The sequence below is a fragment of the Chrysochloris asiatica genome, unplaced genomic scaffold (genome assembly GCF_000296735.1).
Source record: "Chrysochloris asiatica unplaced genomic scaffold, ChrAsi1.0 scaffold00305, whole genome shotgun sequence".
Taxonomy (NCBI): domain Eukaryota; kingdom Metazoa; phylum Chordata; class Mammalia; order Afrosoricida; family Chrysochloridae; genus Chrysochloris; species Chrysochloris asiatica.
In genome coordinates, this window is record NW_006408823.1 from 1,574,484 (window position 1) to 1,710,222 (window position 135,739).

General features: G+C 50.3%; 6 protein-coding genes and 1 non-coding gene across 8 annotated transcripts in view; 2 read left to right on the top strand and 5 right to left on the bottom strand.

Annotated features, from left to right (window-relative positions):
- Positions 1-3,006, bottom strand: part of SEPT12 (septin 12) — a 21,231-nt gene extending 18,225 nt beyond the window's left edge. The window contains exons 1-3 of the mRNA XM_006874893.1: positions 2,841-3,006; positions 2,333-2,458; positions 2,174-2,255 (exon numbers count right to left, since the gene is read on the bottom strand). Of these exons, the coding sequence (XP_006874955.1) occupies positions 2,174-2,255; positions 2,333-2,458; positions 2,841-3,003 (371 nt within the window). The 5' untranslated portion in view covers positions 3,004-3,006. The remainder of the gene's footprint in view (positions 1-2,173; positions 2,256-2,332; positions 2,459-2,840) is intronic.
- Positions 3,007-7,867: 4,861 nt separating this feature from the next.
- On the top strand, positions 7,868-8,303 carry SMIM22 (small integral membrane protein 22). Its single transcript, XM_006874894.1, has 3 exons — positions 7,868-8,003; positions 8,085-8,170; positions 8,262-8,303. The coding sequence occupies exons 1-3, from the start codon at positions 7,868-7,870 to the stop codon at positions 8,301-8,303; spliced, it is 264 nt and encodes an 87-aa protein (XP_006874956.1).
- A 623-nt stretch (positions 8,304-8,926) lies between these two features.
- Positions 8,927-13,936, bottom strand: ROGDI (rogdi homolog (Drosophila)). Its single transcript, XM_006874895.1, has 11 exons — positions 13,878-13,936; positions 13,705-13,776; positions 12,651-12,727; positions 12,491-12,545; positions 11,907-11,987; positions 11,199-11,294; positions 10,066-10,164; positions 9,687-9,800; positions 9,319-9,368; positions 9,106-9,232; positions 8,927-8,978 (listed from the first exon to the last, which is right to left on the bottom strand). Exons 1-11 carry the CDS (start codon positions 13,920-13,922, stop codon positions 8,937-8,939), a joined length of 858 nt encoding a protein of 285 aa, XP_006874957.1. The 5' UTR covers positions 13,923-13,936; the 3' UTR covers positions 8,927-8,936.
- A 1,941-nt stretch (positions 13,937-15,877) lies between these two features.
- GLYR1 (glyoxylate reductase 1 homolog (Arabidopsis)) lies at positions 15,878-50,616 on the bottom strand. The gene is given in 16 exon segments (XM_006878322.1): positions 15,878-16,197; positions 19,142-19,266; positions 19,581-19,760; positions 19,973-20,135; positions 20,665-20,766; positions 21,408-21,518; positions 24,542-24,641; positions 26,739-26,812; positions 26,902-26,952; positions 27,921-27,977; positions 28,587-28,673; positions 34,056-34,298; positions 34,792-34,930; positions 48,625-48,704; positions 49,600-49,636; positions 50,513-50,616. Coding segments are annotated over 16 exon segments (1,728 nt in total). The 3' UTR covers positions 15,878-16,122.
- A 4,242-nt stretch (positions 50,617-54,858) lies between these two features.
- On the top strand, positions 54,859-82,667 carry UBN1 (ubinuclein 1). Of its 2 annotated transcripts, XM_006874896.1 has the most exons (17): positions 54,859-55,107; positions 59,087-59,173; positions 59,780-59,875; positions 60,150-60,284; positions 60,925-61,028; positions 61,682-62,120; positions 71,877-71,947; positions 74,238-74,367; positions 74,450-74,568; positions 74,661-74,789; positions 74,948-75,094; positions 76,397-76,447; positions 76,542-76,584; positions 77,660-78,898; positions 80,567-80,816; positions 81,045-81,134; positions 82,618-82,667. In XM_006874896.1, the coding sequence occupies exons 1-17, from the start codon at positions 54,859-54,861 to the stop codon at positions 82,665-82,667; spliced, it is 3,429 nt and encodes a 1,142-aa protein (XP_006874958.1). The 2 variants fall into 2 exon arrangements, with proteins under 2 accessions (XP_006874958.1, XP_006874959.1); XM_006874897.1 differs by lacking the exon at positions 81,045-81,134.
- A 2,898-nt stretch (positions 82,668-85,565) lies between these two features.
- On the bottom strand, positions 85,566-109,266 carry PPL (periplakin). The gene is made up of 22 exons (XM_006874911.1): positions 109,262-109,266; positions 109,021-109,120; positions 104,156-104,310; positions 102,727-102,847; positions 101,836-101,961; positions 101,712-101,750; positions 99,822-99,983; positions 99,619-99,726; positions 99,086-99,181; positions 98,063-98,185; positions 97,831-97,977; positions 97,158-97,309; positions 96,916-97,013; positions 96,631-96,788; positions 96,017-96,195; positions 95,797-95,935; positions 94,795-94,988; positions 92,961-93,111; positions 92,027-92,110; positions 91,063-91,179; positions 89,082-89,174; positions 85,566-88,238 (listed from the first exon to the last, which is right to left on the bottom strand). Exons 1-22 carry the CDS (start codon positions 109,264-109,266, stop codon positions 85,566-85,568), a joined length of 5,220 nt encoding a protein of 1,739 aa, XP_006874973.1.
- Positions 109,267-123,433: 14,167 nt separating this feature from the next.
- TRNAG-GCC lies at positions 123,434-123,504 on the bottom strand. The gene has a single exon. It is a non-coding gene; the product is annotated as a tRNA-Gly (tRNA).
- Between the last annotated feature and the right edge of the window lie 12,235 nt (positions 123,505-135,739).

The following is a 135,739-nucleotide window of genomic DNA, read 5'->3' on the forward strand; positions in this document are numbered from 1 at the left end:
GGTGGAGGGTCAGAGAAAAAGAGGAAGACCCCCAATGAGATGGATTTGCCACGTGGCAGCATCGATGGACTCAAGCGTGGCAACAGTAGTGAGGTTGGCCCAGGATCGGGCAGTGTTTCGTTCTGCTGTGCATAGGGTCGCTATGGGTTGGTACCGACTTGATGGCACCTAATACAACAACATCCACTGATCTTTCTTTTTTTGGTGGTGGTGGGGTGAACAAATACGTAGGTAACTCTACAATTGCTACATGGACAACGCAGCGACGCTGGTTGCATTTGTCAAGTTGTGTGAACGTCCTCACTATCTTTCGCTTTATTCCACCACCATGAACATAGACCCTCAGTGAGCTCTTTCTTGATCACCCTGCTGGTGGTACAGTGGTTAAGCGCTTGGTCACCAACCGAAATGTTGGCAGTTTGAACTTACCAGCAGTTGTGTGGGAGAAAGAGCTGACAGTTGGCTTCTGTAAAGATTTACATCTTTTTACAAAGATGGCGCCGAAAGCAAAGCAGGCAGCTCCTGCCCCTCCCAACACGGCAGCCACAGCAAAGGCATTGAAGGCCAAGGAGACAGTGCTGAAAGGGTCCGGAGCCACAAAAACAGATCCACATGTCACCCACCTTGTTAGCCTAACACACTGAGGCTCCGAAGGCAGACCAAATATCCTCAGAAGAGCGCCCCCAGGAGAAACAAGCTTGACCACTATGCCTTCATCAAATTCCCTCTTACTACAGATGAGGCTTTCTGCTCCCGTAAAGATTTACAGCCTCAGAAACTCTGTACAGGGTCGCTATGAGTCAGTTTCAACTCCATGGCACATAACCACCACCACCACCACTGAGTCAGCCAAGAGGCAGATTGAAGATAACACACATTTGTGTTCATTGTGGAGGTCGAGGCCAGCAAACACCAGATCAAACTGGCTGTGAAGAAGCTCTGTGACATTGATGTAGCCTTGACCAGGCTGATGGAGAAAAGAAGGCATTTATTCCACTGATTCCTGACTAGGATGCTTTGGATGTTTCCAATAAAATTAGGATCATTTAGACTGAATCCTGGTGTGGCGTTGCATGTTAACACACCGGACAACAAGGATGGTTTGAACCACAAGGTCGGCGGTTGGAAACTCTATACAAGGTTACTTTGAGTTGGAATCAACTCAATGGCACTTAACAACAATAACAAACAGTCCAGCTAGCTAACTCTAAATATAACTTTTTTTAATACAAAAAAAAAAAAAAAGATTTACAGCATTGGAAACTCTATGAGGCGATTCTACTCTGTCCTCTAGAGTAGCCGCTATAAGTCAGAATCATAGATTGCCAATGCTCCATTAACTCTCAAAAATGTCCTGTTTGGATGTCGGGTTCATGCTAGTGATGTTGGCCCAGGATCAGGCAGTGTTTCGTTCTGCTGTGCATAAGGTTGCTATGAGTTGGCACTGACTTGATGGCACCTAACAACAACTCTATATAGCTAGTATATTTTGTTGACCATGGAAATTCCACAGAGGCAAAGATGTTGATCTGTTGGTTGTCGATTGCTGTTTTGCCCGTGCCTGCATCACAGCCTGACACATAGTAGGTGCTCAGTAAAGCATTGTTCACTAGTACGGCTTCCTGGTTGTAAACTGTGTGGTCCATGGGCCCTCTGCCTAGAAGCTGAGCTGCTAGCATCTTAACTTGCTTAATTTGCTAACAAGGGAAGTCTTCATTTTCACTGTACTCGACCCCACAAACTCTTTAGCCAGCCCTGATGATGTGTGTTCCTAGGCACTGTTGGAAGCTCTCGACTTCCTAGAACAACTTTCTACTGTGGTGTTGTCATCCCCAAGTTACAACAAAGGAAACTGAGGCCTGTCCAAGCTTATGCAGCTAGACAGTGACCCCCCCGCCCAGGAGTCCTGGTTCTGGAATGTGGGATCTTAACTCTTTACTTGACTATGACTTTATTGAGCACTTACTGTGTGCCAGGTAGTAGGCTAAAATCTTAACATTCTTAACTTCCTTCAATCATTGAGGTAGAATTGAATGTACCCATTACACAGACAAGGAAACTGAGACTCAAAGATGTTACTGCTAGGTAACTTCAGAGCTGGGATGTTTCCCAGAGGCTGGCAGTGGGACAGGCAGAGGTAACAGGGGCTCAGCCCCCACCCCAAGGGACCCACCATTTGTCATTATTGATCTGGTCCCCGAAGCCAGGTGTGTCGGTCACAGTCAGTTTCAGCTTCACGCCCTTCTCCTCAATGACTGTGGAAGGAGAGCAGAGGAGGGAGATTGGACCCTGGAGGGGAGGCTTCTGGTGGGGTGAGGCGGGGCTTACTCACCGTGGGTCACCGACTGCAGCTGCAGTGTTTGGGGCGTGGGCCCTCCCAAGCCCGGTGGGGTGGACTTCCACACTTTGGACTTGAATAGCGTGTTCACCATGGTGGACTTGCCTAGCCCGCTCTGCCCTGTGAATCAACCATGATGAGAGGAAGAAAGGTGGACGTTGCAGGTGTTGTGTCTCCAACTCTTAAAAGTCTGGTTAAAGTGAATGGTCTGCAAGGCATACCCTAAGCACCCAAGAGCACACCCAATCCTAAGTGTCCAGTCCGGGTAAGCAGAAGTGTCTGCACGTCCCCCACCTGGTCTCCGCCACTCCTCATGGGCCTGACATCCACATCTAGGCGTTCTGCCTGCCTTTGACCTTAACTTCCTCAAAACCACACAGTACATGCTGTCGAGTGATTATGTCCTGTAACGTCTCTGTGGTGTTTCCGAGTCCCCTGTACCTGTGAGGTGCTATGAACACACCTACTGAATAGAGAGTCTCTGGGTCTGACCCTCACTCACCCACTACCATGATGTTGAACTCAAACCCCATCTTCATGGCTTTGATCCTCAGTTGATCCAGCACGGCCTCAATGCCCACGTAACCAAGCATCTCACAGGGCAGGGGTCTGGGACTGGGGGTCCGTGAGGAGCAGGGGGACAGGGGCTGTCTTGTGGGGTCCATGGGGCCAACAATGCCTGTCATCCAGGTGTGGTGGGGAGACCATTAGGGGAAAATTCTGAGTCTTCCTGCCTGTGAGTGGGCACCCATGTCCTCTGACCTGAGCCCCCACCCTGAGGTGCACCCACTCCAGAGACCCGGCCCCTTGTGCCTACCCCTGCTCTAGACAGGGCAAGGACTTCCAGATTAGGCTGACTCCCATTCCACCAATTCCCCCAGCACAGAGGTCAGGGGAAGACCAGGGGGTTTGGGAACAAGGGGATCTAGCTCATGGGTCTTGGGCCCCGGGACACATGACAGAGGTGGGGAGCCAGAGAGATCCCAGTAGATGTGGAGAGTGACGGGAACAGGTCTCAATAGCCAGAGGGTCTCCCAGGGAAGTGGGGCTGAGAAGCCAGAGACAGACAGACAAAGGGGTAGAAGCAGCAACCTCTGGGTGCACCTGGCAGTTCAGGTCCTTTGGGAGCTGCCCCTGTCCAGCAAGGCCCTGGTTTGTGTCCAGGGGGAAGGCAGAGGGTGACAGTTATAACCGAAGAATCTGAACTCCACCCCCTTCCTGTGGCCCCCACCTGGGGGTTCCCAGGCCCAGCAAGGGCAGGGAAAGGGTAAGATGACCCCCCAGGCCTCCTTGGGACATAGTCCCACTAACTGTCACAAGCACTACCCAAGTGATGTGAGGACCCTGTTTGCAAAGGACCCCGAGACTCCCTTGTCCAAGGTCTCCTGGCAGAGCTGGGCTGCTGAGGTCTAAGCTCACACCCCTTAGCCACTCTGCCAGAGGAGGCAAACTTGCCACTCACAGGCCAAAAGTAGAACATGGTGCATGTTCTTTGGCCAGCGTTGGTGTCAGAGTTAAAAAGGACGGCACTGATAAATTAGGGGATGGTTTGAACAAATGTTTACCCGGTGAGCACTCTGCCTTTAACATTATTTTGGAAACGAAAGGACATGAAGTCCTGTAAGTGCTGTGACCTCCGCACTTTACAGATTAAGTGGTTGGGGGAGTCACTCAATGTCACACAGCCAGGAAGTGGAGAGCTGGGATATAAACCTGGTCATTAGGAGTTCAAAGTCTCACCTTTTTACTGTCTTTTTTCTTGTTCATGTAAAAACCTAGATTTCCAAAGCATCTGCAAGTGTCATAAAGACTGGCAACTCTAGGTCCAGACCCCTGGCTAGCTTGTCCTGCCCCCTACTGATGGCTTCCCACCTTGTCACAGTCCTCACCTGACCCTATCATTTCCCTACCTTTAGTTGTCCTTAGGTGTCTCAAAACGAAAACACTGCCTGGTCTTGCCTCATCCTCAGTCGCTACAAATGTTGCAGCCACTGTGCCGGTCCATTTATTGAGGGTCTTCGTGTCTTCACTGACCCTCCACTTTACCAAGGATGATGTTCTTCCCCCAGGGACTGGTCCCTTCTGATCACATAGCCAAATCATTCTCGCTTCTAAGGAACGTTCTGGCTGTACTGCTTCCAAGACAGATGTCTGCTCTTCTGACTATTCATGGTCCATCCAAATATTTCTCACCAACCCCATCTTTCAACACTAAGACATTTCACATACCAAGTCAGGCTAACTTGCTTGTTTGCTATTCACCTATTTCCTGGTACCTGAATTTGCAAGTCGGTTTGAACCACAAGGTTGGCGGTTCAAGCTCACCAGCTGCTCCTCGGAAACTCTGTACAGGGTCGCTATAGGTCAGAACTGACGTGATGGCACTTAACAACCACCACAAAGTCTTCCTCTGCCCCAGGGGTCAGCAAGCATTATCTTACAGATGGCTTGTTAATAGCTACGTAGATTTGGCTCCAACTCGCAGAATGAAATACTGTCTGGTCCAGAACCATCTATTGAGTTCATTTTTGCAGCTATTGTGTGTCGTTCCTTCCAAGCCAAGGGGGCTCATCTTCTAGCAATCTGTCAGACAATGTTCTCCTGTGACCCATAAGGTTTTTTATTAGCTGATTCTCAGAAGCACATCACCAGGCATTCCTAGGCCACCATGCGTGGTTCTGCTGGTATATGAAGTACTAGTAACAGAGCCTCTGTTATCCCAGTAACATACAAGTCACCACAGCAAACAATCTGATAGACAGATGGTGGGTAGGGTTCTCACCAACAGCTGCACTGCCAGTGAGTCAGTTCCGATTCATAGTTACCCTATGTTGTTGTTATGTGCCCTCAAGTCGGTTTCAACCCATAGCGACTCTATACATAGGGTTTCCAAGGAGCAGCTGGTGAGCTTGATTGTAATGAGCAAATGACTATTGACCTGTCTGTTGTTTAGGTAACAGGTGGGTTCAGGTCCAGATTTGAAGGGTGTCAAAGGGCCACAGCCTCAAGTCTCCACCAGTCTCTCATCAGACCATGGATCCATTTTCAACAGTGAAATCTCACAAGCTACAACTCCACAGCCGAGCGACTGGACAAGTCATCAGTCAAGGGAAAGCAGATGATGGAACAGCTCTAGAGAGGCATGGGCTCGCCTTGAATCCAAGTACATCCCACTTCTGGGAGTATCCCCAAGAGGAAAAAAAGTTCTCTTTACAGAAAATCAGCTTTCTTTAGGAAAATCCTCCCAGGAGAGTGATCTAGAACTCTGAGAACTCGGGGGAGGCAGTTTCAGTGGCGGGGTGGACAGGACCCTGGTGGCACTGTGATTAAAGCACTTGGCTGTTAACAGGTCAGTCAGTGGTTCCAACCTAAGAGCCGTTCCTTGGCAGAAATGTGTCTGGCAGACTGCTTCTGTAAAGATTTACAGGTTGGAAACATTACGGGGTGGCTCTACTCTATCCCACAGACAGCATCAACAAGATGGCAATGGTTTCTTTGGTTTTTTTTTTTTGGGGGGGTGCATCCAAGTACAGGCTCAAAGGTGATTTTGAGACTCAGGTACGCAGGAAGCCCATGACAACTGGGAAAGGCGCTCTTGGTTGTGCTACTGGGAAACAGAAGGTAAGATGATCTGAGCTGGGTGACGAAGCAGGCCAGCCCAAACACATACAGAGAACAACAGACAGGAGGTAATTGTAGCCGCAAGCTGGATCATAGCAGTGCATGACCACTGATTTTGATCCGCTAAGCATTGCGGGAAGGAGGCTTTCAGGTGGATGATTTCATTGAATCTTCATGGCAACCCTATGAAGTGGGCACTTGTACAGATGAGGAAAGAGACTGGGATCAGGGACAATACCCAAGGTCACACACAGATGCGTGTTAAGGGCTGGACCCATGTGGTATCCACCCTAGCCACTCTCTCCTATTATTGCTTTGTTGGGGCTAAGAAGCGCACCAGGGGTTCTAGCAAGGAAATGGAATCGCTTCTTCTGTCTCCCTAAGGAACACAACCCTGCCCACCCGCTTTAGACTTCTGATCCTCAGAATCCACCTGCAACAGGATGTTCACAGCACCAACTGGATACTGACACAGGAGGGGATGGTGGTGAATGATTTGCATTTGTTGTTGAGAACTGCTCAGGGCCTCAGTTTTCACATCTGTCAAATGAGAACCGCAGCAATCCCCACAGTTGGAATTCTGGTAATGCACACGCAGTGATGGGCACAGAGCCCGAGATTAGCTGGTGTTTGTTTTTTATTTTCCTGCTAAACCATGTGGACCATGAGGGCACGGGAACTGTGTCCACTAAGTTCACAATCATACTTCAACTCCTGGTGGGCCTCACACAGGTGTGAACCCAGAAAGGCATCCTGGAAACTGTCTCCCCTGGGGAGGGCAGGAGCCCGGGTCTCCAAGTCCTGGGGAAAGAGCTCATATATATAGGCAACCACCACCCTTCAATCACGAGAATAAAAGTCCAGGAAAGATGCCCCCCCGCAGGATGCTGGCTCAAAGCCAGCAATGTCCAGCGGCCCAGGAACCTGAACCCAAACCCAAACCCAAACCTGATGCCGTCGCTCTTTGGGCAGAGCAGGCCCAGGCGGCTTTCCAAGTCTAATCTGTATAGAGGTTCACAGCCCCTGGATGTGCTTAACCACGGTACCACCAGGGCTCCTTTAAGGAATGGTTGTTGCTGTTAAGTGCTTTAAAGTCACTTTCGACTCATAGCGACCTTTACAGGGTGTCCAAGGAGCAGCTGGTCGGGTTTGTGCCACTGACCTTGTGGTTAGCAGTTCAGTGTTTATCCTACAGCACCACACCAGAACTCAAGGAACCGTAGTGTAGTGTAAACAACCTTTCTCTCTCCCTTCTTCCTCCCCTTCTCTGTCTGAAGTCCACAGCTGCCGAGTACTTTTGGAGTTCCTGGCTGTTTGAAGTATTGAACAAAGCTGAACCCGTGACCCTGAAATGTAGATGCTGACCGCCAGAGGCCCCGCAGCATGGCCTCCTGGGAGGCAGGTGCACACCTGTTGGGACTGGGGAGGGCAGCACTGGGCCCCTCCTCCACCTCGGGCAGTGCAGGTTGTCCCTAGAGAGGGGCGGGCCTGGTTGCCAAGGTCTCAGGTGGCTGAGGACCCGGAAGCAGGAAGTGGGTCTGTGATTTCAGGCGCTGCCAGGCTTCTAGCTTCAGTGGCAGGTAGGGGGGTCTGAGGTTGGGACTACAAGATCGGGGGCTGCGGAGGGGTTACCCAGACCCGGGTCAAGATAGGGACCAGGAGAGGAGGGGCTTAGGCCTGAACTGGGTACAGGAGTGAGACCACAGGTAAGTGTTGGGAGTGGGCTGCAAGGGGTTTGGACAGTATAGGTCAAGGGTAGAGGCAGGACACATGTCTGAAGTGGGGGTCCTGGGAGGAAAGTGAGGCTGGGGCTGGTGCCAGACAGCCGTGTGGCCAGCCCCTGGAAGAGTGCAGGGTTCTGAGGTGGTCCTGCTGGTGGGGGGGCTGGGACAGCAGCGCATCGCTGGGATGGCTCCATCAGCGGAGGATTTTGGGCGGGAGCTGGAGGCCACGGCCCAGGAAGTGCTGGGGAGATTGCAGAGCCGACAGCTGTTCCAGTCCCCGTGGGACACGGCTGCCTTCGTCGTCTTCTTCACCTTCGTGGGTGAGTATGGCCATCACCTCCTGCCCTGCCCAGCAGCCCAAGTCCCGGCCACAGAGCCATAGTCCCCCCCCCCGTCCCCAGGCACCGTGCTCGTCCTGCTGCTGCTGGTCATCGTCCGCTGTTGCTGCTGCTGTAACTCCCCCAGGTCCCAGGTGAGCCCCGTGAAGGTGAGCCCGCTGGGAGAATGAGGGTGGCAGCAGGCGGGTGCTGGCCCTCCTCTGGTGGGCGCACCACAAGGCCCCTGTATGTCTCCAGCAGAGGAGCCCCAAGGGGTTGGACAACTTGGCCCTGGAGCCCTAAGACGACAAGTCCCTGCCAGTCCTTCCTGTGTCCTGCCTGGTGCTGGTGGTGGCAACGGCAGTTAGAACACCTGGAGCCGAACCTTTGGAGCGGGAATGGCACCCCCGCCCCCCATGGTGACTGACCGGATCATAGGAACCTGGTGCTGAAGGACTTGAAGGGGCTGGGTGGACCCTCCTAGCTCCTGGGAGGGGAGGCTGGGAGTCAGGGAACCCTGTCAGTGTGAGTGTGGGGATCCTGGGCCTTCACAGAAGGACAGACTGAAGGGCTCCAGGTTAAGTCTAATACTCTTTATTTCTCAGAGACGAGGGGGCAAAATAAACCCAGTCAGCAGCAGCATCAACGCATGGCTGAACTACCACCCCCCCTCCCCACTTCCTTCACACCAACCAACCTGTGGTGGAAGGGAGGGGTTGTCCAATGGTCCAAAGTTCCCCTTGGAGGGCAGGGCTTGGAATGTGGGCTTCCTCGGCAGTCTGACCACCCCAGTGGCCGAGGCCCCAGGCAGGGAGGGTAATAAATAGTAGACAGTCCTCAGTCTCCTGGCTCCAGTGGCCCATGGGGGAGGGGAGGGCAGAACTGGATGCCCTGGGTCTTGGTCCCAGGGGTGGGAAGGGGCTTCAGATGCTCTGCTCAGAAGGCTCTGTAGCTCCAGTAACTGGAGAAGACGGAGATCTGGGGGTGCAGGATGTGGTTAGGGGGCAGTGTCTCCACACAGAGCCCAGCCCAGGGCAGTGTGGGTGTGTGGGGAGAGGGATACTGGAGGCTGCCGTAGGAGCCCTTGGATCTGCCCCCGACCCACCTTATCCTTGAGTTGCTGGCAGAGCTGCAGGGAGACCGTGAAGAAGACCAGGGCGTCGTTGAGCCAGGGGATCACACACTCCACTTTGTGCACGTGGCTCACCTCCAGACGCTGGGAGCCCCACTCACTGTCGGCGGCATGGGGTTCCTGAGGGTGGGTCTGGCTCACCCAGGCCACCTCCAGGGTGTTCCCCAACCAGGGCCACATACTCACAACATGGCTCCTGGACTGTGGAGTACAGCGCCTCCGGCAGGGCGGAAGTTCTAGGCAGAGGAGTGGGCAGCGCTGTCACGCCTGCCCAGCGTGAGGCCAGGTGTATGGGGTGGCTGAGTGTGTGTGTGTGTGTGTGTGTGTGTGTGTGTGGCCCTCACCTTGTTGGAGATGGGCTGCAGGGGATGGGGTGACTGTGTGCGTGTGTGCGTGTGCGTCAGGGGCCCTCACCTTGCTGGAGGTGGGCTGCAGGGGATGGGGTGACTGTGTGCGTGTGTGCGTGTGCGTCAGGGGCCCTCACCTTGCTGGAGTTGGGCTGCAGGGGATGGGGTGACTGTGTGCGTGTGTGCGTGTGCGTCAGGGGCCCTCACCTTGCTGGAGTTGGGCTGCACGGGGTGCAGCTGGTACATGGTGAGGCAGAGCTTGTTGAGGTTGATGTAGACGTTCACCAGCAGGTCCGAGGGCAGGGCGGGGGCGAACATGCGCTGTGGGAGGCACAGCGGCTAGTGGGTGCAGTGGACTGCCACAGCAGACCACCGTACCTCATCCAGCAGATGTTCCTGCCATGGGCTGGACAGAGCGAGGATGCTGTACCCCTGTGTCCCCCAGCACCCCCTGGAGTGGGCATCATTGAGTCAGGGTTGCAGGACGGAAGCCAAGGGCCCCATCCCACAAAATCAAGCACAACTACAATTCAGGGGTTCCAGGCCCTGTGTTCCTTGCAGGGTGGGGCTGGCTGGGGGCACTGACCGTGAGGCCACTGGCGGCGATCTCGGGTAGGGTGAGGGTGGCCGGGGTGGTGAGTCGGTTGCGGGCTCGGGTCAGCTGCAGCATCACAGCGTCCATTAGCTGGAGGAAGGGGGCGGGTCATGCTGTTGCATCTGCTCCCGTCCCCCCATATCTGAGACTGTACCCCAGAGACAAGGTCATGGTGATTTCTAGTTGCTGTCCTGGATGGCCCCAGTTCCCAGCCCCTGACCCCCTTTCAGGGGGCTCGTAAAAGATACAGACAGCTTTAAGAGGGACTCTGAATGCCATCCAATGGAAAGTTTTGTCCCAAGGGTGTCAGCGCTTAAGACGGGCCCCTATCCAGCTGGGTGCAAGTGGTCTGAGAGGGCTTCCCAGAGGAGAAGGCAGTTGAGTCCTAAGGTGACCGCACCTCTTACCTTTATAGATGAGAGCATGGAAGCTCAGCAGCCCCCGTGTCTAAGGCCACACAGCCAGTGAACAGGGTACCATTTGGAGCCCCTCCTCCTTCAGCCCTAGCTCACCTCAGAGCTAGGGGTTTGGCTACTATCTGACTGTTGTTGTAGGCACTGGAGTGATCTGACTCTAGGGAGACACCAGAAGAGCTGGGGGGTCAGGGAGGACCCAGGGCGGCACCTCCTACTCCTTAGGGTGTGTCACGGTTCTGGATGGAAACCTTAGTCTATCTGATCCCATTTTCTTAAAAATGAGGAATCAGAGACCCAGAGAAGGTCAGTGATCTACCTGAGGACACACAGCAAGTCAGGGTAGAAAGCAAGCCTGAGGACAGGTGTCTGACGCCAGCTTCCCCAGCACACGGAGCTGGTTCACGCTATTGTTACTGGAGAGCTGCTACCCTGATACTGACCATCGCTCTAGCCAGCTCTCCTTTTACAGGGGAGGAAGTGGTGCCCTACATGATTTGAGGCCACACGGCTCACAACTGACGCTTACTCCAGAACCTGGGCTGGGAACCACATCCATTCATACTTTGAGGGATGAAGAGTCCACGTTCAGCTGAGCCTGAGGATGTGGTTCCAGGCCCAGGAATCTAGGGCTCTCAGACAGTCCTGTGGGAGGAGTTCTCTGAAGGCCCATTCAGAGCGTCTGCTCTCTTGTTCCTGTCAGTAGCTTACCTTGAGGACTTCTGCTCCCGTCCTGAACTGGTAGCCTTCGTCCCGGTTGGTGAGAAGGTAAACGGCTTGGCTCACGTGGTTCCTGGCGTCCTGGATCTGAAAACAGTATCCCTTGCATGGTCACTTGGGCTGGGCCTTGGCTGGGAGAGATTGGGGTGCTGGGCCCTCGTGCCCACACAGCATGAACCCCATACACTGAGGGCCTGTCCTCCTGGGGAGATGCGATGTGTGCTGCCTGGCGGGACCAGTTTACCCAACCTCTCACTCTGAAGCTGTGAGCGCTGTGCCCTCCAAGGCCAGGCCCTGGTTGTGTGCTGAAGGTCTGTTTTCCTTAGAAATATGTTAAGTAACAAGTGTTGTAAGGTGGGAAAAACTGGGAAGGGGGAGCCTGTCTAGGTCAAGGGTCCCCAGTGGGGAGATGTGAGCTAAGATCATGTGATGAGAAAAGCTGGGGGACACTGGCTCCAGCAAAGGAGCTCCCACAGGCGAAGTCTCTGGTTTGGAGCCCAGGGCCAAAGAAATCAAGCTGGGAAGATGGGACCAGGGCCAGGGACCCTATGTGAAGGAGCTCTATGAGTGATCACCCCAGCTGGGTGGGCCCACAAGCAGGCAGCATCTTCCCAGGTTCCACGTGGCCACAGCCTCTCAGAGCCAGGGCCTGTCCTCAGAGGCCCCTGGCCCAAGACCCAGCCCAAGGGGCCTCCACACCTGCTGTAGCTTCCACTGTTTGTCCTCCCGGAAGGCAAAATGCAGCAGCTGGTTGTTCCGTGGTATCTTCAGGTTCACGTCCTACCAGATAGAACTGGGGATCAGTCAGGCGGAAAGCAGGACATTCTTCTGCCTTTGGTCACCCTGAGCCTTGGGGCTGGGCGCACAAACAGGAGTGTATGGTGGCTGACAGATAAAGGGTCGTGCAACGCCCTGGTCATATGGAGGATGAATGGGGAGGTCGGGGAAATGGGAACTCAGACCCAAGAGGTGCCTTGAAGATATGAAAGAGCAGTGAGAAAGGGGAACATGACCTTGGCTGGGGGGAAGTAGTAGGGAGCAGCTGTTAGCAGCCAAGAAGGTCAAGGAATGTGGTGCTGGGAACGTGCATCTGGTGCCAGATTGGGTGCAGAGCTGGCCCCATCCCGATGTCTAATATCAGTCTAGGCTGCTGTTTACAAATGAGGAAATGGAAGCCCAGAGAAGGCAAGCATTCTGCCCAGAGCCACAAAACAGAGTTGAAATAAGCACGAGACACTGTGCCCCTCCCTGGTGACAGATGAGCAAAGGGGGGTGGGACTCACCGCCTGGCTCAGGGCATCCCCTTGGAGAGTAAGCACACCTTTCACCTGGTCTGTTCTGTAACAGATGGGGGGTCACAGGATGAGGCATGGCCATGCCTCCTGCCCCCAGAGGGTCTTCCTAGAGTCCCCAGCCCGCGATTTCTGCCCAGCCTGGACTCACCCACAGCTGCCCAGGATGAAGTTCTCCTGCTTTGCTGGTCCCTCAGTGCCAGAGAGCGTGAAGCGTAGCGAGGCCTCCTGCAGGACAGAGGGGAGAAGAAGTAGGGAGAATTCACAAACAGAAGAAACTTTCCCTAGCCAGAGCTGTGAGTGTGTGTGTGTGTGTGTGTGTGTGTGTGTGTGTGGCTGGCTTTCAGGGAACCTTGGGGTGGCTCACAGTGTTAGGTCCCATGGTCCACCTGCTCATTTCACCTTTGCGGAGTGCCTACTGTGTGCCCAACACAGGGACCCAGGACCGGATGGGCTCAGCAGAGGTGCTGGGACAGAGAGGCAAAACCAAGAAATAACAATGGTAACTGTAAGCAACAAGTCAAGGCCTTGCCAAGCTCTGGGCTAGATGTTTTGGGCTGTGAGGAGCTCATTTATCTTCAAAACAGCCGTGGAGGCAGGCTCTAGTATCTCCTCTTTGCAAATGAGGAAACGGGAGGCCAAGACAGAGCTCTAACACATGAGAGGTCACACAACTCCAGAGAAAAAAAATGGAGTCCTTCACCTCTCAGATTAGATGTCAGCTCTTTAAGGAAACCTCGCCCAGAAGCTCAGGGCGACATCAATTTTCCTCCGCTGGGCTCAGCAACCCCTGCACACACTTACTGCTCATGCCCACAGGGTATTCTACGCTATAATTTGCACGGGAGCCACAATGTCAGGTTAACACCCACCAACTAGTTTCTCTGTGTTAGAAAGATGCGGCTGCCTCCTTCCTGCTGCCGAAAACATTTGCAGCCTTGGAAACCCTATGACGCAGTGCTCTGTCCTACAGGGTTGCTGTGAGTCAGAATCGACTCAATGACCGTGGGTCAATCTTTACGGCCACAGATCACCAGGACTTTCACTCGCGAGTCGCTGGGTGGGTTAGAACCTCCGCAGGCTAGTGCTTTTAATCACAGCTCTTGCGTGTGTCTCCACTGGTGAATGCGCATAGAAAGGGCCCTGTTTGACCGCCGAGAAGAGGAAGAGACAGGTGGTCCGGGTGGTTGGTCAGAAGGCATTACCTTGAGGATGTCCTGGAGCTGCCGGAGAACCGCGTGCACTTCATCGTGCAGCAACCAGCGGAACTCTTCCTCCTGGAGGGAGAGAACGCGATCAGCGGCCACCCAGACTGCCGGCCCGAACCCTTGTACCCCTGGCCCGATACTGGCCCCAGGTCAGGGCCCGGCCCTCGCACCAGCACCGCGCGCTCCGCTGCCGTAGCTGCCATCGCTGTCGCCATAGCTTCTGCTGCCGCGCGCCCTGTTTAGCCCACTGCCGGCAGGCCGGTCCCACCCCTACTGTGCTGCCGGTTGGCCAAACGGGCGCAACAGACGATTGGTCGGCGACCGCCCGACTCCTGACACCTCGGAATGAGACTGGCGACTGCGCAGCTCAGACTCTCGCAAAGCGGCTGCGCGACCCCGACTCGCGCAGGTTTGTTCGAGATGCTGCGGGCTCAGAATTTACTCCTGTTGTGGGCGGGAGCACAACGGCAGTCGGGCCCGCCCCTCTCCAGCTTTGATAGGGTGCCCCCCCACTCGTATCCCGTGATTGGCTAAGGAAGGTCTTGGTTTTGCTACGCCTGACGATTGGCCGCTAGGCGCCCTATTGGGCCCGAGCTCCGTCCCAGTCACGCGCGCCTCCGCCCCCACCGACCCGCACAGCTGTTACCAAGAAATGTTTTATTTTTCTTGCAGTAGCTTTGTTAATTGCACAAAATCATGTTTGTTTTTTTTTTCCATTTAAACATTATCACACAATCCTATTCTGAAAGACAAATGTTCATTAAAAACAAAGCAAAAATAAAAAATCACAACCTTAATTACCTAGATTTGTCGTTTAAAGGAAAAAGGTGGCAGGGAGGAAGGTAGAGGAGGGGCTTTTCTTACAAGCATTTTCACAAGTGTCACATTTTCTCCTGAAAAAGGAAGGGTTTCAAAATAAAGGTGAAATAGCTATAACAGAAATAAAAAGTCATAAAAAGGAACTTTACAGAATGTCACCAATATTAAGACAACATTGACTAACCAGTTTTATTACAGCATCTCCCCCTACCCCCTTTGCCTGTTTCCCACACGGGATGATGCAACAGGCTTTGTATTCAGACAGAAATGAGTTCAAACCCAGTGAAATTACAATGGTGCCAGAAACCCCATAGGCACCCACCCCCGATGCTCCCCTCTCCCCATGACCTCAGCTCACCATGGAACAAAGGACTCAGGTTGTGGGGGGCCCCACACCAGTGTGGCCACATGGTTTATATATATATAGAATTATGTATTTCCCTATAAATGCTGACCTTCTGCAAACTGTGACTTTGGAAAAGGCAGCCCAGGCTGAGGGAGAAGGCTGACATCTTAGGCGACTTCTCCTTGTTCTGCAACACTCCAGCCCCGCTCTAGTCCCCTATGCAAGAAAGGCTAGGGCCTCTGGGGATAACACCCCGCAGGTGGTGACACAGGCTGGAGGGAGACACTTTTTCCTGTGCCAAGAGAGGAGCCTAAGAAATGGTCACGCTGCGTCTGGGCTAAAGATGGGACAGACAGAAATACTGTCCCCGTGGGGGGGGGGAGAGGGGAGGGGCAGCATGCAGGGAGGGGCTGGGTCAGAGGGAAGAATCTTTGACATAACGGAAATGCCCCCTCACTTGTCACTCCTCACTGGTGGCCCTCAGGAGCCCTCTCCCAAGGGCTGGAATGCAAGTGCAAACACTCAGACTGCCCGGCGATGAGAACTCTGATCCCAGCCCAGGGCTCCGCAGGGCAGGAGGGGTGGACAGGGACCTTCCTGGAGAACCGCCTTGGCTCTGCTGGACACTGCCCTTCTCCTTTCAGCTCACAAAGGCATTCACACAGAGGTGGCTGCACGCTGGTGCCTGATCATGTGACTCCTCATTGGCGGTCTGCTGGGGTGGGCCATCCCACAGGACCCTCCCTCTAGAGTCTTGTGGGAGCATCTTGGCCCAGCACCTCTCTCTGCAGGGGCCTGGGGGTGGCAGGCAGGGGGACGTGGATGTGATTACTGCCTCCTCATTCTGGGGGAAGCTGTAGAGAGCCTTCTCACTCTCACTGATTCTAGTTCCTTGGCTCCAAAGCGTACGAGCTAAGAAGACAATCTTGAAGAAAACACAAAGCCAGGCAGCAGTTTCTGGGCAGTGTCTATCCTGGATGAGAGAGCCTGTGTGTGTGGGTGTGTACACAGCCACTCAGGCCGGGGGTCAGTGTCCAGTACCCAGTGCCAGAGCTTTCCCACAAGCCACTCCTGCCAGCAGCCCTCCCTCCCCGGGCCCTGTGTGCTGCACTGATGGCAAGTCTGAGAGTCTGTAGAAAAGGAAACGGAGATAGGTGGACTGGTCCAAAGCGAAGTCCCAGGATCCCGACCCCGTGTGAGGAATAGGGGTCAGAGGGAAGATTGGGGGGTGGGGTACGGGTGCTGACGGCTTAGTGTATATAGGCTCGGTAGACGGCAGACATATCATTGTCGGACTGGTCCAGTGCCTTGGCTCTTTTGTACACCTGGAAAACAGGAGACAGGGATCAGCCTCCAGGCTTAGAGCCCACTTTAAGACTCGGGCCTGACTCTGGAGGCCACTCCACATGTACACAAGTAGAGAGATTCTGGAGGTGAAACTGTTGAGGTGCAAAGCCTGGCTGCTCCACGTGTAGGCTTGACTTGGGGCAAAGCACCTGCTAAGCTTCTCTGGTTCCACCACCTCCCCACCTTCACTGGACAACGTGCAGGTGAAATGCAGCAAGAAGTGCAAGTGCTCAGTGTGCCGCCCCATTAGGGTGACGGCGACCCTCCAAGGTCCTCCCCTCTTCCTCTCTGGCCTTTATCCCTCCGCATGGCTGGCCCCTGTCCACCAGCTCGCAAGGAGTACAGCTGCATCCCAGTGGCTTCAATCTCCTGACTGAATTGATTTTTTAAAATCACATTTTTCCTCTCCCATTTAAGTGTCTGTGTGCTTGTTTGTGTCTCCACAAGAAGGGAAGGAGCCGCACAGGTAACAGTGGTCCAGCGACAAGAGTTGAGTGTGGAAAGAGTTACAGGGCCACTGCAGATGGGCAGTGACGGCCAGTTTCCTGCTGGTGTGTCTGGTTTCAACACAGCCCAGGTGGGGCCGCCACAACTCTGGCGTGAATGTTGGAAGTTATCTGCAATTCCTAAGTGGGCGAGGGGCAGGCTCAGAAGCTCCGGATCCCGCCCACCTGCCAGGTCAGTACCTCACGTACCAGAGAAAAGCCAAGAGGAGGTGTGCTCAACCTGGGCTCAGACCTCGTGGGGAGAAGTTGCACTAAAGACAACATCGGCTTTCAGGAAGCTCTGCCTAACCCCTCCTAGAGGCTGCCAACCAAGCCTCTTTTCGGATTTTTTTCTGTCAGAGAGGTACTGGCCTTGTGGGACTTCCTCCCAGCCTCGCCGTAGCAAAAAGGCTGGGAGAGTAGAGGCACTCAGAATGGTCAAGTAAGCTCCCTACAGACCAGCCCTCCTGCCAATCACAACTGAAAACTGGGCCAACCAGGCTCCCTGCAGGAACCGTAGGGGCTCTCAGGCGGAGAGGCTATAGGGATGAGTTTCCATTATGCTTGCTATTTTGTCTGAAGGTAGGTGAGGGCCTGCACAGGCATGCTGGCTAAGCCTGCTGCAGTCTATGGAACCTGAAGAATCAGAGGGTGGAGTCTGGGGCAGCCGTAGTCTCCGAAAATTGAGGGGGATGTCTTAGAAAGGGGAACATCAAAGAGGGGAACCCTAAAGATTTGCATGTAAACTCTACCCACATCTCTGGTTAACCCCGGAACCACTCATATACAAGCCTGGCCAGGTCAGAACTGACCAGAGGTCAGAGTAGCTGACGAAGAGTTTGATGAAGAGTGTGATGTCTGAAGCCAAGTAGGTTAACTGCTAGCTATTATCACATCAACAACAAAAATCAGTGCTCTTCATTGGAGTAAAATATAATCCAGAGTCTTCACGACATAATCTTCCCAAAGTCAGGACAGAATCCAAACTCACCTAATATATGAAGAAACATGAAAATGTGACCATATTTCATATGAAAAGACAAGCAAAAAAGATTGATCCTGAGGAGACCCATTTTTTAAAAGATTTGGAGACAAAGATTTAAAAGCAATTACTATACTCAGACTCAAGAACACATAGAAAACTATACTCAGAATGAAGGAAAAGACAGGAAATCTCAGCAGGGAAACAGAAACCATATTAAAAAATCACTGGAAGTTCTAAAACTGAAAACCACAATATCTGCAAAAAACTAATTATTCAGAAGAATGGAGATGACAAAGGAAAGTGACGGGATCATTTACACAAACCTTGTGTGAGGAAATGAGAAAGACGGGTTCAGATGTCTGAGGATTTCTCATCAGAAACAATGGCGCTCACATGACAATAGACCCGTATCTCTTAAGTGATGGAAGCAAAAACTGTCAACTCTGAATGAACACTGAAAAGCGACCTCTTCAGGTAAGAAAACCAAGAATTTGCCACAGAGTCCATTTCATGTCATAGTAACTAACCCTAGAGGACAGAGAACTGCTATTTAGGGTTTCTGACACTGGAGACTTTCTATAGGAATTTGTCACCAATAGACCTATATATCACAGGAAATGCCGAGGAAATTCTTCCAGCTGAAAGGAAACAAAACTAGATGGAAACTTGGTTCTGCACAAGGGGATAAAGAAGAGCACCAGGAATGGTTACTCTAGAGAAAGAGAAAATGACCTTTCACACCATCTGTAGCATATGGCTTATCAAGACAAACAAAAATCCCACTACTCTCTGACGTTTAAAGCACAGGACATATCTACCTTAAAGCAGCAGTTCTCAACTGGTGGTGATTTTAGCCTCAGAGGACATGTAGCAACAGCTAGAGACATTTCGGTTCTCACAATTGAGGAGGTGCTGATGCCATCTAGTAGGCAGAGTCCAGGGGTGCTACTAGACACCCCACAGCACACAGGACTGCCCCCGTCACAACCTGCATTCTTTGTGGGGGCCTGAGAGACCCTGCTGTGAAGGATGTGGGGAGGGGTAGGTGATAAGTAGGGATCTAAAAGTCAGTAAATAAAGTGAAATTAAAAAACATTCAAATAATACAAAAGGAGGCATAAAAGGAAGAAGAGGCCAACAAAAGACTGAGAAGGGCAATCAGAAATCAAAAGGATGAATGACAGCTCCCTGAGCAGCCACACCCACTTTCCACAAGGTCCTGAACTAGTGTTTCAGGCTCAGGACAGTGTAGAGCCTACATTCACTGTTCCAGTGCTCAGAAAACCCCATGCTCCCACTGAGAAATGAACCAAAACAGTGGTTTCCAATGCAGTGAATCCTAAAAAGAACTAAGACGGCCCCTCAGGGAAAAGCTGCCCCAAGCCAGCCACTCCTGGAGCCCGTCCCAAGTGACCGCAGTGGAAGGAGAGCAGACGGACAGAAGGCTGCTACCTCATTGGCTGCGGCGGCCATTGGAGTTGGGTGGTTGACTGCATCACCCAATGCGATGGCTAAGCGCAGATCCTTCTGGATGTATTTCAGGTAGAAATCAGGCTTAAAGTTCCCCTGCAGGATGTCTGAGAAAGAAAAACCACTCATCAGAAGAAATAAAGGGACCATAAATAGGATGATGTCTGCAGCAGTGTAGGGGCACAGCCACCTAGCCTTCCCAGCTAGTCTAACTTTCTTGGTCCTTCTGCACCCTCAGAACCCGAGCATGTGCCCCCAAGTCCCACCCAGTCTCTTTGGAGGTCCCACAACCAGGGGAAGATCCTTTTCTTGCTCCACTGTGACCCTGAAAAGGAAACGGTCCTTTGGCAGAAAGCCTGACCCAGGACCCCACTAAAATGGACTAGTCAAATGCATGCAGAGAGGTCAAAGGCAATGTTACTTTGGCACTTCTGGTCCAGGAAGATGCTGGCCAATTGTCCCTGATTGAGGATGTCCAGGAGCGTCTGCTGGGACTGGCCTGTCACTTGGGCCAGGGTCAGCCCCTCAGCAATGGTGGCCATGAAGCTCCCCTGGACCATGTTCACGATGAGCATCATCTTGGCTGCATTGCCAACCTCACCTGCAAAGAATTATGGTCACTTCCCACGAACCCTACGAACCCTGTAGGCAGGGGCTGTCTCACTCACCCTTATCCCTGTGTAAACTGCTCCACCCCCACCCTGTACCTGCCCCTGACAAGAAAGCATGGGTTCTTCCTCCTTCCAGGCACCGACCATGTGAGACAGAGGAAAGCTCCCTGGAGCCTAGGGCCGTGGCCCAAGCGGCTGTTACCTAGGAAGAAGGAGGTCTTTCCCATGGCCTGGAAGCAGCTGCTGCAGTCTTCATACAGGCCCCTGTCCCCGGCCGCTAAGATCACCAGCATCCCGTCGTTAGACAGCTGCTGGTTTCCCGAGACGGGGGCTTCCAGAAAGCGACCCCCCCTGGACACAATCACCTGGAAAGGAAAGTCACAACACCTGGAGCCCCTGCCAGCCTCTCGAAGGGTCCAGGTGGGGGGCCCATGGGCAGGGAACACAGGGCACTGTGGGGGAGGCCGGAGCATGTCTTCTCACCACACCCCAACAGAACTAAGGAATGGAAGGTCCCAGGGCTGTGGACGGGCTAAACAGACCGTCCTCCAATGGAGGCACCATCCACCCCACAATAAACAGAAGGAAGCTGGGGTCTCACTCACAGGCTCCCACAAACCCTGCAACTGCTTACAAAGATCAAAGATCACCTCCAACTACGACCATGCTTACGAGACTGTCCTTCATGATCTGGGCCACACCTGCAGAACCACCTGTCTCTCAGGTGAGCCTGGCCCTCAACTGCAGGAGTGTAAATCACAAGGGCCTCTAAGCCTAGCTCAGCAACCTCCCACCACAGCTGTTCTCAGAAGCTGCAACTTTGGCGGTAGAGCATGAAGACCCATGGGCGTGGGTACGTGGGGCCTTGGGTCCCCATGGAAAGGGGCCTGCTACCTGGGCCAGCTCGGTGACAGTGTCTGCATCCACTGTTGACATGTCCACGTAGCACTTCCCGGGCCGGATCCCCTGCAGCACACCACTGGGGCCCAGCACCAGCTGTGGGGACACAGGGAGAAGCAATAGCCCAGGCTGCCGGCCACATGCCCCGCTGGGCCCTCAGATCAGAATTGTGCTGCCTTTTGGGCACATTCCCCCAAGTAGGCAGTAACTGTTAAGACTGCAAAGGGAAAAGCAATGAAGAGAGCAAAAGGGAAAGAAAAATGTTTCGAGAATGTCCCCATGCATCTTTCTAAGACATCTCTGTGTGTGCCTGTGTGCTGCTTCTCATGAAAAACCTCCCAAGTGAAAAGGAAGCACAGTGTTTCTTTGGGAGGGCCTCTTTGGATTTACTTGGATTAAATGATATGTCCATTTCCATTCACGTTTGAACTTTTAAAACATACAAACACAGTGATGGCTAAACACAGAAACTTGGCGTGTAGACCAAAGACCCACTTGGCCCCAAAGCTTCCAGCTCAGTAAGAACACATGGGGCCTTTGGGACCCTGGTGGCATCCAGCCATTGTTTGCATGAAAGGAAGCCTGTATTCAGTTATGTGTGCACCCTTCACATAGGGAAACGGTCCCTGACGGGACGTTCAGACACTCACTCTGTGTGCAGGGGAGAAGGGGCAGGCTGGACAGCTTTCCCGGCTACAACCGGAGGCGTGGAGGGGAGGGAGGGAGGGGATCCTTACGTCCTTGGCAGCCTTCGGGTCCGACACACAGGCGAAAGTGATGTCACAGGTGGACACGACTTCAGCGGGGGTCCTTCCTAGGCGGGCCCCCTCCTGGATGAACAAATCACACTGCAAAAGTCACAGATGCCAATGTGAGCCACAGGCAGCGCACAACAAACATGCCAGCCAGAGGTTTGGTGACCAGCCCTCCCACCGCCTCCCAAGGCGGGGGGGTGGGGAGAAGCTGAGCCAGGAGCTAGTGGACCTTCCCAAGGGAAGGGAGGGGTCTCTTGAGGAGTGTTGTGTGTTTGCGTACCTGGTACCTAGACCGATGCTCTACTTCACAGTACGCACAAAACAAGTGCCTGCTGTTGGTTTCCTGTTTGAAGAACAGGACGGTGAACAGGACCTGTCCCAGCCCCTCTGAGGGGGTCTTGGGTGGGGCAGAACCCACTCCAGACCTGGAGCTACTGGCACTGTGCTGAAGTGGGTCTGGGTCTGGAGGCCTCCATCTTGGCCTTCTTTTTGGTTCACTGAGCTTTTCTTAGCTAAGTTGGTACTTCTGGGGGTCTGAACGTGCTAACTTTTTCCCTAATAACTAAAATCACCCAAATATCCCATGACAAAACACATGCTTAGTTTTTTGGCTGCTAACTGAAATGTCAGCATTAGAAAACACTAGTTGTTCCTCTGGAGAAAGATGAGACAGTTTGCGCCCAGAAAGCTGATATTGCACAGACTCGGAAACCCTCGGGAGTAATTCTACTCGGTCCTATGGGGTCACTACAAGTCGGAATCGACTTAACAGCAGTGGGTTTGCTTTAGTTTGGGTTGGTCTTGATGATTACTAGTTATAATGGAAGGCTGCTGCATACGCCATTGAGATCTATACACCTCAATTCATCTAATGGTTCCCCTCCAGTATGACAGCAGCCCTGAATTCAGTTTTTAATTAAGGATACCTACAAACACTTTTATGTACAAAACTCCCCTTGTCTGTTTCCAATGTAGGTCTTGATAAGTAGGAGGAAACAGGCTGGCCATCGCTCTAAACCTTGTAAGATACTAAGTCAGCTAGCTTTCTCGTGGAGCTGTGCCACTGTATAATGACCACCAGCAAGGTCTCCAACGGCCAGCACCAAGTACCTCATACAAAAACAATGAACAAGCATAAATGCAGCATTTTACACTTTGCCTACTTGATCAATTAGCCCATCAAAAACAAACAACAAAAACCTGGCAACTTATTAGATTCTGATTACTCCTGATTCTGGAACCCCTTTTTGTCCTTTTTTGTGAATTACATTTGTTTCAGAGTTATCAAGTGATGTGCTTAATACAATGTATCAAAGCCCATGATGACTGTGGTTGTGTGGGGTTTTGAGTGCTTCTGGGCATAAGAAGGTCTATGTTAATATTTTACTTTCTTGGAAAGCGGAATTCAGTAGCCTATTTTGAATATATTGAAGTAACAGGAAGCGAGGTGACCTTTTCCAAGGTCATTCTAACCAAGCATAATTTACTGACCAATCCTTCATTCTATTTCACTGACTAAGTCTTAGGTTATCTATTGGACTATGTCATTACCTCCAAGAGCACCAGGCAGGTTTCTAGAATGGCAGCTCTATGTTACATTATTATTTGGACTTGTAAAAATCACTTTTCTAAAAATTGAAAAAATGTTTTCTATTTATGATTCCAGGAGAACTAGAGAATAATTTTTATTAAGATTCTTTATATATACATATATACAAAATGACATGAGGATCGTCAGAGAATTAAAGTGCCTTTTGAAAGCCACCCTGCTTGTAATAATTTGCACAGGCACCCTTCCAATGCTTGGCTTCCGTGCCCCTAGGAGGTGCTTTCGTTAGAGCGGTGTCTTTGTGGACGTTTAAAGGCACCTTGACCAAGCTCGGCAGCACAGCTGTGACTAGAATTCAGGTTCTCTGCTCTCCCAGGCAGTGACAACAAGTGACAGTTTAGCTTTTCCGATGACTGAAGGCAGTTAGAAACAAGGGAAATGCACTCCTAACAACAAACCCTGGCTGCTTTTCACACTTGTGTCCACCTAGGTCCGGTCCCCTCAGCCTTTGGCATCGCCAGGTATTCCCACATCAGGACCTCTGAGACAGACCTCACTGGTAGCTCAGGCACCCAATGCCCCATTCCTTTGCTTGGCCATTAAAATGGTTTTCCCAGGTCCCCTTTCAACACTCCCATCACTCCTTTGTTACTTTGGAAAAGGACCTTCCCCAGTGAAGTGAGTTTCTTACTTCACCTAGAACGTACAGCTTAATGGGTGCCATCAGCTCTGAGATCTCTAGCCAGCATACCTCCCTCTAAGTGCTCCCCACTGCTGTGTGTTCTCAGCCTGCTGTGACACTGCCCTGGGCCCACACAAGGGTTAACCCACTCCAGAACCACCTTGGCTTATCTTCCTTTGTTCCCGGTGGAAGGAGCACTGCTGGATTTCCCTGGGAGCCAGTCTGTGACTCTTCACCTTTTCTTGGATGAAGCCATGGACGACCATTTCCGTGCTAAACCTGTGCTGTCCAATAGCTACAGCAGCCACATTTCAAGTGTCCGATAGTCACCTGTGATGAGTGGCTACTATACTGGGCAGTGCAGAGACAGAACATTTCCATTACCATGGAATGTTCCAGTGGACAGAGCTACTCAACACAAACCAAACAATAGAATACACTGCAGCCACTGAAAGGAACAAGGTTGAATGTACACATTCCAAGTCACAATAGCCGGCTAGAAACATACACAAATATGTAGAGGCTTCAAAAAGTTCATGGAAATATTCCATTATCTTTCAATTCCATTTTTCCCACAAACTTTCTGAAGTCCCCTCATATATGCAGGATTTATTCCAAACCAAATCATGTTCTGATATATCAGTGGATGGCTGCAAACAAATTCTCTCAATAATGCACTTATCTTAGTTTTACTCAAGTGCCTCCAAAAAATGTTGCTATCAAAAATCTGAAAGGTGGCATCCTCAAAAGACTTAAACTATGTCCTCTGAGCTTTAGGGACAAAAAGAAGTCTGAAGGGCAAGATCAGGGCTGCAGCCTGGATGGCTACAGTTTCCCAACGACCCTGGCCCACCCTACTTGTCTAGCACCAACATGGAGGCTCACCTTCTCTGCAGTCCGGTTCCAGACGGTCACTGTGTGACCCATTTTTAGCAAGTTGGAGACGATGCCACTTCCCATGAGACCAAGGCCCAAAAATCCTATCCTGAAACAGACAGAGACTGGTCAGTGCAGGATGGGGTGGGTGGGCAGGTCTGGACGCATAGGTGTCCCTACAGGGGCTCCAAGAAGACAGGTGAGGCCTCAGGTCACCAGAGGTGCTGCCCAGCAAGCCACTGCTGAGAAGTATCCTGTGTCCCAATGGGCCTGTGCTTTAGGCTCCCTTGATGCTCTCACTGAGGGTCTGAATCTGCAGCTCTGTTACAAAGAGCAGACTCCCAGCGCTCTTCAGCCCTGGGCAGCATCTCAAGGGCTGGGGTTTGGATTTGCCACAACAAACTGAAGCAAATTCCCCAACTGGGAATCTGGACCTGAGTTTCCCTCTCCCTGATTTTCCACTGCTCTTCACCCCCACACAGTCTTTCCATTCTCCCTGTCAGCAGCAGAAATGCGCCTTCTCCCTCTTTTCCAAAGTCGAGTCCTGTGCCTGAGCTTTGGAGCCAATCTTCCCCAGGTCATGGGCTCTTCTTCCATAGGACGGTGCCCCTCCCCCACAACCCACTCCACCCTGCTGACAGAGCGTTCAAAAGTTCTGCTCATCGTACTTCCTGTGGCCCCTACAACGTGTGGAGGTTGCTCTGATCCCTACTGCTTGCTGTTTCTCTAAGTTTATTTGAACAATTTTATCTGCCCAGATATCACTCCTAGGTTCCTTTAGCTCTTTCTCTCATTGCATGGGACATGGCTAGGCAGTGCCTCTTCCTTCACTTTTGTTTACATCATGCTTGTGCTCAACTCTGGCTTCCCTGTGCTCTAGGCAGTCAGTGCTGGCTCTCCCACTTTGACCCCATGCTGTCCTTGCGGAGTGTTTAATCTCCTGAATCACATCCAAAGCCATCTTTTCAAAGGGGCTCCTGCCCTGGGAAGTGACCCTAACCCTTACTGGAAAACTCACTTCCTACACTCACTGGGTCCCACCCTGTAGGCATCACTGGAATCAGAGTTTGAAAATGGAAGCTGTCTCTTATCCACTGCAGTTCTTAAAAGATAAGAACCAAGGACTGATCTTTTATCCTTCTTCAGCCTGTCCTCTGGAGATTGCCATTCCTTAAGGTGATTCTAAGTCTTGACAGCCTACCTCTCATTCCCTTTCCCTGCTTGATAAACCTATGTGACCTGGGTGTAGAGCAGCTTCCAGTATCCTGGAGATAGGATGCAGAAAGGTGGATTACTTATGTGGGCTTTGTGCTTGTGTTAAAAAGGGTTTTGGCAATGGGACTCAGTCCACTCTAGGCTGTTTTTAAAAAAACCAAAGCCAACACAAACAACAAAAAAAGACCAAACCTGTTGTCATTGAGCCTATTCAGTGGAACCTGTAAGACAGTGCAACTTCCCCAGAGGATTTCCAACACTGTATATATTTACAGAAACAAGCTTCTTCCCGCAGAGCGCCTGGTGGGTTTCAAGAGCCGAGTACTTAGCTACCATGCCATTGTGGCCCCTTCATAACCCTACTAAATTAATGGGGTCACTGATCATCCTCTTCCTGAGTACACACTATGCCTCAGCTCCTCTACTGTGGAGGGAATTCCACTACAAATAATGTGTGGAATAAATAATTTCAAGACTACTAGAAATTGTACCATAAAAGATACACATTTTGTCTGAGAGAGAACTGCATGGAGATGCAAACTGGAAATGCAGACTTGGGAAGGCAGGCCCTCAGATCACAGGCCTCAGCCAACACTAGTGGTCACAGTATGACACAAAGGAGCCCTGTACAAGCATAAGCTTCAGCTTGGCAGCCGTGGGCCCACAAAAAATAGTCAGCGACAGCGGCAGGTAGATGTGTGTGCACGCGCCTAGCAGAAGCTTTAACTTCAAATACTTTCACTCCCTTTCCCTCACCTGGCCTAGCACAGCCCATTTCAGGGCCGACTTCATGTCTCCACTACAGCAGGGTTCTCAAAGTCGGGCCCTCTGCCCAGCAGCCTCTGTACATCTGGGAACGTGCTACCTTGGAACCCCTACCTTAGAAGCCATTTGCCTAGCAGAATCACACAACAAGGTCTTTCTCCCCCAAGTCAGATGATACCCCCCTGGAACACCAGTCACCCGGCCCACGGGCATCAGCTGGGCGTACTTTTTGTCTGTGGGCGTGATGCTGCCGTTGACTGCTGTGCTGTCTGCGGCCTGGATGGAGGTAGAGCCGGTCTCCTAGGGGAGGAATCACAAATCAGGAAGCCGGCTGCCCAGGGGCCGGCCCCAGGTGAGACACACACACAGGAGGTGCGGGGCCCACCTACCTCTTCACATATTTTCAACTTCTTTGTGATGGCCTGGTAACACACAGCTGGCTGATAGAGAGGGAGGACAGAGACCACTTATTAAAGCCAACTCTTAATGGATCTTTAGGGTAATTCTTCTAAAAGTACCATCTTAAGGAAAAAGAGTACCTCCTGCCAAGGCTAGGTCTACAGTGTGCAGGCACCACTGGACCCTCACCTGGTGTCCAGTTTTATTCTACTCCCAAGGACACGAGAGAAACTGAACACCACTGCCCACACCCCTCTGTGGGGTCCTATTGTCAGCGGTGACACCAAGCATCAGAGACATGTAGTCACGTGCCCATGGTTACACAGCAAGAGTATCAACTGGGACCACCACTCAGGTCTGGGCAGCAAGGCTCCACCTCAGCCACAGCCCTGTTGACACCCCAAGGTCTAAATGTTGAGGCTGCCGGGGCGCCAGCCTCTGAATGCTGCCACCAAGCAGGGCTTGCTCTCTGCCTAAGAAGCTTAGAGGCAGCCACAGATTCTCAGCCACCTTCCACTGAGCTCTGAAAGCTTAAAAAATTTTTTTTGGTCTAAAGCACAATAAGGAAATTAAAGCAAATCAAAACTAGAAAAGGTTTTTTGGGGTTTATTTTTAAATTTCACACTCCCAATTCACTTGTGGGCCTCCTGACTTTGCAACTAGGTGCTCTGGACAGTATACAGAAAACAGGACAAATCCCCCCCCAGAAATCCCAAGCCCACTGACATCTGAGTCAATTCCAACTCATAGTGACCACCTAGGACAGAGAACTGCCTCACAGGGTTCCCGAGGCCATCAATCTTTATGGGAGCAGACTCCCTAGGAGTGGGTGGTGGGTTTGAACTGCCGACCCTTCAGTTAGCAGCCCAATGCTTAACCCACTCTGTCATAAGGGCTCCTGGGACAGTATACAGGCAGAGCCTAACTCCTGAGTCCCGATGGAAGGTTCTCAGGGAACAGGAGTCTCTCTCAGGCCAGCAATGCACTCCCTCTCCCAAGACCAGCTCACCTTTTCCGTCTGGCTGAGCAGGAAGTGATGGAAATGAGGATCGGCATCTTTAACAGGCTGAAACCAATGACATTCAATAAGTGAGTTTTCACAAAAGGCCGACGACCATAGAGCCTACTCTGGGACTGTGAATGTTTCCCACTGCCTCCCAGACATGACCTCCATGGGTATCAGGGAGTACAGATTCCTGCTAGAATGGCAAGTAAATGCTGCCAACTATGACTTGTGAGCAAAAGATTTAAAGGCACGCTGCCATTTTTTAGGTTTGAAGTAGCCTAAAATTAAGTGAGCCCAACTCTTGGGAGTTCTTCAATTGCAGGGTCTATGTTTGTCCGGTTCTAGACCTCCTGTGCATCAAAGTGCCCTGCCCATCAACAAGACAACTGCAGCCTCAGCAAGGACAAGGTAATTTGTACATGTGGACAGACAGAAGGGTCTTATCAAATAATTTTGCTGAATGATTGCACTTTCGTGAAAAATGACCCCATCCCCGGCAACAAAGCTACACGGACACATGATCAGATAACTGCAGATGAGGTGGACCAGAAGGTCTGTGTAGGTGAGGTCACACATGACCGTGATCACCCTGGAGGGCAGGGTGTTCATGTGTTCCCTCAGACACCTGAGAGGAGGAGGGGCTCCAGGGATGGCAGGTGGGCACATTACCTCACTGGCAGTTGGCTGCCATTTAAACGCTGCCATGGGTCCTGCCATCACCCCCTTCACGGTACTAGACTCGGGGACAGTGAGGTCCTGCAGATGGGAAAGTCAGAGCGTTAAGATGCTGTGACCGGCGCGTCCTCTCCCTCCTCCACCACTGGCGCCTCCTTCGTCTGCCTCTCCTGGTGCCGCCTGTGTGCTCGTTCGGTGCGGACCTGGTACCTCTTTTGTTAAGCGGCAGCTGAGGAGACTCCGGCGCTCGCCATGGCCAACAAGTAACCCAAGGAAGGAGTTAAGACTGACAACAAGGATCACACTAATTTCAAGATGGCGGGGCAGGATGGTTCTGTGGTGCAGTTTAACATTAAGATGCATACACCTCTTAGTTAACTAATGAAAGCTGATTGTGAATGACAGGGTTTGTCAATGAGGCAGATCAGATTACAATTTGACGGGCAGCCAATCACTGAAACAGCTACACCTGCACAGCTGGAAACGGAGGCTGAAGATACAATTGATGTGTTCCAGCAGCAGACAGGAGGTGTCTTCTAAAAAGGGAGCCTGCTACTTTACTCCAGAACTGTTCCTACCAACCAAGGATAAGTTCTCAGTTAGAAAACCACAATTTGGTTCCACCACATCCTGACTACTGTAGTTTACTCTAGCTTTCATTGCCCCGTTCCCATTCCTTTATTGTACATAAAGTAAAGGGTGCATGTGCACAAGCATACTGCACCTTTTGTTCTTTTTTTCATTTTTACTAAAATGGCCAATGGTATTATGTTTTGACCGACATCAAGTGGAGATGAGATGGGGGAAAATACTGGTTCTGTGAAAATCCCCCCTTTCTCCATTTGTGGCATGCTCATTCGCTCTTCTCTATATATTCCAGGAAGTTATTTTGCTCTCACTGTTTAACAAAAAACAACAACATAAAAACTTCTTGCATACCTTGTTCAGTTGGGAGAATTTTAATGTTTTTCATTTATCATTGTAAAACCAAGGACAATTTTATAACTTTTTTGCATGTAGCTGTTACATGTAAGGCTATCTGTCTTTTAAGTAGGGGTAAGTTACTCTAAAAGAAATAAATCCTAGATAGTTTTCCCTTAAAGTAAAGCATCTTGTTGTTTAAATAAACTTCTTGTTTAAAAAAAAAAAAAAAAAAAAAAAAAAAGAAAGGTGCTGTGACTGCCTTGGTAGCAGATGTCTCCCCACCCCGTCCCATGCCCCAAATCTGGGAACCTTCTCACTACTTCTCTTCAATTCAGTCACAAGCCACCAAGCATGAATCTAACGAGCACCCCAGTTAGGGGTCAGTTCAAGACAAAGTTCTTAGGCAGGTTCTGATGGTGGCCTGTTGGGAGGACAAGGTGGGAACTTTCCAAGGAGTGAAATCATGGACTGTGTTCTTCTGTCTACATTTCATAGAGACAGAGATCATCAGGGTCCCATCCCAAGATGGGGCTACCCATAGAGGGCAGAGAGAATAACCCGGGGCAGAAGACACACACGAAGAAAGAGTTCTGGCTCAAAACAAAAACCTAACAGACTCTCATGGTGTTGATGAAGGCACTGTCCCCAAATTTTAAAGGCACAAAGGGACAAGACCCAAATTAACACTAAGGACTTAGTGAGTCTGGAAGACCAGACAGACCCAAGGAGATGGATCTCTCTACCAGTACTTCCTGTGTGTTCCCTTTTGATCTGCACACCCTCTTGAGATATGACGATTCGCATATCCACTCTCCGAGGAAACAGAGGCACAAAGAGCCTAGGGAGTTTTGTCCGGGGTCACGGACGTCGATGAAATTGGAAACCCAGAGTATATGGCTCTCATGAGGAAGTTCTATGAAAGCAAAGGCTTTGCCAATTTTCTTCACTCTGGAGCCCAGTGGTGGAACACATGGCCAGCACACAGCAGGCATTCAATGTTTCCTTAGAAATGGACACGAGAGGCTCTGTCCATCTTTGATACCATTTTCTCTTAGACATCTGCTCTACGGTAGAAGTGCTCAATAAACATTTGTCAAACCCCAAATCATTGTGGTCCAGTCAAATACCGACTCAAAGGGACCCTAGACGACAGAGCAGAACTGTCCCATAGGGTTTCTGTAAATCTTTATGAAAGCAGACATTGGAGCAGCTGGTGAGTTTGAACTACTGACCTTGCAGTTTAACCACTACACCCCCAGGCCCCTTGCTAAGTAAAAAGATCTTGACCAGAAAAGCGGCTCGGCGTAGGGCTGTTCAGGAGGATTTTGCGCAGTGAGATGAGCATATCCCGTGATGTCCTATCTCTGCGATGTCCACAAATAGCCACTAGTCACATGTCACCAGGGAGCACCTGAAATGGGGCTCATGTGACCGAGGAGCTGCCTTTGTAACTTTATGTGTACCATTTGAATTCACTGTCATGTGTACAGCCATATGTGGTCAGGGGGAAGGCCACAGTGAAAGCCAAGGAAGGGGACAGGCACTAGGCCCAGCAGCGACATCAGTTGGTGTTCTTTGTCCCTACCTTGGACCCAGGAGTGTCTAAGGACTCTACTATGCTGGTTTGTGCCTGGAGCTTCGGCTCTCAGCTTAGGACTGAGAGGTAAGACCCAGCCATCTGTGATCAAGGTCAGCCTTTCTGTCCCCACTGCTTGTCGTCTGTGAGTGCTCTGGGCAAACAACAACACACTGCTGGATACCCCAGGACACATGAGGCTGTGAGAGGTATCCACAGCTCAAAGTCCGAGCAGACTCCCGACCTCTCCGGAGACCCGCCCATGTGAACGGCCACAGTGCCAGCCACACCCCTTGCCCTCTGCTGCCAGGCCCTGTCCTGCCAGGCCAGGTCACGAGTGCAGACTGTATGACAGGAGCCCACAGAGTTCTGGGTTGAGATCTGGCTCTGAGGTACAGAAGCAGACATGTTCCTGTCCCTCAGGGGAGCCATTTGGCTGGAAGCTTCTGAGGAATCCCAAGTAGTGCCTGGGAAACCACCACTGACAACAGCGGACAGATATCTCTGTGGGCTAAGGACTACCCACAGAGTACAACACTGGCCACACAGTCACGGCTCCCCACAATTTGATGGGGGCACCGAGGCCAATGTAGCTGCTCACAGTCACACAGTGGTAACAAAACATGGAGTTACAACTTCAACTGGTCCTAGTCCTAGCCTGTCCTCTCCTCTCCCTTTGACCAAGAAATAGTCACCCCTCTCCAGAGCAGTTGAGAGGATCAGCAGACCGTAGTAAGAACTGACAGCTCAGATTCTTCCGGGGAGCCCAGGACATAGACTCAGAGTTTCAGCACATCCTCTGTGGATCACGTCAGAGGAAGGTTCCAAAGCCACAGCTGCTGACTCAATGCCATCACTCACGACCCGGGGGACAAGTGCCTAGAGGGTTTCCGAGGTGAGGTACCTTTCTCCTGCACTGTGCACCCAGCAGGGCTCTGAGGAAAAGGCTTGCAGCACCTTGTCCACAGGACCAACTGGGGCTGTCACTCGGGCACCCACCTTCACTACAAGCAGGGCCTCCTCCCATCTGTGGGCCCCCTGGTGCTAGTCTGTGGCAGTACTTGGTCTACAGAGACCTTTTTTTTAAAATCTAAAGTGTTTTAAAATTCGAGTGAGCGTCTAACATTTAAAATTGGAACATTTCACATTCTCTGCATTTCTAGCTTCTCTGGAGAAAAATCAGACAATCTGTTAACAAGTTGGCTGGTACTCCACAGACAGAGCCCCTGTGGCCCCACTGCCCCCTAGCGCTTCAGCCACGGGGACACCCTGCTGGAGTTCTGCTGCTTCTCCCACCGTGCCTTGCACTCCCATTACCTGCCCGGCCTCGCTGGCTATCACCTGGGTCTGCGAGACCCCACCTGACACCTAGCATTTCATCTGCAGTCTTGTCACCAACCACTGCCAGCCACTTTGCTCCTCTCTCCCACTTCTCCTGCAGTGACCACCTTTCCCTGGACGCCTGACATCAGCCAGCTACCCCCTTTACGTCCACACATCCCACTGTCGTCTTCTAAGACTTCTGACCCACGGCAAGGTACGACGTTTCCACCTCATCTGACGGCCTGGCTCTTCTGCCTCCTTCCACTCTCTCCCCACAGGCTCCTCTCCCCTTCGCTCTTCTCTTCTCCCCCCGGCTCGTCCCCAAGATGACCTCGTGCAGATTCCTGGCTTCCATTCTGCTTTTTGCTCTCAGTGTTAATGTCATCCCCAGCCTCCTTGGCTATGTAGTTGTTGTTGTTATGTGCCATGGATTCAGTTCTGACTCACAGCGACCCTGTACAGGGTTTCCGAGGCTGTAAATCTTTCCGGGAGCAAAAAGCCTCATCTTTCTCTGACAGAACAGCTGGTAGTTTCGAACTGCCGACCCTGAGGTTAGCAGCCTGATTCGCAACCACTATGCTCCCAGAGCTCCTTCGAGACACCACCTCAAATTCCTTGTGTTCAAACAAGCTGGTTCTCTTCCCCTGGAATTGGAAGCTCTACCTCCAGTTCTTTAAGAAAGGCGCCACCATTGCCCAGGCCTGAAGCTTGACGTCATCCTCATCCATTGTCACCCATCCCTGATGTAAACCAAATCTCAGCAACTCTCCCTCCAAACATGTTCCCTTTCAGTATTTACCATCTCCTACCACTTCTGACTCCACGGTACTTAACAAGCATCACCACTTCTAAGGACAGCTCTTAGGGCCACTCAGCTGGGGCGAGTCTGCCTTCTCCCCACAGTGAGTCTAGGGAGAGCCCCACAGGCACCATCCTTACAACACCCACCCAGAAAACGGAGCTGCTGCCACCCCCCCTTCCTTTGGGGGAAGCAAAAACGGAAAAGCCAAATTTGACACACATTTGGCCTGGCTCACACTGCCACCTTGACACCCAGCTCAATACTGTCAAGGACCACCCGACCCCTGCCAACATCCACACTGCTGAGGGAGGTTTCCCAGGCCCACCACCTGCTGGCCTTGCCATAACCCAGTTACAGCAACTTGTGCCCCTGCATTTTCCTTATGATCCTTAAGATCACATGTTACTGTGTGCCGGCCAGTGGGTTCTGACTCACAGAGACTCTATAGGACAGAGTAGCACAGGCACACAGGGTCTTCAAGGCAGCCACCTTTACAAAAGGAGACCACTAGACCTTTGTCCTGTGGAGCTGCTGCAGGGGGTGAAGCGTATCCTTTTAGCGATCAGCAGAGTGCTTTATGACTGCACCACCAGGGTGCCTTCTGCGCCATACAGCTCTGACATACACCACTATTTCTGCCTTGTCCAGCACCTAATGCCTGCCTTTGCCCAGTGGCTCGGGCCGACCCCTCTCTGCCTCCACCCTCTGAACTGACCCCTGTGGCCTGACCCCTGGGGCTCTCCGCCCATTCAGTGAGCAGAGGTCCAGTGCGCACTCAGCCCTGTCTTCTACAAGGGAAGGCCCTGGAGGTCTGAGACACAGGGACTGACCCACTAACCTTCTCATCCTTTGGGGGCCGACCTCGCTTCCGGGGACTCTGCTCTTGGCCTCTTTTTAGAGGGGATTTGGAGCCTCTTTCTGAGGAGCCTGAAGACACCCTCTTCTTCCCATCTCCCGCATTCTTCTTCACCTTCCCTTCCGAGAGGCTGAGTTTGCGCTTCTCATCACCGGAGTTCGGTCTACTTCTCTCCTCACTGGAATTACGCCGATTCTTGTCATCTGCAGAGCTGTGGGATGACGTCTGAAAGCGCAGTGAGAACAATGATGCCCACCGCCGCCTCCCAGACTTGTGCACTGCAGGACATGGGCTGCTCTCACCCCACTCACTGTCAGGGAGCACACACAGAAAACTCAGGTTGCTAGCCCAATGTGCCAGGTAGTGGGGTGGAAACCTGCAGGTAGATCGTCCCAGAGGCCGGGCTCCTGACTGCTGTACTGGGAGAGCGAGGAGTGGCCCTGGGTGCTACATATTGTTGTTCACTAGGAATTCCTTAGCACTGAAGGAACTCGCTCCCCAGTGGTGTTTTACCAGAAACCAGTTTCAGGCTTGTTGTTGTTAAGTGCTGTCGAGTAGGTTCCAACCCATAGTGACCCTGTATAGTGTTTCCGAGGAGCAGCTGGTGAGCTGGAACTGCTGACCTTGCAGTCCAGCGCATTCACCCACAGCGCCATCCTAGCAGGCCTCCAGTGTCAGGCTAGGGTGGCCTTTAATCTGTCAGATCTACATCTCTCACCTGGTCTTTGCCTTTGGCTCTCCTTAGGAACTCCTCCACGGCATCCACAGCTTGCTGGAACCGTTTGCCCTTGTTAATCTTGATCATCTCCTCTTTGTGAGCATGGTAGGGCTTGAGCTGCTCCACTTTGATCCAGGCACTGGGAGGAAACAAGCACAGACAGGGTCTGAACCACTTTGCCGACACCAGACCTCACCTGGACAGAAGGCACCTAGCCACCTGGCTTTATTGAACTCACATTTCCAAAACATGCTACCAACCACCTTAAACTGGTGAGCCTGCAAATGCACACTCCGGAAACGGGGAAGCAGTACAAGGATGAAGAACACAGACCAGAGGCTCCCTGGATGTAGTCGTTCAGTTGGAGGCTCCTCAATCCTGCGTTCACGCACAGCCTTTGTGTGCGCCTGCCTTCAGAGCAGAGAAGTGGAGCCAGTGCTCGTGTGCACCCAGGGTGAATGGCTTCCCACGACCCCCGGGAAGCACTAAGGATCAAGACTAACAGGTGCTGCCTGCTGACATCAGAACCACTGTAAACCCAAGAGCCTCAACCAAGAAGCAGGGGTGTTACCATGCTTAAAGACACGCGACATCTTCTTAAACTTTTTGCTCTTGGAGAGATTTGTGGCCTTCGAACCTCTACTTAGTTCACAAATGATACTATCTGCAGCGACCATACAAAACCTGTGACGTGGTTTGTAGTGAGAGCAGCAGTCACAAAAGGGGCCCCTAAAAAAGTCTCTTGTTGAGACTGAAGTTGTGGCTTCCTAAAATGACGCCTAACTTGCAGGATCTGACAGAAAAGGAGCATCCTAGAGGTGTGACAAGGTCTCAGTTACCTGTGGTTCAAGTTCAGGATGAAAACTGGGCTATAATTTAGTGTTCTTTCCTTAAAAGCAAGTGAGAGAGTATTTACTAATAACAGTCAAGGGCTTGTCTCTGCACATGAGACCATGCTATCAACCCACGCTTCTGAGAGCTGTGTTTATAGGTCTGTGGGAACATGGCAGCCCAGGGCCATGAGCTTCAAGTGCACAATAACAAACCCAGACTAAGCATGCTATCTACAGCTAAACAAGACGTTGGGCTCATATCCCAGGGCTCCAAGCAAGTGAGCAAAGCAATTCCTTCCTAGGGACCAACTCAACACAAAGTTTGAAAGCTGACATGACAAGGAGTCATAGCCCAGTCATCTGGAGAGAAGGAAGGGAATTCCGTGTGACCCTGTCACTCTAGCCTTTGATGGCTGTTGCAGTGATGGTGCTTTTCAGGACACACAAGAGGCCAGCAGGTGGAGAGCCAGGAAAGCTGCTTGCTAATGGGAGGCATGGCTCAGATCAGCGAGGGTGTCAGGGCAAGCTGCTTCCCTGCAGAAGCCAAGGACTACACAAGTCCCTGTAAGACTGAGATGGGACAAAAGATTCCTGGAGTCATCCTGCCACCTGCTCTGTCTGTGTTCTGCTCCTGCCACCTCTGCCTCCCAATCAAAGGACTAACAAACCACGCACACCTTGGCTTCCACGACCCAGACACTGGTGCTAGATGGTGCCTGGCTACCACTGCTGACCTCCTTGAACTCACATTAACTTGTGAATCAGAATAAATGGAAAGGTGAGTATCTGGTGGAGGAGACACTAATGAATGTTTATGGTCCTGGTAGAAGTCCTGGTGTGGCGCTACAGGATAAGCACTGGATTGTTAAATGCACAGTTTGCAGTTCAAACCCACTAGTTGCTTCTTGGAAAGCCTAGACTCCTATATGGGTCACCAGGAGCTGGAATCCACTTGATGGCAGTGGGTTTGGTTTGGTGTTTAGATGGAACAGTATAATCAAAATCCCACTCATCTTAAATACTGAGATGTGAAATGTTAAAATGAAAATTTTCTCTATGCGATATATTCTATCTTTGAGGACTCCTGGTGTGGTGCTGGACCACAAACCACAACGTCTGTTGTTCAAACTCTCCAGCTGCTCCTGGGAGACCCTATATAGGTTTGCTATGAGTTGAAATCAACTCAATGGCACTTAATAATAGCAATACTATCTTTGAAGGAGCTCCGGCAGCAAGTGGGTTACTAGTTGAGCTGCTAACAAGGTCAGCAGTTCAAATCCACCAGCGGCTTTGCAGGAGAAAGATGAGGCTTCCTGCTCCAGTAAAGATTTACAGCCTTAGAGACCCTATATAGGGTCCCGGTGAGTTGGATCTGACTCCATGGCACATAACCATCACCAGTAGTATCCTCAAGAAATGGAAATGGTTTGTTACATAAACCAAAAGGGAGCCCTTGTGGTGGAGTGGGTTACATGTCAGGCTGCTCTGCAAGAGAAAGATGAGGTTTTCTGCTTCCATAAAGATTTAGCACCTCAGAAAGCTGAAACAGGGTCGCTATGAGTTGGAACTGACTCAATAGCACACAACCACCACCACCACACAGAACACCACTATGAATATGATTTCAAGGGGGACAATACAAGAATGCTTCAACTCCTTAACACTGGAAAAAGAGAAAGTAGAAACCACCACACTGGAAACAGTATGGTGTGTGTGTGTGTATATATATATATATATATATGAATAAAATAAGCTAGCATTTCAGAGTCTGTCCGCTTGAAAGTAAGCTGTTCTTCAGTCATTTTAGTAACAGGGAAAAAGTCTTCCTTTGGAAGGCTGTATGAATTGCAGAGTATCGGCCTCAAGAATGCACTGCTCTCCTTCAATGCACTGAGCACAGCAGCCCAGCCCGGCCGGAGACTGGTGCTCAGAAAGCAATCCCCAAGCTGAGGACCATAGTCTCAGGGGACCATCCAACTCAACTCACAGAACAGTCCACAGAGACAATGTTCAACATTTCATTTTGGTGAAGAATGGCTAGAGTCGTAAAAGCTCGCCAATGGCCAGCTAAGGTGCAACTATTACTGGTCTCTCCCCAACCAGAATAAAGAAGAGTGAAGAAAATCAAAGACGCAAGGCAATCATTAGTGCAAAGGACTATGGACCATGCAAACCTCTGGAAGAGCTAGACGGTGCCCAGCTAACACTACCCACTGCTCTGAAACGGATCACAATAGAGAGTCACGGACAGAGGGGGCGGGAATTGTGGAATAAAACTAAAAATTGTAAGACTAGGCTTACCGTGGTACACACAGGTGGGAACCCGTGAGACTATGGCCGTTATATGCCTTTCAGGCCTGGAACTGAACTCACCCCAAGGCTCAACAACAAAATAAATAAAAAAACAAAGTAAGCGCCGAGTGGAGGATGCCGTTGGCCCTGTCCAGGGGACTGGGGCTGCTTGCCTCTGGATTTGGTCCTTGACAAAACTGTTCTTTGTGAAGTTTTAAGGTTTCTGGTTGGTTGCTTTTTAAAGGACTGGTTCATATCTTCCCTGGACATAAGCAGCGATGTGTCTGGCCACACTGTGCACTACCTCTTTCCACTCAACCTGCCGTGCACGGGGAGTCAGTCTTGTTGAGTCTGTAGCGAGAAGCTTTGCTGCTATGTTCCAGGAAGTTAACCCCACACAGTCTGTGGTTAAAAATAGCCTGAGAACAAGCTGAGTGTCAATCAGGGAGGACGGAGCAAACCAGTGTGTTCCAGTGATGGAATTTCGTTCAGTTGTTACAAAGGAGGAAGCGGAAGGCCGCTGAGGATGTCTGGCTGACATTAAAAAAGCAAGATGCAGCCCAGTGTGTATACCATACTGTCACTTGCGTAGGGATGAGGAACAGAAACACACCTCATCTTGAGCAGGTACAGTCTCTGAGAGGACAAAGAACGGGCTAATTGGCTGCCCGGGACAAATGAACCTCTGTCTATTTATACCTGCTTTTTTCATTAAAACAAACAACAACCTATAAACAGTCACAAACATGTCAAGTCGACACTGACCCACTAGGACAGAGCAGAACTGCCCCAGAGGGTTTCCAAGGCTGTCATCTTCATAGAAGCAGGCTGCCCCATCTTTCTCCTACAGGACAACTGATGGGTTCGAACCACTGACCATTTAGTTAGTAGTGGAGAGCGTTAACCACAGTATCACCAAGGCTCATTCGTTGTTGTTAAGTACTACTGATTTGGTTCCTACTCATAATGACCTTTGTAAATGATTTCCAAAGGGCACTTGTGAGTCTGAACCGCTGACCAGTGCTTATCCTATATCACCACACCACAATTCATTCTAGAAACATGCATTCACACCTTTAAAATACCAATCAGTAACCAAGGTCTCCGCTGTAGCATGCAGGCTAGCCTGACCGCCCGAGGGCTTCCCCCGCAGGGTCTCCTGGTTTGCGCCAGGGAGGAAGCTATGGTCTGGACGCTGGTGGAACTGTCCCTGTCACACTGCCAACAGCTGCAAGCTCACCCCGGCATCCAGACCCACTGATTACAGAGCCTTCATTTATTAATACAGAACACTCAGGAAGCCACCCTCGCAAGGGTAACTCGTGCTGCTAAAAATGAATAAAAGTCCCACAATTCCAAATGTGTCTATATTTCAATGAAAATTATACCACACAGACACTGTATTGCAGAAGCCTCACTGAGGGGTCTCAGACATGGCACAGGAAGCAGGCAGTTTTCTCCTTGTGAAGAAATGCCACCCAAAAGTGAGACAGAGAAAGCACAAACACTCAAGCACGAAGTCCAAAAGTGAGCAGGTAAGATGGCGAGGTGCTGCGTCTCTGACTCTGTGTGGTGAGTGGCACTAGGTACATACTTTCTACGCCTGCCTTTTTAAATAAAAGGCTGAGCATGAGTGCCATACTCTAAGTCCAAGTCAATGCTATTCAGAATGAAAGGTACCAGAAATAGGGGGAAAAACCCAAAACAATAAAGACTCTTTCATTTAATTAATCTTTCAATTAATTTCATTTAATTTCCAGCAACTATAACTTCAGTTTTCACCAACCAATTGGCAGGTAAAGCAGAGTTGGAAGATTCATTTGCACAATTGGAATTCTTTTCAAGGATGTGCATTCCCTGATGAGGGCGGAGCCTCTTAGGGGCACTGCCTCTGCCACCATAGCAGGCAGCCTCTCAGTGTGTCAGCTTCTAGGATTCTGGGACAGGACACCTGTGACTGGTGCCTAACTGGACAGGTCTGCTGCTGGATGGAGGAGGGGAAACTCCCCGATTCTCTCTGGGACAGCTATTGTCCAGTCCTGGCACAGGGACACTGCTGTCCTCATCGGCCCTCACTCACTATCCACTGGGCACAACGATGTAATTGTTACATAGTGTGGGATGCCAGGAAAGGGAGTCAGTCAGGTAGCAGGCTTCAAGACAGGATATGGGCAGGAAATGCAGATGGACTTTCTGGACTTTCAGGGAGAAGAAAGGTGAAAAGGAGACTCCCAAGGTCCCAACCTGCTTTTTGGATTATTAGCCCCCATAGGCTTTATAGGAGAGCCACTTTTGGACCTCTTCAGACACGAAACCACTAGCCACAGCCAGCCCACTTTCTATCTGGAAGGTGGTTTGGTATAAAGACTACCCTGGGTCAGGACCCTGGATGACTTCCCACTTAACTCCTTAAATATCCTGCCTCTGTTCCTTGTCTGGAAAAAACTAAGAACCAGAAGAGCTACCCTATCCTTTTCCTGAAAGGACTGCTAGCAGGATCAGATGTTCAGATTGCTATGGAAACTCTCGGGTAGTCTGGACTTGTTTGTTTCTGGCAGCCACACATTCACTGAAGACTCCCTGCCATTCCAGCACTGATGAAACCTTTCAGCACTGAGCATGGTTCCTACTCTGATGACCAAGAACTGGAGGCCGTACCTGTCCAAGGTGGACCCCAGGCACCTGGTAAAGCTGGCAGCTATGCTGAAGTTATTTTTCTCTGAACACAAGGGTGAGCAATTTCTGTCTGGGCTGCCACGGTTCTGAGAGCCAGATTTGGCTGTTGATTACTAAGTTCCCTGACTCCCTTTCCAGGACGTCAACACCCTCACAATTTGTTAGATGGTTTGGTAGTTGTTGTTAAGTGTCACTGAGTCAGTTCCGACCTATAGTGACCCTGTATAGGATTTCTGAGGAGCAGCTAGCAGGTTTGAACCTCCGACCTCACAAATTCTGTAGCACCACACCAGGACTCCTACCTTGTTTTAGGACACACTTCTTTGACTCTTGAACAGTCACTCCTTCTGACCATATCTACCTAGTCCAGGGTCCAGTAACAGACCGAACCTCAACCCACAATGTGCCAGGAGTGTCATTAAACAGTAAAGGCGAGGTCGAGTTCAGCTGCTTCCATAGTCTCACAGAACGAGTTCTCATGCCTAACTGCACTTCCTGTGTCCACCACCTCTTAAACGGCTGCTTCATGTACTTGTCCTCAACATTCATGCACCGTTTTTTCACTTGCAGGGGACCTTGGTTGGAATGCGGGAGGATTTATGAGCAAATCAGCGTTGACCTCTTTCACATTACTCGTTATTTCCTAAATCCTGACTATGCTCTTGTTTCTGTTGTGGCTTGCTCACACCAGAGTCCCCCTCTTTGTCTTACTTGGTCCCCTTCTCTGTCCACACCAGAGTTCCCCCCCCACTTTGTCCCACTCGGTCCCCTTCTCTGTCCACACCAGAGTCCCCCTCTTTGTCCCACTCGGTCCCCTTTTCTGTCCACATCAGAGCCCCTCTCTTTGTCCCACTCGGTCCCCTTTTCTGTCCACATCAGAGCCCCTCTCTTTGTCACACTCGGTCCCCTTCTCTGTCCACACCACAGCCCCTCTCTTTGTCTTACTCGGTCCCCCTCTTTGTCACACTCAGTCCCCTTCTCTGTCCATACCAGAGTCCCCCTCTTTGTCCCACTCAGTCCTCTTCTCTGTCCATACCAGAGTCCCCCTCTATGTCCCACTCGGTCCCCTTCTCTGTCCACACCAGAGTTCCTCTCTTTGTCTTACTTGGTCCCCTTCTCTGTCCACACCAGAGCCCCTCTCTTTGTCTTACTTGGTCTCCTTCTCTGTCCACACCAGAGCCTCTCTCTTTGTCTTACTTGGTCCCCTTCTCTGTCCACACCAGAGCCCCTCTCTTTGTCTTACTTGGTCCCCTCTGTCCACACTCGGTCCCCTTCTCTAGAGTTTGACTCTACCAGATCCTACATGAAATGAATTCCAGGTGTCATTTCTGATGCGGCACATCATGGTTTTACGTAAAGGTGGATGAGCATTTTGTTTTGTGTTCAAAGTCTTTCTGGTCAAAAAAGAGCATCTGGCCCACAGCTCTGGGACTCCTCTCCTTAGTTAAGAGGTACCTGCTGGTGGTTCAATTTCACCCGATCCCTCTCGTATAATCGATCTGCACCCATGCCTCAGGTGAGCTGAGCAATTGCTAAGACACCAAACCACACTTGACAGGAGAGATCCTACCTGTCCTTCTTCAGTACAAGCAGTGGATATCTTCCCTGTATGTGGACAAGGATATGGAGGTTTGGAAAGGTTTGGATACAGCCCATACAAAATTACAGAGCAGGTAGAACAAAGCCGGAGGCTGAACAAATGATCAGACTGGTAACAAATCCAGAGCTCTTTCCCTAAAGTCACCCAATGCCACCTGCCAATGCAGATTCTATCTTCATATAATAAAAACAAGCTGATTAACCATGAGTATATATAGGTTTGACAGAGGATATTTTTATATACAAATTCATATGTGCTGTAAAAACATCCACGCGTATAGTAGAACATTCAGAGGCAAACTTATAAAAACTTCTTAGACATATCTTAAAGAACTGAGTCACTGGGCTTGAGGATTTAGGACCATAGCCTTGGGGGACACTATGGTCAACTGGCACAACATAGTCCACAAGGTCAATGTTATACAGCCTACTTTGTTGAGTACCAACTGCGGTCATAAAGCTTGTGAGTGGCCATCTAAAGTGCAACTATTGGTCTCACCCTGTTTGGAGCAAAGCAGAGTACACATCAAAGCCACAAGGGATCAGTTAGTCTATAGGATGCATGTATCATGTGAACACAAACCTTCAAGACCCAGAGACCAGAACTACAATGGTGCCCAGTTACTACAATGTTGTTAAGTCCCTTTGAATTGGTTCCATCTCACAAGATATCCTAAACAGAGGGGGAGGAAAATGTGGAACAAAACTCAAAACTCTTGAAAAGATCAAGCTGACTGATCTCTTAAGATTGGTGGCACATCATGTCTAAGGCATTAGATACTCTTCAGGCCTGGAAATGAACTCATCCCCATGGTTCAACTTTAGCCCAAACACCAGACAGGCCTATAAGATGAACCCCACGACTAGGAAGGTACATATTCCTTACAACAAGCAGCCATATGAGATGAAAGGGGCAGCTTTTGTAAAAGACAAGAAGAGATAAGAAAGAGGGATGAATGGAAACGGAAAATGGCAAACACACAGGGAGGAAGTGGGAAGAGCATTGCTACCTTGTGGGGATTACTATCAGCGCCCTGAAACAAAACTTGTGTGAACTGATGAATGGAAACAATCTGCTTTATAGGCTTTCACTCAAGTCACAATACAAAGTTTCAAAAAGAAGAGAAACTGATTTAACAATGACCTCCACACTGACTCCTTGCGAGGGAGGGAACCCTTACTTTCCACAGGCACACCTCACTTATGGTACCTCGGCGCACATTCAAGTTTAGGCTAAAGCATGACCTGGTACATACCCCACCTGAATGTAGAGATCATCTCAGGAATAGACTCGATGCATTAGACCCTAATGACTGAAGACCAGAAGAGTTGCGAAATAACATTAAGAAAGCAAAAGGTCAGTAAGGAAAGAAAGAAGGAAAAAATAAATAAATAAATAATGGATGTCAGAAGCAACTCTGAAACTTGTTCTCCAGCATAGAAGTGTTACAGCAAATGGTAGAAATGAGGAGGTAAACGAGCTGAACAGAAAATTTCAAAGGGCAGCTTGGGAAGACAAAGCCATATATTATAATGAAATGTGCAAAGACCTGTTATTAGAAAATCAAAAGGGAAGGACATGTGCAGCAATTCTCAAGCCGAAAGGACTGAAGAAAACATTCAAGCCTTGACTTGAAATACTGAAGGATTCAAAGGGCAAAATATTGAATGATGCAGAAAGCATCAAAAAAAGATGGAAGGACTAAACAGAGTCAATGTACCAAGAAGAATGCTCAATGTTCAACCATTTCAAGAGCCAATGGTACCAAAAGAAGAAGTCCAAGGCGCAATGAAGGCAACAACAAAGAACAAAATTCTAGGAACTGATGATCTACAAATTGAAATCTTTCAACAAACTGATGCAGCACTGGAGACATTCCCTCATTTATGCCAAGAAAATTGGAAGACAGCTTCCCGGCCATCTGATGATCCACCCAATGGAAAGCAGAAATTATTGGACAATACCATTAATATCACATGCAAGTAAAATTTTGCAAAAGATAATTAAAAAACGGCTGCAACAGTACACTGACAGGAAACTGCCAGAGGTTCAAGCCAGATTCAGATCAGCAAATGGAACAAGGGATGTCATTGCTGACATCAGATAGTTGTTGGCTGAAAGCAAAGAATATTAGAAAGATGTTTACCTGTACTTTATTGACCACGCAAAAGCTTTAGACTGTGTGGATTTTGGCTGAAAGCAGAGAATACCTGAAAGATGTTTACTTGTGTTTTATTGACTACACAAAAGCTTTCAACTGTGTGGATCTTGGCTGAAAGCAGAGAATACCAGAAAAATGTTTACCTGGGCTTCATTGACTACGCAAAAGCTTTTGTCTGTGTGCATCATGACAAGCTATGGACCACACTGTGGAGAATGAGTATTCCAGAACACTTAATTGTACTCATGAGGAACCTGTACAATGATCAAGAGGCAGTCATTTGAACAAACAAGGAGACACTGAATGGTTTAAAACCAGGAAAGGTGTGCACCAGGGTTGTATTCTTTCACCATTATTTATTCAATCTGAATGCTGAGCAAGTAATCTTAGAAACTGGGTTATATGAAGAACATGGCATCAGGATTGGAGGAAGACTCATTAACAACCTGCGATATGCAGATGATACAACCTTGCCTGCTCAAAGTGAAGAGGACTTACAATACTTACTGATGAAGATCAAAGACTACAGACAGCCTTTGGTATGGGTTGCACCTCAATTAAGAAATAAAAAATCCTCACAACTGGACCAATAAATGACATCATGATAAATAGAGAAGAGAAAAGACTGAAATTGTCAAAGACTGCACTTTGCTTGGATCTACCATCAACACTCACGGTAAAAGTGGACGGTCAGCATAAAAGACCCCCAACAAGAATGACTGGCACAGTGGCAGCAGCAATGGGAGCGAGTGTAACTACGGTTGAGGCTGCGGCAGGACTGGGCAGTGTTTTGTTCTGTTGTGCACAGGGTCAATGACATCTAATAACAACACGTTTCACACTTTCTCATCATGCTACTGCACATAATAGACTTCAGTCTAGTATCAACAGCGCTTTTATATGCAATGGAAACAAACAAAACAAATGTGTGTGATTCATTTTATTGAGGTATTCACTTTACTGCAGTGAACTGGAACAGAACTCACAATATCTCCAAGGTCTGCCTGTACTTCCTTTCTGAGTCAGCAGCCTACCCACAACAAGCTCAACCTTGGGTGACTTCATTTTAAAATCACTTTTTATGTGTAACTCTTTCAAAGGAGTTTAAAAAGCTTAAAGATACGCATCTAGACGATGCCCTGCATCCACTATGCTTACAGCCCCCCAAAGAGCTTGTCAGTTAGGAAGCTCGCATCGCACTGTCACTGCCAACACCATCAGAAGTTATCTTTGTATCTGGGGGTTAGCCCATCTTTTATCATTGGCGTTACTCTTTTTGCCTGGTTAAGTGCAGAAATTACACAACTCCACTTTTCTGTGTCCTTTTAGAGTCCTGGTATGGTGCTGTGGACTAATGCGTCAGACTGCAAAGTCGTTTGAACTGCAAGGGCAACGGTTCAAGCTCACCAGCTGCTCCTTGGAAACCCTACACAGGGTTGCTATGGGTCAGAATCGACTCGGCAGTACTTAACATTTGTGGGCTGCAGGATAAGCACTGGACTGTTAACCGAAAGGTCAATGCTACAAACCCACTAGGCACTCCTTGGAAACTCTATTCAGGGTCCCTGGCACTTAACAACAACAAAGTCACCTTATGTCAGTGAAGAAGAGGAAGACCCTCAGTGAGCTGGACTGACAGAGTGGCTGTGATAATTATGAGGCTGGGACAGGACTGAGCAGTGTTTCTGTCTGTTGCACATATGGTTGTTATGAGTTGAAACTGACTTGACTGCACCTAACAAAAACAACATCGTGTCAACTATTTCATACCCAGGGATCATAGTTTACTCCCTTGAGTTTTAGGTTTCCTTTAAAGAAAAAAAATTTTTTAATTATCTTAAGAAAACTGGTTTTTAGTCCTCTGTTATCTGATTCTGTTCCTCTTTCTGAGAGTTCCCATTTTTGTTTCAGACTGTGTTAATTCTTCTTTTAGCCCACCAAGTCTGGGCCTACCATCACACTGTCTGTTATTCCCCAGCAGAACTCCTTCACTTCAGGCAGGGCACCTTTCTCCCAAACAGCCCCTGGAATGCCCAGCTACTGCACAGAGTACTCCCACGGCTGGAACTCCCCTATTACTCCTGTCCACCCTTCTCCAGAACTTGATTCAAATCCGAGGGTTTCCATCCAGGTCTTTCTACTCTCCACTGATCACCCTCTCTTCTAGAATCCTCTAACAGTTACCTGCCTGAAGCAACAGAGGAAGGATTCAGTAAGAGGAGGAGGAAGTGGAATGTCAAACTAGTTGCCATCATGAACAACTGCCCCCTTGTCATGAGACAAGAACTGGATGGTGCTGGGCCATCATTACTGAACATTTGATCAAAGATTCTAGAGAAAACTGCTGATCAAAAGGGGAAAAATGCAAAACAGAAGTTAAAATTCTTAAGGGATCTAGATTTTCCAGAGCCAGGTAACCCCCCAAATTATTGTTCTGAGATAATTCTTAAATGTAAACTAAAAATATTCCTTGATGTCTTAAAACCAAACAGTAATTTATCTAAACTCGTAGAGAATGTGCGTTGTGTTCTAAGGCCTATATAGGATCAAATCGACAACTTACAAGTTTAAAATGGAAACTTAGGGGGCAGTGAGTTTATATTAATGGGGGAGAAATAATTCAGAAAAGGAGTGTGAAAATGGCTGCACAACCTGAAGAATGTACTTGTAGAAATTGTTGAATTGGTGTATATTCTTTTGTGTACATTCTTAATAACAACAGCAACAATAAAAATTATCTGCAGTACTGATTCTGCACAAACTTTTATCTGAAATATTCCATCTATCTTGTCTATCTAACTGAGCTCCTGAAAAATGGGGACTGAAACAGCTGCCTTCTTGGGCATTTCAGTGTGAAGCACTGCAGACCATGAGGAATAATCAATACTTGCTTTTATGCATTGGGACAATCTTTCTCATGGAATTCCTGTCACTCCAAAACAGTCTCTGCGCTGGAGTGCCTCCGGCTTTCACAGCTCTGGGCTGGTGAATCCCTTGAAATACTGTCAACATAAGTCTAAGCTGGTTTGCGAAACAGAATTGGGGGCTGGACATATCATTATGTCTATATGGTTAAGATGGACATGCTATGAAACCCATATCCCCCTGAATGAGCGAAGAATACCACTTAGGTGGAATTTTCGTAAATACCACCGAATACCACTTTCTAGGAGAGCATATTAACCACCTGTATTAGATTAAGAGGAGTCCTGCGGTATCTCTGTAAGATAAGCACAGGACTGCACGGTCATTTTGAACCACAAAGATTTGTTGGTTCAAACTCAACCAGTCACTCCTCAGAAACCCTATACAGGGTTGATATGAGTCAGAACCGACTCAGCAGCACTTAACATCAGATTAAGGAGCTCTGGCAATGGACTGACTTAGTTATCAGATGATAACTAAAAGGTTGGTGGTTCAAACCCATCAGTCGCTCTTCAGGAGAAAGGTGTGGCAGTCTGCTTCTGTAAAGGTTATTGTCTTGGAAACCCAATGGGGTTCTAGTTCTACGCTGTCCTACAGGATCACTATGAGTCAGAACTTACATGATGGTAATGGGCAGATTTATCAGAAGAGTCATAGACATTTTCCAAATGCAAAAAGACATGCCTTGTAAGAATCACACAGAAAATACACCTACTTAAAAGAGATCAACCCATCCAGCTAGACTCAGTTAATCGAATTTGATGTAAGGATGAAAACTCAAAGCAAATCACCAGAAACTGAAGATACACACACTCTTCCTCTCACTGTGACTTCTCACATACCCTGAAGAGCCAAGTCAAAGCATTTCAAATGAATGGTCCTCGCTTCCTTAGGACAGCTCTGGCTAAAAATCTTTACTGCTACGGCAAATAACCTAGTTTTTACAAGGTAAAATAGACTTAAACAAGCACTTGTATTCAGTTGAAATCAAACTTGAGTCTTCACTGTCCACCTCATGCACAAACCATAATTATAGATAGCCATCAAAAGAGAACTGAATATGCAACAGGAAGTGCCTACTGAAACTATCTGAAGGTAGTTAGCACATTTAGAAGGTAATAAGGCCTAGTACTGACCTCACTGAAATTGTCATTGGTCCCTGGACAGTTGCCCAGGGCAATTTCTGTAATGAGAACAGCATCCTTTATTTAGGGAAAAAACCAGCATGATATGTGTGCTATTCTTAAACAGGCTAAACTTGGATCCCAAGAATGTTGTAAAGCAGCTCAGACCCAAGGTATTCCAAACAAAGGGAAAGGGGGAGCCCTGGGGGAAGGAACACTCACTGATCTTCTGTTCCAAAAAACTTCACAAAGAAGCATTTCTTTCCACGAGGCTTCTTCAAGTCTTTGGGTGGATTAACAATCTAGGGGATAAGAGGTTTAATGATTAGCAATCCACTAACGAGCAACTGATCACAACTCTAAGTCGGTAAAAAAATTTGAAAATAAAACAAGAGAAATGTGTAATCTAGCACACACTGACGTGTGTGAAAATGTTCTAGAAGGCCCCTGTGTTAACACATGACCCAGTACTAGGTACAACAGCCCAGTTACTGCAATGGTCTTGTTTAAAAAGCAGCTTAAACCAGAACCAACGTTTCTCTCACAACCTGACCCTGTCTCACCCTCCATTTTTGACAACCTGTTGAACATACTCTTAGGCAGGAAGAGTTAGTGAGGTAGGTAACAGCAGAAAAGAAGGACAAGCAAGACACTGCAAATGCCATATTCCAAAGAGACTGTCTAAAAACATTTACTGGGCTCCAAGTAGAATATGAAAATGGAACATTTGGAAAGCTGTGATGGACTGCCTCATGCAGAATCAGGAATGCCAACTTTTGCAAAGATGCTCTGTGGAGAAGCACATATGGTAAAATGGGGAGAAGATTTAAACTTGGTTGGGACAAAAATACTCTGACTTTTTACTACATTTAGAATTCTCTCGTCCTGGATAATGATCTCTTTCCCCTCCCTTTTTAAATTTTAAGTTACAACTAAACATTTAGCTAAATTCAAGTTCAATTGATTTCCTAGGCTTAAGGGTAAAAAAAAAAAAACCCAACTTCACAAATCATTGCTGATTCAAGGAATAAGTAAGTGTGTGCTGCAGGTGAACGGATCTGGTTCACACTGTCTTTTATCAATGAGCTGGTACTGGAGGAACACAATGGAACAAGCATGACTTTACATGGGCCGTCATTCACTCCCCACGTCTCCAGACCCAGCTTCGGTTGTCTTTCTTTCTAGCAAGACACTCACCTTTCCTGGCCAAGGAGGATACCGGCCGAGTTTCCCCCTAGAGAAAACACAGAGTCAGCATCGGCCGCGGAAAGGCCCGTTCATCTCCAACCCACTCACCCTGCAATTTCCCTGCACCTCGAGCGCCCAACAAAACCCGGCCAGCCCGAGTTCTTCATCTGGATCCTAAGGCTGGACCCTGGAGAGTCCCCCAACCCTTCGGAAATGAACTGGAAAATCGTGTATGCACGTAGGGTGCTCCGGGTTTCGAGGGACACAAAACGACAAAACCATCAGGCCTCCGTAAACACAGGCGCACTTGGACAAACAAGTTCACAGAAGCCTTCTTCAGGGTCAAGAAACAAGCTACGTAGTCCGAGGGCGGCGGCGACGGCCGGCCCGAGTCTGGGACGCAGACGCCGACCATGAGGCACCCAGCGGGCACCAAGCCTTCATGGTACACACGAGGTCCCCCCGACCCTGAAGTTCTTCACGCGGCAGCGCCAGCAGTCTGCTTTCCAAAGCTCGGGTCGAACCGCCTGCACAGGTCGGTCCCATCCGGCCTGCCCCGGCGGCCGCCCCGTCTTTCAGGGCGCCCCAGCAAGAACCCGGGGACCTGGCGACCGCAGAAGTCGCTCGGCGCCAGAGGTTTGCACATCGCGGTGGCTGCCAGTGTCCGGACCGGAGAGCAACCTTCCTCTCGGTGGCCTCGGGGCTCAGAGTCGGCCCCCGCCGCGGCCACCTTCGGCCTCAGTCCCCCGGGGCCGGACTGCCCCTTCCGCCCGGTGTCGCTCCCAGCACCCGCACCTTGTCTTCCCGGCTCGCCGTGGCCTAGAGCTCACAGAAAGGCAGCTCTGGGACTGGTCGTAAACCCCGCGACCAGTGGGGCAGACCCCCGAAGCATTGCGCTGGTCCCCCAGGCGCCCGGACTCACCACACCAAGTCTCCGAGCCGCAGACTCACAGCCGCCATCTTACCACCCAACCACCGCCGACGCACTGACCGCCGGGAACATCAGGTCGCCTCGGCGCCGCCCATTGGAGTGGACCCGACCACGTGACAGGGGCCGGCTGTCATCGGCCACGCCGCTGTTTGGACGTCACCGCGCCCGCCGGGCCTCATTGGGCGGTCGAGCGACACGTGACTCAAGCGCCGCGGTCTCCGCGCGCCGGAGCCCCAAGACTCCCGGCTTCTTCCCCCCTCCCTTCGGCTCGCTCGTGACAACGAAGCTCCCGAGGTCTGAGGCGGCGGCGGCGGCGGCGGTGGCGACGTCGGTGCGGCTGGCCAAGCGCGTGAGGGAGCCGGCCTCGCGGCCCGCCCCGCCCCTGAGGACCTGACGGACTCCAGTTCCCTATCCCCCGCGGCGTTTCTGTGACGGCCGTTACCTCTGTGCGCGGGCCCCGGGGCCACCCTCGAGCCTCAGCCGCCCAGCCGCGGCTCCGGGCAACTCCCCTGACGGACGTCGGTGCGGCCTGGAAAGCAGTCGCCGCCCGAGCCCGGGAACCCGCGCGGAGCGGGTTGTGTTTGGCCGCAGCCGCGAGGCCCGGGTCCCTTGTCCCCGGCGCTCCCGGAGGTGCGGGACGCGGCCGAGGCTCCCCGGCGCTATGGAGCGGCCGCCCGCCGGGAGGCGCGCCTGGGGAGCCGGCCGCTAGCGGCGCCGCAGCCCGGGCCGACATGAGGACGGCGGCGGCTGCAGCCTGCTTCGGCGCTGGGGACAAAGGTGCGTGTCTGACGTTGGGAGAGAAGTTGCGATCGGGCCGCCGGCTGCCCCCCCCGGGCTAGCAGCGCCCAGCCTGGGTTCAGTCCGTTACGTCCAGCGGCCTCCCAGACGTGCACTTGGCAGGGAGGAGACGCAAGTTGTAGCAAAGCGGAGGCCGTCACCCGGCCGCAAGGAGTCGTTCCGACGGCGTTCGGGTTGGATTGCCGCGGCTGAAAGGCTGTGGTTGGAAGCGGGGGTTAAGGCGCCATCTGTCCGCGGCTCGGTGGGTCTTCGGAACCCGGGGTTTCTGGAGTGTACATTCGTCTTAGGAACCTGTCACTGAACTCTGATCATTCGACACTTAGCGAGTTTTTAAATCCTGCTTTGTTTCAGCAGTCAAATGTTACTTAGGAGCAGCTGGGTTAAAGGTTGTTACTACAGACGCTAGTGTATCGTTTCCCACTCACATCCCAGAGTAGAACGGCCCTGAAGGCTTCCTGGGCACTTCCACTGAAGAACTGCCGTGGGGATTCGAACTGACAGTCTGTCACTTAGTTAAACTGTCCCGCCTCCTCCAGGGCTCGTCGGTAAAGACTTGAGTCAGACTCATAGTTTCCCAGATTGTGGCAGTCTGTCCACAAGCAGACTTCCACTGTAGTCCTGGTAGATTTGGGACCACCTAAGGAGCTCTGGTAGCGTAGTGGTTATGAATCCGCCTGCGAACTGTAAGGTCAGCAGTTCGAAACTACCAGCTGTTCTGCGGGAGAAAGATGAGGCTTTCTGCTCCCGCAAAGATTTACAGCCTCGGAGACCCTCACTATGAGTCGGAAACGACTCCACAGCATATAACAACAACATCACCACCTTTCTGTTAGCAGCAGAGTGGCTAGCCATACAAATTTTAAATCAACATACTGGACCTGGAAGAGTCAGTGCAGCTGGTATAGAATATATTATCTTTGTATACACACACACACACACACACACACACACGGGGTTTTCGTGGAAATATGGTATAAGAATATAATGGAATTTTACCACCAATTTTCCGAAGCCCCTTCATGGAAATCCTGCACAAGAGTCCCAATGAGTCCGAAGCGACTCAAAGGCTCCTAACAACAACAGCTCTTATCCTGGAAGTTCTAGCCAAGGTAATAAGACATGAAACAAAAATACCTTTTTAGGGGAAGAGAAAGGCAAAGTGATCATTTTGATGGATGAATGGATGGCCAAGTTGAAAAGGGGTCCTGGTGTCGTGCTGTACTAACTGCACGATTAGTGGTTCAAACCTACCAGTTGCTCCGTGGAAACCCTATACAGGGTCGCTGTAAGTCAGAACCAACTTGACAGCACTTAATTTGGGGGTGGAAAGACAGGCAAAAACCTTTAAGAAGAGTTCTGTACTACAAAATCAACATATAAAATACAGTTAGTTTTTGTGTGTTTTATCACTAATGGGTTTTTAATACGATGGTGAAAAGGTCTGGTTCACAATGACCAAAACATAATATTCCTGGAAGTGATTTGAGATACAGGCTTGAGTAAGTGAGGATAGCATTTCTTGGATAACATCAGTTGAGGTTTGTTGAGAGGAATGCTTTTGTGTACTGTTCAAGTCATTAAAGTTGTGTGTTTAAAAACTTAGCGTTTAGTAAGCCTGTAACTTTTATTCACAAGTATTGTTTTATTTACAAATCTAAGGATATTCATATAGAAAAAATTACTCTTTGGCAAAGGTTCAAGATATCAGATTAACATACTAAATTCACCTAAACAATGACTGATTCTTTACAAATGACTAATTAAATTCCTGTAAACTATGTTTAAAATTGTACATGCTTGATTCTCTCAAATACTTGATCAGTGCCAGGTTGGTGCTAGGAAGATGCTATGTTGGAATTTCACCTCAAGCTTTATAGCATAATAAATTTCACTTGGGTTAAAGAGTTAAATGAGAAAAATTATCTGTAAAAGACCAAATAGGTAAATTCTCAAACACGATCTGCTTAGAGAACAACTTTCTAGACATAAAAGAAATGGGCCCAATTTTGATTCCATAAGAAGTTAAACTTCCTTTCATCCTAAATGTTGATAAGCAAAGTTAAACAGGAAGTCACAAATCAGCCAGGTTAGTGTCCTTATAAGAGATAGGACATGCAAAGGACTGTCAAGAACCTTAGACACCAACACAAGTTATTAACCTATGCCTTTATACTTTCAGGTTGCTTCCATTGTTTTCCCAGGACTTAGAACCCGTTCTTTGGGTTTGACCCCCACTGCTGAAAATTTCATTTCCCAGGTATACTGAATCAGAGTCTACATTTTTAACAAGATCCCCAGGTGCTCTTAAGTATACATAGGATCACCTGGGGATCCGTAAGAACACACACAAATGCTGTGAACCCTTGGGATTCTGGAATATAGGATCTATCTTGACCACTACCAAGCAACTTTGCTGAGACCCACCATTTGAGGGAAGGGAGGCAGGTGTTCTCTTAGGCTATAAGCATGGCCACACCCTCGCGGTAAGCAGTTACTTTTGGAAGGGGTTGAAAACGTTTTCATTATGAAAAATTAGTCCCAAAGGAAAATAAACTGTGCCAAGGATTAAATCCAAGTGGTCTTTAAAAAGTGGCTATTCTGTAATGAAAAAGAAAGTGTTGGTTAAATTCCTGGGAAACTTTTCTGCAGAGGCATTTATTTGCAGCTTTGAGGATTCTAAAGGATTTCTCTACTGTGAAGGCTCTGCTCTATACATGCACATACACACACACCTTGGTGGTGCAATGGGTTCAGCCTTGGGCTACTACTAACTGAAAGGTTACTGGTTTGAGCCCAACAACCACTCCATGGGAGAACAATGTGGCAGTCTGCTTCCATAAAGAGTTACAGTCTCAGAACATGGACTCTGCCCACAGGGTCACTGTGAGTCAGAACTGACTCAACTGCAGTGGGTTTTTGGGTTTGTAGATTATGCAGACATAGAAAAACGACTGGAAGGAAATGATGTTCAACAGTGATTCTCTGTGGATGACAGGGGCCAACTCACAGCCGCCCCACAGGACAGAGTAGAACTGCCTCAGAAGGTTTCCATGGCTGTAATAGCTTGGTGTGGTGCTGTAGGATCAGCACTGGACTGCGAACCACAAGGTTGGTAGATCAAACCCACCAGCTGCTCCTTGGGAACCCTGTACAGGATCACTGTGCGCGTTGGAACTGACTCGACGGCTCTTTACCACAACAATCTTTACAGAAGCAGATTGCCTCATCTTCCTCCCACAGAGCAGCCAGTGGGTTTAAGCTGCTGACCTTTCAGCTAGTAGCCAAGCGTTTAACTACTACTCCATCTTGTGAAAATATATTTCGAATGTGTACGTTACTTAAGCAGGGAAAAAAAAAAGACCAGTTAATGATAATTAAAATAAGTTCAACAGTGGTTTTTTTCTTGATAATGGAATTCTTTTCAACTCGTATCCGTTGAATGGCAAAACCATTCTTTTCTCATCTTGGTTTGACCAGGTCCTTCTCTTCCACGTTAACAGAAGCCATGCAGTGACCACCACTCAGTCTTGCTGGTAACCATGTCGGAGCCCCACAGGGTCCAGTTCACTTCTCTCCCAGGGCCTCTGAATCCTGCGTTTTTGAAGAAATCTCGAAAGGAGGAGGTTGGGGGCACAGAACAGCATCAGGATTCTGAGCCGGCGGCAGCAGCCGTCCGAATCACACTCACCCTCTTTGAGCCAGATCACAAGCACTGCCCAGAGTTCTTCTACCCAGAGCTGGTGAAGAATCTCCGCGGGAAAGTGAAAGGCCTTCCTCCTGGAGATAAGGTAGGCTCTGGTGTCAGAGTGTTTTGCTGGGCCTGCTGTGCTCCACTCAGAGGACAAGCTAGGTTGCATCCCACCTGTGTGGTGTTTTGGTCTCTGTGGCACTATAGGATAAGCACTGGACCACAAGGTCAACTTAAACCACAAGGGCAGTGGCTCAAACTTACCAGCTGCCCTTTGGAAACCCTACATAGGGTTGCTACGAATCAGAACTGATACCATGGCCCTTAACAACAATAATGTGGATTGTGGGAAAGTTGAGCCAAGGGTAGTACTGGGTTCCCAGGGTGCTAGAGGGTGGGACGAGGTCAGGAGAAGGACGCACCCTAAGCCGTGGTGTTCTCTTTGTTTGGGTGAGCATGTTTGTTTAGGAAGGACCGTCCACTTTCTCTGTCAGCTAAATATGGGTTTTCTTGGTTGGTATTGACCTGAACTACAAGGTCATTTTGAACATCAAGATCGGTGGTTCAAGCTCACCAGCCACTTGGAAACCTTGTTACATGGTCGCTGTGAGTCGGAACTGACTCAACGGCACTAAACAACAGGAATCGGCTTGGCTGCTTGGAAGTCAAGTGAGTCTGTGTCAGAGGCCAGCCTGTGCTCTGAGGACCAGTTGGCCAGGATGAAAAGAAATCATTCCCAATTCCTTTTCCAAACTGGAAATGTTTTTGTCTTCTTTGAGAAGAAAACAGAAATCTGTAGAGGTTGGTTGTGGTGTTTATGTATGGGCTCAAGCCAAATCCATAGTTCACCTGAATTTAGCTCTCCAGTGTTCTGATCTCTCCTGTATTAGGTTCCTAATGCTCTTCTCAAGGAGCTCTGGTAGTGTAGTGGTTACGAATCGGGCTGCGAACCACAAGGTCAGCAGTTTGAAACTACCAGCTGTTCCATGGGAGAAAGATGAGGCTTTCTGTTCCTGTAAAGATTTACAACCTCGGAAACTCTGGACAGGGTCGCTATGAGTCGGAACTGACTCCATGGCACATAACAACAACCAGTGCCCTTCTCCACTTCCGAAACTGTCATAGAGCATGCACAGCGAGCTTTGGGTCTGGTCTCAGCAGAGTCATCCCTGGATTCCAAAATCTGTGTGTGTCTATTGTGCAGCCAGAAGTATCATATAACCTGCCAGACTCAGTTACTGATTGGTTCAGTGTGGTTCTTACACTGGGAAGGCTTGGGTCTGTCCGAGGACTCCAGGAGGGCAAGGCTACGAGGTTCCAGTGTGTTCTTCTGTGGGTCTCTTCCAAAGAAAACATGTTTAGACCTGTCAGCAGACAAGTTCTCTCAGTAATAAATACACTTACCTTAATCTCATTAGGGGGCCTTAGAAAAAGGACTCATCAGAACACTGGTTTCCAAAGACATCTGCTGGACTAGTTACATTTAGGGTAGAGAGAGCAACTCAGAAGGTGATGGTGACTGGTCTTTGAAAGCTTTTTCTCAGAGGACATTGGATGATCACAAGGGTTTATTAGGAAGAAGTTTAAGGAAAGTTGGAAACTGAATTGGTGGGGAAAATGCCAGGAAAGTTGTGCCAAAGTATTTTTTGTTTGTTTGTTTTAACCATTGTGACAGTGCACACCTGTTCATCCTTGGAAGGTAGCAAAGACTGCCCTACGAGAATTTCCTTGGGAAAACTTACCCTATCACCCTTTTTATCCCTGATTTTGTCCCTTCAGACATTTTGTGCCCCAAACTCAAAAAATGTTGAAAAGGCACACACTTTTGAGTCCCTCGAGGATGCCCAAACTGCTGTTTTGATGTGGTATAAATTGAAGATCGTGGAATTTTTCAGGGAAGGTTGTTGGTGGTGGTGGTCATGTGCCGTGGATTCGGTTCCGACCCATAGCAACCCTGTACAGGTTTCCAAGGCTGTAAATCTTTATGGGAGCAGAAAGCCTCATCTTTCTCCCACAGAACAGCTGGTAGTTTCGAACTGCTGACCTTACGGTTCGCAGGCGGATTTGTAACCACTATGCTTCCAGATCCTCCTTCTAAGTCTGTGTACTTCTGACAGTGGTGTTTCCATACTTCTGACTGTGGTGTTTCCATCTCTCTAACCTTTCCCTGGGTTAGAGAGATGGAAACACCACAGTCAGAAATACTTAGACTTAGAAGGAGAGTATGTGGAGAAAAAATAGCTTCACATTGGATAATATATTTACCAAATGTTTCTTTGATTTTGTAGCAATACTTTTAATCTGATACATTTATTAAGTCCTGTTGTTTATGTTTCTTTCAGTGGGAAGCTACTGTTCCCACCTCAAGAGGACTTGCAATTTTGTAGCTGTTTCAGTAGAGTGATGACAACAAAGTAACAGAAGTTAAAGTGTGCTATTGTATAAGTTTGGTATAAATACAGGCCTTTGTACTATTGTATAAGTTTGGTATAAATACAGGCCTTTGAGGGCTTGGAGAAAGGAAGGATAATTTACATGCCAGTACTTGCTTGGACAGATATAGGAGTTCATATATCCAGGAGTGGTTCTTAGAAGACTGCTGTTTGCAAGGCATTGGAAGTCCATGTTGAATCCAACCAAGACTGCTCAAGATTGGTGGAATTTCTTAAAATTATATTAGTCACTTCAGTTATACGTGGTCATTGTAGAAAAGTTAAAAACATAGATAAGCACGTTTTAAAGACCACCTTGTATGGTACATACATTGTATGTGTGTTTTATAATATCCCATTGTACAAACGTAGCATAAATGATCTAACTGATCCTTTATGGGTGGGTGGAGACAAGAGAGTGAGAAAAAGTTTGGTTTTCAAACAGGCATCTAGTCTTTAGTGATTTTGGTCTGCTGTAAAACATACTTGGTAGAGGAGTCATTTATTAAAAGTAAGACTTTTTGCCCAAGAAGCTTAATGTACAACTCTGAAAAAATTATAAGTTTATGAGTAGAAATAAAGTTTGGAAGACCACAGAAATTATTTGGAATGAATATAGAGATTGGCATATGAAAGATGGACAAAACATAAAGAAGACCAAGAGAGATCTATGCCTTTGAATTATGGTGTTAGTGAAGCATGTTAAATACACTGTGGACAAATCTGTGTTGGAAGAAGTACAGCTAGAATGTTCCTTAGAAGTAAGGATGCTGAGTATTCATCTCACCTTCTTTGGACATGTCATCAGGAGGGATCCGTCCTTGGAGAAGGACAGGGTGTTTGTTAAAATAGAGGGTCAGGAAAAAAGAGGAAAATTCTCAATGGGATCGATTGACACATTGGCTGCAACAGTGGTTTCAAACAGCAGTGATGGTGAGGATGGTACAGCACTAGGCAGCACTTCCACTGACTGCACACAGGGTCGCTATGAGTTGGAACTAACTCTGTAGCACCTTACAACAGTAAAACGTTTATAATAGGAGGACAAGAGGAGATTGATGCCTGACCCTGAAAGATAGGCTTCCCAGGTCAGAGTGCACGAGCCTGGAATTGAGTCTCGGTAGCATCGAAAATGGAGAGCCTTGCTCCCAAACAGTACTCAACAGCTTGCACGACCTTCAAGGGTTCTGAACCTTGTTTGAGCCATTGGCCACTTTGGAAATCTGGGGAAGCTTTTATGGACTCTCTCCTAGAATGAATAATCTCTGAAATGTGTACGATAACTTTGAGGTTTACAAAGGACATTGTTGCTGTCGAGACCCAATTCTCTACAGGGTGAGCATCCTGGGCTGAAGGCCCTTGGCCATATTCAGAGCTCTGCAGCACCTACTGCCATGGGGGGTCAACTGTAGGCCTGCCTTCTGCTTTTGTTGAATTCCACAAATGGAAGCGGTACCTTCTTAAAGAAACAAACAACCAAGGCAGACACTTTGAAAATGGTCACACATTTGTGTGAAATGGCCTTTTCAGAAGGACAGTTACTGTTATTGTGCAGTGTGTAGCTGTGAAGTGGTCAGTAAAGCTTCTCCAAATAGGCTTGAGGAGCTTTGTAGAACTTACGTTTTTGTGGAAATGGTTTCCTTACAGAAAAAAGATCTCTTGGATCCCTTCAATGACGAGGAAAAGGAAAGGCATAAAGTGGAGACCCTCGCCCGGAAATTTGAAGAAAAATATGTAAGATTTCTCTCGTGGGGTGGGAGAGGTGACCAGGTATTTTCACTCCCTTTACTGAATTGCCTCTAAATCCACCCCCATCTGGATGCCAGCACACAGCGTGGATAGACAAGAGTACAATAATGACAGAAACACATGAGCAGACAGAAAATGCTCTGGCAGGGAATAATTAATTGCATGTTGTTAAGTGGACTCATTGTGTGGCGCTGTAGGATCAGCACTAGGTTGTGAACCTTACGATCAGCAGTTCAAACCTACCAACTACTTCTTGGAAACCCTACATTTGGGTTGCTAAGAGTCGACATCGACTCAATGGCACAAGCGGACAAATGAACAAGAGAGACTTACTCTCCCTTGGATTAAATGCTGGATATGAAGAGTAAGAAGCCATTTAGTTCATTCTTAGACCATTTTGTGCAGATAAAAGTCTGTTTCGTTTTGAAAAGGAAAGCTGGTTGTATGTAGGGTGGGGTGGGTGGAAGGGTGAGGAGTGACTGGTTCTTGTGCTTCATGACAGTTAGTCACTAGTAAGGTTAAGGCAGTGATGAATTCCATTTGAGTCTTTATCAAAAACCATGTGCTATGTCGTTTTGAAATTAATTTTAGGGTGGAAAGAAACGTAGAAAAGACAGAATCCAAGACCTGATTGACATGGGGTACGGTTATGATGAATCTGACTCCTTCATCGATAACTCTGAGGCCGTAAGTGTGTCATGAGGTGTCACATTGCAGCACCCATGCTCCCAGCCATAACGGCCAGGAAACGGGGGAGGATGAACCCGAGGGGTGTATAACCAGAGGGGTGGACAAGGGAAGCAACACTCTGTCCAGGCCTGTCTAGAAAGCCTGTTGGTCTGGCAGGCAGTGTTCACATGCCCTTCAACGTGTGACAGACGTGCCAACATCTGTGCTCTGGGGATTGACTTTGTGCCTTTGGCGTACCGTTGGAAGCTGACAGTTTGTCTTATCTCCTCAGTATGATGAGCTTGTTCCTGCATCTTTGACTACCAAGTATGGAGGATTTTATATTAACTCGGGGACCTTGCAGTTTCGACAGGCGTCAGAATCTGAGGATGACTTCATTAAAGAAAAGAAGAAAAAGTCCCCAAAGGTTAGAACGTTGCTTGCTCCTGGTTTTTCAAAATGCTCCTTTATGCAACTGTGAGATGCAGAAACGTGGTGGGGTAGCTGGGGAGATTGGGAAGGGGGTGGCGGTACACCTTCTGTCTAGTTGGGCAGCTGGCCCGCTCAAGGTGCTATGACCATAGAGGACTCGGCTTAGACCCTGGGCGCTACACAGTGGCATCTGCCCAGGAACTGCAGGGATTGCTTCCTCTAGGTGGTCTCAGGGTGGGGACGAGGTCAGGGAACGGACGTACACATCCAGACTGTGTCTGCTATGGATCGTAGAGCACTTCACTTTCCAGAGCTGTCAATCCCATGAGAACAAGCCCACAACGCGTCTGCCAGGACCCACCAACCCTTGTGGGGAGTTCATTTCTGTCTAGAAAGGTTTTCTCTCTGGCTGCAGGGTGGTCTACTGCTGCCTCCAGCCCCCAGCTCTCCAGGAGATGCCGGAAATTGGTATGTGGTGTCGTGGTTCTGGGTCCAGAGACCCACTGGAAAGTTCTTGTTCAAGGAGAAAGGAAGACCAGTGTGGGTTTGGATCCCTGGTGGGACAAGGCTAGTGCTGTGACTTGCTCCCTGAGCTAGAGAGGCCAGGGTAACTGTGTCTTGTCTTTACTTCTCAGAAGCGAAAGTTGAAGGAAGGTGGTGAGAAGATAAAGAAGAAGAAAAAAGATGACACTTATGACAAGGAGAAGAAATCGAAGAAGTCCAAGTTTTCTAAAGCTGGGTGAGAGAGCGGCATCAGATTCTTTGTGAGGGTAGAATTGGGGCTGCTGGGTCAGGACACTGGGGGCTGACCTGCCATCTCCCACAACTTCAGGAGAGGCAGAAGGACCTGGCCTCTGGGCAGTTAGTGGTCTCACACGTGTGTCAGATAGGTTTTCTCTGTACCTCTGTCAGTGTTGGCAGCTGTTTCTGTCATGTGTGATGCCGGTGTTCCGTGGCCTCCTGGGCACATCTCTTGGCTCCATTCTCGCCGTCTCCGCCTTCTCCTTTGTCTTCTGCGTTCTGGCTTCCCTTTCCTCACTCAGGCTCACCCCAGCTGCTCTGCATGTAGTGGCTCTTCTCTGCTGCTCCTGCTCTTTCCCCTTAAAGGTTTCTCCTGTGCGTTTTCTTTTTCTGGTGGGAGATGGGTGTTTTTCAGTCTTTTATATCAGCCTGGCAGTGATTGTTAAAAACCTGTCGGACACATAGCATTCTGTGACGTCATATCACTCCCTGTGTTAGATCTCAAACTTTGGTCTTAGCATGAGCACCACATGCCAGGAGGAGGGGAGTGGTGACGGGGTGGCCTGGTGATGGTGGCAGTCCTGCCCCAGTACTTTGGGCACAGGGGTGACCTCCTGCAGCCTTCATAACTGACTCCCCTCTTGCTTGCAGCTTTACAGCCCTCAATGCCAGTAAGGAGAAGAAGAAGAAGAAATACTCTGGGGCTCTGAGTGTTAAAGAGATGTTGAAGAAGTTCCAGAAGGAGAAAGAGTCTCAGAAGAAGAGGGACGAGGAGCACAAGGCCCCAGCAGTCTCATCCACCGCAGCCCCGAGCCTGAGGGAACTGGACGGTCCCCCCGACCCCTTGCTCTCACTCTTTGGCTCCACGTCTGACAACGAGCTGCTGCAGGCCGCCACAGCCATGGACGCTCTCACTGACTTGGACTTGGAGCAGCTGCTCACTGAGTCTCCAGAAGGAAGCCCCTTCCGAGAGACGGAGGACGAAAGCGATTCCCTCGGGGTGGGACTGGACCCGGAATTCAGGCAGCCCTCCTCCCTCCCCGAAGGCCTGCCTGTGCCCTTGGAGAAGCGCATTAAGGAGCTGGCTCAGGTATGGTGACAGTGTGTGCTGGGGCAGAGTGACGCTGGGGCTACACCACAGGAAGCTCTCTGCCCAGAGAGAAACCTTTCCTTAGTGAGCTGGCCATTAGCGCCCACCTCACTTCTGAGGGGCAGAGCTGGGTGCGCTTTGGCCCTCAGGCCTTCTCCTCTTCAGGCCTTTCTTGGTTCCGTCACTCCTGGAAAATTTGCTTTCTCCTAGGGAGGTTTTCTCACCGTCTGTTTTCTGCTTGTCACTTCCTGTCCCTAGGAGTATCTTCCCTTTGGTGCCCTGGACTGACGCTCATGTGGGCAGTGGGCATCTGTGGCCAAGACTCTCAACTCTTTAGCATTCTCTTGAAGGTTTTGGAAATTGACCAAGCTTTGCCCACCTCTAAAGTACATACAGTGTATGCGCTTCCTTACCATTAGCGTTCTCCATTGCTGCCTTCAAAGGCGTAGCTTCCCTGTTAGGGAGTGACAGCAGGGATGCCTAAGTTGTGACGTAAGAAAAGCAGCTTAACGTTAAATGCTATCCATACCCCATGAGAAACGCTAGCAGCAACTTGAAAACACAGCAGCCATCACTGCTGCTTCCCCAGAGATGGGGAAATGATCCCTGGCGAGCTCCGTAACACATCACAAACTAGAAACCAAACAGCAACTGTTAACTAGGATGACATTTACCTGTTAAAAGAAAAAAAAAAACCAAATCCTCCTACCTTAAGCATGCTGACGTGCACTGCATCTCCAGGGGCATTTCTGCTCGGTGGCACAAGCTTCAGGGTGAAATGCGAAGAACCACTGCTACACTTGCTTTGCTCATTTCCCCCAAACATCTGAACACAAGCTATGAAGTGAATAAAACTCGTACTCAGCTCTCTAGCTCGCCCTGGTTCCCCGTGTGCAGTGTCGTACGTTGTCTGTCTGACTGTAACAGTTTGAGTAAGTGTTGCCACAGCAGGTACTCCGAGCATAAAGACGGGAAGGAGGTAAATCTGAGCTTGGCATGCTTGAGCATACAAGCCTATGTTTGCTCTCAGAATTCATGTTTGTTTTTTCAAAAAGCATATTACTCCTTGTTCTTTTCAGTCCGGACGGCTTGCGAGTCAATGGTTTTGTAGCTTCTGACAGGCTTGTTAAATAAGTAAGGTCTGTGTGTGACAGTAGCCAGTCATTTCTTAGAGAATAGTCAAAATAGAATTCTTGGATGGTTTCCCCCGCTTCCCTTCACAGGTTAGGTTTGAGTTGGATTAACTTAGACTCATTATTGCACTGTTTCTGGGGGAAGATATGGACACATTTAGTGGCAACAAGTGGCGTAATACACAACAGCATGAGTTTGTGATGCAAGAAACCCTCATGTTCCAGAGTCTGCTTAACAGACAAACCGTTAGCAAGCTGTCCTCCCTCAGTTCTTGTTAAGTCCTGGTTATCTGCTTGGACGTGGGGGACATAGGCTTTGGAATCCCATAGCCAAGATAGGTGAGGTGGTGACCAGGAGAGATTGACTTCCTGCTTTGAAAATCTAATGTTCAAGTATGAAATGGGCACTTGAGTTGTTACCTGACCCTCTGCCTTCTACAGCATCGAGAAACATTGGAAAATGGGATGTAAAGTGTGTGGAAATGACCCGTCATCCCACTGATCTAAAAACACTTTTCAATTGACCTATTCCTTTTTAGCTTCTGTGTACGTATTTTCATGCAGTTGTAATTATAGTTGTGAATCATTGTTTCTTGCTCCTTTCAATAAATATGATTACAAAGCCCTCATCATTTTTAACGGTTGCTTTGAAAAGCAGGCTGACTGTAGAACGTTACTTAGTACCACACTAGTGAGTCTCCTTGGGCTCCTTTCCAGCCAGGGCGCTGCACTTGGGGGTTTGCAGACCCACATGCAGTGTTCTTCCCAGGGTGTTCTCGACCCAGACCCTTGTAAGAATCTGTTGGAAAATTCTTCCCAGGGAAGCAAAGGCAGATGGACACGAACATTACACATCGTTACAAGAGCCGTACACATGCGTGTCTTTCCGTAAGAAGGAGCCCCGTCCTAGGTCTTGAAATGGACGTTGTAGTTTTTCAAGTTTAAATTAAACTCAGTGTTGATAACTACAGTATTAGAGACATTACATGTTTCTCACTTTATTTTTCATTCTTTTCCTCAACTTTTTCTATTTTATAATAATGTTAGTTCGATTTTAAATCTTGGCCCTAGGTGACACACATATCATGTGCTGATACATTTTTATGGCTGTCTAGAAAACCACCCTAAAACTTGGCTTAAAACTGCAATTCACATTTTGAGATTGCGTAGACTTACCTGGGATTTCTCCTGTGGTGACATTCAGCTGGCACGTTGCTAGGTGCTGGGTGGCTGTGGTGGCAAAGGGGCCTCTCTCTCCTCTAGGCTTCCATTCAAGGCTTCTTCAGGGCACGGGGATCTCGGCAGCATTTTAAGAGGGTAAAGGCAGTAGCTGTGAGGCCCTGCTCTATTGGTCAAAGCCAGTGGGAAGAGCAGCCCAAACTCAAGGGTTCGGGCCCCTCCCTGCCGTGGAGTGCTTGCACCAGGTGGGAGGGGAGGAATTTGCAGTTGTGTTTTGTCCATGTGCTGACTTGATTCTGATCCGAGTCCATCCCTTCAAAAATACCCTTTCTTTGTAGAGATCAAAAATTTGCTTTCTCCTCTCACTAAATGAGACACTTAAAGCTTAAGAAAAAAACAAAACAAAACAAAAAACCACATTAAAAAACGGTATCATGCTCCGGAAACTCTCCAGCCTTGGTGGCTGCCTGTGGGCTGTTTCTCATCAACCTCTCATGTCAGCCCAGCTTTCATGCCTGCGACCCTTGTCCCATACATTTGTATGGGACCCAGGGACCCAGTGATAGGGCTTCATGGTCTGTTTGTGTCTCTTTGGTCTTGGTCCTTGGAAGGCACAGGTGCTGAGGGAGCTCAGAGGTCACCTGGATGTCGTTTGTCAGCTATTCATCTGATTCCACAGATGACCCAGGTCTGCTGTGGCTTGCTTTGGTCAAGCATAAATGGGAACAGCACGAAGGGCAGAAAAGCAGCAGAGAGCCCAGGTCCCCCACCCCTCTGCTCTATCCTTTCACCGTTTGCCCTTCTGTAGATTCAGGACCCCTATACCACAGAGACCTCAGGGAAAGGGGATAGAGCAGAAGGAAATAAGGTGGCCAGGGGTGGGCGGGGGAATAGAAGCCAACCTGTTTGCTATTTCTAAAAAAAAAAGCTTACCAGGTTTGATTTTGCTCAGGAAAAAACAGGTGCAATGCTTAAGGTTCTGTGCTCAGGACTGAGAAACTACGTGTGGCATTTCTCACAGTAAATAAAAGTGCTCCATAAAAGGCTGTTGGAACCACATTTTCCACATATAGTGTGCACACACATTGAACACGCCCAGGGAAATAACACACATGCATATAACGTGCATGCATAGAAAAACCGCATGTGAGGGGATTGTGTGGCTTGCAAAAAAACTACGTAGCATGTACGTTTTTTGCATAATATTGCAGTATTGCCAAGCAACATGATCAGGGTGTTTATTGTAGCTTCAATTCCCACTTAATTTAAGATTCATCTCTTGATACAATGCCTGGAACCAGGTGTCTCTTCCTAGGGTGGAGGGGCCTCACTGGCCTCTGGAAGACTGAGATACGCTGGAAGACCGTAGTTAGACTTTTTAAACTAATGATCGTCAATATCAAAACAGTTTACACTACTCAAAAGTAAGCTTTAGGGGGAAAACAATCATCTTTTACAGATCATCTAGGTGGGAAACTGCAGAAGTGTTGGAGAAATAGCTCCCACCTCAACATGAAATTTGACTCAGAACACACTGTGGATGTGGACACGTTCATGTGATTTGGTTGGATTCACAGGAAAGTGCTTCTGGGCCTGAGCCAAAGAACAAAAGAGTGACTTCGTTCTAGTTTTGTGCAAACTAAAGTCATAATTCCAGTACGTTAAAATTGCAAAGGCAACATCCTGGTACTTATGAAGGTATAAGAAATTAGCAGATGAATATGGGCTTTGAAAAAACCACATCTTTCCCTTTCCATTAAGGAACTCTGGTGGTGCTCTGGGTTAGGCATTATGCTGATAATCCCAACGTCAGCAGTTCAAACCCACCAGCTGCTCCCCAGGAAAAAGATGAGGCTGTCTGCTCCAGTAAAGGTTTACAGTCTCAGAAACCCCACAGAGGGTCACTCTGAGTCAGAAGCGACAGTGGGTTTGATGTGTCAGTTCCCCATCCGTCATCCCTTTTGTCTCCGGTTTCTGGGCCCTCCTCTAGCCAAGAGTTCCTCTGAAGCTTGACTTTTCTCCAAGTTGTTTCTGGTTGCCTCTGTATTTAGCTTTCCTTCCTCTGGTTTTCCTCCCATGGTATCTGTTTATTTGTGCGTTTACTCATTCATCTGCTCAGCCAACGCTAGGTATCTGTTAAGAAAGCAGGCAGTCTGTCAATGAACGACATTTGCTTCTTGTCCTCAATGAGCTACTGCTTATGTGAATGGATCAGTAAACAGCCAGACCACTGACTGAGGGCAGAGCAGAGTAGAAGGAACACTGTGATGGTGGGCAGGAGGTAAGAGAGTCATGGTGAGCAGGCACAGGTCAGTTGGCCTTATGATGTGCCAGGACACAGAACCGAGCAGAGACAGTCATTAAATGACAGGAGCCCTGGGGTGTCGGAGGACACTGGGTCCAGACCCCAGAGGACTTAAACTGCTATGTGAGGACACTGGAAAATCTCTGCTGGGCTCTGAAGAAGGTGTAAAAGGACATAGGAAGGATGGGAGAGCTCTCACCAGAACAGCAGGTGTAGTTCAGGCCAGGCCAGGCTTGCAGAGCAGAGGGTCATCTTTGACAGAAGACCATTGGGTGACTGAATTCTCACCTGGAGCATACACCTAGATGGGCCTGACAGGAAGGTAGCAAGAGAGCCCAGAGAATGTATGGAGAAGAGGATGGATTTGCAAGGTCTGCAGTCTCAAGGTTGGTTAGGACGGACCCTTTCGTTCTAGATGCCCCTCTATGGCTCTTGTTTGCCACCATTATTGCATATCAAGTGTGATTTCAGAAATTTGATTTTGCCTAAAGCATTCAGCGTAGTGGTTACGAATCGGGCTGTGAACCACAAGGTCAGCAGTTCAAAACTACCAGCTGTTCCACAGGAGAAAGATGAGGCTTTCTGCTCCTGTAAAGATTTACAGCCCCGGAAACCCTGTACAGGGTCGCTATGAGTCGGAACCGACTCCACGGCACATAACAACAACAACAAAAGCCTTCAGACCAGTGACTAGTTGTTCTCCACCCTCTCTGCAAATTAGAATCATCAGGGTCTCTTTAAAAAAGAAAAAAGTTCTTTTTAAACTGTTTATTGCAAGCTGGGTTAAGGTTTACAGAGCATAGTCAGTTTTCCATTCAACAATGCATACACGTGTTGTTTCATATCATTGATTGCCGTCCCCCAATGTAACAGGGCCCATCCCACTTCCTCCCTGTGTTTCCTGTTTGCATTCCTCCTCCTCTCCTACTCTTCCTGCCTTCTAAACTTGGTCCTTGGGCAGGTGCTGCCCTTTTGATTGCGAATGGTGGTTCCTTCTAAGAAGTGCGTCCCTCCGTTCCCCTTCTAGACCTGTCTGTTGTCTGGTGAATTCAGTTCCAGACACTAGGGTCACTTTTGAGGAATACTTACTGCTGGGCTTCATCCCCAGAGAGTGACGTCATTTTTCTGAGAGCCACTGGTTTAGGCTGCTACTGGGTCTGCTGTCCTGACGTCCTCCCTCAGAGAGATGCCTTTGATTTTGATGTGCTTGCTTCCAGCAGTGTCAGGTGGCCACTTCCTCCAGGGTGCTGACTGTGGTCTTGTGGGAAGCAGAAATGCCGCTACTGTAAGCAGTCCGGTGTGGGGGCCATTCGATGGCCCAAGTGAGAGAGAGTTTGCAATGTGTAGCATTAAGTAGATGATGATTTTTCCGAAGAATTATCTTACTGTTAGGTGCCATCGAGTCTGCACCGACTCATAACAACCCCTGTGCACAACACTGCCGGATCCTGGGCCAACCTCACAATCATTGCTACGTTTGAGCTCATTTGCTGCAGTCACTGTGCCAGTCCAGTTTGTTGTGGGCTCTTCCTCTTTTCCTCCTACCCTTCATGTTACCAAACTTGATATCCTCCTCCAGGGACTGGTTCCTCCTGATAATATGTCCAATGTATGAGAGAGGAAGTCTGGCCATCCTGGCTTCCAGGGAGCATTCTGGGTGTACTTCTTCCAAAACAGATTGGTTTGTTCTTTTGGCAGTCCATGATACTTTTAATGTTCTCCAGCACCATAGTTCAGACTCATCAATTCGTCTGTGGTTTTGCTTATCACTGTCCAACTTTTACATGCATGTGAGGTTGTTGAAAATACCATGGTTTGGATCAGGTACACCATAGTCCTCAAATTGACTGACGTCTTTGCTCTTGAGCACTTTAACAAAGTCTTGTGCAGCAGATTTGCCTAATGCAGTACATTGTCTGATTTCTTGACTGCTGTTTCCATGAGTGTTGATGGTTGATCTGAACAAAATGAAATCTTTGACAACTTCAATCTTTTCTCCATGAATATGAATGTTGTTTATTGGTCCAGTGATAAGGATTTTTGTTTTCTTTACATTGAGATGCAACCCATACTGAAGGCTGTAGTCTTTGATCTTCATCAGCAATCAAGGTTGTATCACTGCATATCGTAGATTGTTAATGTGTCTGCCTCCAATCCTGATACCACGTTTTTCTTCATATACTCCAACTTCTTGAATTATTTGCTCTGCATACAGATTGAATTGTTGCTGTTGTTATATACTGTGGAGTTGGTTCCGACTGTAAATCTTTACGGGAGCAGAAAGCCTCATCTTTCTCCTGTGGAACAGCTGGCAGTTTCGAACTGCTGACCGTGATATTAGCAGCTTGATTCGCAACCGCTGTACTACCAGAGCTCCTTACAGACTGAATAAGTATGGTGAAAGAATACAACCCTTGTGCACACCTTTCCTAATTTTAAACCATTCGGTGTTCCTTTGTTTTGTTCCAACAGCTCTATGTACAGGTTCCTCATTAGCACAATCAACTGTTCTGGAATATTCATTCTCAGCAATGTTGTCCATAGCTTGTCATGCTCTACACAATTGAAAGCCTTTGTGTAGTTAGTAAAGCACAGGTAAACATCTTTCTGGTATTCTATGCTTTCAGGCAAGATCTGTCTGACATCAGCAATGATATCCCTCATTCCACGTCCTCTTCTGAATGTGTCTTGAACCTCTCTGGATCTTCTCTGTCAGTGTAGTTGCGGTCGTGTTTGTATTATCTTTAGCATAATTTACTTGTTTGCAATATTAATGATATTGTCGATAATTTTCACATTCCGTTAGGTCAACTCTCTTTGAAATAAGGATCTCTTCCAGTCAGTTGGCCAAGTAGTTGTCTTCCAAATTTCTTGGCATAAACGAGTGCGTGACTCCAGTGCTGTATCAGTTTGTTGGAGGATTTCAGTTGTATTCCATCAATTTCTGGTACCTTCAGTGCACCTTGGACTTCTTCATTCAGTATCATTGGCTCTTGGTCATATGCTACCTCTTGAAATGGTTGAACATCGACCATTTCTTTCTGGTACAGTGAGTGTACATTCTTTCTATCTTCTTTTAATGCTTTCTGCATCATTCCGTATTTTGCCCATAGAATCCTTCAATATTCCAAGTAGAGGCTTGAATTTTTTCCTTCGGTTTCCTCAGCTTGATAAATATCAAGCATGTTCTTCCCTTTTGGTTTTCTAATTCCTGGTCTTTGCACATTTCATTGTAATACTTGACTTTGTCTTCTTGAGCTGCCCTTTGAAATTTTCTATTCAGTTCTTTTACCTCCTCATTTCTTCCATTTTGATCTTTTCCTTCTTTCTTGTCTTCTTAATGACTTTTTGCTTTCTTCATGTATGGTGTTCTTGATATCATCCCACAGCTCTTCTGGTCTTCGTTCTTTAGTGTCTAACGCATCAGATCTGCCCTTCAAATGACCTCTGAATTTGCATGGGATATGTTCAAGGTCATATTTTGGCTCTCGTGGACTTGTTTAAATTTTCTTCATCTTCAGCCTGAATTTGCATATAAGCAATTGATGCCCCTGGCATTGTTTTGGCTAATTTATATGGAGCTTTCCCACCATCTCTTTCAACAGATGTAGTCAGTTTGATTTCTGTGTAGTCCATCTGATGAGGTTCATGTGTGTAGTCCATCTGATGAGGTTCATGTATGTAGTCATCTTTTATGTTGCTTAAGAAGTATTTGCAATGAACAAGTCATTGCTCTTGCAAAATTCTATCATGCAATCTCCAGCATCATTTCTATCACCAAGGCCATAATTTTCAACTGCTGATCCTTCCTCTTTGTTTTCAACCTTTGGATTACACTTGCCAGTAATTATCAATACATGTTGATTGAATGTTTGATCAATTTCAGACTGAAGAAGTTGATAGAATTCTTCAATTGCATCCTCACTGACTTTAGTGATTAGTGTGTGAATCTGAATAATAGTGGTATTGAATGGACTTCCTGTAGGAGTATGGATATTATCACAGACAGCATTGTACTTCAAGACAGATCTTGCTTGATAAGTTCTTTCTGATGATGAACGTGATGCCATTCCTGTTCAATTAGTCATTCCCGACAAAGTAAAGTATATGATTGTCAGATTCAAAATGGCCAATACCAGTCCATTTCAACTCACTAATGCCTAGGATATCGATGTTTATGTGTTCCATTTCAATTTCGACAATTTTCATAGATTCACACTACATGCATTCCATGTTCTGATTATTAATTAATGGATGTTTACAGCTGTGTTTCTTCACTTTGAGTTGTGTCCCGTCAGCAAATGAAGGTCCTGGAAGTTTTATTCCATTCTTGTCATCACAGTCTACTTTACTTTGAGGAGGCAGCTCTTCTCCAGCCATATTTTGAGTGCCTTCCAACCTGAGGGGCTCGTCTTCCGGCATTATATCTAACAATACTCCGGTGCTCTTCATCATGTTTCAGTATTCAATATTCTGGTGCTGACAGTGTTCCACTGCTAGTCAGTCATAAGGTTTTCAGTGACTAAATATTCAGAAGTAGTTTGTCTCTCCTTCTTCCTAGTCTGTCTTAGTCTGGAAGCTCAGCTGAAATCTGTCCACTCTGGGTGACCCTACTGGTGTTTAAAATACCTGTGGCAAAGCTTCTAGAATCATAGCAGCATGCAAGCCACCACCGTCTGACTCACTGACAGATGAGTGGTGAACTGTATAACATCTTTAAATGCTTTGCATCATCTCTTCCCCGTGGAAAAAGGCTTTCAAATCATGGGTTTGTTGAAAGTCTTCATTGTTTCTGTGCTGTGGATTGAGGGATGTTCCTATTCGTAGTGTAGCCGATTGGCTGCTGTGAGAGTCAGCCTCAGTACCAGCTCGTCCATTTCCCACGGTCTGTGGCACTGATCTTGTTTCATTCTCGTTTAGTTGATGGTTGTTTGTAAGTCCTGGGAAGACCTAGTCGGTCCTTGGCTGGAGCTACCATTTCTGGAAAACAGTGGCCACGAGCAAACTTAACCTGGGATCGGGGCAGGGGAGGGGAGGCGGTGGCAGCGCAGGGTTTTCTGGTAGAGGTTCGGCTGGGACTGTGGGTGAGCAGGGAGCTGCTGTACGTGCACTAACAGATGTTCATGTCTGACGAACCAGGCTGCCAGAGCTGCTGAGGGGGAGAGCAGGCAGAAGTTCCTCACCCAGGGCATCAACGGCATCCTGTTAGAGTGAGTACCTCTTGTTTGTTTGCTCGCTCGCTTACCTGTTTGTGTCTGCTGCTATTACCGTGCCTGGGGAGAAGAGGAGTAAGGCTAGAGACCAGATGGAGAGTAAGAAGTTGAGTTACTTAAAGCTGAAGATAAAATCATTTTTACTGTTCTATTTGTCGGTGTTAAGTGCCGTCAAATTGGTCCAACTCATAGAGACCCTGTATTAGGGTTTCTAAGGAGCAGATGGAGGGTTTGAACTGCTGACCTTGTGGTTAGCTGGCCAATGCTTATCCTATTGTGCCACACCAGGACTCTATTACTCTATTATTCTAGTTTTTGGTGGTTTTTTTTTGTTTTTTTTAAAAGGAGCCCTGAAGGCTTGACTTTAACCACAGAGTTGGTGGTCGGAACCTACCAGCCTCTGAGAAAGGTGTGGAGTCTGCTTCTGGGAAGGTTTGCAGCCTTGGTGGTCCTGTGGAGCGGTGCTGCTCTGCCCTCTAGGTCGTAGCCCTGTGAGTCGGAGTCGACTCCGCAGCAATGGGTTTGACAGGTTCTATTTTTAAAGGGTGGTGGTGGTGGTGGTGTGGAGTCAGTTCTGACTCATAGTGACCCTGTATAGGGTTTCCGAGGCTGTAAAGCTTTACAGGAGTAGAAAGCCTCATCTTTCTCCCACAGAGCAGCTGGTAGTTTCGAACTAGCTGACATATGAGGAGGCTTCAGATCGTCTGTGGAAAAATTCTATCTTTTCATTACAGTTTTCCATGAATGTTTGGAAGCACCCATGTCTATTTGTCTCCAGGAAATGATAGGCCTTGTTAGTTGTAGGCAGCGGGTGTTGTTACAATACTGTGTGTATAAACGTCAGAGGCCTGTGGAGGGGTCTTCTTGGCAGGTAGGAGATTGAAGAGAGAATGCTGTGTTTGCTGCCTCTGAGAATCCAGAAAAAGAGGAGTCAGCTCCATCAGAAGCCCCTCAGGTCATTGTTCCACACTCCATGACCACGACTCCCACACACCTGTGCCTCTGAGCAACTACACTGTCTGAACTGGATTGTGCTTGGGTGCCATCGAGTCGCTTCTAGCTCATACCGACGTCATACACAACCGAATGAAACACTGCCCATTCCTGCACATCCTCACAACTGTTGCTGCTGAGCCCTTTGTTGCAGACCTTGTTGGGGGTCTTGCCCTTTTTCTCGGCCCCTCCACTTTACCAAGCATGATGTCCTAGTCCAGGGGCTAACGTGTCCATCGTGTATGAGACAAAGCCTGGCCATCCTGGCTTCTCAGGAGCATTGCTGATGAACTCTCAAGACAAACTCTTCATTCTCCTGGCATCCCTGGGATAGTCAGTGTTCTTCACCAACACCGTAAGGCAAAGGCATCTAGTCTTCATGATTCACTGTCCAGCTGTCCACATGCATATGAGGCGATTGAAGGAAGATACCATGACTTGCGTCAGACATTCCTTAGTCCTCAAAGTGGCCGCTTTGCTTTTTAACACTTTAAAGAGCTCTTTTGCAGCAGATTTTTTCCCAGTCAGTGTGTCATGTGGTTTCCTGACTGCTGCTTCCATGGGCATTGATCATGGGTCCAATCCTGGATGACTTCACTCTTCTTCTCTTTTTAATCATGATGTTGCTTTGTTATTAGGCCAGTTGTGAGGATATTTGCGTTCTTTATGAACCTGGTCTGAACTGGATCCGAAAGCCAGAACCCAATGTGTAAACTCCAAGCCCAGGTCCTTTGCTTGCTCTTCTCTGAGTTGCAGTGTGGGCTAGAGGAAGCTTGTTGCTCACCCACTCAAGATTTGGCCCATTTAAGGAGAGTTGTTGAGACTTGGGAATATTCTAGCTAATGACCGTGCCAGGTTAGGGTATGCACTAGTCACTGGATCACAAAGCGGAGGCTGTGGAGGGTAACCAGAGGGTTGGTCCAGGACAGGCCCTGAATGGCTGGGGAGAGTGGAAGGGTGGGGTTCCCCCTGAACCCATCACTGATGGAACTGGGAAACAGGGACTACTGCTGGAAAGTGTTTCCTGTCAACCCCCAGGAACCTATGACTCTCCCTTTGGAATGCTTTTGTGGGTTTTCCACATAAAACTGTGGTGTTTCAGCATGCGTTCTTCTGGCCTCTGTTCTACTCTGAGAAGGCCCTGAGACACTTTCCTGCTGAGGTCATGACTCAAGGTCAGGAGGTTGCAGAAGGTCAGTGGCACTGACCATGTGACTGACAAGAAAGATTTGGCCTGTCTCTCTCTGGTCCCTGTGGTGGGGTGACCTGGTGGTGACTCTGCTGTGTTCTCCAGCATAGAGGTGCAGACACGGGAGCTAAGCAGCCAGAGCCGCTCTGGGGTGTACGCCTATCTCGCCTCCGTGCTGGTCTGTAGCAAGGACACCCTGCTCAAACGGGCCCGGAAGCTTCATCTCTACGAGCAGGTAGGTGGCTGGGGAGTGGGGCCCCCTGGCAGGGGCTGGGGGAGGTGTGAACCTGACTGGTGGTGTGTGGCCTTCTCCCCAGGGCGGGCGTCTGAGGGAGCCTCTCCAGAAGCTGAAGGAAGCCATCTGTAGGGTGATGCCAGAGCAGGTGTCCAAGTACCAGAACGAGTGCCAGGCACACACACAAGCAAAGGTTGCCAAGTACGTGCCCCTCACTGCTCACCTGGGTCCTCCTGGGAAGGCCCCGTCAGGTGTTCCCCACAGGTTCCCACACGAGTCTCTCCACCCCGTAGGATGCTAGAGGAGGGGAAAGACAAGGAGCAGCGAGAACGGATTTGCTCCGATGAGGAAGAAGATGAAGAAAAGGGGGGCCGACGGTTAATGGGACCCCGGAAGAAATTCCAGTGGAGCGATGAAATCAGGTGTGCCTGAACTGGGACTTTGTCTCCTGGGAGGGTTTGTGGGCCCACTGTCGAGCATGTTGCTAATGGAAGTCAGCTGGGAGGGGAGCATTTGAAGGGAGTGGGAAGTTTCTGATGTGTCCCCTCACTCCTTACTCCCCCCTCCACCACCACCACAGGGAGCTGCTCTGCCAAGTGGTGAGGCTGAAGCTGGAGAGCTATGACCCGGAGAGGAACAACAAGGCCCAGCCCTGGGAGGACTACGTGAAGGCATTTCTAGATGCCGAGGTCAAACCTCTCTGGCCCAAAGGCTGGATGCAGGCCAGGTGAGGGCCAGCGAGCAGCCCCCCTGTGACATCAGGTGTGCTTTCAGGTGTGCCCGTGCACTCCTGTCCACCAGGCTCTCTGTGTCCGACTCTAGCTCCTGGTTAGTCCAGTCTCGCCTGTACTGATAGCTAAAGGGGAAGCGGGGAGTCTTCATTCCCCACAAAGGTGGAGAGTCGGTGTGTCTCAGGCCCAACTTGCCTGCCTTGAGGTAATGGCTGCTCCTAGACACTGGCAGAGAGCTCTCTTGGGAACATGTTAACCCTGTGAAGGAGCCTCATGGACAAGCAGCAGGGCTGACCCATTAGAGGGGGTACTGCAGACTTGAAGTCGCAGGACTAACTTTGTGTCGTGTTGTCTCCTGAATGGACTGTCTGCCACACCTGGGACAGAGCTGGTCAGCTGGTGCTGGTCGTCTTCACTGACTGGATCTGAGTCAGGCAGGCTTTTCTGATCTCAGTGTCGCTTCTGAAGCTGGCCTGTGGGTCCCTCCTGTTTCCTCTTGGAAGGGTCGAGAACTACTGTTGTTAAGTGCGGTGGAGTCGGTTCCAACTCATAGTAACCCTGTATTGGGTTTTCGAGGAGTGGCTGGTAAGCTTGAAACCCCGATCTTACAGTTCAAACCGACTTTGCAATCCAGCACATTAACCCACAACACACCAGGACTCCAAACATATAGGGTATTCATTGGCTGATTTTCAGAAGTAGGTTGCCAGACCTTTCTTCCTCATCCCTCTTAGTTTGGAAGTGCCCCTGAAACTTGTTTGGCATCATAGCTGCACTCACTATGTGGCCGTGCATGAGGTACAATGGCCGATAATTGAACCTGGGTCTCCCACGTGGAAGGTGAGCATTCTTCCACTGAGCCATCACTGCCCTGGGGGTTGTTGTTAAGTGCTGTGGAGTTGGTTCTAACTCATGACAACCCTGTATAGGGTTTCTGTGGAGTGGCTGTTGAGTTCAAACCGACCTTGTGGTTCAGTGCTTAATCCTACACGCCACACCAGGACTCGGGGGGGTCGAGAGCAGAAGTACAGAAAGCACTGTGGCTTCTTGGGGGACCTCTCTGGGATACGCTGTTGGCGAGGCCTGATATTTTCTTAGTAGAGACTTGACTCTTGGCTTTAGGGGAGGCCAGTGCAGCTCCATCAGACCTTCTGACCAGGAAATAGCTGACCAGCTAGTTGCCATTTCCCCAGTAGCGTTCCGACTCTGAGTGCCCTGTGGGTGGAAGAGCTCTAGAAGCAGACTCCTGGCTTCCAGGGGGTGCGTGCCAACGCCTGCGTCCTCTCTGTTTCTCCCAGGACCCTGTTTAAGGAGAGCCGGCGTGGCCACGGGCACCTGACATCCATCCTGTGAGTGTCTTGAGGTTTTCACTTCTTGGGACTCGGATTTCATCTCCTAGTGCTGACAGACTCTAACCCTTGTGTGTGCTCTTTTCTTGAACAGGGCCAAGAAGAAGGTCACGGCCCCTTGTAAAATCAAGGTGAAGGTGAGTCGCTGTGCTCTGCCCCTGTTGGCTGTGCTCTGCTCTTCGGAAACCTCGAGTAGGATCACAGCAGCACGTGGAGCTCTGCTGTGTCTGGGGACAACTTTCTAGGTGCTCGGAGGCCGCCCAACAGTGCCCAGCACAGCTTCCTGGGAGGCCAGTCAAGAGTAGTAAGGAGTTGGTGAGAGAGAGCCTTTTGAGAAGGGGGAGCCTCCCTGCAGATGAGGAGGTGCACTCTGGAAATTATTTTTTACTAGAGTAAAGCCTGAAGCTGCACAGGAAGGAAGGTGGCTTGGTGAAGTGTATCTGGCAGGGTTAGTGAGACAACAGTGGTTGGAGAAAAAGAATAGAGCTGGAGGCACCTCTCAGTGTGGAGAGACCTCTCCAAACCAGAGGACCAACCCCACTGTGTCTGAGTAGATGCCAACTCATAGTGACCCTGTAGGACCAAGTAGAACTGCCCAATAGGATTTCTGAGACTGTGAATCTTTGAGAAGCTAGTGGGTTTGATCCCATCAACCTTAAAATTAGCAGGTGAATGCTTAACCCGCTGTGCCACCAGGACTCCAGGATAACTTAGTGTGGTAAAAACTGCTTTTTGACCAAAGCTTTGGCCAGTTTCTTAACCTCAAACCCTTGATCACATCTTCACAGCCTGTGAGGGTGAGATAGGCAAAGCTGCTTTGCATAGTAGCGTATGCTGAGCATGTGTGATGTCTGAGAGACTGTCTGAAGATGTAACTTGAGCACTACGCAGGCCCTGTTCTGTGCCCTGAGAGAAGAGGGGAGAAACTGAGGAGAAAGCTCGTTTCAGGCCCTGTGCCAGGTTCTGACCGTAGCTCAGAGTGCGCCGAGCTAGTGTGAAGGCCGGTGCTGGTGGGCAGAACGTGTCTTTCCTCTAGTTGTGTGTGTGTATTAACAATGAAACCTGCCTGAGTGACCCAGCCCTTGCCATCAAGCCCCATGACAGAGGGTGCTTACTGTTACAGTAAGTGGTACCGCCCCTCCTCTATCCCTGTGCTCACCAACAGGTCCGGTGTGTGTGCCCCTAAACACGGGTGTCTCTGCTTCCCTTTAGGACCCACCTGCTAAGCCTGATAAGAAGGTGCCCGTCCCATCAGGACAAAGTGTCGGCCCTGTCTCCTTGCCTTCTGAACTTGTAGGGGGAGGCCTAAGTGCTGGGGCTGCCTCCAGGGAGCTCTCCTCCCATGCTCCCAGCAGCCTGGCCAACCCTGGGCCCATCAGCCTTGATGACTCCCTGGACGAAGACTTCCTCCATGACTCAGCCTCTTCCCTGGAAGCTGTGTCCAAGGAGCTGGCAGCTTTGAATAGCCGAGCTGGCGGAAGCTCTGAGTTCACACTGTCTGCGCCCTCCAGGGCACCTGCCGAAAAGGCTGCGGGCGTGTTGTGCCCGGAAGAAAAGAGGAACTTTCCGAAAGCCAGCCCGTCCGCTCCAGCCACCTCCAGTTCGTTGCAGTCGCCTCTTAGTTTTCTGGCCGAGCAGGCACTGGCACTGGGGCAGGCCTCTCAGGAGAAAAGAGCAGAGAGCTCTGGCTACAAAGAGCTGTCCTGCCAGGCCCCGCTTAGCAAGGGCCTGACAGAAGCCCATCCACCCAAAGCCAAGCACCACAGCTTACCCCGGACAGCCCACGGCCCCCAGGCGACAGCACCGATGCCCAGCCCACAGGTGAAAGTCTTCCACGCAGGAGCCCAGCAGCAGAAAAGCGGCTTCACCCCCCCAACTCCATTTGTCAACAAGCTCCAAGGTTCCAAGGCAGCAGCCTCCCCCACATGCCATCGCTCCCTCCTGCAGCTGGTGAAGACTGCGGCCAAAGGCCAGGGCTCCCATCCCTCCGGATCAGCCACCTCCACAGGAGTGCCGTCCTCCAGTGGCAGCAGCTCTCATAAGAACCCAACCTCATCCTCTGCCACGCTGAGCCACACAGCAAAACAGCATTCGGCCAGCTCTTCTGGGCCCTCCGCTTCAGTGTACAAGAACAGCCCCTTTGCTGGCTCCATCTCCAAGCATGCACCTGCTTCCAGCGGCTCCACCTCTGGAGGCACGACCATTCCCAGCTCTTCTTCTGGGAACTTGCTCCCAGGTGGACAGACCCCCTCCATGGCGCAATCTGCCAGCCGCCCAGTCTCCAGCTCAGCAGCAAAGAAACCCCCCACCTCCCAGAAGCTGACCTTGGTGGCTCCTCCAGGTGGTCCCAACGGAGACTCAAGTGGGGGGACTCAGGGGGTGGCAAAGTTGCTGACTTCCTCCTTGAAGCCCACCGTGGCCAGTGGTTTGACATCGTCTACCTCTTTGCCAGTGAGTACCCTGTAGGGCAGTGTGCTCCCACATGCCCTTGTTCTGATGGGAGAATGGGGCCTGGAAGTGAAGGGGGCGGGGGAGGGGGTGCAGTCAGCACCGTATCTATTAGGAGAATGGGCCTGGAGAGCAATAGAGGCGCCTCAGTGCTTCCCCTCCCTCAGCCCCACCCCACCCCTCTTCCCAGGAGGCACACTCTCATGAAGGGTGTTGGAAGGAGCCTATGGGAGGCCACACACGGACCATCTGTCCAAGCCCAGCCGCTCAGTAGGTTGGGAATATGGGAGAGGGCATTAGTTTTCCAACTCTGTGACTGAAAGATCAAACTTTAGAAAGATGTGTTCAGCCCCCAAGTGAGGTAACTGTTTCCATCCAGTCTTGTCTTGGTTAGTGGATTTCAGTGGTTTTTACTTCCCCTGTTTCCTTTTAAAAGGGAAAAGGAGTGTTAAATACACAGGAGGATAAATAAAACCACCTGGCTATAAAATCACAGAAACCTTTAGGAAGCACAAAAAAATATCAAAAGGTGAAGCTGTTGTTTCTGGTCATGCCCTCGCCGTGTCTATGCAGTGTTTCTGGAGCTAGTGTTGCCAGCACTCCTCTCAACACATCCCTGAAGAAGTCCGCGCTCTTTGATTTACGCCACATCAAAACAGCAGTTAGGCATCCTTGAGGGATTCGAGTCACTTGGTGCAACTTTCCTGCCCATTAATGTCATTTCCATTTTCTTAAAACTTCTTAGTAAACCCAGACGATCATCCTGTGTCCTTCAAATGACCCCTTTGGAGTCCCCAAAACCATAACCTCTGAGCTGAACTCTCTCTGCCTTGAATTTAACTAGCCTAGCAGATCCTTTTGGCAGCCACTGTCTTGATTGGACCTTTTCGGTTTTTTTGGACGCACCCTGATATGACTAAGACAAGCACATTACATTACAGAGAACACGTCTGAAGCCATCCACTGATGGCCGAGACATTGAACTGACCTAGCTGAAACACAAGTTTGTTTGGAATAGACCCATGGGTGTATGAACTGGAACCCTAGAGTAGCAATATTTTTCAAGTTTCCTTCAGATATGTCTATTTGTACATATATGTGTAAGGGAGCTTCAGAAAGTATATGGGAAAATAGAATTACAAGCATAATGGAATTTTGTCACCAGCTTTTTGAAATGCCCTTGTATGTATGTACATATGTCAATGTGTGCACACATCCTTGTATGTTCACACATTTGGGCACATGCACATTTGTGGATATCTGTGAAGGGCCTGGTGGTACAGCTGTTATGTGCTCAGCTTCTAATTAAAAGGTGGAAGCCTCCAGAGAGATGAGAGAGTCGCTGCACCTTGGAACCCCTCTCTGTCAGTAGGGTTACTATGAGTTGAATTTGACTTGGTGTCTTCTTTTGGGAGGGTATGTATAATATTCTTCACTCTCTTTTTCATACACAAAGGAGGCATATTTAATACCCTGAGCTTTGAGATTCTCCTGGAGACTGTGAACTGCCCGTCCAGAAGCCTTTCTTCCTCCTCCCCTTGTGGTTGCAATTCAGGAGGGCCCTCCATCAGTGGCAGTGAACGAGTGTGTCCCCGACCTGTGTGGGCCGGACTGTGGTTTAAGGGAACCGTGCATGGTGCGACAATTGCTCTTTGGTTGCTTCCTCTCCAGAAAGGACCCAGTGGGGCTGTGTTGCTGACCAGCACCTCGTCCCTGAACCTGGTGTCTCCATCCTACAAGTCCAGCAGCCCAAAGCTGCCCGGGGCCATGAACTCAAACTCACTCGGGATCATTGGCTCCGTGCCGTTTCCTGTCCACGTGCTCTCCTTTCCCTCGGACTCTGCTGCCAAAGCCGGGCTCTCAAAGGAGGCCATCGTCACAGGCCCGGCACCGGGGACCTTCCACCACGGCCTCAGCCACAGTAAGTACCCCACCCCACCGCTCTGTGCTCTGGTTAAATGTGTGTGTCTGGTGTGTGCCACAGGGACATTTTCTGAACGCTGTGCTGAGCCCTGCCCCTGTGGGGTCCTCACCCAGAAGGAGTCCTGGAGGCTATCTGTCCAGGGCTCTTGGCAGTCAGAGCCACCCTCCATTCCATCTTCAATGTGTGTGTTTTGTTCTCCTCCCTCCTCTCTTTCCTTTCTCCTAGGTCTTCTGGCTGGCGTGCATTCCAGCGCGCACCCCGCAGCACCCCTCCCACACGCTGCCTTGTCCACCCACATCCCGCAGAGCCTGCCAGGTAATGGCCAACGGCCCGCCTGTCCTGTTTGCTGTCCTCTTGGCTGGACCTCTGTGGGTGTGCTCAGACAATGACAAGGCTCTGGAGATTGGATGTTCCCCTGGTCTCCACAGGGTCCTGTTGCTGAGACTGTTGCCCTGGTGGCCTGGGGAAGAGGTGCCCCCAGCCCTGAGCTTGGGCTCTCCTCTGTGTTTTCATGAGACTGGAAGGGCCCTGACACGTCTCAGTTCTAGCTGCAAGGCCCTGAGTGAGGCGCCCTGAACTGGGTGTCAATACGAGGGCAAGCCCAGGCAGCAGAGGGAGATGGCAGGCAAGCAGCCTGCAGGAGCATCGTGAGGTGTGACGTCGGCACAGGTCCCAGGGGAGGTGTATCAGCTCCAGTTCCATGGTACAGACTGAGGAGCTCGGCAGGGACGTAGCTGGTGTCCCCCTTCCCATCCTGTCCTCCCAGGGGCGCAGTGGCCCTCAGACATTGAGGTAGTGTGTGAGAAGACAGCCTGGTGCCCCAGCTGGCTCCTCTGTGAAGCCATGCGCCTGTTCCAGCCACAGGCTTTGGCTTTTGTGTACTTCAGTGTGAGGCTGGTGCTGAGGCCTGTGGTGTGTGCCTTTTACTTCCTGCTTTACAACTCTGGACCTTCTCTAAAAAAGTGTGTCCTTGAAATGCCAGTGGGCCTGTGGCGCTAGAGATGAGAGCCCAGACCCCAAATCTTTTGCTTTTCTTGCTGGGGATCCTAGGGATGAAAGTCGGGGAGGGCAGTGCCAACATTAGGGCAGAGCCTGGGCCTGCAGCCTCCCCCCACCGGCTGGCACTGTCCTTGCCATGGTCCACGGTGACTGGCAGAACCCCCCAGATGGGCATGTGTGTCAGTTTAGAGATTGCACAGCTGCTTGCTTTGGTGAACGTTTCTTTTTAAAGGAGACAAAATTATCCAAGAGCTGTGGGAAACGTGGCTGTCAGTCTGTGGTATTTTTAGTTGAAAAGAGTGAGGTTTTCTTGTACTGTCTCTTCCCCAGTTTTCTCTGGGTACTCAGCGCTGTGAGCGTCTGTAGGCGCAGACTGAGTGGCTGGAGAGGAACCGCTGCCTGTTCACCACAGCTCTGTGACTATGTTCTGTCTCTTTCCCCTGTGGACTGACTCTCAGTGTTATGTCTTGGCGCCTCTGACTCTGTGTGTCCTCCAAGGCTGGGGACACGGGAGATCGGTCACTGCCACCTGGAGTCCCCAGTGACTCTGGGCCTTGTGTGCAGCCCCAGCCTGCTGTGGGGGAATGGTTGTGGCCAAGTCACCAGTCACTGCTCTGCGAACATGGGGTCCAGCCCTGGGCCTCTGCTGTCCCCTGGCTCCATGTCCCCCTCGTGCTGACATCACAGGTCACAGTGCATTCTGGCTGGTTTGAGCCTTAGAGGCTTTTGCTATTTAGGGAGGGCAGCTGTAAGAGGCCCCACGATCCTGAAAGTCATGTCCTTTTCTGCTGTCTTTCAGATGCTTCTCAGCTTCACGGGAAAGGGCCCAGCGTACCCCGGAAGTTGTGACTTCTGCACCGAGAGGCTCCCGCGGAGATCTGGACAGAAGTTGAACGTGCGGGTCTCACGCTGGACGCTCACAGCGCTCCTTTTAAAACTTCCTTCTGCAGAAGGCGTGTGTGCCAAGGGCAGCGTTTGCTGGCACGTGTGACGTGCTCCAGTCAGGGGAGCAGCCTCCATGCTCCTCAAGAAGCACTTACGTACCTGGTGCTCTGGGCCTCCTGGCTATGTCACTGGACAATCGTCGAGGGCTGTGGGGGAGGCCATGCTGACCAGCTCCAGTGGTGTGGCGGAGGAGTTTGCACACCTGTTTCCAGTCTGCCCCCACCTGGCCTTTGGCCAGAGTCCCTCATGGTCCCCTACCGGATAGGGCTCCTCTGTCCTGATGGAGGAGTCCATCCGTCCCTAGGCCCTGTGCTCGATAGGACAGAAGCCCAGGCTAAAGCCACAACAGGGGAATGACCTTGTCCCTTTGAGAAACACTAAGAACACCTGGCATTGCTCACTGAGGGGGCCGGTCCCTCTGAAAGTGGCAGAGCTACCCTCTTAAAAAGAGATCTGTGTAGATCCCACCCTTCCGATAGGATTTCTTAAGACCTTGATTTTGGGTGTTTTTCATGTCCCCTTGGACGACGATGGATGGAGTGGGGCTGCGGCTCGCACATCATGTTGTAGGAAGACTTTAATCTCAGTGCCTTTTGTGGGGAACGGAACCGGAGCCCTTGCGTCCATCTCAGCCCTGAGTGTGGCTCAGGTGAAGTCCTTTGGAAGACACGTCTACATTGCAGACGTACTCCGTTTTGAGTTATTTACGGCTGTGCATCATGACCTGTGCCGGCCTGACTGGAAGGTCACGGGGCCCCAAACATTCCCAGGTCAGCAAGAACCCCCATTCTGTTTGTCCAGAGTTCATCAGGTGGACTCCAGAGCCCTGAAGCCGCACATCCACCTCTTGGTGGGCAGAGGGGACGCAGGAGATCCACGTCACAGTAGACATTCCACTTCCTATTCTTTGTAGAGGTCACTCACAGGCAGAGCTGCGGCCATAGGCCGTCTGTCCATCCTGGGGCTCCCCAGAGTTGTGGCTAAGCTGGGAAGGCGGGTCAGAGACAGCCAACGACAATCCTTCCTCCTCTGGTCACCAGGTTGGTCACACTCAGCCCATGGTCTGCTGGACTGAGGTAGCGTCACCTGTGAGCGTAAGCAGCGTTCTCAGAAGGCACACCTCTGTGCACACACTTAGGAGAGCCCCTGGTGTCTGACCCAGCGACTCGCCGCCCTGCCTCTTGAGTTTGGACAGGCCTCTGCTCTGGTTTTTTGTTTGTTTTCTCCCCACACTTAAGAAGCACTAAGTGTTTTTCACATTGGGCGACGTGGACTCCTTACCCCTTTCTAATAGTTCTTGCAACTCGGATTCCAGTCTGTTTACAGAATAGTTGTAGGTCGTCGCAAAAGAGCCAAAGAAGAGATTTGTGTTGCTGGGCTCAGAGCTGCCAGGGAACGCTGCGCAGTGGGGGCTTCTCCAGGCTTGTGCGCCTCAACCCCCTGCCCCTGTGCCGTCGAGGGGGCCACCGTGGGTGGAGTGGAAGACCCTCCCTTTTAGGAATCTAGCGATGCCTCTTGCCTCAGGGAAACGTTTCTTTGATGGGGAATTTATGCGATTTCTGTTTCTTGTTCAGGCTTTATTTGTGGTTATGGGAGCGTGAGTGACTCACCAACTGCCCAGGCCCCTGGGGAAGGCTCGGGGCCTGGGCCACACTGGCAGTCTGTGAAAGGCTATGGGTTTTGTGCAGCGGGGACGTTGGTGTGTGGGAGAGTAGAACTGGTTAATCTTGTATAAAGTAACAAAATAAACTGTTTCGAGGTTTTCAAAACAGGTTCTTGGCTTTTTCCTTTTTACCATATTCGGAAGTAATCATACCCACTCCCCCTCCCCACATACACAAGAAGCCTTAGAGATGGAACAGTCGTGGAATTAAACCCACTGCCAGGCAATCAATTCCAACTCAGCAACCCTGTAAGATGGGGAGAACTCCTAAGTTCCCGAAACTATAAATCTTTGTGAAAGCAGCAGACTGCCTCATCTGTCTTCCACAAAGTAGCTGGTGGGGGGGGGTTTGAACCACTGGCCCTGTAGTTCCTTAGTAGATGTAATACCCACGGAATATCCATTTTGGCTGGAAGCCAAGAAAGGTAGTAAAAATACTTCACCTGCAAAAGAGGGAAAAAACACACTTACAGCAAGTTGAGAACCAAGCCACCAGGTTTATTCCCCACCAGACATAGAGCTCCCCATTTCTTCCCATTTTCTTAACAGGAAACACATGCTACAGAGGGCCAGAAACCCATCCAGTGAAAAAGCCCACTGTTTTGTAAACCAAAATACCAGCTAGATAAGCAAGACTTGTCAGGCCCCCAGACCAGGGCTAGCAGCTTCACCAACCACTATTTAAACAAGACCCCCATTCCCGACACACAACATGTTCTCAGGGGCATTTCCCAGGGACACTGGGATAGTAAGCCCCCTTCACTCTAGTCCCACTGGTCCTCTTGAGAGCAGGGTGACTCCTGGAAGGGTATAAGTGCTAGGTGGGGCCCTGGAGGCCCAGTCCCCAGGGGAAGGGACAGCTGTGTCTGCCCTGGAGCTGGCCACCTGGTGTTTACGGGGTGGGCTCATCCATCTGGTTTGTTGTGTGCTCTGGTGGATGTCCAGTTCTTTTCGGGCGTCTGTCACAAAAGGAGTCTCCAGTGAAGGGAGATTGTGGGCAGTGAAATCAGAGAGGCAGGGCAGTGGTCAGGTGACAGTAGGGTGACGCTGGAGGAGGAGCCACGGTCTGAGCAGCCTGGCAGTGGGGTGAAGCATGGGGTACAGCGTTGGGTAGGAGAGGGACGGTGTCCGCATCACGCCTACTTCTGCCCGGACACCAGGACAGCCAACTCCTGGATTGACATGTCCTTGTTGACATAGCGGTCATACTGGGCAGGGCTCAGGCGGCCACTCTTGAGGGCCTCCTCAATGGAGAACTTTCTGCCGGACTTGCGGTCGTGGATGACTGAGGACTCCCCGTTGGGGCCCTTCACTGAGATCTCCTCCCAGTCGCACTCCTGGCTGCGAAGTTTCACGAACATGTTCCAATCGATGAGGCCTGCCCGGCGGGCCTCCTCCGGGGACAGCTCTCGGCCCGTGTCGGGGTCGATGACCACAATGGACCGCCGCAGGTGGTTCTCCCGCTGCTCCCGCTTGACGGCCACGTTGCCCAGACGCCGCTGTAGCTCGTCGATCTCCAGGTCCTTGTCCTTGGAAAGCCTCTTGAGGTCCTCCAGCTCCCGTTCCAGGGACCAGAGCCGGGAGTCCAGGCTCGGCCCGGCATCTACTGTGGACACGCCGTGCAGGTCTCGGGTCTCTGTGGCCGCCATCTCAATCTCCGCCTGGAGCCTCCGGGCCTCCAGCTGCAGGTTCTGCCGTTCCAGATGCAGTCTGTGGTTCTCCTCCCTGAGGAAGTCCAGCTCCTTGGACGACTTGGAGTTATGGAATTCCAGCTCAGACAGCTTGGCCTCTAGTCGGCTCACCTCGGCATCCAGCTCCCGCTTGCTCCGGGTCTCCTCCTCCAAGCTGCCCCTGAGCTTCTGAATCTCCTGCTCCATGCCTCCCTTCTCCACCTGGACGCTCTCGGAGAAGACCACCTTCTCCTTGACCTCCATCTTCTCCAGGTTGAGCAGCTTCTGACGCAGAGTCTCCAGCTCGCTCTCCAGGACCTGCCGCCGGTGACGTTCCTCCTCCAGCTGGACCTGGAGCAGGGCATGCTCGCGGGCCTGCTGGGGGTCCTGCTGCAGGACCACCTTCTGCTTGCGGGTCACCTTCTCTCGGGCCTCATCCTCTTCCTGTTCCTGTTCCAGGCCGGCCAGCCGCTGCTTCAGGCGCTGCACCTCCAGCTCGGCCTCTCTGCGTGCCTGACGCTCACGCTCCAGCTCCTCTAGCTGCCGCTCGAGCTCGCTGCGCCGCCGCTGCAACCGCCGTAGCTCCCCTCGGAGGTGGTCAATCTGTCGCAGCTCCACATCGATGCTCTCGGTGAAGGAGTTCACTTCGGCCCGCAGGTTGGGCTCCTCCTCGTAACGGACCACCTCTTGCTGCACCACCCTCTCCCTCACCCGGGACAGCTCTTCCTCCTTCTCCTTGATCTTGTGTGCCTGTGCAGCCCTCTCCTGTTCCACGTCCACCTGCTTCTTCTGCTCTTCCGACAGCTTGGCCCGCAAAGACTCCACCTCCTCCTTGGTCTGGGGGTCCTCCTGGAACTGCAGGATCTCCTGGACCACCTCTTTGGTCTGAACTTGGGGCTTGGTGTCTTTCAGGGCCTGGATCTCCTGCTTAAGCTGGTAGATCTCCACATCACACCTCTCCATCAGCCTGGTCTTGTCCACGATTTCTTCCCGCAGCCGCTGCAGCTCCTTCTCCATCTCGGGGTCCGTCTTGTACCTGATGACTTCTTTGGTCACCTCCTTGACCTCGACCTGGGGGCCTCGCTGCCGCAACGCCTCCAACTCACGCTGGTAAATGTGGAGCTGCTCCTCAGCCCCTCGGTACTTCCTCTCTTGCTCGACCAGCTCCAAGCGCAGGTTGGCCAGCTCGCTCTCGGCCTTGGGGTCGGGCCGGACGATCTCCCGCACCTTGTCCTGGACCACCACCTTGGTGTTCTCCTCTTCCAAGGCCCAGATCCTCCGGAGCAACTCAGTCTTCTCCCTCTGGTTGGCGCGCGCCCGGGCAGCCTCATCTTCATACTGGCGCTTGAGGTCACCAACCTCCCTCTCGGCGGCCAGGTCCTTCTCCACCTTGAGCACTTCCTTGACGGTGATCTTGCCCTCGGCCATGGCCCGCTCCTTCTCCAGCCGCCTCAGCTTCTCCTGGAGGAAGCTCAGCTCTTCCTCCTGCTTCTCCCACTGTTGGCCCTCGAGCCGCTGCTCATCCTGCAGCTTCCGGAACTCGGCCTCCAGTTGGGGGTCATTCTGCAGCTTCACCACTTCCTTCTCGGTCACTTTCTCCTGCGTCCTGCTCTTCTCCTCGGCCAGGGCTGCGATGCGCTGCCGCAGCAGGGCCACCTCAGCCTCCCGAGTGCCCTTCTGCCTGCGCAGTTCCTCTAGCTCCTCGCGGAGACGCAAGACCTCACCCTCCTGGACCCGGTCAGGCTCGATGCGCAGCACCTCCTTGACCGTGTACTCCTGCCCTCCACCAGCCCCTGTCTCTTGCTCCAGCACCCGCAGCCGCAGCCGCAGTCCCTCCAGCTCATCCTGCAGCAGCTGGTTCTTGTGTTGCTCCTCGGCCAGGGTCCGCTGTGTCCGCCGGAAGCTTTCCTCCAGCGCGGGGTCCGGCACCTTTTTCAGCACCTCCTTGTGCACCACGGCCTGCGGCTGCTCGCGGCTCTGCAGACTCAGGATCTCCTCCTGCGCGCTCTGGACCTCACACTCCAGCTGCCGCCGCCTCTGGCTCTCCTCGTCCAGCTCCTTCCTGATCTGCCATAGTTCTTTCACCCCGGGCCCTGGCGTGCTCCCCTGCAGGCTTTCGGGGGGCATTTCCACTTCCAGTTGCTGGGATGGGGAAGACAAGACATGGTTAAAGCTAGGGCCTCTGGCGACTGGGCGCCCCTTCCAGCCCTCCCCCGCCCTGAGTCACAGCTGATCTGAGCCACCTGTTCCCAGATCCCCAAAGAGCCCCTCAGAGCGAGCTCTAGGTCAAGGTTTGAAAAGGTTGGGGGAGACGCTGCTAGGGTAGGTTTCTAAAACACATCTGGTAAACGTATTGTTGTTAAGTGCCGTCAAGTCAGTTCCAACTCATAGTGACCCTGTGTAGGGTTTCCGAGGAGGAGTTGGTGGGTTCAAACCGACCTTGCAGTCCAGTGCTTATCCTACAGTAATGACACACCAAGGGGCTTCAAAGAGCTTGTGGAACAAAGTGGGATGAAAAGATAATGGAATCTTCCCAGAAAGTTTTAGAAGCTCCCTTGTATGTCACAACAGGTTGAGTTTGGGGTGAAGCTGCAGTCTCCCACCTCGGGTCCTTCCCTGTCATCCTGAGACACTGCCTGTATGCACGCTTAGTGTACGCCCTGTGTGGATTTCTCCCGCCCAAGTGGTGCCTCAGGATTCCCCAGCCATAGTGTTCCACCACAGGGGCAGACAGCGACTGACCAAGCCAGCCCGCTGCCCAAGAACCGACACATCAACACATCCAGGTGCGTCCAGGTTTGCACTATTTACGTTTACCCATCACCTGACTGAGGCATACTGACGTGAGAACATGTTACACCCCCCCCACATACCCTGAGTCCACAGGATTAACCTAAGAAGGGCCAGCTAGGTGCAGTCCCCACATTCACAGGGAGTCTGCTCACGACAGTGGGTTCATTGGTTTCTCTGGCTGAGATCGGTTACCTGTCTCAGGAGATGCAGCGCGAACTCCAGATTCTGCAATCTCTGTCTGTTAATGGCATTGACCTCCGTGAACTTGGCAGCAAGAGCAGCTTCCTGCAGAAAAGTATTTAGCAGCACAGTCAGCAAGCAAGTATGTGTTGTTGTTGTTATTAAGTGCGTTTGAGTCGTTTCCAACTCATAGCAACCCTGCATAGGGTTTCCGAGGAGCGGCTGGTGAGCTTGAACCGCTGATGTTGCATTTCAAACCGATCCTGCAGTCCAGCACATTAACCCACAGCGCCACCCCAGGCAAAAATGCAGACAGAGAATCAGCAAAGAGACAGGCGCCTAGAGACTGAGGCTGAAAAGTCAGCTTTCAGGAGCTGGAGGGCGGTGTTTTTTTTTCTCCAAGATTCCACTATTATTTTATTTTTCCAAACATTATACCATTGTCCCTAACTCATGGATCGAATCATTTTTTAAAAAACATATTTTGTTGTTGAGAACAGACACCACCAATTTGACAATGTCTACAGGTACAATTAAGTGACATCCGTCTCCTCCCATAGAAATGAATTGTTCTCACATTTTTATCTGAGATGTGTTTTATTTCTTTAGTTGAGAAATGATTTTATTGTTGGTGCCACTGTTGAGAATACGAGGGGGCTTCAAAGAAAAAAAAAAAAAAGTTCATGGAAAAATAGAATGAAAAGAGAATGGAATCTTTCCATGAACTTTCGCAAGCCTCATATGCACAGCAGAACATGTACCAATCCCAACAGTTCTGCACGAATCATTCATAGATGCTCATGCCCTTCTTCTGAGAGGCGTACCCACTCTCTGAAGTGTTCCTCCCTCACTGGTGTAAGGACCAAACTGATTTTGCCTACCTAGAAACTGCTTGACTAAACTCTAGTCAGGCTCAGGAAAGCATTTTAAATAGACAAGGCCTCAGTTATTAGTTCCCTTCAGAGGCAAGGTCAATCTCCATTCTGTACATTAGCCTGAACACGTACTCTAGCTCCAAGAATATGATATATGCATAAAGAGCCAGGCAGCTCAAGGCCAGAGGCCAGATGTTTTCCTTTACCCTAGCCTAAGAACAAAGACCACCAGTCCTGACCAATTAAACTGTAACATCTCATAGTTTGCCAATTGTTAACCAATCCAAAGATTGTAAAGCTGAGAAACCTGAGCTGTTTGAAAATTCTATAAAAACCCTGCAGACAATGCATTCGGGGCTCTTTCCCTATTCCGAAATGTCGGATAAGGTTAGAGACCTGGCTCGAGCTTGATTAAACAACCCTTATGTATTTGCATCGGTACACGGCTCCTGGGTGGTCTTTGGGGACCCTGAATTCTGGGCATAACACTGGCACCAACTCATTGCCCCTAAGGCTCCTATCTAATCTTTTCAGTTGTTGTTATCACTCTGATCTCATACAGACAGTTCTTAAGAGAGCGTAATGCCCAAAGCAGATGTCCCTCATTCATTTTTAATGTCAACTCTATCATACCCAAGTTCCCCAAATTTGGATTTATTTGCTAACTCTCTAAGCTAGTTGATTGTTCTCATTCTCTTGACAGAGTTCCAATGGACGTAGTTCTAGGATATGTTCTAGTAAGATCTGACGTAGTTAGAACTGAGGGACAGCTTCTTGCCCACTGCTCAGACCCAGGGCTCTACCGCAGTCTCATGGAGTGGAGAGAAAACAGATTTAGTCTTGGCCTCAGTGGGCTGAGTCAGCCACCGTACCTCTCAGGAACCCACATCTTCACGTGCTCAGAATGAGTCATGTCAGCCCTTCTCCTGTGTATTTAGTGAGCACTGACGTGGGAGTCTCCAGCCAAACACTTCCCTCCGCCCAGCAGTGTCTGTAGGCCTCTCTATGGTATGCCCTAGAATGAGCTCATTCTCTCACCTGTTTGCACCTGTGAAGGCGCTCGTTGTGTTTATCTCAGAGATCCCCCTCCTCACCGCCCAGATGCCCACGGGCCTCACCTCTTCCTTCACTCTGGCGGCCGGCGACTGGAGCCTGGCCCTCTTGCTCACGTGGTTGTTCTTTCCACTCTCCAGGTCCATCAGGGACCTTAGCTTCTCTGCCTCTAACTCGTAGTCCTGGGTCAGAGAGAGAGTCGTTGAGAAGAGAGCCGAAGGTTCTAACACACCTTCCAACTGACCCGAGCCCTGGCTGCTGCCACCTTGCTAGTCTGAGAATCAAGGAGCTCTGGTGGTGCAGCGGGTTAGACGGACGGCTGCTAATTTCAAGGTCAGCAGCCGCTTCACACAGCAAACAGATGAGGCTGTCTGCTGTGTAAAGCGATTCTGTGAGTCGGAATCAACTCATGGCACTGGATTTGGTTTGGGTTTTTTGGCCTGGCCATCCTCACAGGTCTTTCTTTCAACCAAACCCTTTGCTAACTGCCCAGAGAACGGGAGAAGCATCACTGCGCAGCCTCGAAGGACAAAGGGCAGCTCTGGCCACGCTCCCCGTCCCCATCTCCACCTGCTCAGTCGAGTCTTCCCTCCCCAACCTTTCCCACCTGCAGGTTCTTACATCCTGTTTCCTTCATCTCACATCAAACCAGATGCCGTTTCTCAGGTTACCACCACCTCACCTTTGTGTCCAGCATCTGGATAACTTCACCGTCCACCTAGTGGACACGCAGTGCCATGGTTCTCTGCCACTGGGCCATCAGGTAAGGGCTAGTGGGTTTATTTATATTTGTTTCTGGTTTACCATTACAAAGGATGTTGCTACAACAATGCAGTTAAGCCAGCATCGCTCTTTTGTGCTTTTTCCTTTAGGGTAAATCTCACCTAAGAGTTGATTGGTGCCTAGGGTATGACTCTCAGTGCCTAGCACCAGACTGTTTTCCAAAAGGGCTGTGCCATGGACAGGCCTCGAGCCCAGCCAGTTACACATCCAACTAACTGTGTGTGGGGCCCAGCTTCTGTGGCTCACCTTTACAGCCTGTTGATACTGCTGGGAGTTGGCACACACTGTCTGTATTTCCTGTTCCCTGTTGGCGATGTCATCCAGCAGGTTCTGGAAAACAACAGAGATTGCAAAGATCAAGCTGAAAACAAAACAACAGAAGCCCTCTGGCTAGAGCAGCTGGAGTCTTTAAAATCTGATTATTTTTATCTGGTTTATGGAGTTCTTGTGCTACAGTGGTTAAGCGTGAGGCTGCTCCGCGGGAGACAGATGTGGCAGTCTGCCTCCAATAAGGTTACAGACTTAGAAACCCAATGGGGCAGCTCTAGCAGCATTATGAATGGGAATGGATTTGATGGCTTCCTTATATTCACTTGATGCCTACAAAAGTCAGTCCTGAGGCTCTGTGAAGAAGGGCCAAGAATGATAATCATCTTTGCCAATAAACTCCTGTTATAACTGTTGTAACATCTTACTTAAATCACCTCTGTAAGTCTTCAAAGAACCCTGTGAGGGTGACCGTATAGGGAAACCGAGGCACAGTGAGGGTCAGTCACTTGGTAGTGAGAAGTGGAGCGGAGCTTTGGGTCTGGGTTATGGGAGCCCAAAGCCCAACCCCAATGCACCGCAGCCTCCTGGAGAGACAGGACCCCCACCTCCCCTGAGAGATGCTCTGGTGTTCCTGTGCTATTGGTTTGCACAATCAACCTTTCCCAAGGGTCCACTCAGGGTCTGGCCCTGTGCTGGACACTGAGGAGGAGTGGACATGATTGTGGCCTCAAAGAGAATGAGGTGCCCAGAGCCGAGCAGGGCCAAGGGCCAGCGAGGACAGCTAGGCCAAGTTTTGCCTGCTCCTGCCAAGGCCGTCAACCACACTGCCTGCTTGTCTCCCTGGGGGTCTGGGGGTTTCTAACACTCCTTTTGCCACCGACAGTCTGCAAGAGCAGAGGAAGGGCCTTACCTTCTGATTCTTCAGCTTGGTTTCCATCTGGCTGAGGCTGTCTGTCTCTTGGGGCTCATAACTGGGGATGTTGGACAGGAATTGTGACATGTGGTTGTAGCCGCTGTGATACTTGTCATAAGCGGCCTTGGCATTCTGCAGGCTCTGGAACCTGCAGGAGGAGACAAGCGACTTAGGTCTCTGCCACTGGGGGCAGATGCCTCGCTGGAAGACTCACATCCCTCTGAAAGAAGCTGGAGACCCTCGTTTCTTTAAAAGGTTAAAAAAAAAAAAAAAAGTAATTTAACTGGAAATAACATAAACATTTACCAGAAAGCAAATGGTTTTGATAAATTCTGAAATGTCAAGTCAGAGCACGCATTAGCCTTTGTAGGAACAAACCAAGGAACCCAACCCATAGCCGTCAAGTTGACTCTGAGCCACGGTGACCCTCTAGAACAGGGTAGGAATGGCCCATAGAATTGGTGAGACTGTAACTCTTTACTGAGGCAAACTGCTTCACCGGTCTCCTGCTGGGAGACTGCTGGGTTCGAACCACCAACCTTTCAGCCAGCAGCCCAATTCTTAAGCCACTGGGGCACCAGGGCTCCTTTCATAAAGGATAAGGTAGGTCTGCATGCACTGGCTTGCAAAGATATTTAGTGGTAGTGGTGGTGGGCTGCCGTGGAGTCAGTTCTGACTCAGTGACCCTGTACAGGGTTTCTGAGGCTATAAATCTTTACGGGAACAGAAAGCCTCATCTTTCTCTGGCAGAACAGCTGGTAGTTTCGAACTGCTGACTTTGATATTAGCAGCCCGACTCGTAACCACTATGCTACCAGAGCTCCTTTAAAAACATAAGGCAATATCATAAATGACTCTGTGGCAATAAATTTAACTCAGCTGAAATAGACAAATTGCTTGAGAGCCATATACTACCAAAGTTCACCCAAGAAGAATGAGACAACGTGAACCACCCCCTGCGTACTAGAGTTGAATCTGTACCTAAAATCCTTCCCACCCACAGAAAGCTGCAAGCCCAGAAGGCTTCGCTGGTGGATTCTACCGAACATTTAAGAAAGAAAGAGTATCGATTTTACATGTGGAGTTTGAGTCTCCCACTCTGTGGGTCTGTGATTAAAAAGTCAAAACCAGCACTGTAGAACCACCTCTGACTCACAGTGACCCCGTAGGTTCACCGTATGTAGTGCCCCCATAGAATTTCCAAGGCTGTAACCTTTATAGGAGTGCCGGTGTGGTGCTGTAAGATAAGCACTGGACTGCTAGCCACAAAGCCAGCGGTTCAAACCCACCAGCCATTCTCAGAAACGCTATAAAGGGTCACTATGAGTCAGAACCAACCAGACAGCACACAGTAACCATCACCTTTACAGCAGCAGATGGTCACATCTGTCTCCCATGGAGCAGCTGGTAGGTTTAAACTGCTGACCTTGCAGATAGCAGCCCAGTGCTTTAACCTCGGTGCCACCAGGGCTCCTTCCAGCACAATATGACAGGTAAGTAACAAGTTATAATCCACACCATAGGTTGTCATTTGTACGCTACCTAGCTTTTTATCTGCGCATCCACTGTCCCATCCACCCATCCATCCTTGCTCATATAGAATATTCTGGGGAAGAAGTACAGGAATCTCGTGACCCCCTTAGCTTAGGGAAAGGGGCCTGGCCACTATAATCTCTTTTTGAGTTTCTTACAGTATTACCTTTTCCAAAACAGAAATTACTTTGAGAACAAAACACACAACTTTCACTAGCTTCTAGAGAATTCCCACCTTGGTGGCTTCGGGCTGGTTCCCCGTCCCGGTCCCCGCCACCCCCACCACCCCAGCCCTCACCTGCGGCTGATCTGATGGCGCAGGTTATCAAAGCGCTGGCTGAGCTTGTGGACCTCGGCTTCCTGACGTTCCAGGTCGGGGCAGTGCTCCTGGAAGCGGCTGGCCAGTAAGCCTGAACACTGTTTGGCCGCCTGCAGATTCTGCTCAGCTTCAGTCAAGACGGACGGCTTGGCCTGCAGCTCAGAGCCCATGGCCTGTGAGTGGGAAGAGGCATGGGTTGTGGGGGGAGGGGGGGAGGCCACTGAATCCAGGACTCAGGGAAACCAGTGCACGCCCTCTGCCCAGTGCATGCCTAGGAGGGAGCGACCCCACAGAAGTCCCCAGGCCCTGTGTTCTGAGTGAAGGGCCACCCCAGGGGTCCCAGACTCTGATTTGCAGAGGTCAGGCAGGCCAGACCCGCCACTCAGTGAGAGACAGAACACTTGGGCTTTGACATGAAACTTCCTGAAACTTCGTAGGCCACCCAGACTAATGAGAGGCTGGGGAGGTGAGCATGGGCCTCCACTTTGCAACTTCCAATTTGACACCCTGTGGGCACTCCCAAAGGAACCCTGGTGACACTATGGGATGAGCCTTGAGCTGTTAACCACAAGGCTGGTGGTTCAAACCCAGTAACCACGCTGCGGCAGAAAGATGAGGCTGTCTGCCCCTGTGAAAATTTAGGGTCGCTATGATTCAGCATCAACTCCGCGGTAGTGGGTTTGGTTTGATTTGGGGAGCGCTTGGCAGCTAACTCACAGATTGGCAGCTGGAATCCACTAGCTGCTCCTCACCGGATGACAACTTAGGAAACCCAGTGAGGCGATTTTACTCTTTCACATGGGGTCTCTACAAGTCAGAAGTCACTGAGCTGGGTTTGGTTTCAGGTATTCCCAAAAGGAAGAAATGCACCTCTGTGGTAACTCAAGGCCTCGGTTTCCCTTTCTGTCAGGAAGGTGAAGGGTGGTATATGTCTGAAGGCTGACCCCCACTCAGAGGACTTTCCAGGGGCCCTCAACTCACGGCCAGCTCCTGTATCTTGTTGTCCAGGGTGTGGCCACTCTCGGGCACCGTGTCATCCTGGGTTAGCTGGCTCTCGTATGTGGCCAGCAGCTCCCGGCCCTGCTGCAGGCTCTCCTCCAGGCGGCTGCTGACCTCCATCCTGAGGATAGTGGTCAGCAGTCAGGGAGGGTTCCAGGCCCCATGCCTGCTCCCCCAACCCCACTCACTGCCTGCCACCCACTTCTCCTGAGCCGAGTCCAGTAGCTGGGCCAGGCGCTCATATTTGCCATTGGTGTCGTCCACCCGGTTCCTGAGCAGGGGTGCGGTGCCACTGCCCGGGAGGGCCTGGAGGAAGGCCTCACACTCGGCCGTGCTCCGAGTCTTCTCAGGTTCGATGCGTTGCAGCTCACTCGTGATATTCTGTCGAGACCAAACCACAGCACGGTGAACACAGCCAGCCACCCAGGCAGCCCCTCCAGGGACAAGAGAGGACCGACATCTGCTAAGAGGGCTGTGGGCCTACATTTCAGGGACAATGGGAAGTCTCGGTGGACATGCAGAGGCCTGGGCCCACTCCCGGAGCCAGACAGAACCTTGTGTTTGGAATGAATGCCCCAGGGAACTCTGAGGCAGGGACAACCACAAGCCAATGTGAAGACAACGGTCCACCAGGACCACCTCATCTAACCTGCAAGGGCAGCTCCCAGCATCCCACCCCCTGGGTCCTCAGAGTCCTTGGAGGTGGGAGAGGCAGCCCCAACATCGTCACCATGGCTGAACACCTGCCATAAACATCCCCAGGTCCCCGTGGGGCTGAGACGAGGCAGGCACAGAGCTCCCTGGACCCCATGGTACCTTGAGGTCCTTGGCCCGCTCAGCACTGTCTTCCACGGCCCGATCCTGATGCAGCGGTGGTCGAAGGATGCCCGTGATGGCCTTCTCCTGCCGGTCCAGGTCTCGAGAAACTTGGTCTAAACCGGCCAGCAGCTGCCGCCCCTGCAGGTCAGATGCGTCTGCAGGAGTGGAGACAGAGTCAGAGAGCTGTCCCAGCATCCCCTGCCCGCGACCCCTCCCCGACAGCACACACTCCAGTCTAGTCCCTCCCTCCTTCCATCCTTCCATCCTTCCAGCGGCACCCACCTCCAGGGTTTTCCGCCTTGAGCACCTCGTACCGCTGCTGGAGCACATTCTTGCTCCCGGCTGCCTTCTGCCGCACAGTCCGGTACTGGCTGCCCAGGCTGGGAGAGCAGAGGAACAAGTTGGGTCTGCAGCACTTGCTTACCCCCCCAACCCACAGAGGCAGGTATCCCAGGTCTATGAGTGGGACCACGAAGTCCCGGAGTGCAGCCAGCCCACGCTGGCTCCCTCCTTTGTCCTCGTACCTGTCGGCCAGAGCCAGGGCCTCGGGGTCAGTTGGGGGGATCATGAAGCAGACGGCTGGGGCAGTCAGCCTGTTCCCGATGCTGTCTGTGAGCTCCCAGCTGTCCCCGTTGTTCTTCTGCAGGATGTAACTGTAGCCTCGCGAGATCATACCCTGCAGGGCACGGGACAGACCACACCCTCAGAAGGAGCGAGAGACCTGCCAACACTCAGCTACCCTTCACTCTCAGACCTGGGGAGTCATAGTCTGTCTCAGACCCACCACACAGAGGATTGGGAAGGGACATAGGTGGGGTCTGCCAAACACCCCACCTTGATTTCCCCACCCTCCCTACCCAATCACAGTCCATGACAACTCCAGGCCTGGCATGGGAGAGAGAGCTGCATCCTGACCACTGTGACTCACTCAGCGTGGACATGTGACTCACACCAGCCAATGAGAGTCTTTCCTGGGACTTTGGTGGCTAGTTGGGGTTGTCACATGGGGTAATGTAAGGCTGAGGCACTGGGGCAGGGGTCAGGGTAAACATCTCTTCCATAAGAGTGTTGCCAATAGCACGCCTAGACACAGGTCCCTGAAAGCATGGTCAGAGGCCCTGGAAACCCCCATAAAGCTTCTGAGACTCCCTAGTGACGTGACAACAGCAGACCTGGGCCCCCGGTGCGGCAGCTCACCTCGTCACACTCGAAGTCGCAGAGCGCCTCCACTGGGATGGGCTTGAGCGGCGTCTCCCGCCGGTACTTGAGAGGCACCACCTGCTGCCCTCGGCGCTGCAGACCCCGCACCACGTCCTCATACTTGTCCAGTGCCTTCTCCTGGTCCTGACAGAGTGGGGGAGCCAGCTGAGACCTATGCCTTCCTGGGAGGGAGTAGGCAGGGTGGGGGTGGCAGGCAAAGGTCACTCACGTCCAGCTCCCGCAAGAGCATCTCAATCTGGTAGCGGTCCTTGAAGTCGGGGCTGTATTTCTGGTCCAGGTCCGAGTCCACTTTCCTCAGCAGCTCCTGGGCGTCTTTCATGTCTTTATGGAACTAGGGGAATCACGTGGCTTTGTGACAGGTATTCTCCCGGCTGGGGCTTCAAGGTCAGTCCCAGGTGGGGCTGGGCCCCCCACTTACTCAACCCACAGGACCCCTCCCCACCAGCCCTCAACACCACTCATTCCATTTAACAAGGTCTCACATCTAAGCCAGGAAGCGCTGAGCTCATTCTCTGTACTCAGCCATACCATCTCGATACATTAACTCAACAAGACCACCCAGCTGCTCTGCTCTCCAACAGGCCTGTTCTTTCACTGGATTCCCCGAGTGGATTCCCGAGTGGATTCCCCGAGTGGATCCCCGAGTGGATTCCCTGAGTGGATCCCCGAGTGGATTCCCTGAGTGGTGCAGACTGTAAAAGGTCAGAGGCTGAAGCCCAACCAGAGGCACCTGAAAAGGGCCTGGTGTCTACTTCCAGAAAATAAGCCACTGAGACCCCACAGAGCACAGTGCCACTGTGGCACACACGACGTCGCTGTGAGTCAGAGTCAAGCAGACACAGCTGGTATTCTTCCACCAGGGCCATCAGCTCTGAGTCATGTGGTCATCCAGCACTCCTCGTGCCTCAAGCTAAACACAGGCCCCATGAAGCTCACAGCCAGCAGGAGTTGGAGCCCCAGTCCACATTCCCCTAAACTGCCCACTCCTGAAAACCAATGCAGCTCTTGTTAACGATACAGGTTCCTGCCCCCTCTCTCTGCTGACTGGCTGAATCAGACTCGGAGGCCCTGTTCCCCTGGGAGGATTCATGGGGTGGGGCCTAGCACACTATGGGCCCATCCAGATCAGCCATTGGAAGTGTGGCTACCAGGAGCCCCTGTAAGACTTCTGGAGGTGCGGTCAGGAAGGAGTGGGCAGGCAGACAGGTGGGCAGGGGGTTCTGGGTAGTACCTGGTGGAAGTCCTCCATGTACTTGAGGTGGCTCTCCTCACAGATGAGAAGGTTCAGGTACTCCTTCCAGTCCGCGTGCACGGCTTCCATGTGTGCCTACAACAACAGGGATGCAGGGTCAGGTGGCAGGCTACCCGGATGCAAGGAGAGCCCTGGCTGGACGCTGGACCCAGCAAACAGTAGTTCAGAGAGGGACATCTGGTATCTGTCAGGGGATGGGGAACAGGCAGAGGTCTCCCGGATTAAGTGCTGGGAGTTGGAGAGACGGGAGTGTTTTATGAGGTAAGGACTGCCATGTACAGTTGCTAGGGCTGTGAACTGTACAAGGGACAGGTGGAAACTGTGCCTGTTCACAGAGACACCCTACAGGCTTCACAAATCCTGGAGCTGGGGGTAGGAGGTGGCAAAGGCTCAAGATGCGGGGAGGGGAAGAGGCAGACAGAGCCAGAAGGAGCTAGCGAAACGAGCAGACAGGGTGAAAGAGAGAGACATGGACCCCAATCTCCGAGGGTGACCCCTCCGAGTGCACCCACCTCAATGGAGTTCCTCCCGGGATGCTCAGTGGCCAGCAGCTGGTCACCCTCACTGTGTAGCTTGTTGATCCTCTCTTCTTTGGCCTCCAGGTTCCGGTTGATAAAATTCTGCAGTGAGGGGTCACAGAGAGTCTCAGTGTCTTACCTGGCTGCCTTCTGCTGGCTCCCGACCCCAAATGCTTCCTCAGTGCCCCAGCGCCCACCTCATACTGCCGCCGTCGGCTGGGATAGTCGAGGTTCCGGTCACTCCAGTCGTACTGCATGCGGCCCTTGGCCTGCTGGTCCAGCCAGTACAGCTCATTGGTGCAGCGCTGCATGTAATCTTGCAGGGAGTTCAGATGCTGCTGCCGCTCCTGAGACTGTGCCTGGGGGAGGAATGGGGATGCAAGGACAGGCTGGGTCCTGGGACGAGACCCCCGATCCCTCTGAACCCCATCATTCATTCAGCAAGCCCGGCCTCACTCCAAGCACTTGGCTACAGCAGGGTGCAAAATACAGAACCCCAGCATGTTGACATTTTAGCAGAGCCTCAGTATGCTAAATAGGTATGGTGCTCAGAAGCGAGGAAGGCGAGGCTTCATCTCTCATACTACAGAGGGGATGTTATCAGGAGACCAGTCCCTGGAAAATGACATACGCTTGGCAAAGTAGAGAGTTGTCAAAGAACAAAACAAAATGAAGAAGACCCCCTCGAGATGGAGGGACACAGTGGCGGCACCAGTGGGCTCAAACAGCAATGATGGTGAGGATGGCGCAGGTTTCGCTCTGACCTAAAGATGTGGAACATGCTAGTCCCCACAACCGTGTGAGCCGTTTCCCTGAGGTAGATCTCTATGTGTCTAAGCATCACTGGGTTTGCCCCTCTACAGAAACCAGACGAAGGCAGAGAGGGACTCCTGGGAACCACCCCATTCTACAGAGGGGAAAACCAAGTCTCCAAGAGGCTAAGGAACTCACATAAGGTCTTACAGCTAAGAAGTGGGAAAGCTGGGATTCTCACCGTTGTGGTGTTTACAGTATTTACAAAGAAAGCATTCATGCACTACTTATTAAGTTCAATAAGAACGCTTGGAGTACGTTCCTACAGACAAACCAAACCCACTGCAGTCCAGTTGGTCCTGACTCCTAGTGACCCTCTAAGGCAGACTAGAACGGCTCCATAGGATTTGTGAGGATTTACAGAAGCAGACTGCCACGTCTTTCTCTGGTGGAACGGACACGTGGCCTTGCACGTTTGTGTAAGCCCGTGTGTGAGATGTTTTCGGTATGCTTGGATCTTTTTTATGAGGCAGTGAGGGCTCAGTGGTAGAAGTCTTGCCTTCCATGCAGGAGATCCAGGTTCGATCCCAGCTACTGACCCTCCTGGGAAGCCACCACCCATCTGTCAGTGAAGGCTTGTGCGTTGCTAGGCTGTTGAACAGGTTTCAATAGAGCGTCTAGGCTTAGACAGAGTAGGAAGAAAGGCGTGGCAATCTACTTCCAAAAATAAGCCAATGAAAGCCCTGCAGATCTCAACAATCTCTTCCTAAACTGATTCTGGGGATAGCATGTGTCCTTTCATAGTGTACGGGGTCACTGTGTGTCGGAGATTGACTCAAGAGCAAGTGGCATCCATTTTTAAAACGGGGTAAGTTAAGGAGCGCCCCATGGCTCAATTTCCCGCCAAACAAGAGACAGGCCCACAGGTGGATAGTAACACCAGAGAGGTACGCACTCCTTAGAACAGCCAACCACACCAGATGAGCAGCGCAGCCTGGGTGAGGGAGAAAGCTCAGAAGGCAGGAAGGAACGGGAAAGAAGGACAAACAGAAACAGGAGGCTCAGGGAACAAGTGGGAAGAATGCTGTTACTCCGAGGGATTGTGACCTATGTCACGAAACCAAATGTGCATGCACTGTTAACCAGAAAACCAACTGGCTCTTTAACCTATCACCCCAATCACAATAAAAAATCTTTACAAAATTGCTTTAAAAAAGAATGACTCAATGAACTAAAAAGCTGCTTTTCCAAGCCGCCATGACCCTGGGCTCCCGGTCACCTCCCACGCCCGTGTCCCATTGCAGAGGACACGACTTGCCACGGGAACTCCTCACCAGCAGTTTGTGGTACTTGGCCTGCAGATCGCTGTTCTCCTGAGGACAGAGGCAGAGACATAGGTTAGGATGAGGGCTCAGCCCGAGCCCCCTCTGTCCCCGGCTGCCCAGCCATATGCCGCACCTTGTCCCCATCCTTGGTAAGGTGGGGCCCGATGGCCTTGACCTCGTTGTGAAAGATGTTGTGTTGTTCCACCTGCTGATCCACCAACGGTAGCTCCGTCCCAAAGCTCTGGCTGCTCAGCTTGTCCTGGGTGGTGGGAGTGGCACAGGAAGAGAGGCTGGGTGGGGGCCCGGCTGCCCACACTCCACCTGGGATCCTCAGCTCTTAGCCCTGGACCTGAGGACTGTGTTATGTTCCTCACAGGGTATCAATGAGGCAGGGAGAGCTGATAGGAGAGAAGGAAGCGTGGCCACAAAACGGTATGTCCAAGTCCTAAGGTGGGGACTGTGAACTGGAGCTTGTTTAGAAACAGAGTCAGTGAGGATGCCAGGGAGCAGGTGGGGCTGAGCCTCCGTGACTATGTCCTTGTCATAGAGGGGACACCGATCGAGGGACAGAGAGAAGACACCCTGTGAAGAGGCAGCTTCAAGCCAAGGATAGCAGGAGCCACCAGAGCTGGGAGCAGGGAATGGAACATTCTCCCCTCAGCTTCAGAAGGAATGTCTCTGAGGTACGCCTGTATCATCCCCATTTCACAGATGAGGAAACTGGGACTAGAGAGGGGGAAGCAGTTACAAGTGAGGAGCTGAGACACTGGTCTGTGGTGACTCTCCCATGGCCACCACCCCCACCTTGATGAGACAAGGTGGGGAACGAGTGCCGGGAAAACAGCATGGGGTGGCTAATGGGGCTCAGGGTATGAGCCCCTCATCTCCTCTGTGGCCTTGGCCCCCGCGCTGTAGCCCTCTGGGCCACCTATGAACTGACATGGCTCTTCCTGGGCATGGGCCCCACCCCACCGCACCCTGGGCCCTGGACGCCCACTCCCCCACCCCCAGCAGCGGGCTGTACCAGCTTCTCATCCACCAGCGACACCCAGTTGACCTTTGGGTGCACCTCCTTCACTGCCAGGTTGTAGATCTGCTTGTGTTTCCCACGTAGCTTGGTCACACGCTCCCTCAGCTGCCGGATGCTGAGCAGGGACAGCAGGGACAGAAGTCACCTAGTCAGCAGCGGAACCCTACAGTGGGCTTCCTGATCCAGCAGCTTCTCTTGCTATCATCCTCCTCCTCTATCCATTGACCCTTCTAGCCTTTCCCTCCCCACCAATGTTTCCTGAGGGCCTACTGTGCACTCAAAACCATAGAAGGTTCTGGAAAACCCAGGCAAGTCCACTGCCCTCTGAAGGTCACTGTCCCTGAGGGAGGCAACAGGACCCATGAGACAACAGAGGTTTCAGGATGGTGTGAGCCGTGATGGGGACAACTAAGGGCAGGAAGGGTATCCTTGAGACCTGATCCTGGCTGCAGTAGGATGCAGAACCAGCGTGGTGGTATATGACTATGACGGGGCTTCAGAAAGTTGATGGGAAAGTGGAATGAAAAGATAATGGAATTTTTGTACCACCTTTTTGAAGCCAATCAGCACTGGACTGCGAACCACAAGGCCGGTAGTTCAAACCCACCAGCTGCTCCTTGGAAACCTTATACAGGTTGGCTACGGGTCAGAACCAACTTGACGGCACTTAAAAACAACAACAAATACAATCTTTACAGAAGCAGACTAGCACATCTTTCAGGGGTGGAGCAGCTGGTGAGCTCCAACTGCCCATCTTTCAGTTGGTAGCCAAGTGCTTTAACCAGTGTGCCACCAGAGTTCCTTGTTGTTAAGCGCCATCGAGTCAGTTTCAACTCATAGTGACCCTATATAGGGTTTCCGAGGTGCGGCTGGTGAGTTGGAACTGCTGTGTTTCAAACTGACTTTGCGGTCTAGTGCTTATCTCCCGTCAGTCCACTACCAGTGAGTGGACTCTGACTCGTAGTGACCATTCGGGGCAGACGAGAACTACTCCACAGGGTCTCCAAGACTGTCCATCCTGACAGGAGCAGACCATCTCATCGTTCTCCTGCGGAGTGCTGGGTGGGTTTGAACTGCTGACCTTGTGGTTAGCAGCCTAATGCTTAACACACTATACCACCAGGACACCTTAGTATCAGGTTGTTATGTTGTTAAGTGCTGTCAAGTTGGTTCTGACCCATAGAGACCCTGGATAGGGTTTCTGAGGAGCAGCTGGTGAGTTTGAGCCACCAACTTTGGAGTCCAGCGCATTAGCCCACAGCGCCACACCAGGACTCCAGTACCTGGTTAGGCCTCAGTAAATGTCCCCCTGACTTGGGGTGGTTCCTGAATGCTGAGTACCCTCGGTCACCACCCCAAAGCCCAACTGCCCCAGCCCTGAACCACAGTGGACCCCGGGAGACGCGACGCAGTGGGAACCTACTCCTCAGCGATCATGTCTCCTTGGGGATGTTTCATGTGCTTGGCAATGGCTGCGTCGGCTTCCAGCACATACAGCAGCTTCTCTGACTCCGACACCTTCTGTAGGGCCACATCCCGGTGCTCTACCTGCCGGCCCTCCTGAAGCCGGGCCAAATCCTACAAGGTCATCGGAGAAGGAGGACAGTATGTAGGCGCTCAGGAGTGAGGGGACTGAGCTAGGAGGGCTCCAGGAGAGACACCAGCAACAGGCTCCACGGCTGCCCAGCCCACTAAACTCACCGCCCCCAAGTGCCTGCTATGCACACTTGTGGGTGGGAGAGGGCAGTGCCCTGCCCACCTACCTGGAGCTCACCCAGATAAACCAAACAACATCAAGTCATTTTTTACAAAAGAAACACACCGGAGAGGAATTGTGGGGGGAATTACTTTAGCTAAGAACAAAAGAGGAACAAGAAGGGTATTCGAGGCAGAGGGAACTGCTTGTGCAAAGGTCCTGAGGCAGGAAAGAATGTACTGGGGTGGAGGTGTGGCAAAAGGCCCCATGGCTGGAAGGCAGGGTCCTATACCCTTCCTGGCCTCAGTGTTTCCATCTCTACAATGGGAGTCAGAAACACAGCTCCTTCAGGAGAGCAGACAGGTTAATGCAGGAATTCTACTCAGGAACAAAAAGAAAACAGACTACTGACCACTGTGATATCATAGATGAGCCTAGAAAACCTCATGGGGAGTGAAGATGCCAGGCACAGACACTACATTTACGTGAAACACGGAGAGATGCATGCAGACAGGAAGAAAGGAGACAAGCATTTGTCAGGACCAAGGGTGGAACAGCAGGTCACTGTAAACAGGTCCAACTGGCCGATGGAAGTGTCTGAATCTGATTTACAGTGGTGGCCACAGCACTGGGTGACATTACTAGTCATTGAATGGGTCACCTGACACAGGAGCATTTTATGAGATACAAAAATGCCTCGTTAAAGATGGGAAGGGAGGGAGGAGGCGGACAGGTGGCAGGGGAAGGGAGAGGGAAGGGAAGATGGAGAAGGAAAAATGCAGAAAGAAAGAATGACACCTGTCAGAAGGCAGTGGCCGCCTGGACAGAGCTCTTTCAGGAGACAAGCATCAGAGTACCTCTCTGGGTCCTGTGGTTGGGATTCATTGTCAGCTGAGGAGTGGGGGGCAGAGGGGGAGCCCTGGCTGCCCCAAGGGGCTGGGAGGTGAGGTCAACAAGTCAAAGGCCAGAAGAGCTGGCTCCCATCCCACAGCCTGAGGCAGCCTGGCCAGGGTAATTAAAAGCCAACAGACCGGTGCTCCACTTGGGTGGAATTTTATCTGTCCCGCCATTGCCAACTGCTCCCTCATGGAGCCAAAGGTTAAATTTGGAAAGGGGAGGAGGGGAGATATGTGAGTTTTGTAAGAAGGTAGTTCCTCTCCCAAGGCTGCGGCTCAGTTGCAAAGCATATACCTAGCCATGGAGGAGTTCAAAGTTCAAAGCCAGGGTCATCCTAGAGATCAGGTACTGATCAGGAAGTATCATGAGGGGACTGTGATTTTCCTGCCACAAACACATAACCTCATTCTAATCATGAGGAAACATCAGACAAGCCCACGGCAAGGGCAGTTCTCTGAAACTACTGATCGTGACTCTTCATCTGAGACTCACCCAAGACAAGGAAAGATTCAGCACTGTCACAGATCACAGAGACCTATGGAGACGTGACACCCTGTGACACCCTAAACCAAAAATATCACTGAAGTCTTCTTCAAACCAAAGAGTTCAGCTTAGTTAATAAAGAACGTCTGCCTTGAGCCATGTGCTCTTTTAAGAACCATCTAGATGGATTCCTGGTGTGGCACTGCAAGGTCGACAGTTCAAATCCACCAGCCGCTCCTTGGAAATCCTACACAGGGTCACTATGAGTCAGAACTGACTCAACAGCACTTAACAACAAACAATGGGTGGGATCAAACTGACAACAGCAATCTGAAAGGGGGAGATGGGAAACTTAGGGCCTGGTGAGTTTATGCTAACTGGGAGGAAGAACTCAGAAGAAGAGGGGGACAAGGGTTACAAAACTCACAGAACAGAACCAATGTCAGCAAACTGAACCTGTACGAACTATTGGGTTGGGTGTATGTTCTGCGGTGTACATTTTCAGCAACGAAACTAAATTATAAAACAAATCAATAAACACAGCATGGGAATCCTGAACCAGAAAGAGGGCATTTGTAGAAACCTTGTACTTTAGCTCATTACACTGTGCCAATATTAATCAAATTTCCTAGTTTTGATCCAAGGACTCCTGGTGGCACTATAGGGAAAAAACTGAACTGTTAACCTCAACACTGGCAGTTCAAACCCAGCAGCTACTCCTCAGGAGCCAGATAAGGCTGTCTTCTCCTGTAAAGATCTACAGTCTCAGAAACCCTATACAGAAACTCCATGACAGTGGGTGAGTTTAGTTTTGGTCCCTGTAATACTGTTATTAGTGTTATTATTAGGTGTCATGGCAACCTACTCGGTGCAGAGTAGAACTGCTCCAGAGAATTTTTGGAAGCAGTTTGCCAGGCCTTTCTTCAGAGGTGCCTCCCAGTAGGTTCAAACCACCCACCTTTCGGCTAGCAGTTGAGTGTTTTAACAGCCTGCACCATGCAGGAGCTTTAATTATTGCACTCCCACCCTGGAACCTGTTAACATTACAACAAGGGGGCTGAAAGGCATATGGGAATTCTGCATACTATTCCTGTAACTTTCATATAAATCTACAATGATTTTAAAATAAAGAGTTGAAAAGGTATGATGCGGTAGATATTGAGCCACATGGCTGTGATACACTGTCAGTTAATATAATAAGTAACTTAGTGGTAAACAAAAAACGATCCCATTTGGAAGAAAAACAAAAGATGTGTATATGTGCGCAGACACACACACACATTTATCTGAGAGGAAGTCAAGAAGATACACACACCACTGAATAGTTGAAATTTCGGGTGGTAGAATTATCTGTGATTCTAATTGGCTTCCTTACACTTGTTTATCAATCCTGTAGTGTTTATAATGAACACAGATCACTTTTATTAACAGAAAAAAAGTAAGAGAGAGAGAGAGACACACACACACACACCTCTAGAAAAACTGTTTTCATATCAGAAAGGAAAACACTGGAAGGGCCAGAGATAGAAAAAGCAGCAAATCTACAAGGGGAACCGGGGACAAGGGGCTGCCTGGTGGAGGGGAAGGGGGCAGGGTGAGACAGGGAAGGAGCGGGGGCAAGCAAGAGAAAGAGGGCAAGGAGGACTCCTGAGACCCTCCCGGGGTCAGTGTATAGCAGAGAACAGAGTTCTTTCCTGATTCCCCCTATACCCCTCTTGTTTATTCAAGGTCCCCGAGTCCCCCTCAACCAGCCATGCAGGCTCCAGCATCGCCTCCCTGTCCTCTAAAGTCTCCAACCACCTGTGGACAGGCCCTTGGGTAGATGACAAAGGGGGGTGGCAGGAGAATAGATGAGTTGGGCAGACCTGAACCCCACAGGGACTCCCCCACTTCCATCTCCCAGTGTTTCAGATGCCTCCTAAGTAAGGGTGCCAGATGAAATATACGGTGTCCTGCTAAATTCAAACTCCAGATAAACAACAAATCATTTGGGAGCATATTCCAACTGACACATGGGATTGTTGTTGTTGTTGTTACGTGCCATCGAGTCGGTTCCGACTCATAGCGACCCTGCTGTTCAAACTGACCTTGCAGTCCAGCTCATTAACCCACAGCACCACACCAGGACTCCACACATGGGATAGACTTATATTAATATATATGTGTGTGTGTATTCATGCTGAAATTGGAATCAGACTGGACAGCCTATATTTTTATTAGCTGCATCAAGCCACCTCACCCCTGGGCTGTTTCTGGGGTTAACTCTGTTCTGACTGACCACATCAACCATCTCTGGACCTCAGTTTTTCTAACTGAAGAATGGGCTTGAACTCAATCACTCAAGGCTTCAGAGGAGGAGGCTTTAAAGAGAAGGTGGTCATCTTAGTATCATACAGGTGTCACGATGACCAGAGCAGTGTGGAACCACCACGCCATTCAGTCCTCAGGAGAACCAAGGACTTGTGATGGGCTCTAAGCCCTTGCAGTAGAAGGGGAAACTGAGGTCCAGAGAGGCAGAGTGGTTTCCCTGTTATTTTCTCTCCCCACTCTAAAAAAGGGGCGGGGAGAACTACATGGTCCCTAAATATTGGAAGTACAACGCACCTCAGTATGACCACTGGGCAGCATTACTGAAGAGTCTCACTCCATCTTTACAAGAGCCCCCAGAGGTGGGGACGATCGTTAGAGGAAAGCGCATGCACCCCAAGGATATACGACACGCCAGAACGGTTCTCCTCCCAACATGGAAGAATGGGATATGAAGTATGGGTATGAACATCAGTAACAAGTTTCCCTTTACCGTTGGCAATACTACTAAGAGACCTGGGTTGCTCGACTTCAATGCTGCTGACATCTTGGACCAGATCATTCTCTGCTTCAGGGGACGGGGAACACCCTGTGTATTGGAGGATGCAGAACAGCATCCCTGGCCACCACCCACCAGATACAGAGAGTACTGCCTCCCAGTGGTGACATGGAGAAATGCCTCCAGATGGGACCACAGGGGGCATAGTCTCCCAGGTGAGAAGGAGTCCTTTCATGCAGCCATTGATGTTCGACTCAAAGAGACCCTACTGGGCAGAGTACACCAGCTCTGCACTCACACACACACACTCACACACACACCCTGGAAATGAAATACCACAGAACTGATGCCACAGCATTGGGGAGAGTAGCCTGAGCAGCGAGGGGGGGGGGGGGGGGGCACTCACGCTCTGCATCTTGGCTTCTGTGCCCACAATGTTCTTCTCCACCTGGTCGGCATTCTTCTGCAACTGCTCAATCAGCTCCGACAGCTCCTTGTTGGAGATGCTGCAGGACAAGGGTGTGGGCAGGAGGGGAGGTAGGTGTGTGAGTGGTGGGCCGGTGGCAGGGCAGCTTCCTCCCAGGATGTCCCCCACATCAGGCTTGGAGCAGAAGCTGCCTACCCATGACTTCTAGGTCTCCACGAACGACATCGCTAAAACCACAAGGCAGCAATGCCACCTCCCACTTCGGTTGTCCACTCTAATGTTTCTATTCATACCGGGTGAGCATCTCTTGTAAATAGTCATTCCACTACGGTAAAAAAATACATGGACTAGAGGACTTCAAAATGTTCATGGACAACACCCAGTATCTTCGAACTCCATTTTCCCATTAGTTTTCTGAAGCCCCCTCGTATATAAAAAACATCTGCCAAATCAACACTTCTCATGTATGTGATTCCGCAACACTGTTACATTTGTCATGTTGGGCCACCATCGGCACATTCACTCTGTTGTCAAATTGTTTCACCACCACTAACAGAAACTCAGTGCCCCCAAACGACAGATCCCCACTTCCCTCTGCCTTCCCACCCTTAGTAAATGACTCTGTACCTTTGTCTATTCTACGTGTTTTGTGTAAGTGGGATCATATAATCATTATATTTTTGTGGCTGAGCTATTTCGCTCAGCATGCTGTTTTCAAGATTTACCCTGGTGATATCATGCCATCCTTTTACTCCATATTTTACTGAGATTTACATAACCTAAAATTCAGCCTTTAGTAGTATGAGGGGGCTTCAGAAAATCTGTGGAAAAACGAAAGGAAAAGGTAATGGAATTTTCCCAGGAGTTTTTTGAAAACCTCTCATATACACACAATTCAGTGTTTTTCAGTATATTCACAGAACTGTGTAATTATCAAGACTATCTGATTCCAGAACATTTTCATCACCCCAAAAAGGAATTTCATATCCATTAAGCAGTCCCTTCCATTCTCCTAGGCAACCACCAATCAGTTTTCTGTTTCCACGGATCTGCCTATTCTAGAAATGTCATATAAACAGAACCGGGTGGATAAGTGACCTTTCAGGTCTGTCTTCTTCCACGTGGTGTGATGTTTTCAAGGTTCAACTGTGCTGAAGGAGCAAGCATCAGACCTTCCTTCCTTTTCATGGCTCAGTAATATTTCATTGTTTGGAGCAACCACAGTGTGCTTATCTATTTATCCATGGACAGGCATTTAGATTCTTTCCAGTTTGGGGCTCTTATGAATATTACTGCTCTGAACATTTGTGGACAAGTTTTTGTGTGCTTATCTTATGTGGAGGAGCTCTGGTAGCATAGTGATTACCAGTTGGGATGCTAACCTCAAGGTCAGTAGTTCAAAACCACCAGCCGTTCCGTGGGAGAAAGATGAGGCTTTCTGCTCCCATAAAAATTTACAGCCTCGGAAACCTTATACAGGGTCGTTATGAGTCGGAACCAACTCCATGGTGCGCAACCAACACCAACACCTTATTTGGAGTCCTGGTGTGGGGCTATAGGATTAGCACTGGCCTGCTAACAACAAGGTTGGTGGTTCAAACCCACCAGCCACTCCTTGAAAACCCTATACAGGGTCGCTATGAGTAGTTGGAATTAACTCAACGGCACTTAACCAACAACCTTATTCTTCTTAAAAAAAAAAAAACAAAATCCCAAACAAACAAACCCCCCACTGCTGTTCAATCCATTCTGACTCACAGTGACCCTGTAAATGGGGTACAACTGCCCCCATGGGGTTCCCAAGGCTGTAATCTTTACAGGAACAAGCTGCCACATCTTTCTCCCACAAAGCGGTTGGTTGGTGGGTTCAAACCACTGATCTTACATTTCACAGCCTCGTACTTTAACCACTGCGTCACCAGAACTCCTACCATACTCTTACTTAATGTTTTTCCTTCGATCTACTTACTCATCCTTTATCTTTAAACACATTTACTGAAAAAGCCCTTGACATGAATGACCTCCAAGGAGCTGGGGACTGACCCAGTGGTAGCAACAATGTGAGGACGGTGCAGCGTCAGGTGGCATTTCACGCCGTTGTGCATGGGGTTGCTGTGATTCGGAACCAACCTGACGACACCTAACGACAACAATAACCCTCAAGACAAGGTCCATGGAAATAAACATGGGCATTTTGTCCTAGCGGGGCATGTTTGGCCACCTGCACGAGGCCCTGTGTCTGGGCCCGGCCCTCTTATGCTCAGACTGGAGCTGGCATTATCACCAACACTGTAAGTCGAGTGGGCACTGAGCTGAGACCTTCTCCTTGAGGTTCTCAGAGAAGATGGAGAGACTCGAAAACAGACCTGCTCTCTTTCTCATTCAGTATCAGTGTTCCCCGTGACTCCACATGTCTATGCCCCAAATGACATCAAACACCAACTATGGGAAACGCTACTGAGGTTCAGGTAGGACAGGGACTCCAGAATCACACATGGGACAAATCTTGCCTCAGATCAGCCACCCACCAGCTGTGTGACCTTGGGCAAACTGCTCTACCTCTCTGAGAGTCTAGTTTCCTTCTGTCCTAAGGATAACAGTTCCTGCTATCAGTGTGCTTGTCAGTGGGGAGTTAGAAATGGGGACTAAAGGCTTGTCCACACAGGGACTGACACTTTTGGGGATCAAAACCCAGGACCCATGCAAAGTGGGGTCACAGGAACCCTGGTCCTATAAATTCCTCCTAGAACAAAGGCTCTAGCAGTCAAGGCAGTTGGTAAACCCAGTCCCTCCCGGATGACAAAAGACAATGAGTCAGTAAAGACTCTGAGAAGTTCTGTGGTGAGAAAACTGGGGCTCCGCAGAGTGGCCAGACAGAGTGGGTGCCAAGACTCTGGAGGAAAGATGTGGGTGAGGGGTGACAAGGGTAAGTTTCTGAGCCCTTCTACGGCCCTAAACCCTGTGGGCATCGACACACCCACCTTAGTCACCCACCCGCCATTCAGCCATTCCCAGAGTGTCAACCGCAATATTTAACCCAGGAATGTAGGGCCAGCATTAGGAACTTCTTTCTCTCCTGGGCCTCCCCAGCTCCACCTCAGGGCCTCCACCTCAGGGCGTTGGGCCAGCTCCCACACCTGTCCCATTACCTGTTTGGGCAGGTACAGGAAAAACCACCACCTGAGCCCACCCCATGGGGCCCATTGTTCCAGGCCAGGCCCAGCTGGAGGGGTCATAGCAGGGTTAAGGGGCCTCAGGCTCCTGGTGGGAACAAGGAAGGCTCAGACAGACTTGGGATGCAAGCTCCAAGATCCAAGGAATGGATGCCCACTGCTTGCAAGTGTCTGTCCCACTGAGTGTCACTTTGCCCTCTGCTCAGCAGGGACAGCGCAGGTGTCTCAGGGATCTGACACCCCTGCAAGCCTTCTAAGCAACAGGCACAGCCCCCCTCCGCCCCTTTATAGATGAGGAAGAGAAGCGGAGACTAGGATGTCAAGATGCATGCCTGGGGAGTGGGGGGAAGCTTATACACAGTGATCTGATCTGAGCCCTCCCCTCAGGCACTCTTGCTCCTGAAACCAGCTTCCACAGAAGTGCTGGAGGACCACAGAAGTCAGCATCGGCCACCATCACTGAGTCTTGTCGTTAAGTACCGTCAAGTCAGTTCCAACTCATAGGGAACAAGGTTTCTGAGGAGTAGCTGGTGGGTTTAAATTGCCAACCTTGTGCCTAACAGTCCAGTGCTTATCCTACAGCACCACACCAGGATTCCCACTATGAAGATGGTGGTGGGTGTGTGCTATTAAATCAGTTCTGATTCACAGGGACCCTGTACAGGGTTTCCGAGGCTGTAAATCTTTACAGGGGCAGAAAGCTTCAGCTTTCTCTTGCAGAGCGGCTGGTAGATTTGAACTGCAGGTTAAGAGTCCAACTCATAAGCCACTATGTTACCAGGGCTCCTTCATTATTACTACAAGAGCTAAGATTTACTTTCTACATGCCAGGCTCCTGATTTGCTTCTCATTTAATCTTCTTTACAACTGCATGAGGTAGGTGTCTACCACCTGATGGGTCATCGTATAATGATTCCCACTTTACAGATGTGGAAACTGAGGGCTAGAGAGGCAAAGTCAATTTCTGCTAATACGGCAGAGTTGTGATTCCAATCTGGGCTGGCCCCATACTCCAAGCCATCTACAACCCTCGTGATGATCTTACAGGCTCCCACCAGTAGGCCCTTAGCAGAATGATGTAAAAATGTTACCACTTCATACCAGCTAGAATTTAAAAAGACAGATAATAACAAGTGTTGGCGAGGAGTGAAGAAACTAGAGAGCTCATACACTGCTGGTAGGAAGGTAAAATGGTACATCAAAAACGGAAAGCAGTTTGGCGGTTCCTTAAAAAAGATCCTCAAACCTAGTGGCAGCATTATTAACACCAGCCAATACATGGAAACCACCCCAATGTCCACCCACAGATGAATGGATAAACTGCGGTATATATTGTTTTACTGTATGTCGAAGATACTGTATTGTTCACACAATGAAAGTTTGTGTCAAGCAAGTCTGTCAGTACCCGTGTTCCAGCAGCATGTGTGCATGTGTTCACCTTGTGTCTCTGTGGCCCATGTTGGTCATTCTCACCATATTCTAAGCAAACTTTGTCGTCATGCTGTGGCACATTTAATAGGCGGCAGCCTAGTGCCAACCTAACTTTTAAATGCACTGTTGTTGTATGCTGTTGCATCAATTCTGACTCACAGTGGCCTTGGATAATAGGGTTTCTGAGGCTGTATATATCTCTGCTCTGGTAGCGTAGTGGTTACGAATCGGGCTGCGAGCCGCAAGGTCAGCAGTTCGAAACTACCAACTGTTCCGCAGGAGAAAGATGAGGCTTTCTGCTCCCGTAAAGATTTCCAGCCTCGGAAACCGACTCCACGGCACATAACAACAACAACAAATATCTCTGCTAGCGCAGAAAGTCTCATCTTTCTCCTGAGGAATGCCTGGTAGACTCAAACCACCAATATTGTGGTTCTCAATCCAGTATTTACCCTACGGAGAAATCCTACAGAGAAATCCTACGGAGCCACCATGCCCCCTTATATGCACTGTTGTTGATGTTAAGTGCTGTTTAGGCAGATCCTACTCATAGAGACCCTATTTAGGGTTACTGAGACTACAAGGCTTTGCAGGAGCCAAAGCCTCACCTTTCTACCACAGAGCGGCTAGTGGGCTCAAAACGCCAAACCTGTGGTTGACAGTCCAGTGTTTATTCTACAGAGAAAGAGAAGTCTGATGCAAACACCACATGTAGCTCGATTCCACTGACATGAAACATACAGAATAGACAAGTCCATAGCACAGGAAGAGGACTAGTGGTCACCAGGGGCTACAGAGGATAAGGATGGTGAGTGACCAGTTAAAGGGTACCACTTTTCATCTGGGGGGTGATGAAAACATCCCAGAACTGACTGTGGAGATATTTGTATAATTGAAGTCCTTTAAAAACCCCACTAAACTGTACACTTTGAAATAAAGTTTTAAGTAAACAGGGAGGAACCATGTTTAAATGAGAAACATCTGTCTTTTCTTCCTTCCCTGTCCTTGCTCAGCCCTGCCTTTTACCCTCCGATGGCTGGGGAGGTTGGGCCAGCTCCAGCTGCCTGCGGGTACAGCGTTAGTCCCCAAGTGCTTGCTGTGTGGCTGGTACTCATTTAGTCCTAATGCACCAGACTGCAAAGGCCTTTGAACTGCAAGGTTGGCAGTTCAAGTTCACCAGCTGCTCCTCAGAAACCCTATACAGGGTTTCTATGGGTCGGAACCGACTCAACGGCACTTCACAACAACAACAACAACCTCAGAAGGAGACACCATTGTTCTCCCCATTCTATACATGGCACAGAGCAATTCAGGAACCTGGCCACAGGCCCTCCGCTGGAAAGCAGGTGGAATTGGGACTCGAACCCAGGCCTCTGGCTGCATAGTCCCAACACTTTAGCACATGCACAGGTCCAGACTTTGGTCCTTTGGGCTTGGGGTCCGTTCCTCCCATTGTCCACTGTGAGCATCCTTCTGGGTGGCCCCATGCCCAGAGTTGCAGGAATGCGGGCGGGCCAGGAACCTGCCACTGCTGGGAGGGGGTACAGGGCTGAGAAGTGCCAGGAACTGGCTAGACCGGTCAGGTTCTTCATCTTGCTAATGAGCTACACTGTGTCGGCCAGACATGGCACCCGTGGGCGGGGTGGGCGGGCTGCCCTGCTGATGGGGGCCAAGATACCACCGGCCCAGTCCTGTCTACCCACCTAGTCACCAGGTGAGCAGGGAAAGTTGAGGTGTACCCACCCACCCCAGGGAAGAGAAGGGATGGGAAGGGGGCCTTAACTGCCTTCTGGCTACCCTAGCTGGCATTGTAGGGGTGGGTTCCACCAGCTTTCCCTCTCATCACTCAGAAATTTAACATGAATACAGAGCTTAAGGTCAACAAAGCTGTCTTGATAGACCTAGAACCCCACCTGCTCATTACACAGATGAGCAAACTGAGGTCATGCCCAGGGCATCCGGTTTAGGGTCAAGACTGCGGCATCTGAGTCCAAATCCTGACTATCCTCCTACCAGCAGCCTGGTCAAGGAGGAGTGAGTGACTTTATACCTCAGTTTTGTTGTCTGTAAAATGAACATAACAAATCCAACTTTTGTTAAGTGGGATGGGGCAAGGGGCCGGATTACTTCTGAAAACATGTGAATTGACTTTCAAAGACAGCTTTGAGGTTCAAGGACTGGGCTGGAAGAGTCGCCTCCAGGGACCCACGAGCAGATGAGAGACCATCTGAGCTCAGAGAGACAGGAAGTCTGCTCCCCAAACCTAGCCGGGTACACACAGTAGGTGTTCAACACCCAGCTGCTAAATGACGTGGTCCCCAAACCCCCGCCCAGCAAACTATACCGGGAGTTACACATTCGGTCACACTAGTCTGACTGCCGGAGATGTGAACCTGAACTCTTGGTTTCTCTGCTATGGAAGTTACAGTCATCCTTAGAACCAAACCCCAAACACCACACCCACTATTGTCAAACTGATTCTAACTTACAGCAGCCCTAGGGCTGCCCCACAGGATTTCAAGGGTGTCCTCTTTTTTTTTTTTTGGTTGGGTGGTGGTGGTGGTGGTGTGGGGTGATGGTGATGGTGGTGGTGTGGTGGGGAAGGCAGTCCTCTTTGTGGTAGTTGGGTACCACATCTTTCTTCCACAGAGCGGATGGTGGATTCGAACTCCTAACCTGACAGCCAACAGCTGAATGCTTAGCCACTATGCTAGCAGGGCTCCTTAGTCAAACAATCTGCTGTTGCCGTTGAGTGGATTCCAACTCATAGTGACCCTAGGGTAGAGTAGAACTGCCCCCCACAGAGTCTCTGAGGCTATCAATCTTTATGGAAGTGAACTGTCTCATCTTTCTTCCATGGCTAACCTGAGTGCTTAACCACTGTGCCACTAGGGCTCCTTCCTTACTATAATTGTTGTTGTTAAGTGCCACTGAGTCGATTACGACCCATAGCAACCCTGTATAGGTCTTCCAAGGAGTGACTGGTGAGCTTGAACTGCTGACCTTGTGGTTCAAACCGACTTTGCAGCTCAGCGCATTAACCAGCAGCGCCCTGTTAGAAGGCATCTATTAGATAGGTCTGAGCACTACAGGAAAGTGGGGAGCCCCCAGGAGAAAAATGGGGCCCACACAGACAGTCTAGGGAGCAATGTAAAGGCTCAGTCCCGGTGGGACTGAAGACATAATTTTGTGACTATTCAGAGTCTTCCTCCATGGCTGCATCATTCACATTGCTGCACTTAATAAACACCTGCTGAGCACTGCAGGACATGGAGGAGTAACTTTACACCTCTGAGACTCAGTTTCATCATCTGTAAAATGGGAATAACAAATCCTACCTTATTAAGTGGGATGGGGCAAGGGGCCAGAGATTCCACCCTGGTCAAAGGGGGCAGGGCAGTGGCTGGGCTACAACCCAGAAATCAACTGTCTCTCAGTACAGGTTAGTGGCTGCCAGGCAGGTTTTGAGAGTAGACCCAAGAATCAGCCCTTGTTTTTATTCTCAGACTGGGGACACTAGAGTCAAGTACAGTGCCAAAAGGTTCATGTCCTGCCCAGAGAAGCAACCAGGTACACCCTGTTTATGCAGCCTGGACCACACGGGAGACTTCTGACACAGGAGGGACAACGGGGCCCGGACCAGCCAAGGGGTACTTGGTGTCTCCACAGAGTTCTGGCCGGATCCAAATACATGGTCAGGAGCCAGACCAGGCCTCTGTGGAATCTGATCTGCCAGGGTATGCCCAGAACAGTCTTGTCTTTGTGTCCCAGGATGCATTTGGAACTGCAGGGAGGTGGTGAGCCTCAAATGGCATTGGGTGGACACTGCGCTGTTGCTGGGCATCAGAAAGTCAGTGACCATCATCCAGCTGCTATATGCTAGCCAGACAGCAGCACACCGGATCGGCTTCATGGCCAGCAAGCAAGCCATCTGCTGCCTGCATTCACAGACGTGAACAGAGGTGTAGAGAGGTCAGCTGCAAAGGGGGCGCTGTGACTGCAACCCAGGTGGGCCATCAAAGCCCAATTTGGTCAGAAGGCCAGTAGGGAGGGAAGCCTGCCAGTGAGGTGGGCAGAAACAGCTCCCTGGTTGCCGCAGATGCCAACAATGCTCCCTGCAGGCCAACGATGAAAACAAAGGAGTTCTGAAGGGCCCTCGGAGCCAGGCCCGACTTCAACATCTGGTTCTGTCCTTGTTAGCTGCCATCATATGGCCCCCGACTCCGACTCATGGTGACACCCCCCCCCCCCCCCCACCCCCCCGCACAACAAGACGCTGTGATCCATACAGTTTTCACAGACCAGTAATTTCCAGAAGTACATTGCCAGACCTTGATTCCTGGTCCATTTTAGTTTATAAGCTTCACTGAAACCTGTTCAGCATCCTAGCAACACATTCTACTGGCCCTCTCCTTGGAAGTTTGTAAAGTACTTAGCTTTGCTGGGCCTCAGTCTCTCCATATGTAAAGTGGACGTCACTGTTGTACGTGCCACAGGGCTGTGGGGAGGATAACAGGCACACCTGGGAGATACGGATGGCTCAGTTCCTCAACAAAGCCAGTATCGCAATTAAGTGAGTCCCATGCATTTGTGTGTTTCCTGGTGCATAGCAAAGAGATGCTGACACTAGACTGGGATCTATTATGTGTGCAGTAGCAAGACGACAAAGTTTGAAATAGTGTGAGAAGGACCAAAAGGGGACACAGAGATGTGAAGTGAGCGCAGGTTGCTGGAAAAATGATGCCAGATGCAGGCTTGCCAGAAACCTTCAATTTGTAGAAAATGCAGTATCTGCAAAGCTCTGTAAAGTGAAGTGCCATAAAGCAAGGTCTGCCTGTAGTTGAGACGACTGATGAAAAGTGTTACCTTGGAACAGAGTCCTGTCCCTTTGCCTTATCCTGTGTGCACCTTGTATAGGAGGAATCCAAGCTCCTTTTAAGGTGACAAAAGCCAGCAGCTCAGGCCCTCAGAGTCTAAAAAAAGACCTCAGGCTGCCCACACCAGTCACTCCGATCCTCGTGCAAGCCGAAACTCGCTCCGTGTGTGTGTGTGTGTGTGTGTGTGTGTGTCTGTCTGTCTGTATGCGCTGTGGTGATGCCTTGCCTTGCCACAGGGAACCTGCAAGTCACATCAGTATTTAGAGAGGCTTCCTGCAACATCTGTGGCCATTCTCAAAACAGGAGAGGCTGGGACAAAAATGTAGCTGGTGAGTCTGCTTGAGGGCACTGGACCCCCAAATCCCAGGCTCCTCCCAGCCCCAGGCAGCTCAGCATCTAGGGTTTGGGCGAAGGCTCTGGGTAGGTAGGCCTGCACTGAGGACTGTCCTCTACAGGAGTGAAAGGAAGAAGGGCTGCTCTGCCCCCTTCCAGAGCCCCCACCCCTGGTTCCACCTGTGACTGCATGTGTATCATTCCCCCCTGTCACCTCATGGGGGTGACTCACTCACATGGATCTTCAGAGGTTGGTCCCACCGGCTCCTACTCCCCAAGTCCTCCACCCAGCCTCCTCTCAGCAGTCAGCGAGATCTTCCAAGGGGTGATCCTCCAGTTTAAATCCCACCTACCCACTTACAAGTGCCTCCCACTGCTCACTGAAAAGGTCAGACCCCACTACCCCTCACTTTGCCTGGACTCCTGGACCCCCCATCCCGTGTGTCAGCTGTACTTCCTCTAGGGGGCAAAGTGCTTTCCCATCTCAGAGGCTCTGGTGGGCTGCATGCTGTCACTCCCGAGGCAATGCAGGTGGATCAGCCCCAGGGCCATCTAATGGAGACTTCTCGGCCTCCCACCTCCTCCCAGGCTCAGCAGCCCCCAGAAGGACCTGCTTCCCAGCCTCCAGCCCCTAGGAGACGCCCAGGCCCTATAGCCCAACCCTGGCTGGTGTCAGAAATCTGTACCTGGGTCTCCCCACACGGAGGTGGCAGCGAGACCCACCCTTGCCACCTTCTGCTCTTCCTGCTCAAGCCAAATTTCACCAGCTGATACAGGCTCTTCCCGATCCCACCAGCATAGAGAGAAACTGAGGCCAGCTGCATAAGAAAAGGACATACACTGTGAGGGTACACCAACATGGGTTTCTTAACCTTCCAGTGCCTGCTTCCACATCTGTGAAATGGGGATAAGATTAGTCTTCACAGCAGCGCTTTGAGAAGCTTCCAGGATACGTTCCTTGTAAAGCACTTTGGATGTGGCTGGCCTGTGCCAAGGGCTGGCAGTACCTGGGCAGGGCTCTCTCTGTTTTGTTCCCTGTGACATCCAAGACACCCAGCACAGACCTGGGTCAACAATAACTACTGGCTATCCAGAATAGTAGCAGCCATCATTCACTGATCTCAGCCTTTACTTCCTCATCCATAAAATGGGTCAGTCACTGTGTCTGCTCACAGTGTAGCCAACAGAAACACACACTCAATAAGTGGGAAACGTCTCCAAGGTGGCATGTGGACAATGCCGCTTTGTGTTCAAGGGCAGTACTGTCCAACGAGATAGGACAGGAACCACAGGGCAAATTTCAAATATTCTCAAAGCCGCATAAAAAGAAATGGGAACTTAATTTTCATAATACAGCTTATTTAACCGGTCACAGCTATTTGCTGTGGAATCAGTCCCTGACTCATGGAGACCCCATGCATATGGGAACAGAACTCTACCCGGTCCACAGCAGCTCCATGGTAGGCTGGAGATTACACTACTTCGCTCTATAAGGGTTTCACTGGCTGATTTTCAGAAACAGATTGCCAGCCCTTTCCTCCTCGCCCATCTCAAGTTTACAGACTCAGCTGAAACCTACTAGCAATGTGCAAGCCTCCACGGACAGTTGGGTAGTGACAGCACATAAGGTACATAGGTTAGGAACTAAACCCGGCCTCCTGTAAGGAAGGCAAACATTCTACCTCGGAAAACCAATGTTTCCTTATTTAACCTACTTGGATTCACAGCCAGCATTTATGGAAGGAACAGTTAAGAAATCCGACAATATATTACATGGGCAAACCCACTGCAAAACACCTCTTTTAAGTGCTAACAAACAAACCCAAGCCAGGGTCTTTTCAGTCGCCTTACATGCATCCGAAAGCTTTGCAACGAATATAGAAGACAGAAGGAGAGTTCATGCATTTGAATTATGATGTTGGCAGAAAATACTGACTATACTTTGGGCTGCCAGAAGAGTGAAAAATATGTGTTAGAAGACGTACAGGAATTTGAGACATCTCATGAACTTTGGACGTGTCATCTGAAGGGGACCAGTCCCTGGAGGATATCACGCTTGGCAAAGTGGAGGGTCAGTGAGTAAGAGAAAGGGCCCCCTTTGAGATGGTCTGACACTGTGGCTGACACAATGGACTCAAACGTAGCAATGGCTGTGAGGTGGCGGGGGACCGGGCACTGTTTGGTTCTGCTTACATGGGGTGGGTCACTAAGAGTTGGAACTGACTCAACAGCACCAAACAACATCGTCTAAACCATCATCATTTCGACAGGCAATCAATCTAAAAACATTCTTAAGGAGATATTTTACATTCTTTTTTGAGTATTTGTTGTTAGGTACCATCGAGTTGATTTTTGACTCATAGTAACCGCATGTGACGGAGCAGAATGGCCTCACAGTTTCCGAGCCTGTCCTCTTTATGGGACTAAGTTGCCACGTCTTTCTCCTGCAGAGCTGCTGACTGGATTGGAAACACCAAGCACCTGACTGTTGTGCCACCAGGGCCTCTCTTCGTCATCCTGTTGTTTTCGTTGTTGTTAAGTGCCTTCGAGTCAGGTCCAACCTGTATGAGTTTTCCCAAGATTGGCTGGTGAATTTGATCCATTTGCCTTGCAGTTCAAACCAACCCTTGTGGTCGGTCCTGCGCTCATCCTACAACAACAGCAGGTCTCCAAGAAGAAAGGCTTCTGGTCATACTAGGTCTTCCAAATCTGGTTTGTATTTTATGTTTCTGACACATCTCAGCTGGTTCAAAGGGTCTCTCAGGCGACTGGTGGTTACTGTGCAGGACAACACAGTTGCAGGTGATTCTGGGGTCTGCTCTAAGCGCACCGTGACAGCAGCCTGCCAGCTTTACTATAATAAAGTGGAGGGATGTTCAGGAACATCTGTTCGTCTTGCTCAGTGCCTTGTACTTAACATGTAGTCACTCCCTGGCCTCCCTGCCATTCCTCCACTAGACCCACACATGCTGGCCAGATGCCAACTCCAAAGGCGGGGTCTTGTCCACAGGTCTGTGACTGCCCAATTTCAAAACCATCCGGTTCCCAGTTGCCACCCATGACTGCCTGGGTGTGAAATGCCAGGGCACGCAGACTGCAGCCTGATCCCTTACCCACGAGCCACTGGGCAGAGTTGGGCACCTGGCTTGCTCTCTGGCATCCTTCCCTCAGGGTCAGGAGAACAGGTCCTTGCCCTGACAATCCGTGAGCAGATCACAACTCAGCAAGCAGGAGACACCATGTCCCTGTCATCAGCCCTGGGCCAGTTGTCCTATCCAGTCAGCCCAACCTGCTCTCTCCTCCGTGTGTAGGGATGGAACTCGCAGGCTGACCAGACCCCCTTGCAGGCCAGGTCTGACTCAGCCACTGTGAAGTTCTCCCCGTGGGGGTTAATTCTGTCTCAGTAGCTGCTTGGGGAGCAGGGAGCGTCGGAATGTCTGGAACTTAAAGGAGTGTACACCTCTTGATGGGAACTGGCCTCGCCTGGGCCCCTGATGGCCAGTGATCCTCTTCCAGGGTCCCACCTGACTAGTTTCCTGAAGAATGTGCCCCCACCCTCTTTAAACGCTGGCTGGGAGTTCCCTGGTGACACGGAAACTAAGCGCTCGGCTGCTGACTGAAGGATGGCAGGCTACATCCATCCTGCTGTGTGGGATGAGGCACTCTGCTTTTGTCAGATGACCGCGGTGGAAACTTCTGGAGCAGGTCTCCCCCCTCCCTTCACCCTCCCGACCCCCATCCTACAGGGTCACTATGGCTGGAATAGACTCGCCAGACGTGGCTTTGGTTTTGGTGGTTCCCTGAGCACCTGTCTTGTCCCCCACACAGGAAGCACAGAGCAGGCAGATATGAAATGATTGCTGGGTGGTAGCCTTGGTATGACGCTGTAGGACTGCTCCTCGGAAACGCTATGCAGCATTGCTATGAGTCAGAACGAACTCCACGGCACTTCACAACAACAACCATAACAACTATAAGGAGTGTGGTGGTGCAGAGGTTAAAATGCTCCACAGCTAACTGAAAGGTGGGTGGTTTGAATCCCCCAGCTGTCCTATGGGAGAAAGATGTGGGAGTCTGCTTCCATAAGTATTTACAGCCTTTAGAACCCTGCATGGTAGTTCTACTCTGTCCTCTAGGGTTACTGTGAGTCAGAATCAACACACACAACACACGGAAACACACAACACACGGAAACACACAACACATGGAAACACACAACACATGGAAACACACAACACATGGAAACACACAACACACGGAAACACACAACACACGGAAATACACAACACACGGAAACACACAACACACGGAAACACACAACACACGGAAACACACAACACACGGAAACAGCAACAACAACCAGACATTTAGAAGACCACCATCGTTTGTATGTGTATCAGCCCGCCCAGTGCCTTGCCTGCATAGTCCATTTAAACCACGCTTCCTTAGGAGGCGGGGCTCATGACAGCTACTGGAGCGATCTTCAGCAACCCTTAATTTCCAGCCTTGCATAGGCTTTGTTGCTGCGGTCCAGTACATTCACCCACAGCGCCATACGAGGACTCCAAAACTACCTGTTACATTGGCCGGGAATCGAACCTGGGCCTCCCACTTGGCAGGCAAGAATTCTACCACTGAACCACCAGTGCTCCCTTGCATAGGGTTTTGTTGTTGTGGTTGTGAAGTGCCGTCGAGTCAGTTCCAACCCATAGCAATCCTGTATAGGGTTTCCGAGGAGTGGCTGGTGAGCCTGAACCGCCGACATTCCAGTTCAAACTGACTTTGCAGTCCAGTGCATAAACCCACAGCACCACACCAGAACCCCTGCATAGGCTTGGGGCTTAATAAACAGGTGTTGAAAAGAGCACACATTTGATAGCAGGTCAACAACTCACCGCTCCCCATTTTTTAGATGAAGACAAATAAGGCTCAGAAGGGTTAAGGAACCTGCCCAAGGACACACAGCTGGGAAGTGGTAAGAACAAGACTTGAACTGAAGCAGCCACCTTCTCCACAGAAGAGGAAGTCAATATTGACCACAGCGGGGAGGATTCAGGCCAACAGGGCAGTGTGTGGGCGGTCACCACCCCAGCAAGCATAGTGATTTACATCCTATTTGCATTTGAGTCCAATTAATCCAGGCAGATGAGTAACACCCAGGGTGTTAAACTGAGGCTGAGCCATTCTTGTCAGGTGCTACCACAGTCCCAGTGAACAGATCTTTGGGGTGGAAGGGAATTAGCCTGTGTCAAACACCTTCAGGGGCCACACTATTTCAGTGCCTGACATGGGTTCCCTCCTGAGTCCTCCTGACAAGCTGCCAAGGTCATTGCTCACGTTGGCAGACGGGGAAACTGAGTCTCAGAAAAGAGAAACATGTCCAGGGTCACTGAGTCAGTAAGTATCTAGTAAGGGCTGCAGTTTCAGTGGGCATTTTTTAGATGCTCAATATTCACTGCATAAACCTCACCCTCACCCTCACCCTGCTGCTCCTTATTGTCTCTCTTTGCCTCACTTACAGACCCTTAGGTCAGAACCTTCTCTATTAACAAGGCCCTGGAGATATGAGTTGTTGAGGCTATAAAATGTCAGCTGAGTTCAACACCTATTTATGGAGCCTCAAGTGTAAGCAAGGTCTAGAATTAAGGACTACAGAAGGGCCCCCACAAAAGATGAGTAAATCCTTATTGCCCTGACATTTATGGCCTAACAGGGCTAAGAAAAGTCTACCAATAACTATAATTATAAAGATTCCAAATTGCTTGGGCCGGGGTATTTCCCTCCATTCTGTCCCATTCAGACCTTATATCCTAACTTTACTTGTGAAAATATGCTTTGATCCAATAAAAAGCAGCAGAAAGAGAGCAAAATGGAAACAGAGGAAATGCACAAGTAGGAAAAACAAAATAATAGGGTGTGTGCGAGAGTAGATCCAAACGTATAATAGCCATTACAATAAATGTAAATGGGCTAAACACTTCTACTGAAAGATAAGCATCAAAGGTAACAAAATAAAAACAAAATCCAGCTATTTGTCATTTTACAAACATAAGCCTGAAACCAAACTTTGGAAGGTGAAGAATGCAAGAATACAGCACTCTGTACCAAGCCCCTGTCACTGAAGAGGGAAAGCAAGGTGCATGCAACCAAGACAGACAGAACAAGGCAATCCCAGTGCATAAGAGTATGTGGGTCCCACCCTTGGCTGCGTATCAAAAGATTGATGTCTTGGCCCAACCCCAGAGATTCTGACTTATCTGGTCTGGGAAATAGCCTCGGCTTTATCCTTCAAGATCCTCAGATGGTTCCAGTGTGAGATCAGAGCTGAGAATGAGGAAATAACCCACAGCCATGTGCTAGGAGGGTTAAAGGAAAGGGGATGAAGAAGGTTCCCTAGGAACCACAGGAAGAAAGTCTTGTGAGAAAGCACTCCATAACAGAGGTTCAGTAAGAACCACATTGACTGACACTCTCCTGGCTGGAAACTTCTGTGGTAATTAGACACGTAAACTCCCCCACACCCAGCTATTAATCCTCGGGAAGTATAGCCTAAACTGGGAGGATTGGTGTGTGTGTGTGGGGGCAACTAGGGCTCCATTTCATAGCCTAATCTGTGCCCAAAGAAGGCTGCCCCACTTCTGCCCTTTCAGGGGGGTCCCTGCATCAGGCGTGTACTCGCGGGCTCTTGACACAGACATGCATAGACCTTCAAGCCTCTGTGGGTAACACCAGAGCGTATCTTGAAAATTCTTTCAAGATTTAAGTGAGGTTCAAGCCAACCTCAGTATCCCCGGGTATTAGGACACCATTCAGGGTTTGAGACCAGTGGGTAAGGAGTCCCTGCCTCAGTTTATTGAGTATTTACCAAATGCCTGATTCATTACACTAGGGGTGGGGAACATCTGGCTTTATACAGGTCGCGAAATCAGTTGGTCTGGCCCTACAAGGCAACCGCAGTTCCAGCCATTATATTCAGGGTGAGAGTTTTAAGTGTCTGACCAAATACAGCAAGCTAATTTTTAAGTTGATAAATTTGTATGGGCCCCAAACGATGTTATACATTTTGGCCAAAAAAAAAAAAAAAAAAAGGTTCCCCACCCCTACTTTACACATCTCACCCACAATCTTACATGCCAATGTACAGAGTCAACACAGACCTCCAATCACAACTGAGTACCGGCTAGATGCTGCACACTGCTCTGTGGGTACAGCAGTGGTCACACTGAATGAAGGCTTTGCCCAGTAAGTTACTGCACCCCCATCAGGAACTTGCCTCCAGGCCTGGACCCCTTGCCCCTTCTGTGGTCACTTCCTCTCTCTTCCCTAAGATTCCTTCTCTCTCTACATACTGGCCTGAGACATAGGACTCCGGGTCCCCCCACCAGGCTCTTAAGATGGACTGATGGCTGCAATATTGGCTCAAACTCAGCAATGCTGTGAGGATGCTGCAGGGCCCCTCAGTGCGCTGCTCTGTTGTACATGGGGTCTCTATGAGTAGGGACCAACTGGATGGCACCGGACAACAAGTTGCTGTCTCCTCTGACAACACCCCCTTAAACTGAACAAATTCACAAAGGCTGGACCTATTTCAAACATACACTAAAGTACTGAAATGAACCAGTCATCTATCTTCCCAGTTTTAACTTGGCCATCTTTGCTTCTGATTTTTCTTTTAAATAAATAAAAAAAAATTGTTTAAAGTTATTAAACTTTATTGTATAAAGTTACTAACCTATCAGAAAAAAACAACCATTGTGCTCATGTAAAAGAAAAAAGAAAAGAAATAAAAGATCATTCCACTAGCTCACCCGTTTTCCTTTTAGTTCCCTCCAATAGGTTGGCAGCTTGAATCCACCCAGAGGAGACTCAGAAGAAAGATCTGGCAATCTACTTCTGAACAATCTTAACCATCGAAAACCCTATGGCACATGGGGTCACCACTGTGTCAGAACTGGTTTGGTTTTTGGTTTTTGACAGTAATACCATTTTGAAGTTACTGGTTTCTTCCTAGGGCTGCCTTAGACTTTCAATATGTGTGTACATTTGCCTCTTGAAACATCAGATGGGATTGCTTTGTATGCTTGCTTTTAAAACTGCACTGTTGTTGTTGTTGAGTGCCACTTAGTCGGTTCTGACTCACAGTGACTCTGTATAGGGTTTCCGAGGTTGGAAATCTTTTCCAGAACAGAAAGCCTCATCTTTCTCCAGAGCAGCGGATGCTGGGCTTGAACCGCCAACCTTCTGGTTCGCGGTCTAGTGCTTATACTATAGAGCCACCATGCTCCCCAATGATACATGGATCATAACTTGCTTTGTTCACTCACGATGATGCCTCTTGGGATTCAGGTATGTGGGTACAAACCTCATCCTTTGTTGGGGGTTCCCTCTTCCTTCCCCAGCTCCTGTTGAACTTCAGGTCACACTTAGATGCCGCTTCATCCAGGAAGTCTGCCTGGCTGGGCTGGGCCCTGCTCTGCTCTCTGGGCACGATGCACCTTCCCTACCTGAGGACTCAGCTCCCTGCACTGTTGTCTGCTATTTTCTCAGCCCACGCACTCCCACCGTCCTGCACAAGGAAGCTACACAGGACAGGGGTCAGAAGACATCTTTGTTTTCCTTTCCACTAAAGAGACAACTCACCTCTGTGAGTTCTACTGTTCTCAGGGGAGGGATATGGACGAAGTGTGTACAAACAGGAGATGTTTAAAGGAGGGAGAGAATCTTAACAGACCCCCATGTTGACCCCTAGGCATTCATTCCTTCACTCAGCACACAAGCTGCATCAGCCTGTCTCTGGGAGAGACAGAGATTCATCACCCATCTGAACCCTACGCAGGGTCCAACAGTCACTGAGTTAGGGGCACAAAGGACACTAGGAGACAACAGACCAGGTGGGCCAGCCAGGCAGAGTGGCTGGGAAGAGCTTCCCTGAGGAAGTGAGGAGAACTGTGTAGCAGGGCAGGAACAGCATTCCAAACAGGAGGAACAGCATGGGAGAGGACCGTGAGGTAGTTACACTGTGGAGGCTGAGAGGCTGATGTGGCATGTCCGTGCTGTGCACGGCAGTGGCCCCCTGGAGAATTGAGAACAAAGGGGTAAGAAAGCAAGGGACAGGGACAAACTCGTATCTGAGGATGAGCTTCCCAGCCACCATGGGGAGAATGGACTGAGGTGCTCAGGTAAGGTCCAGTGACAGGAGAGAGGAGCTGAGTGACTAGAATAGACGCAGAGACAAGCAGGGCCCACTGCTGTGGGAGTGGATAGGGCTGGATTGGATGCTTCCACTGGGTCAGACTATGCCTTAGTTTCCCTCCACAGGTCCCTGAACCCCCAGCATTGGTCGGCACTGTGAACCATGAGCCCCCGAGGAGTGTTTTTACTCTCAGCTTGTGTTGCCCTCTGCAAAATGGGACACCACTCCCTAACTCAGGGGCACACTATCAGAAGAAGATCACAGAATGTCCATGGCCAGACCAAGCATGAAGCAGGTGCTCAATAAATGGCTGGACACCAAATGACCAGTGCTGGACACCAATAAGGACTTGGTTGATAGTGCCTCCCCAAACTGCTCCTGCTCTTAGCTGCTCCTTATCAATGCGTGTGTGTGTCTCCTCATGTCTGCCATGTACATGGTGGGGAAATGGGTCAGTGAAATGAGATACACAGCTCCTCTCTGTCAGCTCTGAGACTAGCCCTATGGTTACTCTTAATAGCAGTGCTGTGACCTCTCATACTGACTGCTCTGATTTACCAAGTACTTCCTCTGAGTCCTCTCAGACATTATCTCACTTAATCCAACTGGTGACCTCACCACCTCACCCATTTCACAGATCAGGAAACTGAGGCTCAGAGATGTTCCCCTGCCTGCCCGAGGTCACACAGCTGGGGAGAGGCCAGCATGTGCTCTAAACCACAACAGCCCAAGTAGGGCCTGGGAGCACCTTCTCATTCTATGACATCATTAGGGGGCTACAGACAATACCAAGGGACCCTGTCTGAGGGACCGACAACAAAAACTGTCTATAAAATTGTGTTGTGTAGCATTTAAGCCAAAATATATTAACTTTTATGAAAATCTCCCTGTAGTTAGTTAAAGCAACAAAAACATTTTTCATAAGGCCAGCTCACAAGGATCAATATACCTACAAGGCTAAAACTCTGTACTAATTAACCTTTGGAACCTTCTAAGAAGCTCTGGTAGCGTAGTGGTTATGAATCGGGCTGTTAACCTCAAGGTCAGCAGTTTGAAACTAACAGCTGTTCTGTGGGAGAAAGATGAGGCGTTCTGCTCCCATCAAGATTAACAGCCTCGGAAACCCTGTGCAGGGTTGCTATGAGTTGGAACCGACTCCACGGCACATAACCACCACCAGCACACTCTGGTCGAAGTCCTCCTGTAGCACTGTTGGGTAAGCACTCAACCACAAGGTCGGTTTGAACCACAAGGTCGGTGGTTCAAGCTTAGCAGTTGCTTCTTGGAAACTCTATACAGGATCGCTCTAAGTTGGAACCGACTTGACGGCACTTAACAACAACAACCCCATATTATTGTATGATTAAAACTGATAGTATATTACTAAGGATTCTGTATGGTCTAGTATTTAACAGCAACAAATATACTCTGCGCAAGGCTGTCACTGTCACTCAATTGCAACGACACTTTGCATCACGTGGCTTCACGGGCCTCTGCTATATTGTTTTCGCTGCTGCTCGTGTTTTTATAGTCTCTGATTTTGTCAAAGTTTCTGGTATGTTAGCTAAACTATTGATCAGTAGTATTTGTGAACCTATATGAAATACTGTTTTGAGAATGCAGTAGTCATTAAAGGAAAGGAAGGAGAAAAATATGAAAGAGCCTTCTGATCAGTCACTAATAACTTCGTAATTCAATGTAGAAACATTTTACAAAAGAACTTTGGTCATTTGTATTCCTATAATTGAAGAACTATTGCATGTAAACAAATTTTTAACTATATGTATTCCATACTGGAGTCCTGGTGTGGTACTGCAGGGTAATGCACTGGACCACAAGGTTTGTTTGAGCCACAAGGTTGGCGGTTCAAACCCACCCGTCACTCCTCGGGAAGCCTATACAGAGTCATTGTGAGTCAAAACCAACTCGACAGCACTCAACACCACCACCAACCCCAGATTATTCTATGACTCAAACTGACAGTAGATTACTAAGAACTTTGTATGGTTTAGTATGGGAGGAGGTCCATTTTTTGGGGGGTGACATCCTGAGTCACTACAATGAGTGACATAAAACCCTAGTTTTACTACTTCCTGGCCTGTCCTCCCACAACTCTGCCTCCCTAAACTGCCATGCCTGGGCCAAATACTGGGTGTTTCCTCTGAACCAGGCCTAGGAGGAAAAACAAAATTAGCCCCATTTCACAGATGGGGAAACTGAGGCTCAGCGCAGGATGCCTCTTTCACAATGTCAAATAAAGGCAAAATTCGGTTTGACTGTGGAGCTGGATCTTAACCATTCCACTCATTCTTCCCTGAGAAGTCAGACACTTCTTCCAGGAAGACCTCCCTGACTAGCTCCAGGATTTCTACCATGACCCTGACAGCTCTGCCTTCAGAGACTGGCACAGAGCACCAGAGCAGTCAGCTGGAGATCTTGTCTGTCCAGTCCTACATCCCATGACACACTCATGTCACATGCACATATGAAAACATGGCTCCATCTTATCCCGCTGACATGATGATAAGATACTCACTGTCCTGCACCCCTACCCAACCCCCCGCGGATCAGGGGCAGCTCTGCAGGTGTGCAAAGCTTCTCCATCGAGGCATCCAGCTCAATTCTGGACACACAGCAGGTACCTTATGGGCATTTGTTTAAACACCATAACCATCATCATAATGGCTGGGCACTGAGGTCTCCTACAGCTCTCAACCCTTTCCCTGCCTGATCTCACTGAATCATTACACCAGCTGGGCTTGTCCCCATTCCACAGCTGAGAAAACAGAGGCTCAGGGAAGCCAAGCAGTTCATCCAAAGCTGTGCAGCCTGGAAGCCACGTTTCTGTGCCGCCTCCAAGAACAGTGGGAGTAGGTCCCCTAGGCCCTCCCTACAGGGCTGGACGCTGGCCTCTAGTGACCCTGTCATTAGCTCGAGTGTGAACATCGGCTCCCACACCTGTCATTAGGAACCAGGACGACAGCAATAGTGGGGTTCACACCCTCATCCCAGCCCTCTCCAGTTTCAGCTGCTAAAAGGTTGACACACAGGGAGGGGTGGTTTTCGTGACTGGCAGTTGGGCCCCTCTGCTCGCTCACTCGGCAAGTCTGTGGTCCCTTTGACTGCCTGGGTGTGACAATTACACCTTCTGGTTCCCTGGTCCTCTTGGCTCAGGATCCACTTCCTGTGTGCTCGAGGCACTCTCTCCTTCATCACATTGACCCCTCCCAGCAGGCCCGTGCACACGATACCTATTATCACCTGCCCTGCTTTACAGATGAAGAAACTGAGGTTTGGAGAGGTCCCATGACTTGCCCTGTTTACAAACAGATGTGGCAAAATGGATCAGAGCTCCCACCTACCATGCCCTGCAGAATCTCGGGAGTAGCCCCACATCACCCAGACCACTGAGGCACCAAAAGCAGACCCCATTGCCATCGATTTGACTCAAATTCAGGGTGACAGCGTACAGGACAAAGTGGAGCCGCTCGGTAGGCTTTCCATGGATGGAAATCTTTATGGGAACAGACAACCACATCTTTCTCCCTCAGAGTGGCTGATGGGTTCGAACGACTGACATTCCAGTTAGCAGTCCAACGCTTGACTCACTGTGCCACTAGGCTGCTAGACCATGGAGGAGACTGCTCGAAAACTCAGGATGAAAGAATAACTTGGAGACTCAGATACCTGTACATCAATGTTTACAGTACACTCTTCACACAGCCAAAAGGTGAAAACAAACCAAGAGTATCCATCAAAAGAGAAGATGAACAAGATGCAGTCTCTCCACACAATGGAGTATCAGTCAGCCATACAAAAGGAATGACGTTCTGATGCATGCTACAATGTGGATGAATCTCAAAAACAAAAACATTATGCTACGTAAAATGAGCCAGACACAGGACGACAAATCTTGTATGGCTGCACTTATATAAAATGTCCAAAACAAAACCAAACCAAACCCCTACTGCCACTGAGTCAATTCCAACTCACAGTGACTATGTAGGACTGAGATTTGCTGAGTAGGGTTTCCAAAGCCGTAACTCTTTATAGAAGTTGACTCTCACATCTTTTTCCCACAGCGCAGCAGTTTCAAACGGCCAAGCTTTCGGTTAGTAAGTTGAGTACTTTAACCACTGCACCACCAGGGTATCTTATGAGAAATCCAGAACGGGCCAATTTATAATGACAGAAATCAGTGGCTGCTAGAGGTTAGGGGGAAAAAGGGAATGGAAGGTTCTTTTTAAATGTGTACCGAGTTTCTGTTTGGTAAAAGTTCTAGAACTAGACAGTGGTTATACAACGTTGGGGATGTAGTTAAAGGTAATGAATTGTACATTTTAAAAATGGTTAAAATGGTAAATTTCAGATTATGTCTACTTTGTCACAATAAAAGGAGTCCTGGTATAGTGCTGTAGGACAAGCACTAGACTGCTAACTGTAAGGTCAACCATTCAAAATCACCAGACGCTCCTTGGAAACCCTATATGGGGTTGCTATGAATTGGAACCAACTTGATGGTACTTAACAACAACTACAATAAACAATGCTTAAGATCATGGTTTTTTTTTTAAACTCAGGGGGAAAGGGCAGCTCCCTGTGACCAGGGACCACCTTTAGAGCTACAAGTCCCTCGGGAGGCGGTCAGGGGCAGGCTATACATATGGCTGAAGATATGCTTGTCAGGCCACACACGGTGCTGCCCCACTCCTTGATTCAGTCCAGGTCCTCTCGTCCCACCAAGAAGAACCGGCAGAGCAGATCATACAGAGAGGGGCAAGAAATGCTCCTAGCCTCCGAGCTGGGGTGAGGGTATCATTGAGTCCAGAGGAAGGGGCTCACCCTCGCCTGGGCAGAGTAATCAGGGAAGCTTCCCAGAGAATGAAATTGCTCAGCTGAGCTCTAGGGCCCAACAACAGTGTCAGCCTCCAGCTACTAATAAAAAAGAGCAGGGGCAGGGGCTGGACCCCACATCCTGGAAACTGTGAAGGACAGGAATCCTTCCTGCCTAACCCTCTGCCAGGAAAACTGGAGCCCCTCCCAGCTTCTCTGGGTTCACTGGAGCTTTGTGTGGCATCCAAACTCAGGCCTTTGGGGACAATTGGAGAGCTGGGAGGGAGGAGGCCTGGCCCAGAGCCCCGCATGTGGGTGAGTGTGTGTATGTACATGAAACACTGGACGGGTGGGGGACAGACAGCCACTCGTGGCTGGCACTGGGTGGACGTTGTGCAATGTCCGAGAGAACTGCAGGGGGACTGGACCAGACCTGGGCCAGGTTTGCGAGCCAGCTGGACCTGGTCACTGAGGAACAGTGGGAAGGACCCCGCCCAGTAACTGGGATTGTGAAAGACCAAGCAAGGGGTGCCTGTGGAGGGGTACCTCGGAAGGGAGACACGGAGCTGTCTTTGAACTTGAAACAGTCCAGATAGGAGCTAGTGGTCAGGGCAGGGCAGTGGGGTCTGGGAAAACACCGGACCTAAGCATCGTGCCCAGTTCCACCTTCACCTGTCAGACAGGTGGTCCTAGGCTGAACCCCAAAGGCAGGGTGTGAGCCCAGGGGCCCTCTTGCGGTCTTCACAAGGGGATTCTGTAGGGGGTGATGAGCTGCTTAGGGGTGCAGTGGGAGACACACAGCGAGGGAACCCCAGAGTATTTCCCACTAGATGGGTTGTGTCCTTGAGTCCCTCACTGGCCTCTTCCCTAGTGCAAAGAAGCAAGCAAGAGGCTCCCTCCCAGCCTGGAGCCCCACTCCATTGTCCCTGGAGGAGAGGGAGCCAGGTGGGGCCGGCGCCCCACCCCCTCTCTCAATCTCAGCATCTCCAGGAGGCTCCCCAAAACCGGTTATTAAATGAATACATTAACGCTTATCAAAACGGACGTGGGCCGCCGTCTCAATGCAAACACATCAAGACATGTCATTTCTTTCACAGGCTCTGAGATGCCGCCAGTTTCGGAGCTTGGGGGGGAAGGGAGGAGGAGACTGGACACACCCCTGAGAATGTGAGGCGAGAGGAGGCTGCAGCGCCACCCCGCCGCAGCTCAGACCCCGATTTCCCGGGGAGCGAGAGTGGGGCTATCTCCCAGGCTATGCCCCCAACCCCCGCCAGCCACACCCACTCGGTTCCTCAAAGCACAGCTCCGGGGGGCAGGTTGGCAGGTGCCAACGCAACAGGCTGCTACCCCGCCGTGCCTGCCCGCCTCAGCGACGCCAGGAGCACCTGTGCGTTCCCCAAGAAGGGCAGGGTGTGCCCCCACACCCTCTGCCAAGTTCCCAGTCCCTGAGCGCCCCCTGGACTGTGCTTTGGGGGTCTCCCGTAGTGCTCTGGCCTCAGTGTAGCGTCCTCGGACCCTCACCCCAGTTACCAGTCCAGGGGGGCCTGTTTGTGGAACATTAAGCTCGGCTCCTCGCCCTCTAGGTCCCAAAGTGGTGTTCTGGGGCTTTCTAGAAACAGAGCTTCACGTAGAACTTCCCCTGGGACAGTATGGGGCCGCCTCGGGCCACTCACCTCCAGCCCCCACCCCCACCCTCTGTGGCACTCCAGCTCCAGAGCGTCCCTGGGCCCACGTCCCCGCGAGACCCGCCCTCAGGGGCTTCCCGCGCCCCGCAGCCTCCATAGCGCTGCCATGGACCCCGGGGCTTCCGGCCCGACGCCCCCCTGCCTGCGCGCCCCGGCTCCAGGGCCCGGGCGGACGCGCTCACCTCTTGGTGTGCACCGTGGGGCTGTATTTGCCTTTGTTCTTCTTCCTGAAGAGCGAGTTCATGGTGGCGGCGGCCGGCGCACCAAGACGCGGGCGCAGGTGAGCTGCGGACGGCGCGGGCACTATGGCGGGGCGGGGCGCCGGTTCCCCCGCCGTCGCCGCTCCCCCGAAGGTGGCCCTACCTCCCCGAGGAGGGGCCGCGGGCGGGGCTTGCTGGCGCTGAGGCCGCGCGGCTCGGCCCAGCCCTACCAGGGGCTGGTGGGAGGGGAAACAAGGGCCCGACCGGACCCCCAACTCCGGCCCAAGGGCTTCAGAGGGCGGCCCAGCGCCCCCAGGCCCGGCACACTCCCTGACTGAGAGCTCTCGCCCGGCTCTGCCCTGCTCCAGGCGTTTGGCGCTGACACTCAGGGGGAGCAATGGAGACGGCTATGGAGGGACCACTAGAGTGTCTCGCGGGTTTGTGACCCCTTCCAGCCTCAGTTTCCTTCTTTCTCAGAGGGTGATGCCAGCTGCCTACTTATTCCCTGAAGGTGCATGAGGATTCCTGCAGATAACTCCTCCCGGGCCCCAGGGCCTGGCTCGAATCAGCATTCAGGAAGCTTTTCTGTTTTCACCAGGCCATCTAGAGCAGACAGAAAGTTCTTTGAAACTTTAATTACTCTGGGTTTTGGCATGGCAGAAATACTTCATGTCTGCTTTTGGAAGCTGCTCTATTCTGGGTCACAATTACACAATTCTGCCAGTGGTTGTTGAGGCTAGCCCATGAGCCAGTGTGTGCCCAGAATGAACCATGCATGCACCATCGTGTACCTAGGCTGGATCGAGTGCCAGTGTGTGCCCAGGCTGTGAGACTTTCAGTGGTTGTCCAGGTTAAACCATGCACCATGGGTGCCCAAGCTAGACTGAGTGCCAGTGTGTGCCCAGGCTGGACCGAATGCAGTGGTTGTCTAGGCTAGACCATGTACCATAGGTGTGCAGGCTGGACCGAGTAC

Bases quoted from the DNA above. Each gene is read 5' to 3' on its own strand.
- SMIM22 (XM_006874894.1), top strand. From the start codon at position 7,868: ATGGCTCCATCAGCGGAGGATTTTGGGCGGGAGCTGGAGGCCACGGCC. The intron at 8,004-8,084 runs GTGAGTATGGCC...CCCCGTCCCCAG, and splicing joins CGTCTTCTTCACCTTCGTGG to GCACCGTGCTCGTCCTGCTG. The intron at 8,171-8,261 runs GTGAGCCCGCTG...TGTCTCCAGCAG, and splicing joins CCCAGGTGAGCCCCGTGAAG to AGGAGCCCCAAGGGGTTGGA.
- ROGDI (XM_006874895.1), bottom strand. From the start codon at position 13,922: ATGGCGACAGCGATGGCAGCTACGGCAGCGGAGCGCGCGGTGCTG. The intron at 11,988-12,490 runs GTGAGTCCCACC...TCTATCTGGTAG, and splicing joins GGGATGCCCTGAGCCAGGCG to GACGTGAACCTGAAGATACC. The intron at 10,165-11,198 runs GTAAGCTACTGA...CCCTTCCTCCAG, and splicing joins CGGGAGCAGAAGTCCTCAAG to CTAATGGACGCTGTGATGCT.
- UBN1 (XM_006874896.1), top strand. From the start codon at position 54,859: ATGTCGGAGCCCCACAGGGTCCAGTTCACTTCTCTCCCAGGGCCTCTG. The intron at 55,108-59,086 runs GTAGGCTCTGGT...GTTTCCTTACAG, and splicing joins GCCTTCCTCCTGGAGATAAG to AAAAAAGATCTCTTGGATCC. The intron at 60,285-60,924 runs GTTAGAACGTTG...TTTACTTCTCAG, and splicing joins AGAAGAAAAAGTCCCCAAAG to AAGCGAAAGTTGAAGGAAGG.
- PPL (XM_006874911.1), bottom strand. The intron at 99,984-101,711 runs GTGAGGAGTTCC...TTCCTCCCCCAG, and splicing joins CCAAGTACCACAAACTGCTG to GCACAGTCTCAGGAGCGGCA. The intron at 97,310-97,830 runs GTGAGCTGCCGC...CGTGCCCTGCAG, and splicing joins GCGACTTCGAGTGTGACGAG to GGTATGATCTCGCGAGGCTA.